Here is a 120,890-nt window from a genome sequence, read left to right as displayed (position 1 = left end):
CGCTGCCTGAAGCACACTCACAGAGGGGTCTGTGGGCAGAAGGCTTGGCTTGCCTCCTCCAGCACCCTGCAACGCCCCCCACCCACCACAGGGTTTGCATCCCTGCAGCTTCCTTCCATCAGCCGCTGCTGCTGTCCTGGGAAACCTGTCATTAAAGTCAATTAACTTTTCCCACACTCCTCATGAGCGGTGCAAAAACCCCTCCTCGCTTCCTCCTTGGCTCTTAAGTGCTACCATATGGCATGGCCCCCGTGCTCCCCCCCACCCGGCCTGCCTTTGATTCCAGCCAGACAGCCGGAGCTTTATGATTTAAGCCGGGAGAGCCCTCGTACCAAGCCCTGGGCCGCACTGCGGCCAAGGTGGTTTTTTTTAGCAGGCAAGGCTGTTTTCTGGCAGGAAATGAATAGCTCCCAGATGAGCTCAGGAACCTGAGAGGTCGTGAGAAAAGAGCGAACCCCCGGCGCGGTGGCTGGCTGCCAGGCGGCACGGGGAGCGCAAGAGGGAGGGAGTGCGCCGCCGGCACACGAGTCTGCTATGGCCCCCACTGGCAGGCAGCGAGGCTGAACGCCGGCCGCACGCCGCCCATGTGCCTCAGACGAGCCCCAGCCCTGCGGTGGCGTGGCCCCCCAGCCGGCTGTCCCAAACCATCGTCCTCACTCGTGCCAGGGGCCCGCAGCCACCGGCTGACCTTGGGCTGGGATCCAGGCCTCTGGCCCACAGGGAGAAGGATGGTGAAAAAGCAGCCTGACAGCCCTGGTGGGATGTGGGGAGAGTGAGGCAGTTTGTCTGGGGGTGCCAGGGAAAGAGCCCCTCAGGCCAGCACTGCAGACCTCCCTGGGGGCTGCCATGGGTGTGTGAGTTGGGGATGGCTGATCGCTGGGGGACCAGGATGCTTCAGCCCCACATCTCCCATCAGGGTACACCAATGCCTCAAGGCCAGCTCTGCCACTGCCCCTGGGGCAGGGTGGGAAGAGGGGACCTGTGTTTTCAAGGAGTGGCATGTGTTTTACTTAAAACAAGTCAAAAGCTTGGTTTGTTTTGCGGAGCACAGACTTCCTGGGAGGGGGTCAGCCCAGATGAATTACTCTGCTCCTGTTCATTGAACATTTGTGACTGGCCATGCCTCCAAGCTTGTGCTGGGCTGGGACAAGCTTCTCCCCTTCCCAGCCTTTGCAGCAGGAGCAATTAATGACGTCCCCTGTCCCAGCATAGCTGTTTCCCCAGCACAGCCACACCAGAGCTCTGGCTGCCTGAAAGGTACCAGCTACCCATTATGGTGCCTTGCAAATGTCCAAGGAGTGAATTGACCCACGCAGGCTCTGGTTCACTCTCCTCATCCACCGCCACTGCTCAGCCCTGGGCTTGCTCCCGCAGTCAGCACTGGGAGCAGGCTACGGGCACATCCTGCCTCTAGTGAGGGTGGCGTGGAGGCTCGGTGTTGCTGAAGGGGAGCGGCGCTTGGTACCACTGGGTGTTTGGCAAGGGGGGAGCAGGGGTGGCAGCGCAGGGCAGAGGTGGTGTTGCTGAAAGGCAGCCGCAGAGGTAGAGCTACCTGTAATCTGTAATGATTAGGAAGTTGTTTCCAGCTGGGGTTTATTGCCAATAAAGCCAGCTCAGCACAAACACAGGGGCATTAACTCTTATCTGCCCAGCATGACAAGAGCTCTGGGCTTTGCCTTTGGGCCTGGGGAGACCAAACACCAGTGGCAGGACACGGCACAGCCTGCAACGTGCCCTTCAGCGCTGAGGACACAGACACCTCCCCGCATTGTGTGGGAAACACTGGCCCAGCACATGCTCCCAAACCCCTGGTCCCAGCTCCTGTTGCCTGCTGCCTGCTGTTGGGGAGAAGCAGTAGGAGCCCAGCCTCAGGGGCAAAGGCTCTGTACCCAAACTCCTAAGGAGTTCAGCTGTACAAAAGCAGTGTTCTGCTTAATTAAAAGCAGACCTGCTGTAATGAGCATGCTAGCACACCAGTATGGCTCAGGCAGCTCCTCAGAGTGGATGCTAGGGCTCAGCCCTGCTGTTGGACTGGGACACACAGTGGCCCAGGGGCTGAGAGCCAGGGCAGGGTCACGCTGTGGCTCCCCGCAAAGCCACATCTCCCTTGGTGTCCTCCCACCCACTCAAGGAAACACAGCCTGTCTCTGATCCAGGCTGATGCTGCTTAGCACCTCACAAAAGGTCATACCTAAAATTGCCCCTGGAGTGGGGCATCTGCTGGGTCTTTCCCCCTAAGCAGGGTCCCATGCCATCCCTGGGCTATTGGTTCCCACTACACTGCCCAACTGTGCCAGCACTGGGACCACCAGGGAATGTGCCTTCCCTGCAAGGAATACATCTACTGAGGAGCCGTGACAGCACTGCAAGGAGGCTGCTCTGTGCTTTGGATCCTCCGGGATTGAGTTCTGGACAGACATGCCTCAAAAAAGCCCTTCTAAGGGTGCCCTTTGCTTTGTTGGCTTTTTTTTGGCTGCTGAGGAGGTCAGAGGGCTGTCGGCAACAACTGGAGGCTGCTGCTGTTCTTCCTGCTGCATAAAATGGGCTGCAGCTCAGTTCTCTGGAAAACATTAAGAGTTCTTGAATCTGTAAAACAATCTGGCTGGTGTCTCTCCCTCTGACGTCGGAAATCTGGACAGTGTTTGTACCAAGAGAGTGAGCAGGATATAGAGACACATGCTGAACCTCGTAGTTATGTATCTTGCCTGGCTCTCATTCCTGCAGCCCTGGTGCAGCCCAGGCGCTGATAAACCCCCATCTCTTTTGGCAACACCAACACGTGTAAGGCATCTGCCAAACGGGAGACAGTTCTTGGCCTGAGCCCACCGCAGCCCAGCAGCATCCTCACTGAGGCTGATGACTGGTATAAAGCAGGACCAACACAGGCTGACCCTGCCGGGCTAATGGACCATTTGGCTTTGTTTGCAGCTCCAGCATCAGGCTGAGCCCCATCCCTGCCTCCATCAGCAGTAGGCTCAGCTCCAGACCTGGAAGAAAACTTGCCTTTGTCCCAGCAGTGAAATGAATTCAGTTTATAGCAGGAGAGAGCAAATGGCCCATTACATTCTGGGGTTCAACTGCAACACATAAATACTGGAGCCTTCCTCGCTATGAAGGAGAGACTAGGACATCCTTCAAAGCTGCATAACAGTGGGTGCCGGGGGAGACGATAAGCCTGGATCAGGACAAACCCTTCCAGTAGGTAGCATTCCAAACCAAATCTATGGTGAATGAACAGGTAAATTAGAGACCTCATCCCCAGCTCCGCACCTGAGAGGGCTCTGACTGGTCAGCAGCCAGACGGGGGCTCATGGTGTAGGCTCCAGTGGGCCTAATGGATGCTTCCTTTCTCTCTGCAGCCAAGCCTCGCTCTTTGCTGTGGGGCCAGCACTGGTTCATCTTGCAGCACAGAGCTCCGTGCTTCCCATGGAGTTACTTGCTTTCAGCCATCCTTCAGCTTTCATTGTGCTCCCAAACAGAGAGCTTGGCAGCTGGACAGCCTGGGCTGGTGTTTCTGAGTGAGCTCCAAGCAGCTGTTTGTGCTCATAGACTGTGTTGGCACTCACTGCCTTCCCTGCCGGGCTCAGCTGTGTGCTGGCAGGCAGCAGGCAGAGGCTGTGGGGTCAGCCACTGCCTGTTTGGGTCAGTTCTCCCCAGAGGTTTGAGAGCAGGTCTGGTGCTGGGCACTGGGTACACAGGGTCACATCACCCCAAGGGGACCAGGATCTAGACAACCATGGCCTCCCACTGCTGGACAAATGGATCAGGGTAGTGGGATAGGAGCAGGCAAACAGGCAAAGGGGAGAGAGGCATGACCATAAGCTGCATTGTGCTTTCTCAGCCAGCATCACGATGAGCACAAGGGTCACCAGGTGCCTCACAGGGAGCTCCTTCTGTGCTGGGGCAGCCCACAGCACTGCTGCCGCTTCCCCCTCCCATCCTCACCCCCACAGCAGACCTTGCATGGGGTGAGGGCTCCCTTATCACCTGGTGTTTGCCTGTCTGGAGGAGCATACTGCAGACAGGGCTGGTTAACCATCACCCATGGGAAACAGGACAAGAAAAGATCTGATGGGACAGGCTGTCCATGGCCCCCAGTCCTTCACAGGACCTCAGACCTCAACTGGCCCCATGCACTCGCTAGTGGCTGAGGGCTGCTCCAGTGATGGCTTCGGCGTCAGCCACATTTCACAGCTCAGAGTTGTCCCTCCTGTGTTAAAGCCCACTGAGACTCCCCTACCAAAATAAACAGGAGCCAGTTTATTGCTCACTGGAGTCATTTCCTGGACAGGTCAGGAGGGCTCTCCCTGGGGCTTGTGACAGCGTGCTAAGCTTGGCTGAGTGTTACAAGAGCACCGTGTACTGGGAAGAACAGTATTTAGCCCTAGGGATGACTGCAGCCTGCTCTAAAACTTGGGACAAAGTCCTGTTTGTCTTCCCTTGCTCTTCAGGGTGCTGTGCTCTGAGCTCCCCTGACTGCTTGTTTATAGCACTGATGCAGAAAATTGCAATGGCTGTAATTGCCAGTGGTTTGCTGATTGTGTGCCTATCCCATTTGCCAGGCTGGAGACAAAAGCCCTAAAACCCTTTACAAAGTTTGAAACCAGTTATCCTGACGGGCACGGAGGGGAAGTGATCTACTTATGCATTTGCTTAAAGGGTGCCTGGACATAAAATAAGACCAGTGCACCTGAGGGCAGGGGCAACACTGGCATCCGTGGGGATTGCCCTGTAACGCCACCTCGCTGCTCCTGTGTATCTCCCTGCACCAGAGAAGCAGCTGGGAACCCCGGCTCCCCTTCCAGGCCTCCTGTGCAGGAGACAAACCCTCGCACAGGCTGCAGCTCTTCTTCTGGCTCTGGTTCCTCTGCCGCTAGGGCAAATTGGCAGAAAGCTTTCCCCGCAGGCCAAGGCACCATGGACCCAGGCTACATGTGTCTGAGCCAGCCCAGCATACCAAAGGACCCCTCCTGGCCTGGCCCGTGCCTCCAGCCAGATGCTGCCAGGAGGGTCTGCAAGGCTTTTGAGAGGCAGCGTTGGGGGGAAACCTCACCCTGTGTGCAAGACCCCAGCAGGAGCTCAGCAGCAGCTGCAGCGGAGATGAGCAGAACGATGCAAGATGTCTGGAGATGGCCAGCTACCGACAGAAACGCGTGGGAAGGGAACTGGCCGCCGCAGGGCTCTGCCTGTGTGCAGGAGGGACCACACAGACACTACACCATCCGGCCCTTCACAGCCTTGGAATGCCTGGAAAGAGCAACACAGATTTTCCATCCACCCTCAGGCTGGGTCCCCCCTCCAGGGCTGCTCCATCACCCTCAAAAACACAGGGAAGGGGGGTGCGGTGCAGCCTTTGCTGGGGGCTGGAGGAGCTGTGCTTGTGCTGCTGGGGGCTGGCAGGGCCAGGCATCAGTCTTGGGGCTGAGAGGGGTCACTATGGCCAAGGGAGCTTTGCATGAGAAGAAGGGAAGAAGCATTTGGGTAAGCAGAGCCCCTGAGGGCAGCCTAGGGAGAAAGGCAGCAGAGCTGAAGCTGGTGTCAGCACAGCACAGTGTGACGGACACGGGGACAACCTGACGCATTATGCAGCCGCAGCCTTGCGCTGTGCAAGCCTGGGAGCCCCAGCAGCTTGGCTACAGCCCTGCAAACTCCACAGGGAAGGGCCCTGTGCACAGCTATATCACAGCAAATTCGGACAGAAAGAGTAAAACTTGGGTCGCCTGGTGTTGTTTCAACCCTGGAGCCTCCTCAATACCGAGCTGCCCCCCGGAGACCTCGCCTCCGGCCGCAGAATGGAAGTAGCAGCCTCAGCACTTTGGCAGGAGCAGCGAGCTTTCTGCCTCCCGGCCCCACTGAATAGCAGCAGAATTCATTATAGCCCTGTTTCACTTCTCCCTCCAATTATCCCCAGGACAATGGGCCGGGGCTGCAGCGGAAGGTCCCTTTCAGAAGGTGCCGGTGGCAGGACACGCTGCTGGGGCTCAGCCGAGAGCCCCTTTGCTGGAGGGCAGTGACCTGAGTCCAGCAAATGCCACTTTTGGCCCGGGTAGTGAGCATGCACAGCGCAGCAGGGCCAGCCCGGCACCAGGGACCGTGGGATGCTCCCTGCAGGCAGGAAGTACTTATTAACAAGAGCTACCCTCCTTCTGTGAAACAGCTGCGATATGGGGGTATTTTGGTCAAAAGTAAGACAACAAAGATTACTTCAATTAAAAGTGCCGGAGTGTCATTTTACTTTACAAACATAGTAGTGATTCGGCCCATCTGGCACTTCTCTCTGCACAGCAACTTAGGAGCCAGCAAAGACCACAGGTGCTACTTGCATCGCGGCTCTGACCCAAGAGACTGAGCTCCTGAAGATGACGTCTTGCATCCAGGGACCCAGATGTTTTCCTTGCTGCAGTGTGGCCACCCAGATCTCCATTCTCCAGCCAGCCACGTGTAGGCCATCAGCTGCTAAGGTGGAGAAACCTGCAGCAATCTGTGCCAAAGCCGGTTGGGGCTCTCTGTGAGCCTGGTACTAGGCTTGTGGGTAAGAAGATGGATAGGACACTCGGGTAAGGGCTGGTCTTCACCAGTCCCTCCCTGGCTGCTTGGAGAGCCCCCCGTCTTGCAGAGATGCTCTGTCCTGACCACGCTCATCTCTGCACAGTTCCTCAGGGTCTTGTTCTGGCCCAAGAGGAGCAGAACTCACTGGAGGGAAATTTGAGGGTGGCTGATGCTCAGAGCAAGCTTTGGCACGGGGAAGAGAAGAATGGGCAAGTGCCCAAAGCCCACAGTTTTTCTGCAGGAATTTACACCCATTTGGGCAGGGAGAGTCTGGAGGTTTGTGCAGCCACCAATGTGGTGAGATGGGCACTGACACTCTCCAACATTCACCATTAGCTCTTCAGCTTCCTCCACTGCCTTTGCAAGATTCAAGGGCTGTATCAGAGGAGCCAGCACAGGGAAGTAAGTGCCTTTGCACCAGAAGGTGTGATCCCGGCGTGTATGAGCCCTTTGTAATGTATTTTGTTGCAGCGTGCACATCACCAAAGCAGGCTGTGCCCCAGGCTGGAGAGCCCGCAGAGAAACCCTGAGAGAGCCCGACGAGGGCTGAGGAGGTGTCTGATGGAGTCAGACAGGACACTGAGCCTACTTAGTTTATCAGGAAGAAGATCAAGAGGCAGCTTGATTACAGTCACAAGGACCTTGGTGCGTAAGTACCTTGGCAGAAATAACAAGCCAGGTACTTAAGAGCTCTTTAATCTAGCCGGGCAAAGCAAAACAAGGACCAATTGCTCCACGTTTCTAGCAGTCTGAGTGATTAACTCCACAAGGACAGAGAGGAACCCCCGCTGCCTTCCCCCACGCTGCTGCAGGGCTGGTTGGGGACTCCCATCCAGTGTCACCTGGAGCATTGCGTTTTACCTTAACATAAGGTTCCTTTTGGAGATGGCAGAGGGGCTGTGGGGCCGGGGTAGTATGGATTGGCCCATTGAATGCTTTGGTTGCAGAGAGCAAACCTGTACTTCTCGACACCAAGTAAGCCATCTCTGATTCTTGGGACAAGGCAGAATACAGGTAGGATTGTCCAGGAGAGCAGGTAGCATGGCATGGAGTGGGTGGTTCTGTCCAGGGAATTTGCAAAGTGGCATTTATGTTGAGATTGCAGTCGAAAGCTTTTTGTGCCAGAGGGATATCCAGCTCCTGGTGTTCGATCTCCCAAGCAGAGGGATGATTGATTGCCTCTCTGCAAGCTCGCAAACCTGACCAAAAGTTCCTGATGCCACAGGGGAGCTGCATCACTTGGCAGCCAGCAGCACCCGGGGCTGATGCCGGTTGCCGGTAACCTGCCAGACACTGTTAGCAGGTACCAGGCAGCGGTGTCTCCATTATGCCAAATGTATGGTGAAGCACAGGGAGGAATAGAATCATAGAATCACCAGGCTGGAAAAGACCTCTTGGATCATTGAGTCCAACCATTCCTATCTGCCACTAAACCATGTCCCTGAGCACCTCGTCTACCTGTCTTTTAAGTACCTCCAGGGATGGTGACTCAACCACCTCCCTGGGCAGCCTCTGGCAGTGCCCAATGACCCTTTCTGTGAATTTTTTTTTTCTGATATCCAGTCTGAACCTCCCCTGGTGCAGCTTGAGGCCATTCCCCCTTGTCCTGTCCCCTGTCACTTGGGAGAAGAGGCCAGCACCCACCCCTCTACAACCTCCTTTCAGGTAGTTGTAGAGAGCAATAGGGTCTCCCCTCAGCCTCCTCTTCTCAAGGCTAAACAACCCCATTTCCCTCAGCCGTTCTTCGTAAGATTTGTTCTCCAGCCCCTTCACCAGCTTCGTTGCTCTTCTCTGGACACGCTCCAGAGCCTCGACATCCTTCTTGTAGTGAGGGGCCCAGAACTGAACACAGTATTTGAGGTGTGGTCTCAAAAAGTGATAAATAAACCACTTATCTCACAGAGCCATTATTTTTTTTTCTATTTAAAGCCTATTTCCCCCACCTCGCCTTGTTTTTACAGATTTCTGGTTAAAAACCAAGAGCCAGAGCCCTGCTGCAAAGCCTGGGGCAAAGCCAGGGGGAGGCAGCGCAGGGACCCCTGCCAGTGGGGCAAACAAAAACGGCAGCAGCGGGGCTGCTGCCGAATGGCTCTTCCCGCACAGAGGAAGGCATGAAGAGGCGTAATCAAATAAGGGTATCAGCATGGTGCTCCTTGAACGGCGCTCGCAGCGTGAGCCGGCAGCAAGGCCGTGTGGAGGTGACAGGTATCTTTATCCCGCCACACAGGAGAGCTCCAACATCCCGCTGGCAGGAATTTGTCTGCAAATTTTCCCCCTTTGAAAGGAGCTCGGCGGCTGGCGAGGCGCGGGCTGAGATGATCGCTTGATTAAGGCTGGGGCAGGCGAGGTGGAGAAGGCCGTGCTCTCAGCCCTTAACCTCTCCTCGGGAGACCGCAAATTATATCTGGTAATGTATCAGCCCCCTGGTATCCTACAAATAAGTCGTCTGCCTAACTGCGTGTCAGACGTTGACAGGAGGAGTTGTTACCTTTTCATCACTTAATCATTTTCATCATCATCATTTAATTTATCTCACAATAAGCTCTAACCCGTCGAGTTCCAGGGAAGGCAGGTGAAGAGGCTCACCAGCCCAGCTGGACTGTAAACATGAACAGGAGGCACTGCCTGCAAAAGAGGTTTGAAGAGGAGAGGGAAACATCTTTCCCTGCTCTCCTGTGGAAAAGGGAAACCCTCTGCCATGGGCAAGGGAGTGAGTGAGTGTTCCTAGTCCTTCTTCCCATCCCACTCCCTTCCCATCCTGGGATGAAGGGGTGCACAGAGCCAGGGTCCCCTTTTCCAAAGCCAAGGAGGAGCCAGGGGGAGGGATGCTCCCGAAGGGAGGGAAGGGGGCGAACATCACACACTCCCCCTGGGTGCCAGAGGTGATTTACACAGTGGACCGGAGAGCAGAGTCAATTAAGGTCACATTTCTGTGTTGCTAAACAACAGGCGGCTCTGGGTTCAGGCCCGCTGAAAAGAAAACAAAAGCCACCCCTTGAAATGGGGGCTTTGAGAGGGTTCAAAGGAGCACGAAACAAAAGCCGGGCTTTGTGGGCTGCCCTCACCCGCGCCTTCCCGGGCCCTTCCACCACCAGAGACACTGTTAATGTGGCAAGGGGGAGTTTTTAATTGTCCGGCACAAACAATGCTGGCATATTTAGGCCGGCCTCATTACAGAGCTATCCAAAATGCTTGAGAAGCATTCCCACCGCTTAGCATAAATAGCAGAAACGCTCTTTCAGGAGCAGAGCAGGTCCCATCTGCTCCCAGGCCATCCTCACCTTGACTTGCAATGGCAAGCCCATGGGGACGGACCCTCTGCCCCACTCTTCCCAAACCCTGACACGGGAACCTGCCTTCCTACCCTCAGCTCTCCCGGCCATAGGGTGCTCCCTGTATCCCGTGAGAGTGGAGGGCAGGAGCCACGGCCGTTGTGCAGTGAGAGGTGCTTGACTGAATGGCCAGTGTGGCAGCCCTGGCTGGGGTTTGCTCTGCCTGCATGGCTCTGGTGGCTCAGCTGTGGGTGCTGTGGGTCTCCAAGGGCGTCACACATGGATTCTGACCTGACAGGCGGTTCACACGTGGCCCTGCTGGCCAACGTCCCTAATGGGGAATGAGACAGAAGGTCTTGGGGACCCTCCCGAGCTGCACTGAGTCTAAATCTGAAATAAAACTGACATTTCCCAGAGAGACCCAAACCCAACTGGGAACTGGGGTGTGGGCTTTTCATGGCTGCGGCTGTTCCAGATTTACACCCCACTGCACTTAATGGAGCTTCCTACCATCTTCCCAGCTGGTGCAGCTGTGCCCTTGACCTCAGCAAAGTGTCCCACCTCAGCCTTTTGCAGTAAGTTGTGCCAGCAGGCTGTCCCCCAGGCTCGGAAGGAGGGTAAAATGGCTGGGAGGGTGCTGTCGTGGCAGGGACAGAGCTCCCTGGGGCTGAGGAATTGCAGGGCTGCAAACGCCGCTGAGACAGCTGCCACCACCAAGCCCAGCCATGCATCTGGCATTTCCTGGGCAAGCAGTGCTGACAGGTTGCAGCCCCGCAGCCAAGGCAAAGGCTGTGCTGTGCCGAGCGGAGCGGCAAGGCTGCCAGCACCGCAGGGCTGGAGAGCTGATGCTGCAGCACAGAAACAAGCCAGCCCCAATTCCCCAGGAAATGGAGTCCCTGCAGGGACGAAGATGCCCTCCCTGCACCAGCTTGGCTGGGAGTAGGAAAGGCACAGCAGTTGTCTACCCTGTGTATCCTACATGTCTGGGAAGCATCAGGACTCCTTTGCAACCTAAGCAACTTCTGTTCCCCTCAACCTACCCTGCTCTCCACTCTCCCTCGCAACCTGCAGCTCCTATCTCTGGAGCGAGACGCCCCAGCAGCAGCAGGCAGCCCGGTGCAGGGCAGCCAGGGCGGTGAGCCTGTTTTCACTGCGTGGGTCCTGGCAAAGAGCCTCGTCAGCCCACAGGGATCAAAGCAAGCGGCGTTTCCCGACCGATACCTGATCCTGGAGCTGGAAGGGAGCCGGGAGGCTGCTGAGTGCCTCCTGCACTGCTCCCACCGCCACGCAGTGCCGAACGTGCTGAGGGCCCCGCACCGCTGGGCTGTGTTTTATGGCACTGTGGTTTCTGCCAGCTCTCTCTCCTCTTTCTTTGCCTCCCCTTTCGTGGAGGCAACTAGCTGCCCACGCCCCACAGTTTATTAAAAATTCCGGGTACCATGGAAGAGACAACACAATAGTGTTCTTGTTACAGCTGCCTCATATTAATGGACTGCCCCTTTTGATTTTAGAGTGGAACTTTTGGCAGTAAGCTAGCATCCAAAAGGGAAAACGGCTGTAAAAATCAGCAAAAAAAGGAGTAAGAAAACATAAAAAAAGGCCCCAGCTTTGATCAGAAAGTCTTTAAGATGAATCACAGTGATGTCCAGGCAGCTTTGCTAGAGGTGATGTTCAGCTGCAAAGAGGGGAGCCCAGGGCACGGACACAGAGCAACTAGCTGGGGCAGTGATGAGGCTGGAGTGGGAGGGAGCCATGGCAGCCAGAGGTTCAAAGACCTCTGCAATGAAGAGCAGAATTGGAGGATTATTCACTTTCTATATTTTCATTTCTGTAGCACATATGGGAATCTAATTGGCCAGGATGAGAAATACAGCCAGACAGCTTACAAGTGGGCTTGAGAAGACAGAAAAATATTTGCAGCTGCAAGCCATTAAAGGCAAACCCAACCTCGCCCTTACGTTTTAATTACCCTGCTGTATGCTCTCCTCTGCGTACCAGAGCTAACGTCAGTTCAAAAACCTTTCTGATCTTAAAAGGCCAAGCGCATCGCCTGGCTGCATCAGAGCAGCAGCACTGCGGCACAGCAAGGGCTTCACACATCACAGGGCATCCAGGCATCAGCTCTCCCCACACTGCACCAACACAGAGGTTGACACTGTTCCTGCAAGGCTGACAGCAGCATTGAGCCCCCTGCCCCGGTTCCCCTGAAGGGGCTAGCTTGGCTTTTTTTTGAGGGAGGGAGCCTAGTCTCATGAAGACAGGGCTTCCTGTGCAGCCCATGCTCTTCAGGGTCCAGCCAAGCTCATCCCAGCATCTCCCAGCAGTGGTAGTGTGTGGCAAAGCTCTTTGTGGGGTGATGTCTGTGGCTGCTTCCTCTCACCATCTCCCCAGCTGTCACTGCTGCTTCTGCATTTCAGCTGAGCTGCTTATTCCCCAGGATCCAAAATCACTTGCTGGGGAGGTTTCTTCCTTTTTGGCACCTGGACCCACCCTGACGGCTGGAGGTAAAGGGTGATGGAGGGACACCATCTCCCCATCAGCCACATGTACAGGTTACCCTTCCCAGCGCTACAGGCACTGCAAGCTGCCTGGGGGACCATGTCACCCATGGCCACAGCACAGACACCCAAGGGTGTTGGCAGCACAGCTCTGCCTGTGAAGGGGCTCTGTATTCAGCAATAGGTGGTGGGGCAGCGATGGCAGCCCAGCCCGCCCAGCCACCACTGAGGTGCTTCTGGCTCTTTGGCTGCTCATTTCCTTTTCCACTCCTGCAGTGACACCAAAGATGTTATTGCAGGTGCCGGCCGCGGCCCCACTCTCTCTACGCTTGGTTCACCCCGCTTCTCCTGAAACCTGAGGAGGACTGAACTCATTTTACGCCATTTTATTTCAATGCTCCAAGTGTTAACGTTGTGCCAGGCATTTTTAATCCAGCTATAAACACGTGAGAGGAGGAGGGCTGCAACTTTGTTCAGTGGGGCAATTTTTTATTGATTATTTTGAGGCTTTGATGCGATCTCCTTCCAAAAGCATGAGTGGGAAGAAAGTTGTTTGAATCTGGGCTCACTTTAAACTGAATTTAAAGTTGCTTGGTGGCAACAAAGGGTCATTGCAGGATGTAGGCAAGGACCCCAAAAACTGGGGAAAGACCCTCAAGTGGAAAATACAAAATCAATATATGGTGTTTGCACTAGTTTGAGATGTTAAACCCAGGCGTGTGCATGGAACAAGGGGAAGACCTGCCTGGAAGTGGTGGTGCTGGGACTGTTCACCAGGGTGTAGGCAGAAAGCTCTGTGGTCCTGAGTCCCCATGGTGTCGGTCCTGGGGGGCTAAGAGAGCTGCTTTGCTTCTGGGAGAGAAGCAAAGTCCAGCAAGGAACTGCAGGGACAGGAGGCTTGGGAGCGGACATCTGTGCTTGAGCCAGCATACGAGGGGTGCAAGGGGGTGAGGCAGTGGCACTGGCACTGCCCAGAGGCAGCTCTGGCAGGCAGCAGCACCCATGGGCGCAGCACAGCAGAGCCTGGCAGGCAGGATGGCGCAGAGGTAGCAACATGGCGCTGCCAGAAACCCAGCAAGCCTCCACGTGTGGGGTGCCCTGAGCAGCACCTGACCTTTCTCTCTCCTGCTCCAAACCCTGCCAGCATGGCAGCAGCTGGCAGGGAGGGCAGAGGGGGTGCCCTCGGAGCCTCGGAAGCCCACCTGTACCCCAGCCAACAGTTGGGGAGGACGAAATGAAGGCTAAATAAGGACACTGACTGCTCCTGGCTGCCAGCCCAATGCTACCCCCACAAACCACCCAGTGGAAGAGGAAAATCAAACCTCAATGGGAAGAGGATGTCCAGGGCTGGGCTAAGTGCCAAAGGAGCGATGTTAACCCCTCCATGGGGTGCAGGCCAGCAGGGACTTTTCCAGGTATTTTGTCCCCAGTGTGAATTTGCCATGAGCTGTTCTCATCCTTAGGAGGGGGCGGAGGCTGCCTGTGCTCCCCCGTGAGAGGACTGGCCAGGGGACACATCTCAGGGTCAGTGAGCTGGATGGCTGCCACATGCCCAGGACAGCATCAGGGCTGCTCCCAGCTCTGCCCCACTTGGCTGCTTCCAGCCCCTGCCGAGCCCCATGGGGCAGCAGGGGGGGAGCAGGGGCTACAGATTGGAACCACATGGAAGCACATTTGCAACGAATTAGGCCGGGAGCCAGGAGCTCTTGCTTGGCCGGGTGTGCAGCCAATCTTTGGGGATTGTCAGCTCCTCCCAGGTTTCCACAGCGGATGTTCCCCGGCCAGAGCGCAGCTGGGCTCTACGCAAAGCTGCAGCCAAAGCAGCCCTGAAGGAGAGAAGCACACGCGCGGGCAGGGACCCCCGCCCACACGCACAGCTCTGCTGGTTTGAGCGTGCCTCTGTATGCTCCTGCCTCAGCTGGGGATGCTTTTGAGGGATGAGGATGCCCCAGTGCCCAGGGGAGAGAAGATGGTGCACAGGAGGGGTTATTCAGCCACTTCCCAGCCTGACAGCCATGGGGCAGGGGGACAGCTGCAATGGGTGTCATATACCCCTTCCTGCCCTTGTCTCACCAAACCTTCAAGCTGTACCCAAAGCTGGGCAACTGGGGAGCTCTGTCTCTGGCACTGGTGTGAAATCACAGCTCAGGGATACCTGAGAAAAGGGCTGACTTGAGAGGTGGGGAAGAAAATCTCCACCTGGCAGCCCTCATGGGAGGTGAGAGGGTTAAATCAGCGGTACTGAAAGTGTGCATGTCAAAGAATGACACTAAAACTCATGTGACAACCTGCCAGGAAAACTTTTCAGATCATAATTCGCATAGCATTTGTATCATGTTCCCTTCCTGTTTAAAAAGGCAATATGGAAACCGTGCAAGGGGTTATTTGCTGGTCAGGCAGTTTGCTGGTTATGCTCCCTCTCACGCACGTCCCTTTAGGAAGTGATGCCACTGTGACAGACATCATTTCTAAAAATAATACCATCCCATGCATTAGCCTCCGGTGCCATTTGTTCTAATAATTCATTCCCAATGAAAGAATAACGGCTAATGGTTAGCGATGGGTGCATACTAAGCCCCCGGCAGAGCAAGAAATTGAACTGCCTCCCCACAAACCACCCAAGTATCTTCCTTGGTGGTGTCCTACCAACGGTGGAGGACAGAAAGGGGACACTGCCTTCCTCTGCCCAGATGAGCCGTTTCAGCCCTCACAAAACCATCAGCAGTATTTCACTGATCCTGCCCCACATCTAACGGACAAATCCCAGGGGCATCCAGAGCCCCTGCACAGCCACAGAGCTGCAGCACGGGTGCTTGGCTGGATGTGGGGGGGGCCCAGCAGGGCTGTGGCTCTCTGATAAGGCTGTATCTGCTGTAAAACAGCCTCTTGTTTCGTGAATAAGGATATTTATGAAATGACAGGCTGCAGTGTTAACCTCCGGTTGGCAAACGAGCATTCCAGCAGCGCAGCAGCCAGGCTCAGCCTGTGAAAGACTTTTGCCGCAGTCCAGGCAGGGAGATGCTTGGGGAGGTCCCAGAGATCAACTGGTCCAACAGTGGGTTTCACCTCCAGCATTTTGCACAGCCCCTGCTCCCTGACACCCACACTGCCCACACCCAGCTCCTGGTGTGGAAGGACAAGGGCAGGAGCTCCCCAGGCACAGGCATCCCCAGCTGGGGAGCTGACCTTCAAGGCCCCTGCATGCTCCTGCTGACAGCCCTGCAGCAACAGCGGCCCAAACATGACTCCTCCTTGCGTTTTTGTATCACCCACATAGCACTGGCGAAGGAAGAGAGGCCACCGCTGGGGAACATCTGGGCTCCATTGCTCATTGTCTAGCAATTAATGTCAGCGCTGAAGACAGAAGGGACGTTAGATATTAAATAAACACGACCGCACTCTGCAGACCAAAACACCCCCCCTGGGGAAAGGCACACATGCACCCGCACCCACACATCCTCCCAGCACGACCTCGGTCAGGGCGCAGGACACGGGCGGCTCGCCGCACGCACGTGTGAGCACAGCCACACATGCTCCCAGGCTCCCACACAGCTTGGGTTTCACATCATCTAAGAAAAAAGCAGGGAAAAATAACAGAGTTCCTTTCCTTTTTTGTTTTCCAGCAGGCAGATTACATCTGCAAGTGCAGAAACCATTGAAAACTCTACCTCATGAAACAGGGCCATGCAGGAAAGGTGGTCAGAGCCCCCCAGCATCTGGGCTGGCCTGTACCCCAACAGCCAAGGCCGCTGCTCAGGGTCTCACCCCTGGGCTGTCACCTCTGGCAACCTGCAGGCACAGCGGTTCCTGTGGGTGAGTTCACATCACGCAGGGGGCTGGGCAGGTTGTGTCCTGCATTGAACAGCACACCCCACCCCTCCTGCTGCCCCCACAGTCCCAGCACAGCCCAGCGTGTTGTGTGGCTGATGGCAGAATCCTGTGCATCCTGCTGGCCAAACAGCAGGAATGGATAACGCTACCCTCTCTTCCACTGAGCTGGTTAAAGCATATATTTTGCCACCAACCTCAGCAGGCACCGAAAGCCTTTTCTCCTGCTTTTCTCTACTTGTGTTCAGAGGCACGGCAAGCATCAGGGTGTCCTGTCCCCTGGAGAGTGGGGAGGCTGCCTGGTCATGGCATGCAAGCAGACACATGCCTCAGTGCTGCTCCTGTGGGCTGCCGGCTCCAGGGCTGACCAAGTCGGGGCATTCATTATTTATTTCACAGGCCAGGACAGCTATTCCCTGAGGGCTTCCTTGTGCTGGGCAGAGGATGTGCAGTTGGACTGCTGGCTCAGCCCCAGCTCACAGGCCATGCTGGCTGGGTTGCCAGAGCACAGCAGAGCTCAGCGGCCTGGGTGCAGGCTGCTGCATCGGGGTGAGCTTAATTTCATGCTGCCGCATGGATGCTGCTCTGGTGTGTGTGTGTTAGAGCCACCCTGCAGCGCCGGGGCACGGCACAGGGCTGTCAGATGTTCCTGGCCTCTGCCTGCTGCTGCTGTGTTGCTGGAGCAAAGTTTCCCACGTCCCAGCATCTTCCATCAAACAGGAGGTGTTTCAGCAAGCAACATTTACCCTGCGAAAGTTTGGGGAAAAGCCAAAGAGAGAAGGCTTGTAGGTGCCCAGGCTCAGCCTGGGTGGTCTCCCATCTCTTGTGGCCTTAAACTTGTGGGTCCTAGAAAGGGCAGAAAGGAAGGGGGCAGGCAGCAAAACCGAGAGGAGCACTGCACCAGCCACGGGCATCGCAAAGGGTTTTCTGCTCCTGTGTGCGGCAAGGACTCATTAGCTCAGGGCTGGCTGAGCCTACTTTATTCTCTGGAAGCTTTTGTTCCCTTACAGAAATGTAGTCTCTCTCCCCCTTGCCCTTAGCCCCTTTTAATATTAAGGTCAATAGGTTGATGATTAAGCAGGAAAAGGGCATGAAGAATCAACCAAATTAAATCTTGTGTGCAAACAGGTGGGTGTGAAATTTCAATCAATGGCTGGTGTTAGCGGGGACCCCTGGGATCCCAATTTCCCAGGGGAAGGCTAGGCAGCCCCAGGGGGATTTGGGTACAAAAACTCCAGACATGGGAGAATAGAAAAAGGTCTTCTCAAAAACCAATATTGACAAGGTTCCTGTGTTTGCACCCTGGCTTTCCCCAGCAGCACAAAGGGAGATGATTATCCTGGGTCCTGTGGGGAGGGGATGACGGGAGCTCAAAGGTGAGCTGCCCCCCCCAGCTCCTCCGGCTCCAGCCCCTCTGCTTAATCCCCCTCTCGCTCTAGCTTTGAAGTCTCCAGAGGTCGAATATGGGATGTAAATCACGTTAGCCTCAGTGTGTGATCACAACGCCGCTGCGAGACAATGCCGTGCTTCCCCTGGCGCCTGGGCATCCCGCCGAGCCACGGACGGACGGCACTGGGCTATAAACAGCCCTGAGCTGCAGCAGAGAGTGAGGCCAAGGGTGGGCTGCAGTGGGGACACACTTCATCAGCAGGAGAGAGCCTCATGTTCTGCCATGGAGCTGAGAGCAGGAGCCACAACAGGCATCAGCACCCAGCGGCCACAGGGCTGCCGATAGCTGGAGACCTGTTCCTGGGATTAATTACGAAAGGCTGTGGCCACAGAGCAATGTAAAACACGAGCAGTTTGCTGGGGTGTTGGTAACCAGGGCTGTCCCACAGCGTTGCACATCTTGTAAGCATTAGCATCACGTCAGAGGAGCCTGCACAGAAGGACATGGGGTTTATTGGGTTGTAAACTGCGTTGTTCCCGTTACAGTAACGACATTGCTGGTGAAGAAATGTGCCTTTCTCGCATGAGGCTTGGGAACCAGGTGGGCTAGGAGGAAACTTAGCAGGGCTTGGAGACTCTGCTGTTGCTATTGGGACAATAGAGAGAGAAAGAAAGCAGTCGGGAGAAAGCAGTTGGAGGCAGCAGGGAGGTGCTGCCCAGTACTGCTGTGCCTTCCAGCCCTTTGCATTTATCTGCCCAAGCCCCAGTTTACAGGAGTTCAGCTCCCCGACTCCCCGGCACAGGGCTGCACACCCCACCCACCACCTAGGAAGCTGAGACCTAGGGTGCAAGCAATGACAGAGAGTGAGCGAATATCTGCTGGCCCCTTGGTTCTGTTTGGTGCCTTTCACTCTGCCTTGCTCCAGAACTCTTTCTGCCTCCTGCAGCACCTGGGAAGGTGTAACACATCACGTTTGTTTCCTGGCACAGAACAAAGGCAACACTGCCTAGTGGAGCAGGCCTGAGTACCAACAGCTTCCCTGTCCCATGGAAAAAATCTCCTGTGTTTAATTTTCCCTTAGCCTGGGAAAAAACCTCCAAAAAAAAGTGATGGTGGACCCAAATAATTAACCCTTTTCCTTTCTTCCCACTACTGAAAATGCATCCATTCTCTGCAGGCAGGAAGTTGAGTGTTTTAAGTTCTTTTTCACCACCTCACATTCAAACCACAGCTGATTGCCCAAGACCAGCACCAGAGCTTATCAGCCATTGCCATCCAGCTGCATACATCTGGATGTGTCCCCACCAGCCTCGCTTCAAAGGCTCCTGTTTTCTTCCAGGAGCTGCCACTTGGTTTGATGGCCCTGGGAACTTTCCCAAGCAGGTGGCTTGTGGGAAACACAAGACCTGTCACCCTCCCTGGCTGGTGACAAGTGACAGAGGGGAGACGGGTGATGCTGGAGATCTGAACCATCTGGCATTGACACGACCACAGGTACCTGCTAACAACAGCCAGGCATGGGTACCAGCCCAGCTCACCTCCCTGGGCTCCCCTTTGCTTCTCTGCAGCTGGAGGGGCTGCTCCATTACCACCTAGCATGGCAGAGCCTGAGCACAGGAACCTGACAGTCAGAAAATATCTGCTTTCAAAAGTTTTTTCCTTTCTTCTTAATTCGGAGACCAGATGATTTTTTCTTTTTTGTAACAAAAAAAAAATGTTGTTATTGTGGAAAATATCTGCTCTCCACAGAAATTCCTTTGCATTCACTGTACGCATTGTAGGCCATACCAGAAGAACATCTGATGTGCTTCCAAAACCACTGGAGCGCTTCTTTAACTATTAGAATGGAAATTTTCTTCAGGAAACAAGTTTTACCTAGTTTGCACTGATATTTTCTGTAGCAAGCAAGCAGATCTGTCCCCATGCCACCCTTCCATCTCTGGGATGTAGCATTGTAGGGGCCCCTGGCATGATAAGGCACCCAAATCTGCGGCACAAACCCTGTCTTCAACCCAAGCCTTGACCCAAGCCCCAAGGACCATGAAGTGTCAGTCACCAGCTCCTATCTGCACATCCAAGCTGGAAACACAGCTTCTCAGGGCATGATGGTATCTGTTTGAGAAACATAGATGAAAATACGTTCTTTTAGTCCTATCAACAGCTCTCTGGTGCTGTACAAGAACCGAGCGGAACACAGCAAGCCCATTAGGCTCCCAGGGTTGTGCTGGCCCAAGGGAAGTTCTGGAGGTGTCCTTTCCTGCCCTACTCTGTGAGCCACCCAATACTGCGGCATTGCTCTTCATCCCAGGATGGAAGAAATGTCTGAAAGGAAAATTTAGTGTGTAATAGCAATGTTTGACTATTAAACCTGAAGAAGTGACCAGTTTTTACCACCACATATTCTGCCTGCTATTTCATGATGTGAAGCACCAGCAGCGCCCAAGACAAACATCTAATATATATAACGTTAGCCAGTGTGGCTGTACTGCGTCAACACTAATTAAAAGTTTAGAAAGCTAAGTCAAAACCAAACACTGTCATTCAGTTTAGCATTTCCCATGATTATTCTAAAGACATGAAGAAAAAACCAAACCCAAAACTCACAAAAAACCTGCAAAATTTCACTCCCATCTTTATAGTCATCTATGATTAGCATAGACGTTATGACGGTGATGACAGGAACTCCACCTATTGGTTTTTCTGCTGTGTTCACAGCTAAAGGTAGGAAGCATCCAGGAATGGCTGCTACGGTCCCTCCACCACATCTCCATTTGGGTCTGAATCGGACAGTCCAGAACTTAAACTCTGCCCATTTCAGAAGGATCTACAACCTTTCTGGCCGGAGACTATTCCTTAATGCTGTTCCCCAGAGCAAAGCCTCCAGAGACAGTAAGGAAAACTGTCTGTTCCTTCCCATCTGAAACACACTTTGTTTACTCATCACTTCTCCTTAAGGTTCAAAACCATGGTGATTCACCTTGCACATCAGAGAGTTTGGGAGCTTGTTAGGGGACGGCTGCCTTCACCAGCAACCAGCTCAATGAGGATGCTGTGGTGCTACACAGTGCAGTCAGCCAGGCCACAGCCATATTCTGAATTTCTTTCTTTTTTACCAAGCAGTCTTCTGAGAAAACATCTGCTGTGCCCCAAGCCCGCACTGGAGCTGAAGATCAAAATAAAGGACTTTTGTCCTTTTATTAAGCATTTTAGCAAACGTGACTATTACATTCATATTATATTTCCCTGTTTTGTACAAACATGTTTAAGTCAGCACTAAGAGGATTACATTTATGGCACACCAATCTCTGCTCAAATGGGCTGACTAAAGAAACTCTTGTTAAACAGTATTTTCTCTAATGCCTGTTGCTTTTCTTCCCTGCCTTAGTGCTCAGACATCTATCCAGGCTCCCTAAATCCACCCTCCTCATAAGCTTTCAGATCAAGACTCTTCCCCCCTCCACCTCCCCCCCCCAGCACCCTTTAATACAGCTGAAGATGAACATTAGTGCTTGGTTCAACTGCACTGGAAAGGGAAAGGGCAGATTCATCAAAATCTTTATACCTCCATAGAAAAATGTAGCCTTTTGCCTTTCCTCGAGTGAATGCCTTTTCTAGAGGGTATTCATTAGGGGTTCGGTCTGTTTTTGCAGACAGCTCCACAGATGTTGACATTTTTTTTCTTCGCTGGGTTAAGATGCCTTCTATAGGCTTTCAGTCTTCATTTGTTACTTCTTTATTATCCAAGAGGGGTTTTTCTTTCTTTTTTTTTTCTTCCTTCTTCTTCTTTTTTTTTTTTTTTTCCTTTCTTCCCAAGGAGCTGACTTGGTTCTCTGAAGAGAGCAGTGGTAGTCAGGCTCATTATTATCTCGGACCCTTTTTGATTGCCCCGGCAGGCCAGCCGGGGCTGCGAGGCCATTGTGGTGGAGCAGCAGGTAGCTGTGGCACGGCGGGGTCAGCGCTCTGGCCGGCGCAGCGCCTTTGTGCGCCTGCCTCGTGCTGCTGGCTCCATTTGTCCAGTGGTGGGAAAGGTCAGGAGCACACCACCACTCTGTACCTGAGCTTTTGTCTCTGGATGCTGCCAAGAGCTGATGGAAATGATTTGTTGGAAAGAAGTTCCTGGACCTGGGGGGAAAACAGAGTGAAGGGGTGGAGGTGTGCTGGTAGGGATGGGGGTGGTGCCAGAGCTGCCTGGTCCATCAGACACAGAGCTGTTGCATGCTGACAGTGCCCACCCTTTGCATGCTGCTTGGGAAGCAACAGGCTTGATATAGTCCGCAAGGCTCAATATCATCGCTGTTACACATCAAGTTAGCTGGTTTCCAACAGCGAACTCTGCAAAAAGAGCAATTTGGTTTGGTGTGCAGGCTTAAAGCGTGAGGCAGGCAGCACCTTTCACTGACATCCTCGTGTCTGAGACCAAATGCACCATACTTCTCCCAGGACACATCAAGCTTGCCTGCAGACAGATGCCAGCCGAACATGCCATGCCGGTGACAACAGGTGTTCAAATACCTCTACCCCAGCTTCCAAAGAAAATTTACCAAGTATCTATAGATTTTTCCCCAAAAAAGATTGCTGGGACAGACACAAGGCCTGGCAGAGGCGTCGTAATTCAAGTCGTGCTTCAGGACCTGCTGCAACAGAAACCGGAGGCAAGGGCTCCAGTTTATTCACAGATGGGCTCACTGTGTCTGCCCTGCTGCTGCGAGACACGCATTATCTCAGGGAAAAGGAAAGCCTTCCTGCTCCTCCTGGGAGCCCTCTTGGCCCATTTGCACACTGCCTGGAGTCACCAGCCAGCACAAGGCTCCACAGCCACATTCCCAGTGTGAGACGGCAGCAGGGCCCTGTGGAGGTGACAGGTATCTTCATCCCACCACCCAGGAAAACTCCAGCATCCCACTGGCAGGAATTTGTCTGCAAATTTTCCACTATTGAAAGGTGCGAGGAGTCTGAAAGGATTGCTTGATCCACCTGGAGGGTCACAGTTGGGTTTCATATGCCTTATCTACACTGGTGCCTGGGGACAGGGCAGGATCTGGCCCAGAACAACACTGACCCAAAAGCACTTTCCTTGGGGCTGGATGCCCCACTGCCCCCTGTACAGGGATCAGTCCCCTTTCGGTGCAGCACTTCATCTCAGCAAATGCCCAGCACAACCACGGGCCAAAAGCAGCTTCTCTGTGAAAGCAGAGCAATGGCATCCCTCCCTGCGCCTGCCCTTTCTCACTCTTGTGGGTTTGTTTGCATTGGCCATTGTTCCCTGAGTGTGCCACAAGCTTGGTGGCACTGGCTGGCTGGCACTCCCAGGCACCGACCGGCACCAGGGATGTGAAGGAACCCCAGGCATGGGATCCGGAGCAGCCTTCACATGACCATGCGTGCGCTGAGGTTTATAATCCAGAAAATCTAGGCTCTGAAGGGCTCTATCTGACAGGGCAGGAGGCGTGCCGCCTGCCCAGAGCCACTTTTATGCCATTGTGCCTTTTCAGAACTGCATTAAAGCAGCCAAAGAAGGGGGATTTTTAATGGTTACAGGGGAACAAAGCAGGAACATTCGGCCCAACTTCATTACAGAATCATCTGAAATGCTTGAGGAACGATTCCCACTAATTATCATAAATAGCTGAAAAAAATCTTTCCCTCCCAAAGCAGGTTCCAGCTGCCCCTCTGTGCTTTCTCACCTTCACTTCCAATAGCCTGACCCTGCCCCCGCGCAAAGGGGAGACCCCATCTCCGGTCCCCCCGCCCCACGCTCTAAAGAAATACTAACAGGCAGCAGATTAACAGCACTTGTTTGCACCTTAAACAAACAGGCAACTTCCGTCCTTCCAACTGTCCCACTGCCCAGGGAAGGATGTTTCAGCTGTTTTTCCTTGCCACCCTGCCCAAATCCCTGATAAAAGTATGGGTGGCACAAGGTGTGAAGCAGGCAGACTGGAGATGGGTTCCAGTCCCACATCCCCTTGTGCCCCATCACCCATGCCTGGATATCCTCTTGCTGCCCCAGCCACCATGAGGGAGATTGGGTCCTTGCCCCAGCAGGACGTGTCCAGAGCCCTTTTGCAGGAGGGCTGGGACAAGCCAAGACCAAAGCAAATGAAATAATGTCCTAGTTCAGCTCCTGCCTCATGCATCTCACAGGGCTTCTCAGCAAGGAACAGCCTGGTGCAGCTGGACATGTGTCGTGAGTGAGTGTGGAGAGGGATGCTACAGGTGAAAGATGAGGAGGGAGAGACAGACTGTCCAAAGGACACATGGAGGAGTGATGCTGGGGTTCAAAACCATCACCAGCACAAGAAGGCACAACAGCAACACTGAGCAAAGTCTGCCAGCCTACTCTCAGCTCTGCTGATCTCAATAGGGGTTGGATGAGTGCTGGACATGCCTGTCCAGCCAGTTCTTACACTGATCCCAGCAGCTGTAGCTGTAGCCAGGGAGCTGCTCCAGCTTGGGTCCTCACCCTGCAGGTCTCGTTTCTCCTGTCCTAATCCTCCAGGCAGCACTGCCAGCACCTCTCCACTCCCATGAGACCTGGTGCCAAACCAGCTCCTTCTCACCCTACCCGCAGCACCCAGATTAGCCAGACCCAGCCACACATCCCACTGGGGCGGGCAGTCGTGAGAGACATGGTAGCTCAAACCACAGCAGCAGCTGGTGAGACACCGCTCCTGGCACAGCTCCTGCACGTGTTTGGGGCCAGGGCATGAGACAGGCATCCAGGGAGGAAGCTGCGGCAGCACAGATGAGGGCTGGGGTAGGTCTTCAGCAGTAAACCAGAAGAGGGACTGGCTTGCCAGAAGCCTGGGCTTGCTCACCACCCAGGTTATTGTGCAAATAACCCCATGCAGGTGTTCACTCCCTGCCTTCCTGCTAGCCACAAGAAAGGAGTGTCACTTGCGAGCACTCTTTCTGCACTCCAGGGGCAGAATGGGGACTGGAGGCAGGTGGCAGGGAGAGGTCACTGCACTCACAGTGCCTTGGGCTCCCAGCAGGGATGATGGGCAGCAGGATTACTGGTCAGTACCTCAACATGAGTGACAGGATTGTGGGAAATTTGCCTCATCCATACAGGGCAGGAAGAAAGCCAGCAGGTGGCTGTAAACCTCCCAGGCTGTGCTACAGACCCCCAGTCCCAGCGCTGCTCAAGGACTTGCATGCAGCATGCCCCTTCTCTGCTTCTAACTGGTTGTCGCCTAAGGCTAACTACAGGGACCTCTGGCAGTCACAGCAACTGGGAAGAGGTTTACAGTGTCACGAGTATTCTGGAGACACCACACAGGGGTGCTTACTTTTTTTTTTCCCAGTGCAAGAAGCAAGGGCATCCCATGCAAGGATCAGTGAGCAAGAGCAGAGCAAAAGGAGGTGCTGCCTCATTCAGTGCATGAGCAATCCAAAGCACTCCTCCCCACACCGTGCTGCAGCTGCTAAAATCTTAACTGAGTTCAGTGGAACCAGAGGAATTCATGGATTAAGAAATCATCAAGTGCTACTCAGTGCAATTGCTGTCATGAAAAGGGCTGCCTGGGCTGCCCGCAGCACAGCGAGGAGGGTGCACCGGGGGCTGTGCCCTCCCTGGGCACCCAGCCTGGCCACGTACCTCCCTGCTGGGAGGAAGGCCTCTGCTCACCATCACAGTGAAATGCAGCCCCAAAGCAGCAAACCTGGATACACCTCACCAGTGCGGATCCCCCATGCCCTGTCCCATCGTCGTGTGCTCCCTGGCTGCTCTTGTTCAGCGATCAGGAAACTCAAACACGTTTCCCCATGGGCTGCCCAGGCACATCACCCCCAGTACACCCTACATCCCACCTGCCTTTCAACACCTTCCATCTCAGGGGGCACTGGAGCAAGAGGAGGTAAACAAGGAAGGCTGTTAATTCCTCCCAGCCCAGCTCAGCCATAGTCCTCCAAGGTCAGTGCCACGACAACAGAGGGAGCCGACTTCTGCTTGTGAGCCAGCTGCACCAGCCTGGCCCCAGAAACATGGGCGGCTGTATTTTCATTGCAAATCAGAAATCAATCATAACAGGAAATTCCATGCTGAGGACACCCTGGCTGTTACTATTTTACAGCACTCAGAGGTGTTCTGGGCCCTTAGAAAGATGTGGCTCTTTCAGGGTATTATGGGGCAAATTAGTTTTAAAGGCAGCTGTAGGAATGTTGGCCATTTGGTTTCTGGAGTGCCATGGGTGCAGGTGGAGGCTGCAGGGCTGTGCAGGGCTTTGGGATACACTACTGCCCTGCACAGCGGGAATCAGCACACTCAGAGCGAACACCTCTAGTCTGACCCCTTCTTTATTAATAACAAGTAATTAATATGGGAGCGGACGTGCCTTGTGTCTCCGAAGACCTTTTAAGATGTGATTATGTTGTGCTAATCTCACCCCAAAGTACTTCCCTGTTTAGACTGTGCTGGGCCATTAAATATCTGAAAAGCCAGCGGAGACCCCGCCTCACCACCCTGGGAAGGGCTGGGGTCTGTTCCCCAGCAGCCGGGCCCCGCTTTCAAACCCTCTAAATCAAGTATTAAGTTGAGCCCATCTGGACTGCCAGAAAAAACACTCCCTCCCCTCATCTGTATCTCATTACCTGCAGTGCCAGCTCCGGAGCCGCTCGTTCCATCCCACCCAGATGTGCCGTCCTGCATTCGCCTCCTGCATTTCACAGCCATCAGCAGGACTTCAAGGAGCAGTCCAAGGGCCTCTAACACTGCACAGGCTCTTAGAAAAGACATATATCCAAGTGCCTAATGCATAGCTGCAGGCACATACCCTAATGCAAAGCCCTCTCGCCCTCCCTTGATCTTGCACCAGACAGGGGAACTGAGGCACTCGGGGCTCCCCAGCTGGGAGGTTTCTGAGCTGCTTCCTTATGGTTCTTTGCCCAGCACATGTCCAGACTATTAATTTTCAGGAACCCCCAAACACAGAAGAGATACCTCCCAAAGAAAGGAAGCCCCTAAGTCCCACACCTGGGAAAAGGCACCCAAAGGTAGGGCAGGATGGAGCAGGTGCCAGAGGCAAAGGTGAGGAGTTGAAAGCAGAAATCTGCAATCCTTTAGTAACCGGGCTGGTTAAATTTAGAAGCAGCTCACCTGGTGTAGGGTGAAGTCAGCACTGAGCCGAGAGCAAAATAAGGTACCCAAAGACTCAAACAGAGGAACAACCTCGATGTTCGTTGGCTCAAAATTCTCCTGGGCTAGAGCTTTCCAGTGAAACTTTCACTGCTTACAGAAAACCTGCAAAACTACTCACTTTTGTTTAAGTTCGGCACTTCCCTGGGGCTCATGGCAGCCCAGGACTACAGACGTGAAGGTGCACATCAAACCAGCATTTATGAGAAGAGCTACTTTCTTCCTCACGAGCTTACAAAGAGCTAGTGCCGAAACCTGCAGCAGTATCAGGTGAAGTTATAAGAACCGTGCGGCTGTCTGTGCTCCAACATTATTACTCTTCCAGAGACGCCAGGGCAGGTAGCATGGCAAAGAAGTTTTGGAGGCATGAGATCTGAGAGAGGGAAGAAAAGCATGTCTACTTTTTCAATATGTCACTGCCTACATAAGGGTGTGCAACCCTGGTCCTACACCAGTTCCTGATAGCTGGCACCGCCAGGGGACCCCACAGTCCAGCAAGCAGCTGACTACAGCAGGTCACATCGAGAAAAGTCGTGGGATGAAAATACTTCTCTTATCAGTCCTTCAGTGCACAGCAGAGATGCAGGGAAGACTTTAATATCACTGGGGAGTAAACAGAAAAAGAGAGCGTAGGAGGTCAGTGTGTTACGATGGATGTATTGGCACTGATGCATCCCATAACACAAGGTGGGGAAGAAATTGGGGCACAGGACAGGTAGTCTTGGGATGCCCTTTCACAAGGGCTGCTTGCACCCTCCAGGTACCTGTCATGGATGGAGAGGAGATGCAGGTACCTGCTATGGATGGAGGGGAGATGCAGGTACCCACCATGGATGGAGAGGAGACGCAGGGAGGCGCCCCGACCAGACCCTACCGCCCTGCGAGCAGGAGCGCGTTGTGCCCGAGGTCCCGCAGGGTCCCCAGCCGGCCGGCTGCTGTCCATGGCATTTCTGTGCGGTGCCTCCAGAGCCACTGGTCGCCCTCTCTGCTCTCGATGTCTCAGGGCAGGCTGTGGCAGCCACTGCCTGTGTCGGGATGCCATCTAGTGTCGCTTGACAGAAGGGTCCATCAGGCAGTGACACCGTGCACAGGCTCCCCACATCTCCAGGGGCCAGCTGCGAGGCACCCCAAACCAGCATGGGGACTGGGACACTCACCCCTGGGGTACTGCATCCCACTGATGCTGGTCCTCACCCCATGTCCTAGGCACCCCATGGCGTCAGACCACCAAGGAGGATGATGGGCATTGCCCAGGTCATGCAGGGGCAAAAATGCTCAAAGAGGTGCCCGAGCTTGCTCAGAGGACCTTGAGGTAGCTAAAGCTTGCAGACTCAGAACCTCACTGGCAGCATGGGGTGGCCCTGGCGGTGGGTGGCTTGGTGAAGGAGGAGGGTGAACATCCCCCATAGCAGCATGCAGCCCACCTGCAGTACCAGCGTGGTCAGACCCAGGACCAGGGACACCTGGCAATGCCACGGGCTGGACCGCAGGGCAAAGCCCCAGGTGTGGTGGCCCCTGGGGGACAGGGGTGGGGAGGCTGGCCAGGGACTCGTATGGTCTCGCGGCGGGGGGACAGGAGACATCGGAAGTGGGATGATGCCTAAAGGAGTGGAAGAGTGTTGGGAGGTAATGGGAGTGGACTGGGTACCAGCTTTGGACAGGCCCCATGCAGTGGCACGATCCCACTCCCCACCTGGCACAGGAGAACGGTGAGATGGGGAGTGTGAGGCCAGTGGGAACACACCTGGCACAGCAGCCCTGTAGGGTGGCCAGAGTGCCCTGAGGGGAGTTGAGACAAGGGAGATGCTGGGTGTCCTCCATGGGACAGCACCTGGCATCTCTGTGGGAGACAGATGAGCATGAGGCACTCGTCTGGTGGTGGCTGCCAGCATGCTGATTGGCACTGGTGTGGTGGCAGAGGCTAGAGTGAACAGTGCAGGATCTGGGCTGGTGGCTCCAGGAAGCTGTAGGCATGTGATGGCTGGAGTTGCATGCAAGCTGAAGGTCTCCTGTGGCACAGCTGGTGGTGGTGTGGTGATGGAGGTCTTTGACAGCACAGTTGATGATAGAGTGATGATGGAGCTCTCAGGCAGCATGGTCCATGATGATGTGTTGATGGAAGCCTTGGGCAGCACACTTGATGATGGGGTGGTGATGGAGGTCTTGGGTAACACTGCTGTTAATGAGGTGCTGATGGAGGCCTCAGGCTGCACAATTGGTGATGGTGTGTTGATGAAGGTTTTGGGCAGCATAGATGGTGATGAGGTGGCAATGGAGGCCTTTGGAGGTATTGCTAATGATGGAGCAGTGACTAAGGCCTCCATTGGCATAGTTGGCAATGATAGCATGGTTGGTACTGAGGTGGACAAGGCTGCAGGTAACAGAAAGGTTGACGCCCTTTGTGATGATGTGGAGGTGAATGGCAGAGATAAGTTAAAAGAAGTTGAAAGAGGAGGAGTAGCTGGGCAAATTAAGTGTTTGTTCCTCAGTGATGTCACTGCCTGCCCTGCCAGGTGGGGTGGGTTGTTGCACAACACTTGGGTGGACAATTTAACCTTCTCACTGTTGCCTAGAACCCAGCTGTGCAGGTAACAGAGGTTGCGGTCACATCTCCATGGATTTCCACTCAAATACACTGAGCTGAGCATCTTCATGGGATCCAGGAGCCCTTGGGGGACACTCTCCAGGTGGTTCTTCCGAAGACTGAGGGTTTTCAGATTTGGGAGAGAAGTAAAGACCCCATCATCCAGAACAGAGAGCCGATTTGCATTTAGCTGGAGGTCTGAGAGCTTGCTGAGGCCAGTGAAGGCTCCTTTTGGCAGGTCTGCTAGCTGGTTGTGGGACAAGATGAGTTTGGCAAGAGATGTGAGGTTGACAAAGATGCCATCTGGAAGTGTGGCCAAACTGTTTCTGCTCAGATCCAGCTCCTGCAGGTGTGGCATGGTGTCAAAAAGGCAGCAAGGGAGCTCCATAATATCATTTGAATCTAGAGTCAGCAGCTTCAATTTGTTTAAACCAAAAAAGCCATGGAGAGGGAGAGCCCCAATGAAGTTGTTGTCTAAGAGGAGTTTCTCCAGGTGAGGCAGGTTTCTCAGGAACGTGGGTGGCAGTGCTTTGAGCCTGTTCCTCTGGAGGCTGAGCTCCAGCAGCCCTGCCTGACCATCTAGCAGCCCCTCTGGAAGGTCCTGCAGCTCATTCTCATACAACCGGAGGACTTGCAGGTGAGGAAGTTTGCTAAAGGCATGCCCAGGAAGAGCTGTGATCCTGTTTCTAGCCAGGTCCAAAAATGTTAGATTGATGAGGGAATCAAAAATACCTTCTGGAAGAGAAGGGATTGCATTGATGTACAGGGAGAGCTCTCTCAAATTCCCCAGTCCATCAAACAAGCCTTTGGGGATGTGCCTGATGTGGCTGTCTCTCAGCTCCAGCCTCTGCAAGCTTGGGAGGTTTTGAAAAGTGCCCACACCTAATTCTTCTAATGAGGCACCAGAGATCTCCAAATCCTTCAGCTTCTCCAAATTATCAAAGGCTCCAGGTTCAACTGTCTTGATCTTGTTGCCAATAAACAAAATCTTGATCAGATTGGGCATGTACCTGAAGGCACCTTTCCTGATAACAGTGATACTGGTTTGCATGAAGATCATCTCAGAAATGAAGGGCTTTGTGATCTCTGGGATCTCTTTGATGTCATTTTCTGTCCCTCTGTAGACCTCCTGGTAGTCTTTGGGCATTTCATATGGATCTTCACCCAGGATTTCATCTTGGCATTTATGGGGATGGAAGGAGAGGAAGAAAAGGAAAAGGAAATGCTGGTACATTGTCCTGAAAAAAAAAAAGGTTTAAAAAATTAATTCGGAAGAACAAAAAAAATCTCTGTCCACAGCTCATGAACTGCAGCACCACGCTTTGTTCAGCTCTCAGGATCCTTCTGTTCACATATCATAACTCCTTTTAGGAGAGACTGGACAGGCCAACGTATGCTGCATTCACAAGAGTTTGCTGTCATTGTTACCGAGGGACAGAGAGGAAGGGAGCGGGAGCCAGCTCATGGCTTGGCACTGGGAGACGCTCTAGGAGGTGCAAGGGCTGGACGGTCTGTTCTCTGTCTGTCTTTCTTCCACTTTTGAGCTGTAGGTTTGGCATTTCTTTGGGTGAAGAAAGCAAAGTGCTGCTGCCCATTAGTGCTGCCCTGGTGGGTCCAGTTACTCAGCAGGGCAATTGTCCATTCATGCAACAACAGAAGCAATCAACCCTGTGCTCACTAATGAGAGATCAGCAAGGGTCCCAGGAGCCAGCCAAGACCAGATGACTTTGTTTATTCAGAATTTCCATGCTGTGCTGGATGGACTTGCTATTTCATTTCTGCTTCCCTCTGTTCAGCAGGGTTATTTAAAACATTGATTCTAAGCATCTCCTATTTGGGATTCTTGCTGATCACATCATATTTTGGCCTTGGTTATACAGCTTTGTCAGATGGAAATGGTTGACTTCATAAGCAGCAGCCAAGCTTTAGGATGGGGTTCATTAAAAGACTATACAATGTCTACTGATTTACTGTTTAATACATATAACATGGAATGGTTTGGATTGGAAGCAACCTTTAAAGGTCATTCAGTTCAACTCCTGTGCAGCAAGCAGGGACATCTTCAACTCGATCAGATCACTCAGAGCCCCATTCAGCCTGATCTTGAATGTTTCCAGGGATGGGACTTCTACCATCTCTCTGAGTAACCTGTTCAGAGATTCACCACCCTCATTGTAAAAAAATTCTTCCTTATATCTAGTCTAAATCTATGTTCTTTTAGTTTAAAACCATTACCTCCTATCCTATTGCAACAGGCCCTGCTAAAATGTTTGTCCCAACTTTCTTGCAGGCCCATTTTAAGTACTGAAAGGCCGCAATAAGGTCTCCCCAGAGCCTTCTCTTCTCCAGGCTGAACAACCCCAACTCTCTCAGCCTGTCCTGATAGGAGAGGTGCTCCAGCCCTCTGATCATTTTTGTGACCTTCCTCTGGACTCACTCCAGCAGATCCATGTCTTTCCTGTGCTGAGGCTTCCAAAGCTCAAACCTCTAACACACGTAACAGTTAGAGCTGTGGCCAGCAGTTAGGAGGTGAAGTCACTGACACACACCTACCAGCAGCCACATAAAGCCCACCATTTCCACTGAGCCATCTGGAGATACCTATCTAAAACATTAGCTGGGATTTAATGGCCTTAACAACATGCCAGGATGGTAGTTTTCAGCTTGTGATTCACAGAACTGGGTGGAAGCAGGGTAAAGGGCTATGGCTGGCTTCTTGAGTGTCCATCAAGGCTGACAGGCATCTTGGGTGGACTACAGGGAGGAAGTGAGATCATGCAGGGAAAAAATCAGGAGGGCTAAGGCCCAACTAGAAATCAAACTCGCTAGGTCTGTGAAAGATAGTAAAAAATCTTTCTACAAATACATTAACAAGAAAAGGAGGACTAGGGAGAATATTCAGTCCCTATTGGATGCAGAAGGAATAACAGTGACAAGGAATGAGGACAAGGCTGAGGTACTTAATGCCTTCTTTGCCTCAGTCTTTAATAGTAAGGGAAGTTGTTCCCCCTGTGTACAAACCCAGGAGTTAGAGGAGCAGAATGAGGCTCCCATGATCCAAGCGGAGGTGGTTAGAGACTTGCTTGCCCAGCAAGACACCCACAAGTCTATGGGGCCGGATGAGATCCACCAAAGAGTATTGAAGGAGCTGGCAGACGTCCTTTCCAATCCCCTTTCCGTCATCTTCCAGCAGTCCTGGCTGACTGGTGAAGTTCCACTAGACTGGAGCCTGGCTGATGTTGTGCCCATCTACAAGAAGGATTTCAGGGAGGATCCAGAGAATTACAGGCCTGTCAGTCTGACCTCAGTGCAGGGGAAAGTCATGGAACAGGTGATCTTGAGTGCTGTCATGAAGCACATGCAAGAGAACCGGGTGATCAGGCCCAGTCAACACAGGTTCACAAAAGGCAGGTCTTGCCAAACTAACCTGGATTGCCTTCTATGACAAAGTGACTCGACTACTGGATGGGGGAAGGGCTGTGGATGTAGTCTTCTTGGACTTCAGTAAAGCCTTTGACACAGTTTCTCACAGCATTCTGCTTCAGAAACTGTCTGCCTCTGGCCTGGACAGGCGCACACTCTCCTGGGTTGAAAACTGATTGGATGGCCCGGCCCAGAGAGTGGTGCTAAATGGAGTTAACTCCAGCTGGAGGCCGGTCAGAAGTGGGGTTCACCAGGGCTCCGTACTGAGTCCAGCCCCGTTCAATGTCTTTATCAATGACCTGGATGACGGCATTGTGTGCATCCCTTAGCAAGTTTGTGGATGACACTAAGCTGGGTGGAAGTGTGGATCTGCTGGAGGGTAGGGAGGCTCTGCAAGGGGATCTTAACAGGCTGGACCGCTGGGCTGAGCCCAATGGCACGAGGTTTAACAAGGCCAAATGCTGGATCCTGCACTTGGAGCACAACAACCTTATGCAGTGCTCCAGACTAGGAGAAGAGTGGCTGGAGAGCTGCACGGAGAAGGACCTGGGGGTAATGGTTGACAGCCGACTGAACATGAGCCAGCAGTGTGCCCAGGTGGCCAAGAAGGTCAACGGTGTCTTGGCTTGTATCAGAAACAGCGTGACCAGCAGGTCCAGGGGTTATTCTCCCTCTGTACTTCACACTGGTGAGACCGCACCTTTAGTGCTGTGTTCAGTTCTGGGCCCCTCACCACAAGAAGGATGTTGAGGCTCTGGAGCGTATCCAGAGAAAAGCTGGTGAGGGGGCTGGAGAACAAGTCTTATGAAGAGCAGCTGAGAGAGCTGGGGTTGTTTAGCCTGGAGAAGAGAATGCTGAGGGGAGACCTTATTGCTCTTTACAACTACCTGAAAGGAGGTTGTGGAGAGGAGGGAGCTGACCTCTTCTCCCAAGTGACAGGGGACAGGACAATGGGGAATGGCCTCAAGGTGCACCAGGGGACGTTCAGGCTGGACATCAGGAAAAATTTTTTTTTTTGTCATTGGGCACTGGCAGAGGCTGCTCAGGGAGGGGATTGAGTCACCTTCCCTGGAGGTGTTTAAGGGACGGGTGGATGAGGTGCTGAGGGGCATGGTTTAGGGATTGTTAGGAATGGTTGGACTCGATGATCCAGTGGGTCCTAGTGATTCTATGATTCTATGAAATGATCAACAGCTCCCCAGAGCCATCCCTCCTGGCACATTTTAGAGAGTAAAAAAAGTAATTTGCATCACTTACTTGCTTGAGCACTTGCAAACAAGTCCAGCTGCTGGAGCGAGACACACCACAAGAGAAAGCGAGGGCACTGGCAGAGGTCCCATCACCTGGCCAGCTCTTTATCCACAGCGCAGGCACAGGACTTGCTTTTGCGCAAGGTCAGAGCACAAGTCTGCGCAGGGAGATAAGGGACAGCCAGCGAGTGGGCAACGGAGCTGTGCCCCCATCCTGGGAGGCCACTGCAGAAACCCCTCAGAGGACACAGGCACGTACTCCCTAGGCCTTATCTGCTGGTGGCACTTGACTGGTCACAACCAGGGAACCTGAAGTTGTCCAGGCCAGCCTGTTTTGTAGCCAATGATCTCTTCAGTCCCGTATCTCCACCAGCATAACCCACCAGCTTCACAGGCGGCAACTCCACCAACATAACAGAAAGGAGATATCCTATTTAAAGCTTTTCCTATTAAAAATATCCAGCTGTTTCCTTCCTCAGGAATTGACTCATGTAGCTAAAGGTGCCTCTCTAAAGCCATTTGTTTAAGCTTGTAACAAGGATGACATCTGTGGCTGGACAGAAACACTGAAACTCAGGCTCTGGGCTCAGGCCCACAGCTCCTCGGCTGTAGGGCTGGGGCTGAGCATTGCGCTCACCTCCACTCTAGCACAAACCAAAGACCACAGTGACACCCAGGGCTCCTGGCTGGTATAGGAAGACATGGGAAGAAGCGGGAAGAAATGTCCTATTTGATTCAAAGACTTAAAATGACAAAGCATGCGTTGTTTCCCACCAGATAATTGCATTTCTTCTTCATTTTCACCCTCTCTTACTAAGGTTCTGCTTGTGCTCCTGTGTTTTCCTGGCAAATTAAAAAACACTCCAAGCTATTGCACATTTTCAACAGTCTTTCCCAGCTTCAATGTCAATTCCTTATGTGTTCAGGTCCCCTCTTAGTAACCTCTGAGGTTGCTTCAGAGGCTGCAGGTTGGCAGGAGCCAAGTGCACAAGGGGATGGAGGTTGCAGCAGGAGTGACACCAGCCTACCCAGGCCATGGACCATGCAGTGTGGCAGCTGTGCCAGGGTTTATGAAGCTGTTACTAGCCCCAGCATCCCTGGTCCAGGCTTGGAGCTGCATCTCCTGGGCGATGGCCACAGAAAGGTGGCAGTCTCCTACGCACAGAGGCAGCAGGCTGGCTGTGCAGGATCACACCTAGGGTTGCAGCATTGCCCAACTGCCTCCCAGGAGCATGGGGCTGGCACTCCAGGGTATGGCTGGTATTGCAGCCCACTGCCAGGGCAGGTCAGGCTAACAGAACATAGAGCCTCTGCTTTGCTCCTGGCCTTCTGAGCAGGCATGAGTGGGGAAGAGGCTGGCAGAGGCCTACAGCCTGGCAGCAAAACCTGAACAGCCCCAGGCAAGGACCCCAGCTCCCCTGCGGCGCTGGGCAGGGCCAGGAAGGCTGGCTCAGAGGAGGGTGACCAGGCGCAGGCAGGGCTCTCCCAGCTCTGCCTGGCCCAGCAGCCAGAAGATGGTGCAGGAACACCGCACCACAACCTCTGGCGTGGGGAGGAGGGCTCTGCTGTCTGGCAGCAGCTTGCTGGGTGTGGGCCCTGCACACATTCACAAGTGCATGCATGCATGCACACACACACACATGCACAAACAGGTGTTCCCTCAGGGGAGCACATACCTCACCTGCTGCTGGGCAGGCAGCACTGCTGGAACTTCGTGACCCATCTCTATGGCTCCTGAGGGCTCAGGGTGGGGGCTGCAGGCCAAGTCCTGCCAGGGAGGGTGGAGGACTTGCTGGTGCACAGCCCTGGGCTGGAGCCCGCCCTGCAGCCAGGCAGCACGTGCACCTCACTGGGCAATTGGCAGCAGTCGCTCATGCCTCCCTCAGACACCCCACATCTAACCCATGTCCTGAGGGTTAGTGCCGGGCTGCAGCTGTGTCTCTGCACTGCAGAGGAGAGTGGGAAGAGAAGTGGGACTCGAGAGCTGCAGCGGGTGGGGGTGACCATGCCAGAGAGCAGCACCTACTCACCATCAGGCACCTGCACACATGGGAGACCACACACAGCCCCAGGCCAGTCCCCACTGGAGCACAGCAACCTTCTCTTCCTCTCTGTACCATCGGAACTATTTGCACAGAAATAATATATACATTTTAATGATATTCAAAATACACAGGAAACATATAGCTGGGAGAATAAATACCACCAGGACAGGTCTTGTGGAGAGCTTGGAGATAGCTGGTTACCATGGCTGGGGTAGCAGAACAAGATGAGGTGTTGTTCCCAGAGGTGATTCAAAGGTGGCCAAAGGAGAGCAGAAGTGGATGCCTGCCCAGGCCCTAGGGCGCAGCAGGGAGGCCTGGCAATGTGGCGTCATCTGCGCTTTGTGCTGTGACAAGGATGCTGACATGCAGTGTGCCACAGTTGGAGCGCAGCATCCAGGTGCCCTGGTACACTGGCCCTGGCCTCGCTGTTGGCCCAGAAAGAGGAGGAGGGAGGCGAAGACTGAGCTGCTGGCAGCTCACGGCATCACAGGCCATGCTTATAGTGCCCTCGGGGTTGCTGTAAGTGCACTGCCCTGGAGCATTTCCCTCTGGCATCCCATTCCAGCCGTCCTCCAGGGGAACACCAGGCATCCCTGGGCACTCGAGCTGCCGCTGGGTGACCTCCACTAGAGGCCGTTCCTGGAGGGCAGCTGGGCTGGCACAGAAGGCTTGTGCGTGGGTGAGGGGCTCCGCGAATCGCTGGAGCCAGCCCAGGAGGTAGGAGAGGTGGCAGTCACAGGCCCAGGGGTTGTTGGTCAGCCCCAAGCGTGCCAGCTCCTCATTGTCATCAAAGAGCCCTGGGGGCAAGCGAGCCAGGAGGTTGTGGTCCAGTGCCAGAGCAGTGAGGAGGGGCAGCCCAGACAGCAGCCCGGCTGGCAGGCTGGAGAGGTTGTTGTGGCTCAGCTGCAGTGCTGTGAGCTCCACCAACCCCTGGAAAACCCCAGTGGGGAGATGGACCATGGCGTTGTGAGAGAGCACCAGGGTTTGCAGCACCGACAGGTTGGAGAAGAGTCCCAGGGGCAGTGTCTCCAACTGATTGCGGGCCAGTGAGAGGTGGAGAAGGTTAGGGGTGCTGGCAAGGAGGGCAGCGGGCAGGGTGGCCAGGCGGTTGCCCTCCAGGCTGAGGAAGGTGAGGTTGGGGAGACCAGCAAAGATGTCGGGGGCCAGGCTGCCCAGGGCATTGTGCTGCAGCTGCAGCCGTCGCAGTTCCCCCAGCCCAGTGAAGGCACCAGCCGGCAGCTCCTTCAGCCGGTTACCATCCAGGTGGAGCTCGGCCAGCTGGGCCAGTGCCCCAAAAGCACCAGGGGGCACCTGCTCCAGCAGGTTGTCGCTGAGCTTGAGGAGGCGGAGGGTGGCAAGAGGGGTCAGCAGCCCTGCTGGCAGCTCAGCCAGGAAGTTCTGTGACAGGTCCAGGGTCTGGAGGTGCCGGAGTGGGTGGAAAATGCCAGTGGGCAGTGCCTCAATCTTGTTCCCTGGCAAGCGCAGGTCCTTCAGGCGGCAGGCAGGGGTGAAGAGCCCCGGCTGCAGGGAGCGGATGTTGTTGGAACGCAGGGTGAGTTTGCTGAGGCTGAGCAGCCCCACCAGCATCCCTGGACTGACCACTGGCAAAGGGTTGCCTGACACCTCCAGCTCAGCGAGACTGGGAAGCCCCTGAAAGGCGCCAGCCTCCAGCTCCTGGATTTTGTTGTTGAGGAAGACCAGCTTGGTGAGGGTGGTGCTGGAGCCCAGGGCTCCACTGCGAATGGTGCTCAGGGCTGTCTCCACGAAGAAGAGCTGGGTGGCATTCCCTGGCAGGCCCGCTGGGATCTCCCGCATCCTCTCCTCTGAGCAGAAGACTTTGGAGGTGTCGTAGCACTGGCAGGTAGGGGGACAAGGCTGGGGCAGCCCTCCCACTAGCAGGGACCCCAGACCCAGCAACGTGTAGACCACCAGCCTGCACTGAAAAAGAAGCCAAGCCTCATCCTTTGCCTTGGCTGGGCAGAAATGTGCATCCATAGTCAGGTACTGCTAAGGAAGTTGCTTTTGCAGCTAGAAACTCCAGGGAATAAGCCTGGGGGCACTGCCAGCATGAGCAGCTGCCCCGGCCATAGGGCATCCCTCCAGCCCCGGTCTCCTGCACCACCCAGTACTCCCCTTGCAAGAAGGAGCACTTCTCTCCCAGATCTCTCTCCGCCTGCCTCAGGTAGTGGGTTGAGGCTCTTCCCCTGTCTCCCAGCCCTGCTCCAGCCCTCCCTGTGACAGCGAGTGTGGAGCCACCCTTGGTGACAGCCCCCACATCCTGCAGAGCAGCAGCTGAAGTGGGAGCTGTGGGGTCCCACAGCCTCACAAGATACTTTCATGGGCACGGGCACAGCCACCACGGCAGGGGCATGTGCGAAGCACGGGGATGTGCTGCACATGCTGGGTGACAGGGATGATGCTGCAGGGTTGCTCTGAACTCAGTGACAAAAGGACTTCACTTGTTAGATATCTAACTGTCCACCAAGTACTTCTTTCTCTGTAAGCAACCAGAGCAGCATGAAACCTGCCTGAAAGATATGTAGCTCGAAAAAATGCCTTTCCCCAGCCCACTAGAGGCACTTTTTGACCACCTTGGCAAAGTGGTGGCTTCCAGACCTTACTCGGGACACATGCCAGTGATGCAAGGTGATGGGGGATGCTGCCTACCCCATAGTCATGCCCCCCTGCAGACACTCTGCACAAGTGGAGGTACCCTGGATTTAAATCAGTGCTCGAAAGCAGCATTGGGCTTGGCTTTTTCTTTCCACCATCTCCTTGTTTTCATGCAGAGCTAACAGTGAGTCCCACCTGTCCCAGCTCTCCTCAGACCACCCGAGCACCGCAGCCACCACTTACCAACCATGGCATCGTGGGGACCACCACCAAGCTTGCTGCAGGTTTGCAGGGACGCCGATCACCGAGACTGGACAATGTTTTCTGAGGCAGTTGGGAGGCCAGCCAACATGCTGTTCCTGCTGGGGCGGAGCTGCCCCTCACTGCTTATCGGCAACAACAACTCGTGTCCTTGGAGCACTTCAAAAAATAGCTTGACCCCAGAGAGAGCAGAGGTGAGGCCAGAGGCAGCCAACAGTGAGCATCTTGGCAGTGAAGCAGTGTCATAGTCCTGGATGTTCACTGGCCCAGAGACAGCAACAGGGTCCTGTTGTCACAGGTGGCACCAGTCCCACATCGAGGTCAGCACACTTGCTTGCAGCAGCCCCCCTTGGGCCCCCCTGGACTTTGTTAAATCTCAGTGGAGAACAGGGTTAGCAAACACCCGTTGCAAGAGAGGGGACCAGACACAGCTTAGCAAGGTAAAGCAATGCCACAGGGAGGGGACCACCTTGGGACTACCATGTTGAGGTGTGCCTGGTGCTTTGCAGTCTGGAACATGCACCCAGCCAGCCCTGGGATGGTCAGAGCGACGCACGGACCAGCTAGACTCCCTGGGAGCTTGTGACCTGCCTGGGAGAGCAGCGTACACTTTAAGGGCTCTCCTTCCGGGGCCTAAGTTGGAACAGTCTAGGGTGGCAGCAGCCATGGAGACAGCCCCAAGGGCAAGAGAAGCAACACCTATGTGCATTCAGCCATACCAATGGAACAGACAGTGACGCACAAAGGAACTCAGTTGACATGAGCCAAGCAGCATTCGGCACTGAAGGGAGCCAAGTGAGCTCCTCTCCACCCCAGGGTGGTGCTGGGTAAACCCTCAGGTCCCTGCCCCAGGGAGAAGGACTGTGCAGGAGGCTGTTGACTACTCTGTCAAGAAGCTTTTCGAGGTCTCAGCTCACTCTCCAGAAGCCATCCTGATGCTGTTAGACAGCCAAGCTCTTCTAGATACTTTACCCCAGGTAGAAGCCCAGATCCGTGGGCTCTGTGACCACAGCCACTAAACCTCTCCCAAACCCACCAATCCTCTCCCAGCCCCACCAGCCTGTACAGGTTTATCCTCAGCACAAATAAATCTCTTGGCAGAGGGAAAATCAAGTGCAGCTCCTGACTCTTCTGGGTCATTCCCCAGCCGTGCACTGCAGAGAAACAAACAGCTCTTGGAACCGAGGGTGGAAAACTGCACTTTAATGGAGAGGTCACAGAGCAGCACCCAACAGCCTCACAGGAAGGTGCTGAGTCTCCCAACACCATGCAGGTCCCCACCCCAAGGAACATCCCATCATGCACACAAACATAGGGCTGCTTGTGCCAACACTGTCTCACAGGTTGCCACGAGCAGGCAATACCATGGGATGCACATCAAATGTAACCCTTGTCCCATTGGAGTGATCCTCAGACAGTCTAGCACCACCATACCGTGAGTAGAGGTAAGCTGGACTCTTCTGTGGCCATGCCACAGCTGGAGGAGGCACGGTAGCCACTGGACACAGGTGCTCCTAGGGGACAGTGTGGCCCCTGCCAGTGATTCTCAGAGCAGCCAATGCTTCCTGACCCCTCCCCAGCACGCACCATGAGCATCGCCACTGCCTGAGGGCTGTGAGCCAGCAGCCAGACTGGGCACACAGGAGGGGGATGCTTGGGGTGGGAAGAGGAAGAGGAGAGGGGAAGAGACGGTGTAGCTTTGCCAGGCAGAGTGGGGCCAGACTGCTCACCAGCTAGTAGGGTGCACACAAGGGTGCTGAGGCAGCAAGGAGCAGAGATGGGGTGCAGCAGGAGAGTCCCCTAGGGCAGGAGCCCCACTATGCCCCAGTAGCTCTTGGGCACAAGTGCAGAAGCATCTCCCAGTCCCTGGCAGAGAACCCTCACAGGGGGAAAGGCAATTGCAATGTGCCCTTGGGAAGGGGCAGCCGGAACAGAAGGGAGCAGGTCCAACTCTCCCTTCTGTTTCACGCCCGTCACTCCACCTCTCAAAGTACCTTGCAGCAGTGGCCAGTGCAAGCTTCCTGCTCACCCACCTGGTTGTGGCAAGGTGCTGTGAGCAGGGGCATGGCCACAGAAGGGTTAGCACCAGCGTGATACGAAGGCTCAGGGGATCTACTGCTCCACCCACACATGGGCACGTGGCCCAATAGCTCTCCTGGCAGGAGATGCACAAGCGTGAGGGGAACAGGAGGCTGCAAGATGCTGGCTGTGCTCTGTGCCGCGTTGCCTGTGGGCAGGGAGGGCAGCTTAGACGCAGCAAGTCACTCAGGGCGTTCCAGCGTAGCAGCAGCACCAGACCCAGGCTGCCCAGCCCTCGGGATCCCTGCCCAGACGCAGGAAAGCTACAAAGCAGCACAGGGACGCAGCTCCGCTTGGGGCGAAGGTGCTTGCTTGGCTCCTGGCCCTGCGTGGTGGCTGGCACACGCCTGCCCGGGCAAGGACAGAGACTGAAGGCATGGAGGAGGGGGAAGAGGGGCTGGGGGAGGTCAGCAGACAGTGCAAGGGCAGACATCATCAGAGGGAACCATGTAATGTGAAGGGTGGGGAAGTCTTGTTGACTGGGGTAAGCACCATCATGGCCAGGCTGTGGGTCCCCGCTAGAGGAGTCCGTCAGCATCCCACACTCTGGCTGCTGCGTCCAGCCAGGGGATGAGCACAGAGGCTGCACTGGGGGCAGGAGGGGCTGGGGACAGGGAGCAGCCGTGGGACGTCACCCAGAGGGACACCCTGCTGCAGAGCAAGGACGGTGCAAAGCAGAGCAGGACAGGGAGATGCGCAGCATGTGGGGGGATGCCAGCCTGTCCAAATGGGTAAGGGCAGCTGACACAGAGACAGGGGCTTTGTGTGCCTCAGCTCCACAGGGAGGGCACGCCTCACCAGCACATCTCCTCTCAGGCTTCATTAGGTGCTTTCATTTTCATAAGCTCAACATGGCTCTTCTTCCTACAGCCATAGACCACTAGTGCCACAAGAGCGGCAAGCAGGGCCACGCATACCAGGACAATGACTGCCACCATCACCCCACTCTGCACACGTGTCAGCCCCCACCACCCCCTCTCCTCTTCCTCCTCCTTCTCTGCCTCCTCTTGAGGAGAGGCTGGCAGGCCCATGGGGGGCTCCGTCCAGGCACCCTCTGGCAATGCTGCCTCAGAGGGATGAGGGGGGAGCAGGGTGCTGGGGTGGGGGGAGGCAGTCGAGGACCGGGGGCCAAGGAGCTGATCCTGTAGCAGCCCAGAGATGGGGGTGCCCCGCAGGGTGGGGGGTTGGGCACAGAGAGGGGGTGTCTCGCCCACCTTGTGGGGGTTGTCCTCCAGCCAGCTCTGCAGGGACAGGATGCCCTCATCACAGCGCCAGGAGTTGTTGTGCAGCTTTACCTCTTGCAGGGCTGACAGTGGGGAGAAGATGCCAGCAGGCAGGTACTCCAGGGTGTTGGCGTGCAGCTGCAAGTGCCGCAGCCCCGGGGTGGCCTTGAAGAGGCCCCGTGGCAGCACGTGCAGCTGGTTGTGGTGCAGGGAGAGGTTCTGCAGTTTGGGCAGCCCCTCCAGCACCTGGGCATCCAAGCGGCGCAGGGCATTGGAGTGCAGCGACAGCTCCAGCAGCTCCCCCAAGCCCCGGAAAGCCCCTGGTGCCACTGAGCGTAGTCGGTTCTTGCTGAGGACGAGGAGCTGCAGTTGGGTGAGGTTGCTGAAGACAGCATCAGGGAGGGTGGTGAGTTCGTTCTCATAGAGCCACAGCTCCCGCAGGTCAGGCATGGGCCCGAAGGCACTGGGGGAGATGTCCCGCAGGCGGTTGACGTGCAGGGTGATCTTGGCAAGGGCATGCAGAGGCAAGAAGACACCGCTTGGCAGGGTAGCAAGGAGGTTGTTGGACAGGTAGAGCTTCTGGAGGTTCCTGTTGTGGACAAAGAGCTCTGGGGATATCGTCTCCAGCTGGTTCTGGTGCAGCCCCAGCTCCTGCAACTCTGGTAGCCCATCGAAGGCACCCGCAGGGATCTGCCTGAGCTGGTTCTCATAGAGCCGCAGCACCTGCAGCCGTGCCAGCCGCTCAAAGGCCCGGGCTGGCAGGCGGTCAATGTTGTTCCTGGCCAGGTTGAGCTTGGTGAGGCTGGTGAGCTGGTCAAACACCCCCTCCTTCAGCTCCTGCAGGTTGTTCCCGTGCAGCTGCAGCTCCTTGAGGTTGCTCAGGTGGGCGAAGTGTGCAGGCTCAACCTGGATGATCTGGTTACTGGAGAGAAGAAGCGACTCCAGCTTGTCCAGAGGCTGGAAGACCTGCACTGGGAGATTCTGAAGCTTATTGCTAGCCAGGCTGAGGTAGCGCAGGTCGGGCAGGTGCTGGAAGGCCCTGGGGCTGATGCGCGTCAGGTTGTTCTTCTCAATGCGCAGCCCAATCAGCAGGGAGGCGTTGCCGAAGGACGCGTCTCCCAGCTCAGTAATGCGTGTGTTGATGATCTGGAGGGTCATGGCATTTGCAGGAATGGGGCTGGGGACTGCAGTGATGCTGGCACCAGAGCACTCTACCTGGGCGATGCGGACACATTGGCACAGCTCTGGACACTGGCCATCAGCCAGCTGGACACATACCAGTAGCAGCAGTGACCACCACCAGCCTCCCCACTCCATTGGGCCTGCAGCAAAAACAAAGGAGGAAGGCTAAGGCTCTAGAATTTCCCAGCTCCCCAGGGCTCCTGCCAGGGATGAGTGCTGGAAAGGGCCCTGAAAAGGGGAAAAGGGCCTTTTCCCTGGAAAGGGCCACTGAGTGTGTGGTCACTCTCCCTCCCCTAGCATGGCAGCAAGGCAAAGGATGGCAAGTGAGGAAGACTGGGGGCAGGCAGATCTGGGCACAGCCCAGGCAGGAGTGCAGAACAGGACAGAGCCGGGGGCTGTGGCGCCTGACTGCCATACCACAGCTATTAGTGGCATCCCTGACGTCCCCCTCTCTCGGCGTCTCCAGCAGCCAGGAGCGTGGTGGTTTCCTGTTTTGCAGGGAATTTGATGAGCTGCTTCCAGTGGTGCTGGTCTCCTGGCACCATCAAACAGCCAAGATCTTCACCAGAATCAGCCCATGGCACCCACAGCTGAATGTGTCCTAGGGATGCTGTGTGGAGGCAGGGAAACTGATGCCCCCATCCCCAGCACCCTTGAGCACTCCTCTGGCTCTGCCCAGCAGCAGGCAGCTCTGAGCTCCTGTCACAGAGCCAAGAGCAGCACTGGCACCCACTGCCTGGGCACGCATTAACTTCAGTCCTACAGGAGCCTACGTCAGCCAAGACCTCTGCCAGCTCCGCCAGCCTAGGCTTGGTACTGAGCTGTCTCTCTCTGCACTCCAACCCCGGCAGAGGGTCTTTGCCAGTGTTGGCTATGAGAGCAGCAGGGTGTCTAGTGGAGGTACCTGTAGGCAGGGTAGTCCCACGGGTAGTGCCTGTGCAAGCCCCGGAGTGCAGTGGGAGCAAGGTCTTTACAGCAAGTTCCTCCATCGCTCCACAAGCACAGCTGGCACAGACACCCTCTCCTCTCTCCGCTGGTTTAGGAGCTTTCCCATCTGTGTACATCAAAGCTGCAGCCTTGTGCCAGCCTGGCAAGGAGTGGCCCCCACTAACAGCTTTGAGTGGCACAAGGGAAAGACAAGACCCACAGCTCCCCAACCCCCAAGAACAGCTCAGCCAGATGGGAAAATCCCACAGCACAGTGTCCTGGCTGGCACAGCACCCCGAGGTGCTGCGGGCACAGCCCCAGCCCCGTTCCACGCTTCTTCCAGGGAACACTCTTGCTCTTTGGTGGGGAGGGAGGAACCTTCCACAAGCCAGCACAGTTTATGTTTTCCATATGGAAACAATCTGCATCCAAGAACAGCTTTGTTTATAGCAAGCCATTTATAAACTTCCCCAAAACGCTCTGCACATCAAAAGCCCTGCTCATGTCACACCCTGGTAAGGCAGCTCAGAGAGCATCCAAGCTGGAGCACCCTTTAGGAAAGGCAGCTGCAAACAATTTATCTCCTCTTTTCTTCTAGGGATAAAAAGTTTACAGACCAAGGAGCTGAATATTCCCTACTGCTCAGCCCCTCAGCATCCCACTGCTCCTCACTTCAGCCCCCCCAAATGTTACTTTCTCCTCTTTGATTTTCTTTATGGATTATTCTTCATGATACCTTGCTTGTGTAACTGTTTCAGCTCCCACAATTCCTAAGTGGTCTCAGTTAGCTGAAGAACCCTTGTTAGACATTTCCATCAAATCAAAAAGATGCTGAACATGCACATCCCACCGCTGCCCTTCAGAGCTACCCCAGGAATCCCCCAGGCCCAGGTCATGCTTGGAAGGGCTCTAGTGGAAAGGAGACTTACCCGAGTGTCCTGCAGCCACGAGCGCCGAGCAAGTACAGCTCTGTGCTGGCAAGAGAGCTGAGTGTGGTTCATGCTTCCCCTCCCAGTATATAACCCGTCCAAATCAATGAATCAGCACAGGGGCAGTGTCGGGGTTAGGGAAAACACTGGAGCAGAGCTGCTTCCAACTCCTATTTCCTCGGCAAACAGAGCAAACATCTCAAGGATGGAGTTCTGGGTTTCCCTCTCCTGAACCCCAGTGCTTGTTTGAAGACAATCAGACAGCCCTGTGAGGATTCTGCTCTTGTCAGCCAGCACCTGGGTAGCAGCTCAGCCCCAGGAGCCTCCCTGGTGGGACACTACTGGGTGCCCTGCCTGTAGGGGCAGGTGAGGCAAAGCCAGGACCCTAGGCATGATCCTGCCCCTTGCTGGCACGTATTCACGCTGGGGCTGCTCCATGGCATTGACTTGGCTCCCCGCTTACAGTCCCTGAGTGTGTCAGGACCTGCGGCTGTGCCCCAGCCCAGAGCCAGCAGTGCAGGCAGCTCCCCAGCACAGCGCGCCTGCCTGGGTCACAGCTCTTGCTCAGTCCCCCCACGCACTGAAGAAAAAGGACAAGGAAACGAAAAGCATCCACTCCAGGGTTCTGCCCTGCAAGTGCCTTGCCCAGCCCAGCCATGAGGCGGGCACCAGGCAGGGGTCAGTGGCATTGCCGGTGCCAGCCGGAGGCCAGGCTGCTACAGAGGCTCCGCAGCAAGCCAGCGCATCTCCCACCAGCACTGTCGAGCCTGCAGATGCTGAGAAAGCCCCTTGGCATTGATTGCGGGCAGCCTTGCAACCCTAAAGCGGCACATGCTGCCATCTCCCCGGGGCTGCCACAGCTGTGCTGCAGCCCATATGCTGCTCTGACACGAGGGTGATGGAGCCCAGCACCCAGCGGAGTTTGGGAAGCAGAGCACAAGCCCCAACCCTTCACTTGTTCAGGGGCATCTGCCGCCACCCCTGCCCTGCTCCCTCCTGCCCACATAGGTGCATAGGGGTGCCCTTATTCACTGCCGCCCAGCTGAAGACCCCCCCTCACCCACCTCTCCTGGGCAGCTCCAGTCCAGCAGCCTCCAGGAACGGATATTCAGGAGGAAGCAACTGAGGAAAGCCAGCATGCGCGGCCCTATGGGGCTTCCTGAGGCTGGAGTAGCCCCGTGCTAACCACGGGGCAGCTGGAATTTCCCTGACCACATCTAATCCCGTCTCAGCCCACCCATGTTTCCGCTGGCCGCAGCAGCCCCTGCTCAGGTCCCAGCCGGTGCTAAGGAGCTGCCGGAGATGGGAGCAGCCCAGGGCTGCTGTCAGAGAGTGGGAAGGAAGGCCGACTCCATCCCTGCGCCGCAGCATGCTGCGCTGTGAGGGGTGAGGGGGCGCAGGGCAGGGACCCTGCCAAGTGGAGCTCGGACCAGGATGAACAACAAACTGCAGGGACAGAGAGGGGGCTTTCCAGTCAGACTCTAAGGAAGGTGACCGGGACCATGGGAAGAGGGCAGGAAGCGGGATCGCGGTGGGATGTAGTCACCCTCAGATGGCACGGTGGGGGCTGGATGTCCGCAGGCCGCTCCCCAGCTGGGGACCGAGCGCTGGGGCTGCTCTGCCACACTGCCTGCCCCCGGGACACAGCCCAGGGACCGGGGCACAGAGAAGAGGCATTTTGAAAATACCACCCCAGAGTGCTTTAGCTCACACTCTGTTGACACAGTAGATTTTTCCCAGCATTGAGGTTCCCGAAATAACCTCCCCGTTTTCTTGACAGCGATGCAGCCGGAGGTCAGGCAGCGGGCTTGGGAGCTGCCCGCTCCCTGAAGCCCTGGCACAAGAGCAGGATTCTTATGGCCTTATCGCACCCTTATCACTGGCTCTATCTGCCCGCCACCAGTGCCAGAGCTGCTGGGCTCCTGCCTGCTCTGACTCATCCCAGAAGCACACAGCTTTTCAGTAAGGCAATACAGAAATGAAACCCCAGCACTTCTGAAAAACCACCACTCCAAACCCAGTCCGACACAGGAATGTCGGACTCGGCTCCTTCCAAGCAGCGCTGCCCCAGCGTGGAACAGGATGCAGTGGTGGGTACCCTCAAACTCCCTGCCCCCAGGACGAGGGAATCAGGTTATGGTAACTATGACCATGCAGAGCACCCAAAGTTTCAGAGAAGCCCAGGTAACAGCCCTGCCAAAGACCCAGCTGCTTCTACCCAGGCCTCGGAAACAGGGTCTGGCCCCTGGCTGGAAACGAAGAGTCCGTTGTCAAGACATCTGTAAAAATATCATGAAGGCGAGTAACAGTGCAAGCCCATGCACAGCACCCGAGACCAGCTCCCTCTGCTCTGCCCAGGTGAGCACGCAGGAGCTTGCCCCAGGCTACGGGCAAGGGCGAGAAGCTGTGGGGCAGGCAGGGAAAGGGAGAAGCAGACATGCATTACACATCTGGAGGGGAGAAACAGCTCCCAGAGGCAGCGTGTGGATGTTATTGAGGGTGAGATAAACATTCTGCAAAGGGAGGCTGCTCTAAGTAGCTGGGAGCTGACACTGTGCTGGATGGAGCACAGCGTCAGCACTGAGCAAGCCTCATGCTATAGGAAAGCCCCAGGGTCCACATGGGCCAGGGGAAGGCTGAACACCCTAGACCAGGCCCAGGATGCCATGGAGTCACTGCTGCGTCCCTACACGTCTAAGGAGACAATGGAACCCAAGAGTGGGCACATGCCAGACCCTGTGCCCCTGTGAGATGGGGCTGGCAGCAAAATCAGTCACAGCTGAGCTAGAGGGGCGGGTCCTTCCCCTAGAAACCCCAGCCCTCCTTGCTGTCTCTGACCACACAAACATGTTCTTATTCCATCACCAAAGGCAGTGGCCAAACGCTGGGAAAAGCAAGAGCTCGTACTACTGCCCCACAGCCCAGGCACTGCCGGCAGTCGCAGCCCAGTCTGGAGGTGCCTTTGCACCTAAAAGCCCCTGTCACCTTCTAAGGGAATCCCTCCACGTGCTACTGAGCTCACAGGAGGGCTGGAGGTCTTGTGGCAAGGGGTCTCAGCTAGCCCTGGCTGGGGCTCTTGGAGGCTGGCAGAGCCAGAAGCAGGCAACGCTTGGTGATGCCACACCATTTGCATTTAACACAGTCTGGGTTCCCAGCCCCACCACTGCTCCTGTCCATCCTGTGACCGCTCGCACAAGCCCTGGTACTCTCCTGTACTGAGCTCAACACCCAAAATGCCACCAGCCAGGGAAGTCTCAGGAGCTCCAGAACAGCACTATCCCCCATTTTTGGGGAGGTCAGCCTCACTCTCGGGCAGCAGGATAGTCCTGGGTCCATCCGTGCTGGCACTGCTCCAGCACATCCCCACAGCCAGGCTGACGAGCACAGCAAAGCTGAGCAGCTCTGAATCACCAAGGGACTCAAGACAGCTTGGAAAAAATCATGTAATTGCTAAAATTAGCAGCTTGTGGGCTTGGCCGAGGGAACTCATTGCTCATCTGCCAAACAGCTGAGCACGTTCACCCACGCCACACTGCTGCAGGGCTCGGCAGTCCTGCTTCTCCCCGGCTCTCGCCTCAGCCTGTGCTCCCCACACACCTCAGTATCCCAGCTAAATTGACACCCTTTGGAGGGACAGGAGGTCCCCAGGTCCTACTGCTCTCCACAACGCAGGGCTGGGACTCCCTCTGTTACTTTGCATGGCAGCAAAGGTCATTATGCTATGAGAAACCCCCATGGTGGCCCCTCATGCTCACACAGACCAGCTGGCCCAGGGCATCATGCCAAGCTCTGCTCTGCTGAAGGGGAGGAGGAGGGCGGAGGGCTGGGCCAGGGACCCTTGGTGCTCCAGCACAGGGGGAACACTTCCAGGCCTGAGCTGTGCAGTAGGACATGTTGGCCCAAGCCACAGCTGATGGGTGAGGGAGGATGCATTGTCACCTAGGGACTGGTGGTGCCCCACCCCCCCATCCACCTCAGAGAGGCACCAGCAGCTCCTTCTCCACCATACTCCCCACCGTACTTTGAGGAGCTCAAACAAGAGAGCTTTAGAGTCTATTGCATTTTGAGTTCCCTGCTTGAGGTATGCAGGGCTAGGGCTGCTGGTCATGGCTAGATGATGCCCCACCTGCATCTGGAGCAAGGAATGAGGACAGGTCCTGCCTTCCCTGGGGAAGCACACGTGCAGGGTGGGAGCTTTGGGAATGAGCAGCAGCCCCAGTCCCTCCAGAAGAGGCAGCAGGGATGGCCATCAGGATAACCTCCATCCAAGCACCAGCACAAGACCCACCATAAAACCTCTTGGAGCTCAAGGGAAACACTATTTAGGAACTCGAGCACCAGTGGGACTTGCCTGGCCAGCAGGACCGTCTCCTTCAGGCTCAGCCCTGGCCTGAGCCCCAAGCCTCGAGCGTTAGCAGCAGCACACAGGGCTTGGCGGAGGCTCAGGGCAGCATTGGGCGGAAAGGAATGTGAGGCTTGCAGCCAAGTCCGCCTGGAGAGATAATCCTAAGCGGAAAGAGCTTGTCCGATGGATGCTGCGAGAGGAGGGAAGGACCAGCTGGAGGGGGAGGCAATGGCCACGGCTGTCCCTGCTCATGCACTGTGTCTGCTGGACCACCTTCCCCCATTCTCCATCTCCATAAAGCCAGCTGTGGCAGCAGGAAGTGCCCCAGGGACCTCCTCCTGACACTCCAAGGGGAAAAGTGCCCTATCTCTCCCTGGTGCCCAGCAGAGGAGTGCACAACAGGCTGTGGAGCTGCAGCCAGCTCTTGCTGGCTCCCTGCCCTGGGCTTTTTTCATCTAGAGAGACCCAAAGGCAGAGCTGGAAGCCTGGCATGTCAGAGAGAAACATGACAGTCTACAGCAGCAATTGCACAAGAGGCGCTGAGCCTAGCGGCATGATGACTCTGGGTGCTTCCCACTCCATAACGAAAAGCAGGACTCATCCACTATGTGCCAGGCACGAGGCTTTGCCAGGGCTCATCTGCCCATAAACACCCAGGAGGGAAGGGGATGTGAACCCAGACTCCATCTAGGAAAACAGAGTCATAACGCATCTGTAGCTTTCCCATCTCTGGATGAAACAGGGACAAAGCAGGAGCTTCAGGCCTCCTGATCATTTTGAGAGTCTGTAAGCTCACAGCCTTGTGTAAACACACAACCCCAGCCTTGGCCTGCAGCTATGTGCCTTTGGCTGTGCCTCCTCCCGGCTATTCTGTCATCCCTACAAAATGCAGTGTTGCGATATCCCAGCTGCTGAATCAGCTTCCTCAGGAGATGTGAGCTGGTTAGAGGCCTGGAGGAGACCTGGCCAGTTCTCTGCGATGTTAGGCAGAGGATGGCAGAGTTCCTGCCTTTATAGCCAGCACACTCCTGGGCATCCTCTCCAAGCACAGCTGCCAACATGTACCTTCTTTTTGACACCAGGAGAGGGAGGATTCGAGGTGCAGGCTCCAATCTTGCTGCTATGTGCTGGGGCTGAGCTGTATTTAGTAGGCAGTCACCTGAGCTCACTCCCTTCTGCAAGCAGCAACAAGGGCCCTTCCAGCAGCTACTGGCCTTACGTGGCAGAGGTGACACAGAAAGGGCAGAGATGCAGGAGACACGAGCACTCTGGTGGCTTGCAAAGTTTCTGCAGCAGCTGGGAAATAGGCAGAGAGTTGCATTTACAGCAGCAATTAACTCCCTCCTTGCCACCTTGTTCTTCAGGGATTCTGTGCATTCGAGTCCCAACAAATGAAGGAGAAAGATACTGAAGTGACATCAGGCTGGAAACATGCTGTGTACTCCCATGGTCTGGTATGGGGGTCAGAGCTCCCACTGCTCCCGGATTTCCTAAACCAGAGAGGAAGGAGGAGCAACCACCATGGAAAGAAGTGTTGAAGGGAGCAGAAAGAGTTACAGATGACCCTTGGCTAGCCTGCACTGGTGTCGTAACCCAAGCACTCCCAACTAGGACGGGGTCCCAGAGGCAGTGCCTCAACTTGGAGTCCTGGTTAACATGCAGGGCTATTAACAGTGATGCTGCATCCTGTACAACAGCCAAGGGTGTGGAGAAGATTCCCTCAAACACTGAGTGTAGACATGCTTTGCATCTACCCTTTCCTCAGCAGCAGGGATCCCCTGGACCAGGGATTAGATAATTCCAACCTTTCCCAGCCCACTGTCCCCCGGCAAGTTCAGCCTCATTGTAAAGGTTGGACATTAGGTCATGGAGGTGTTGGCTGCCAGCACCAGGAAACGCTTCGCCAATACACTGGTGATGGCAAGCCATTGGTGCCTTGAGACGGCAGCATGACAAATGCTGCCCAGAAAGACAGTCCGAGCTGCACCTGCACTTCTCCCAAGGAGCCTCCCAGCTGCCTCCCTGCCTGCCACAGCCACCATCACGCTGACCTGGAAGGCTGTCCCTTCCCCAGGCAAAATGAGGAAGGGATATAAATAAGCATATCCTTAGATTTCCCACGCCAGGGAATTTTGCAGGAAGGGCTGAGCTGTTCTGGGGAACAAGCAATGAATCAGAGGCAGCTCAAAACAGGACACCTCAGAGGAAGAGTTAGTACAACACCCCAGGCCCTTATTGCTCCAGCCTTTTGTTGTCTGCTGACTTCACTTCCCCGTCTGGCTCAAGCATGGGGAAAGCCCGATGACAGCATGTAAAGACAAATCATCCTCCTCTGAGCACTTGACTGCACGCAGCTGCATGCCAAAGCCCCCACGTGCCAGAGCTCAGCGATTGCAGAACAGGAGCCAAAGGAGCAGCACAGAGAACCAGCTGGCCCCACTGCTGGGCTGGGGCAGGCAAAGAAGGGCTCAGAGAGATGGTGGATGCTGCTAACCTGCTGACCTTCCAGAGGCAGGACTTCACAGTGGTGTATGCCCATGTGGCAACTGAACCATCGCCTTTCCTTAGAAATCTGTGTATATCTAACTTCCTGTAGCCATGAGCACACTTCTTCGGTGTCTCACTAAGGCAAACAATAACTAGCATGGTTTGTAAAACAATTCCCTCGTTAGTCCAGATTATACTTCTTTCTTGCCTGCTGCAAGTAGATGCTTGCGTGGCACCAGCAGGACAGCACTGGAGCTGGAACAACACTTAAGTGGTCATTACACTTGTCTAACCAAGAACCTAAATTTGTAACACTAAGCACTAGCATGCAACCACCCAGAGACACCGAGAAAGCTCCATGTTGGCTTTCTGCTTCTCTTAAATACATTGCAGTACACATTCTAGTGCTCTGAATCCAGCTCCAGTTTACTTTGCACCAGCTGTAGCAACTTGCATTTCTCCTTCTTTAGAAATGTCTCTACCTACTATTTAAACTGCTTGCTAAATTTTGTTAAACTTTACCAGCTAGTGATAGCTATTTAACACTACAGAAACACATTGCCTCTTTTCACAGCCTAGAACAGGAATTCAAGTCCAGCAGCTTATTCCTATTGCCTAGAGTAGCACGCAACAGGGAATAAGCCACAAACCGGCAGCAAATGCAAGCTCTCTTCAGCTCAGGCTTGTGAAGTGCCATTTCAAGGCCATCCAGGAGAGACCTTAATAGTTAGAAAGACTACAAAAGGACTCCTAGAATATCAGGTCTCCTGCCCAAGGAGCCAGGGAACAACATCCAGGGGCTTTTGAGCAAAACATCAGAGTTTTTAAGAACAAACTAAGTCACATAATTAAGATAAAAACTAATAGTTAAATCTAAGAGCTATCAAAGAAGCACGTGCAGTCTGACAGCTACCAGTCTACTTGCAAACTAAAATATTCATATCATTCAAAATAGGCATAAACATTTCAGTATGAAGACAAAACCCCACACTATTACCTAGAATTTGCCTTCGCCTTGAAAGGCCTGGAAACCAGGGAAGTAGTACTATGGAATAAGAAAGGGTAACAAGTACAGAGGCCAAATATGACTGAACATGCTACAGCACATGGAAATTTGATGAAGATTCATATGTTCCCCAGGCAACTTCAGAAAAGGTGGCAGCAGTTCAGGCAGGTTCCCTACTACTTGCATGCATGCCTGATTTGTTAGCCAAGCCCAGGGCAGATCACTCCTTTTATCTCCCAGCTCAGCTCACACCGGCTCTCAAACCCACTATACCTCTGGGGCGAAGCTGCAGTCCTGGATATCTGCCTGGGATTCCAGTTTCAAGATTGACTTCAACAAGCAGTGAGTAACACCTTGCTTTTTCAGACCACCAGTCAAAGCTGTAGGGTGAAAGAGTTTACTACGAATCTGAATTTTAAGTAATATTACAGACCTTCAAAACAACAAACAAACAACAGAATACATCACAATTATACTTCCTAGTCCAGCACCATTAGCTTTAAATGGTACCTCTTCCTCCTGTCATGTCCTGAAAAGGGGCTGAGTATAGAAAGCGAATACTAAGACACTTGCACCATATCATTCAGCACCTCCTCCCCATGTTTAAGAGGTCTTTCCCAGCATCTCCTCCCCAAAATACCATTTATTTTCTCAAAAAGAAGAGAAAACACTGCAGGTGGTATAAAGCATAATAACATTTGGAGAACTACAGGCAACCTTTAAAGCTCCGTTGAAGCCTTGTTCTCACGTAGACTTCCTTACGTTGTTGCCATTTTTATTCCAAACAGAATTCATTGCAGCAGGTCCGTCAGAAAGGCCACTTCCACCTGAGCAGTGTGAGCACAACAGCAGGCGGGGGAGTCTGGCAGGGACAGGGCTGCAGTCCAAAGCAGGGAACTCACAGAAGTGACCACATATTTTCTTTCAGCTCTCAATCTGGATTCACACACAAAATGCTGTAGCAACGCACAGTGATTACAATCACTTTTGACAAAGACTGTAAGGTACAGAAAAGCGCATATTCATTACACTGTAAAGACATGGTCTTTATGATTCTTGCTATGAAGATTTGTAATCCATATCTGAATCAAGAGTGAACATCCCAAATGCTTGAAATGCATTCAAAACCATGTTTCTGCTCCTTTCTTTGGCTGGTATTCCTCAATGCCTTAAAAATTCTGTCAGAACTACAGGCTGAGCAGGAGTATTTCTGGAGTGCAAGAGTTGCCTGGCTTTACCCATCGCATACCAACCAAGCACAATGGTTACAGTCTGGAGTGCTAAAATCAAACTGTGAAGGCACAAGAATAGCTGACAATAAGCAACTCTGGTATTAAAATAGGGCTTAGCACTCCCGCGGGCTGACAACTTTTCCCACCAGGTGGGAGTAGTTAAATCTTTTCCACTGCCACTTTTGGTTTCAACTGTGGAGCTGGGAGAAGCTTGGGTTGAAACATCTGAGAAATGAAAGCGAGGCTGTCTCATATCTTCAGGGTGTGAGTAAGTAAAACCTGGAGCTGCAAGTGGAATTGACGTAGGTGTGCTTGTATCCATGGTGAACACCGCCTTCCCAGCAGTCTCCCAAGAGGACGTCAAGTGCTCCATCACAAGGGAAGTCAAAGCCTGGGAATAAGTTGAGCTGAACATCTGGTACATGCTGGCTGTGGTCGGCCGGCACTTCAGGTGATCATCTGTTAAAGCCACAAGAGAAATATTCTGTAGTGCCAGCGGGCTGTCACACATTAGAGACGGCACATTTTTAACTATCTCCACGCTCTTTTGAAGCCACTCTTGGAAGCCAAGAATTTGGCAATCACATTTCCAAGGGTTGTCATCAAGGAAGACTTCCTGCAGCTCATGTAAAGTGGTAAAGAAGTCTCCAGGAAGGGACTGCAGCTTAGTACTATTGAGATAAACTTTCTGAAGGTGCTTGAGATTATGAAAAAGGTTTCTAGGAAGAGCCTCAAGGCGCATACCAAAAAGGGAAATGTTCTGCAGTTTCTGAAGGCTCAGAAAAATGCCCTCTGGCAGACTGGAAATATTATTTGTATGCAGAGAAAGGCCCCGCAGCTCGTTTAGACCACTGAACACATTCTTAGGGAGAACACTGAGCTCTGGATTAAAACTCAGCACAAGAAGCTCTAAATTTGTCAAATTACTGAACACAAAATCTGGTATTGTTGAGAGCCTTGTGTGATACAGCCACAGGCTACCTAGATGCCTCATTTCTCCAAACAGTACTTCTGGAAGAGACTTTAGTGGGTTCCTGTATAAGGTCAACTTAGATAGGTCATGCAAGTGCAGAAAGAGCCCAGGAGGCAAAACCTCAAGCTTATTTCTGGACAGTGTTAGGCTTCTGAGTTTACGAAGACAATGAAATGCATCAGGGGCAATGGACTGGATGTTATTGGAATGCAGGAAGAGTTCCAGCAGCTCCTTCAGGCTATCAAACACACCAGTCTCTATTGAAGACAGCCTGTTAAAATACAGCATCAGCTTCTCAAGCCTGGTTAATGCACAAAATATATTTGTAGGCAGTGCTGCCAAAGAATTTCTTGACAAGTTCAGTACTTTAAGTTTGGCGAGTTTCTTCAGCACGCCACTAGGAAGTGCTGTTAGTTGGTTTTTGTTCAAGAAAAGTTCTTCCAAACTAGCTAGTCTATCAAACAGATTTTCTCCAATGGATTTTAACCTGTTGTTTTCGAGGATCAGCTGCTGAAGTTGCTCCATGTCATCAAATATTTCCAGAGGAAGTTCGATCAGCTTATTATCTAGCAGTTTGAGGGCTTTTAGCCTTCTCAAGCCTTTAAAAGCCATTGGTGAAATCAGAGAGATGTTGTTTGAAGATAAGATGAGATGCTGCAATTCTGCCATCCTAGAAAAAACATCCTGTAAGTACATTACACTGGTGTCCGTTATGTGAATTTGTGTCATATCACAAGGCAGATTTAACGATTCCAGGTCTTTTATGTGGGGACCAGAGCAATGAATTGCATTTTTTGAAGAGCAGTCACATTTCTCAGGACAAATAGATGCATCCAACTGGAAGAAAAGCTTTATCATCACTGACAAATGAAACACCAACATCCTTGTTGAAGTGCCAGAAACATTAGCTGTTACAAGAGATAAGAGAGAGTCATGATTTGATCACAATCAGTTAATAACTTAGCAGCCAACAAAGTTGGGTGAATATATCATGAAACCTGCAAAAAGCTCTCGCAAATCAAATATTTCTTGCCGGTCTTTGTTCTAGCCAAGTATAATAAAAGCATAAGAAAATCATCATGAACCTAGCAACAAGGCATGTATTTATTTGAACAGGAAAAAAAAAAAGGCATTCTACTAAGTTACACACACAAAGTCTTTAAAAAATAAATCAATAGATAAATATTTTTTTTATTGTAGGTTATCTGCGGTTTAAAAATAAAGTTTAGCCTGCAAAAACAGATAATGGAGGTTAAAAGGGTGCCCTGTATTTTAAGTGGTCAAAAGCAAAACAATACAGTTCTGTTAAATCATCTCTCAGCAGTTGCAAGTAATCGCTTCTTGGAACAGCTCAAGAACACACAAGAAGCAACAGGCTATTTTTGACAAAGCCTTAAATAACACAGAAGAGCTCACACAGCACAGGACAGTAGTGAGCCTCTGATAACCAAGGCCTCTCATTTCAACAGCTTCACACAATACCAAGTTATCAGTGGTGTTAAAAATACAATGAAACAAGAGGAAAGAAGTGCCATAAAGTAGCAAGCTGTAGCAATAAAGGTAGGTCCGCACAAAATGTACCACACAGTTGTAAAGATTTGCAAACAAGAAAAAGGAACAGAAAAGCAACCGTTGTAGCTATAATAATAATATTTAAAAGAGCAAGTCAAACAGAAATCTTCCATAGTTTAGAAATACTTCCTTAGTGAAATCAGCAAGTCCAAGCGTATCAGAAACCTGGAAGTCAAGCACCTGGCTGATCAGTACATGAAGAAGCAGCTGGGACTGCTGGAATAGCTGGACAAGTTCTGCAGATGTAACTGGAATAGCTGACACTGCATCAGTCTTCAGCACCAAGAACGCTGGGGGAGAAGAGGGCTCCATCCCAACACATTCTATTCCAGGGGCAAGGACGTAGCTCTCTCATACCAACCCCACAAACAGACATGGGTACAAATCCCATCACTTACAAAGGAGTAAATCAGGTGGGACAGCAGAGTTCTCAGGTGCCTGAAATGCTGACAAGAACATACCATGATGGATTAAAAAGCCTGCTGCATCAAAAAAAAGTTAAAGGTAGTACTTTAAAAAAATTCTTGGTTAGGATCAGAGTGCTGAAGACTGGTAAAATCTGCACCCCTTCCTTGAGAAAGGAAAGACACAGTTTCCAGTGGTATCAACTACCAGCAGCATGATGCCACAAAGCAAGCTCTTACTGGGCTTTCTACAACTCATCCAATAAGTCCCCCAAAAAGGCCCTTGGGATTTCAACCTTCCAAAGACTTTTCCATGCCAAACAAGAATCTTAAAAAGAGAGAATCTCAAAAAGAGAGAATCTCACCCTCCTTGTAATCCCCTTGCCCTCCAAAACCAACCATCTCACATAACACAAACACCACCTCCACCTGGATAGAGACACTCCAAAGCCAGCTTGGCCCCAATCCTACCCATTCCCCACCTCATGCCAGCTGACGAAAAGCACATGCCTACATACTCAGGGCAAGTAATTCAGCCTAGAGCCCACAGAGCAGGCAGCTCATGAGCTGCTACAAGCAGTGCACAAGTACAACCCTGCATGCAGAGCAGAAATGCACCACGAAACTTCTGTTTCCAGTCCTGACTGGCATCTCAACCCGCATCAACTCAACCCAAGACCACAGCAGAACCGCAGGATTTAACAAAGCGAGAGAAATTACCTGGCTGGCCATTGACCATGTTCTGGTCTACAGACTCTACCATCTCCTTAATATTTCTTAGGCTACTAAAGGATGCCACAAGAAATACATTAATACTTTTAGCATTAAAAGTGTTAAAAGTCACAAATCAGTCTTGAACTTAGTTTCATAGAGCATGCATATCATTTACTATGGAGTTTAACTATTTTACTCTCTTGTGAGTTTCTAAACTCGTGTGAGCATAAAAAAGGAATTTTGAACTGTACCTTAGAAACTTATCTGCTTGTTAGAGGAACTTACTAGGAGCATAGCAGGCAATCAGGCTTTACCATGATTCTGCACTTTAAATGGGAAGTAGAACAGCAAAATGTATCCTCTAGATAACACTTCCACCCATATTTGTGTAACTACTGTGAAGAGCCAAAGAATATTGTAAGCTTCAGAGCAGATTTTGCCTACATTTACTTGTTTAAGCAGACAGCTTCCATAGGTCGTATGAAACTTCAAAAGCAGAACTTAAGATCACTCACAAAACAGGAGAAAGTTCAAACTATCACATGCAACAGCACAAACCCCACTTGTAGCTTTTTTGGCAGTGATGTTAGAGTAGGTGCTTCAACCAACCCAAAGCAAATCTGGGAAGAGCCAGAAATCTATATTTCAACATGAATTACGATCAGAAAGAAATTTCAAATTTGTTAGGCACTTGGCTTCACTGTGTGTAGTCTGCTATGCAGGTGCATTAGGTTTTGAAGGAGTGGAAACATCAACTTTACACAGCCAGGTGACTGATATGTTACTTCACAAGACTGCTCTGACTTTCACCTTTTTGTAAGATTAAGTCAAAACAACCTGAGTAAGGAATGGAGAGTTTTCTACTTAACCCTCTGGCTAAGCAATCCACGGTTGACTCACTTGGCTTCTGTTTTTCCTCCAAATCTTCTATACTCACAGGCCAACAAAACCTAGAGCCTGAAAGAGTCTGAAGAGAGAAAAGCTTTAAGTTTTCAAAATACTAGCTTCAAATTAAAAGATTTTTTGTAATGAAGTAACAGGGCATTTCTAACACCTTATCTTCAACTTCAAAATAATGGGCTCTGTCGATGAATGTTTAAACAGAAGGCGAGTCGCAGAATGAAAAAGACATCTTCATTTCTGTGTGATTCTTCTGAAGATGACTGCAACAACAGTGCCAGCTCACAACCAGGAACATTTGTCCAAGAATCTTTTCAAGATAATGCCTCCCACGCATCAAAAAAACAGAAGGAACATCTGGATAACACAAGGTGGAAAAAAGTTGCTGTCATGTGTACAAGGTCTGGCTTTAGAATGGCTTTCATAAGCCTCGAGGTAGAAGCATGGTCAGTATTATCCCACCGCACAGAGCAGTGCCATCATACACACTGCTAACACATGGCATGCATTCTTCTCCAGCCCCATCTTCAAAAATACAGAGGCACTGGGCAAGATACTCATCAGTGGGTATAAGTCTATATTCTTCAACAAGCTTTGGATCTAATTGTATGAAGAATAATTGAAACCAATTGCATGAAACTAATCAAAAGAGTTAAAATATCTGTTCATTTTAATTTTATTTTCAAAGAGCTTCAGTCACAAAAATGATTTACAAGTCTATTTACAATTCTATTGTACAGTTATTTATGTATGCCTCTTGACAACAGGGTACCATTCTAGAGCAGCAATACATATTTTAAATATAAAGATGTAGTAGCATTTCCAATTTCAAAATTAAAAGGAAGCCGAGATTCTAGAGAGCACTGTAATGATGAACCTTTTAATCTGTGTTAGGCTTGAGGAATTCGTGACAAACTGAGTAGTTTCTGGTTCACATAATTATCAAACAAGCTGCAGTTTGTTGAAAATAGCTTTAAAAACCTGAAGTTTTACTGTATAAAATCAAAATATTCAAGACTCTAAAAATTGTCAAAACCCCACAGCTTTCCCTCAGACATACAAAACCCTAAGTTTACATTTCAGAATTTCATGGGAGAAATCCTAAAGAACTTGAGCTCTCTCATTTTGTGATGACCAACATAAGCATTAAAATTTTGCAGCATAAAAAGGACTCCACTTCTGCTTAGCATTATACTGTATGCACATATACAGTACAGGATTATTCACCCAATTTGGGATGACTGTTCAGCACAACCCTCATGAAGAAACAAAAAAATAAATAGAATTAAAAATTCGACTTTTTAAAAGTGCAACAGTAAGAGTTTCCAATTTAAAGTTATGATGAATATGGACAGTCAGTTCTGTGGGTGTTTTAGCTGCTTCTACTCAAGCATTATTTGCAGCATTTTCTTTACAGTAGATTTAGTTCTATAGTACATGAAACTAGAGTTACTGCTAATTAAATCTGAAGGGAAGAGGAAAAAAACTTTAAAAAAATAACCCTGAGGGATATACAATTTAATGATCTTGCCATTTATTTCTAAAAAGTAACATTTATTATCTAGCAATTGCTTTTCTGAGTAGACCAGTCCTTTAAGTATGTGCATAAATAATATTTAAAAATCAGTAATATTTACAAACCCTAATACATCAAAGTAAAATACAGTCTGCATACACAAATAATTTAATAATAAATCAAACTCCTCAATGTAAGGCCAAAATATACAGCAGGAAGAAAATGTCTACCGAGTATCTAGTGGAGATCACTAAAATGGTCTGTTCACCTGAATTTAGACTTCAAGATGAATATTAGAAGAGATTCTTTTCATAACAAACTGAATTTCATCTTACTTAAAAGCAGAAACTGAATACGCTAGGGCAGATCATTTGCTGCATTTCTGAAAGCCAGAAAAACTGAACTGCTCAAAATGAGAAAACTTATAGGTGGCCAAACTCAGCTCTTGGGCAGGAAGGCATAAATCCCAATAACTGCAGAAGATGCAAAAGCTTATTTTGTGGCTGATCTTGCAACAACAAGAAGGAGTTCTCAGAAAAGCTGATTTATTATTCTTGACTAAGCATCAGAAGCAAATAGGTCAGAGCTCAAGCATGCAACCTCAAGAGCATTTACTAACTCTAAACGCATACCTTGAGGAAACTAGCTCCCGTCTGCAAAATACTGAAGTTTAATGGGCTCATGACCATTAGTCAATCAAGTGGAGACACTTGGCAATACCATTTTAGTAAGAGTTCCCTAAAATGCTCTCCAAAAAGACAAGCTCACCTTAATAACCCGTTTCCTCCTCACTTTCTAGACAAGTCTAAAAAACTAGAATAAGATCGAAAGACCAGCTTCAGAAACCAAAAAAACCCAGAGAAATTATCAGTTTAGAGAAAGTATTAAGCAAAGGCATAAGAGGCAAAGACAAATATTTTCTTTCACTTCTGATGGAACGAAGCTAAAATGAAATAGAAAGCAAAAGCTTATGCATTTAAGGATAAGTCACAGCTCCCAGGTCCAAGATGCATAGCTTCACAACATTTTAACTGAAATATTATTTTTCTTTCAATTTGAATACTACTTACGCAGCTAAGAATTATTCTTCATCAATTGTTCCATGCTACAAAGATTTTGTAAAATCAACATTGACATAAATTAGCCAACTGACTCAAGTTCATGATTAATAAATTTATCCAAGTCCACAATTGCAGACACCTTAAAAGCTATCAACGTTGCTCAATGTTTATAACCTTAAGACGCCAGGATAACAAGACTTTTACATTGCCCTGTTGAATAAATGCTAAGAAAACCACTTCCTCCTTCCTCCTGCTCCCCCCCTCAAAAACAACAACAAAAAAAAATACCAGGAAAAGAGTTGACAGCTGGACTGGAGGATAGTACACCACGTACATACTATTTATGAGGAGCAAGTGTTAATAACTTAAAACCCAAGTTCTAGGAAAAAGTCTTCCAAACCATTTAGCTTCACTTTTAAACTCGCCACTGGCACAGCACATTCAACACTGCAAAAACCCTAACGTGAGCAGCGGAAGACACTGCTCATACTGCCTTACAGAACAGCACAAAGCAACTAGGCCTGATCTGAAAAATTCCCCTTACTTAAACAATGCTGGAATGGAATAGTCTCCACAGGAATTTGAAAAAAAAAAACCACTTTGAATTCCATCAGAATACACACAAGTCACACTAACTCCAGCTGGCTGGGGAGTTCCATGCCCTCCTTCCACAACTCCTTTAAAGGATCACTACAGATCCCAGATGCCTTTCCAAAGCTTGGAGGTATCCGAACCCGTCAGTTGCATCTGATCAAAACAGACTGAGCAAAAGTTGCTATTTTTATCATCTTACAAAGACAATAAAGAAGACTTTTCTGGCAGTTCAACGAGTTGAAGATGGAGAGAAGTAATTTGTGAGGGTTTTTTTTCAAAGAAAACTTTTAAGCTTTGCACATGAAGATGATCTGTGCCCTCTACATCTTTGCAGATCTATTTTTCTAGTGATGGTGTGTTTTGACACCGTCTAATGTCAAAATGATGTATCACTACCCCAAGTTTTTAAGCAGCATTATTGGTGATGCAAGCTTTTCTTTTTTATTTAATAAATAAAATCCACATAAGCCTTATAGTTCTGCAGCCAGACAGATTCTAGCTCATCTATGTTCTCTTAATTTTGTTTCATACAGCTACATATAGCGCTTAAGACATCGGCAGACTCTTTGAAATGCGTATGTTCTTAACATGCACAAATCCCAAGCGTGGGCATGTGATCCTCCCTCCTACCCCCATTTCCCTTGCAGCAGTAACTCTGGCCTTACTACTTCAAGGTATATAGGAAAATCATGTTAAAATTTACAAATAAATCATGGTCCACAAAGGGATAATCCAACCCTTCTGCTGGAAAAAGCAAGGTCTCTGGAGAAATGCATAGGTAAATATAACAAAACATGAGACAAAAGAAAGTGTTAAGATTCTCCAGTCTTTCTTCTCCAAAAACTTTACAGTGTAGCCAAATGCCTCCTTCTCCACTGGAGGCCAAAGAAGCCCTTCCTTGGGGTTAGCTAGAAAAGAGGCTAAGAACCCACTTGAAAGCAATGTGCTTTCTTCTTAAGGACAGAGCATACTGCTTCTATAACATTCCCAATTCCTGCTGTGGCAGACTAAACAACTAAAACTTAAAATCCAAACTCTACACCTGGAAACACTCCTTACTAGTAGGGACAAACTTAGAGGTACACACACCAAAACTTTAGAACCGTTCTGAGGCACGAGGCTTTTCAATAGTGAATACATTAAAAAAAAAAGGCATAACAAGGTTATTCTGTGCCTCTAGTACTACCATGAAATCATTACATCATAGGGCTAACATGAACACGTGCCCGGGTAAGCAGGTTAGAACAATGATTAAGATGCTTCAGACCAATAATGTGAACCTGTTTTAACTGCCCTGCAGTTTAAACCTTCAAATAAATCTCATTCAGGAATAATGAAATTTGAAAGAAGGTAGAAGGAAACAATCATTTTTGTTCTGCCTAAGGTAACCTACATTTTTAAAATGTATAGCCATAAGATGTCTGGCTCTGAAATTTGTATTCAGAGAGACAAAACAGTTGGAGATATCTGCATTAGAATTTGATATTTAGTATACTGCAATCCCAAATAAAGCGTTGAAATTACATTCTTCTGAATACTACTAAAGACACATGCCACCAACATCCGCTGTTACGTTACAGTGATTATTTGATATGAACCATTTTCTGGAGATGGTGCTTTTGCTTCTGTTGTTGTTCTGGCTTTTGGTGGCCATTCTGGATCAACCAGCAGTTCCTGAGCTAGATGCATATACTTGGCTTTTGGTGTCTTCTCTCTACAACCAAACAGGGAAGAAAGGAAGCAGACTCCACAGCGATCCACAGCCTCCTGCAGAAGGAAACAGATTTGAAAATGGAATTACCATGAAAAAGGTCGATATAACTAACAATACAGTAAATCGCTAGAAGAAGAACTACTATTTTAGCTTCTAATTTACTATGTCATTGTCACACTGGACTTCAAAAGTATAATAGGAAACTTCTGTTGTGTCATCTCTGCTATACTATGGTAGCAGATATTTAAAAAACATTAAGAAAAAACAAGCATTCTGCATTATTGTAACACCTAAGGGTCACCAACAGCTTTTATGCATATTTTATAATTTTATAACAGTTTCAACAGACACAGGTATAACAGACACCATTAAATTATGGTGCTATTGAAGAATAAAAGCCTGGTCTAGAAAACGTAGTCAAATTCCCAGAGTCTCAAAGCATGTTTTAAGCAATTAACTGTTTAATTGAAGGCAGCCAACCAGTCAGAAGTGTCAACATTTAACTTGCTGATACTACGAAACCTAAGTCTTACAGACACAAATTCTCTAACTTAAGTCTTCCTTCCTATTTGTCCTCTCCCAATCCTAAATGTATGTAACTTAACTAGCTGCAGGAAAGAAACACCATTCCTACTCTCAAGACTGGATCTGTCATGTCTCAGGGAGCACCTATAGTCTGCAGGGCTGACATTTTAATGGAGATAGATTTTTCTTCATTCTCCAAATTTCTATCAGTTGGTGAACAAAACAGGAGCCTCAAGTACAACTTCCATTCTTCAGTGAACACAAAAAAAAATATAAATTTTTCTTCAACAGCCTCAAAAGGACAAATGTAAATCTCCAGTGAACATACTTAAATTTAGTGCTGAGAAATAAACCACTGTAATTCTAGCAAGAACAAATGCGCAACCAACTAAAAATAAGACAACAGGCTTAAAATAATGCACTAGTTTTTATGGGATTCACAGAGATTTCCTTCATGTATTAATGACAGAAGCAGACCAGATCAAGACTCATGGTCACTTGAAAAGCAGAAATTAAATTCTTCAGTCTCCTAAACTATCTGGAGTACTAACAATATGCTTTCATTTGCCATTTTGCTTAATTTCATTTATACGTGCTATAAATTACTGCTCATCAGCAATTCTGCTTCCAAGCAAATTAAGACATTAGCAGTCCTGGCATGCTAACTTGTGACAACACAAATAGAATTTGCTAATGTGTAGACTGAAGATAGAGTGAGAAAAGTCTTACAAGCAATCCTCTGGATTTGCTTCATAGCTTTTGTATACAGAGCTAAGCTCTTTATATGTCAACAAGGAGAAAAATAAAAAAACAGAAACATTTCCTTGTAATAGTCTAGTTACAGAAATCTAATTTAAGTAGTCTTAAGATAAGGCAACAGACATTTATAGATCATAAAAAGACAAAACCAAATTAATCTGCATGCACTCAAACGATGACAGCAAAAAAACAGTCTCCAACCTGAGGCGGCTGGGGTATGGTGAGGCGATATTCTCCTTGTTTGTCTCGATTGAACACAACCTTCCAAAGGATCATATCAAGGAGGATATTCTGTGAGACATTGCAGTGAGCAGGAAGAATTAAAGAAACTAATGATCATTTGTTATTAGTGTGCACATTACACATAAAACCTGAAATACTGTGTTAGGTATAACTAATTCAGTGTCAGGCAAAATGTAGAGTTTACATGACCTGACAGTACTTAAGTGAGAAACATTTTCATTCTTAAAGCGCTCACATGAGATTAAAGGATATGAATATGTACACTAAATCAACAGCCACAATGACCAAAACTGCATTCATCGATACAGTTAAAAATCATAAATACACATTCTTAATGTGTTTCAACACTCTAAAAAAAAACCTGTGAAGCAGACGTGAATGCTTAAAGCAGTTTCCCCTCAAACCATCTGTTACGCTACAGCGTACCTCATGCTGGAGCTCTGCTTTGTTCGTAGCTTGTTTTAAACCAGTAACATTTCCAGAAAAGCTTCAGTGGGGGAGGGCAAAGCAGAGCCACCAGCAGGAAGTCTGAAGGAATTCTGTAGGAGTCATTTAATATTTTGGAAAAGAAGGCAGAAGTTGAAACAGTATGCTCAGTACATCTGGTTACTCTCATACTGCTGCAGCGGCAGACTCGACAGCCTCAAACAAATCCAGCAACACAGGTGTGAACCTGTATCTTCCATGACCTTACCCCCACAACTCTGGTCTTCGGACAGAGTCCATTTCTAACATCTGACTAACCTCTACCATCACAAAAAGGAGAGCTGATTAGCCAGACTTTTACAGCAGTTTCATAAAGCTTATGATTTTATAATATAACAGAATTTTCTAGTGCATTTGCAAGGCATTTGCCAACAAATCTTCAGCTTGTTAGATGTTCATTTTTAATCCAGTCTGGTTTAAGTAAGCCTATACCAGGCATCACAGGCAGGGAAGAACATCTGCTAGGATCTGCTTTAGTTGTGCAATGATTTCTATCATCTGGTAGAACGACTATTGCGTGCTTCGTGAACCCAGCCTGGCATCCACATGGAAGCAGCAAAAGCTTTACATGGTATTTCAGAAAACATCTGGGACAACCACAGCCAGAAACCATTCCTGTTGTAGAAGCAATGACATAATGACACAAGCATAGTGTGACACAAGTGTCAAACTGGCAACTGTGACTAGAGATAGATCCAGTCCTTCATGTGTCTCAAAGTAAGACACTTAAAGAGGCAATTACTGAGGGATTAGTCTCAGCAGAACAAGTTATAGGTGATGTACACAGAGAGTACCTGGTTAAGGGAAATAAAGGAGATGCTACCAGCAGCTTTTCCCAGATACTCAGAATACAAACTGTGGTACCCAGTAACTCAGTAATGAAAAGTGTAGTGAGCAGAAAATCCAGCCAGGCACACAAGAAAGGCAATGAGCTATACCGCAAGTGAAGGAATGAAACAGCACTTTCTACACAACACACTGGACTCAACAACTTGGCATCACATGAAAAAGCTTCAGGGAGCCTAGAGTAATACCGGTGGAGTTGATTAAATACAACTAAAGGTGGGACAAAAGCAAGGTGAAGTTATGAAAGGTGAAATGTATTTCATTAGACAAGGTTTGGGATTTGAGGATCACTAGACAATGCCTCTTATTGGACACCTGCTATACAGTAAGACCAACTTCTCTCTAAGCAGAGCACCCAACTAACAGTGACAGTGGAAGTTTTAAGTCAAAGCTGAACATCCCAATCAATCAATGCCAAGAGAACTAAATTCTATAAGTACTTCTAGTCTAGTGCTAAAGTAGAGGCAACAAGAAAAATAGGAAAGTCTGTTTAAAAGGAATGTGACAAATCATCCTAACAGTTTTGTTAAGGGCAAATAAGTGACCAAAATGTTGAAAGATGCTTGCACAGGAAAGAGTGGAGCGGGGTTTGAAATACTGGGTGAAAACCAATGTTCCACAGTAATATCATCACTTTGGTTAAACTTAGTAGAAATCAACAAGGCCTAGGAGTGGAAACTTATGAACATTTAAACCAGCAGAGAATCATTTGTCCTCAAGAGGCAGGTACTGGTAGATGGATTGACACACTGTAAAGACTTTCTACTGGAGTCCTTACACTTTCAAGAACAGAAACATCAGACTGGATAAAAGTTATGAAGATTGCCTGCAGAACAAAGTAGTTTTCAGCAGAAGTTTACTTCCCTCAGTAACATGTATCACTGGACTAAAAATTGTTATCACCGCCTATTTACACTCCACCTATCAACACAAAGCTCAATTCCAAGGAACAATGTTAGTGCTTCATAAAAGCTGATTTCCCAGATATGGTAATAAAAACCATCAAAACTGACTAGAAAAAGTAAACAGGAAAAAAATACTTCTATCAAGGAGGTCTGTTTTAAATTTATTGGAAGACAAAAAGCCATGAACCTGCAGCTCCAGAATAGCTATTTTGTTTCAGAAGCAAAGACAGAATTTACATAAAATATTACTTGTAACAAACTAAAAAGGAGGCAAAAGAACCTATTAAGAGTTTAGTAGTACAAATTAAAGAGCATAAAGAAAAACATCACAAGCAGAGTTAGAGTAAATATAGGACAATGTAAGAAAGGCAAAGGATCATTAGGAGAGGATAAACTTGTTAACAACAAGGCAAAGGCCAAAAATATTAGTATTTACTGCCATTTTTTGGAAAAGAAAGTTATCGCCTGTCAAGCAAACCCACTAAAAAACATGTTCTAACAGGCAGCAACATAGCAGCATTTATTGCAACTTTTATTTGGAACAACATTTTGAACACAGCGCCTTGATAACTTTGATTAAAGTATCCAAAACCAACTTTGGTTTATTTTACTTTTTCTAAGCCACAAATAAAAGGGAGAAAACTAGTCAACTGGAAAGAATATTAATGCTGTGGTCATCCTCAAAGGCCAAAATGGTATGATCCAAGCAAACATTATGCTGGTTACCTTGATAGCAAACCCTTCCATAGTAATGGAAATACTGACTAGAAGCTGCAGAAAATGTCATACAGTAAAAACAGATAATTGCAGCGTGCAAGCGTTAGATAATGTTGAAAGCCTTTTTAATCTTGCAGGTAAAAAAAAAGTGACTAATGGCTGCAACCAAAAGTCAAGTGTGTTCAGGTTGGAAATAAGGTGTCAATTTAACAGGGAGAAGAATGAACCACAGGAATAAATGACTGGCTTTGAACCCAGGCTCTTTCTGGACGGTGCACCTCTAAAACTTTGATCTTTGAAAACAACAAAAGGGTACCTAGATGAAAGGTAGGGCATGTTTCTGCCCACATTAACTCTGGAATTACAGCGGGTCAATATCCAGAGTGACTAGCTTTGGACAAACTCAGGGCTGGAAAAAGCAGATCTGCACGAACATCTCTACTTTTTGACTTGGGTTAGATACCATGAAAGTTCTATAGATCTGCACAATTCAAAGCAGTAAGCTATGTGTATGATCCAACTGAATGAAGATGGGCTCCCCTAAGGATTTTGGATAGTTCTTTACTATGTTATGTTATTCTGAACTGAATTAACACAGCAAATAAACATGGGGACTACTGTCTTATGGAATAGTTGAAAAAATTTATAGGTATCAACTTCACCTCCCTTCTTTTAATTAATAAAAAGATTTTTAAATTATGCTTTTAACATAGGAAAACTCAACACCTTAAATCTAACCTACAAAGACATTTTCAGGAACACAAACTTAACAGGAAAACAGTGGCTCTTACACTGGCATGCTGTGAAGAGAGACCTTATAGACAAAAGACAAATATGCACCCTGGAAAAAAACCAACACAACACACTTAAGAGACAAGCATTTTTTCCATTTAAATTTCTTACCTCCGTCAGCACAGACACAATTGCATTGAGAATAACAATGACGAGAATTCTTAGGCGCCATTCATATGGCACACACACAAGCTGTAAGAAAAAGTTGCCAGAGGTTAGCAACACACATATGAAGCAAGCACACATTCAAAACAGGCTCAGACATAAATTCTCCCTTCCCCCCAAAGAGAGGCAAAGCTACAGCTCTACAGGGGTCAAACTTGCCCAAAAGGCAGCCATTCAGTTATCTTAGCAAGAACTGACACTTGCATATCTGCTGAATCTTACCTCAAGAAACGCGTCAATAGATTCAACAGGATGCAACATGATGAAAAATATGAAGATGTAAAGAACTATCACAGATATAACAAACAGAACTGTAAAAGAAGAAAATAATATTTTAATCAGACCATATCAGAATCAAAGTTTTAGAAAGCTTTTCCACGTATCATTGGTTTGTTACTCCCTGGAAATTACTTCTCCCTCTAAACCCCTTGCAGACAGGATTTGGCAACAATTTGTGTTGACAGCCATAGAGAGACAGAAGGCCAGGCTCAATTTCTCACTGGCTCACTTGTGTAGGCAAAACATACATACACATGCTTCTACAAACAAAGCAATTATTAACACAAATTTCTCCATACAGTTTATTACTTCCCTATTTCTGTGTCTCATTATCAGAGGATACTATGTTCTAGTAACACTATTACTGCTGAAATGTCACAATGGAACTGCAAGCAAGCCATGGATAAACAAGTGCACAGTCACATGGAGTTTTGCTTGAAACTGTATATAGTAAGAAAGGACTTACAATTTTTGTAGCACGGTTGTCTAAAGGGCTTTCCTTTAGAAAAGACAATTGCCACAATGAGGTACTGAAAGCTGGATATAAAAAACAGAGTTGTGTTTTCATAATTTTTAATGTAATGTTCATCATGAAGAGTCTCATTCCCATGGTGCGCAGAGCTGGTGTTTGTAGCATCCAATACATTACATGCACTACAACATAAAAAAAATTAACACCGAGTTAAGAAGAAGATGCAAACAAGGCCTACTTATTAACAGAATTAATGACAGAACAAATTGCTACAGCAGTAAAAAAAAGCCTATCTTTGAAAACCTATTACAGGCAGTAAGAAATAACTCAAAGCTGCAGCTGGGAGCTAGAAATTTTGGTTAATTTCGAGTTTCAAGTTCTTTTATGCTTCAAGCTTCTAAGTTCACCACACGAACTGCCTAGATACTGTCACTGTAGATACACTTTGGAGACACGCAAGAATACAGTGTAGTCTAAAAAAAAAAGATTAAAACACCTCTTTGTTATTAGAAGTATTAATTTCATTTACTGGAACAGGAAAACAACACTTTATAGCATAGAAGAGTTAAAACAGGTTTGAACCATTCATTTTAATTTCAATCTCAGATGTCCCAAAGTTGAGGATTCTTCAGACCCACAGTTTGGCTCTGACCCAGTTTTGCATTCCAGCCATTGGGTTACCCCTATGTATTATTACGCTTTTTCACAAAAAATTCAGCAGTGTAACAAGCTGCCACACAGAAGAGCTTTATTTACAGAGTCCCCAAAGGGGATCAATAAAGAAGACCTCAATCATAGCCTACATCTTTCCAATCGCTACTGTATCTTCCCTGGAGCCACTGAAATACTTACTCAGATTCCGTTGTCCAAGGCTCATACCAGGACTGCTGTTTGACCCAAAAAAACCCAAAGGTTTGGAAAGCAAGGCAGATGACGATCTGAGACAGAACAGAACACAGTAGTGGACCTGAGATAAGACCTGATGGAGGCCTTCGCGCAACAAGCTCCTTCCAAGCAGGGTTCAGACTCACTGCAAGGAGAAAGAAAAAACAATTAAACTTTACATCATTACGGTTTTTCAAGAGCTACCCTGTTCACATTCTGTGGTATTAGAATTGCTTGTTCATGACATCAGTTTAAAAATCAGTCCAGAACTGCAAATGTGAATCCACCTAGAAAAGATTATACTGAACTATCATAATGCCACAGTGCCTTCTACAGGCCAGTTACTCCCAGCAGCCCAGGACAGCAGGGGACAATAATAGAGGCCATGAGACTTAAGGAATTAGTAGTGTCTGGCCAAATTCCCTTTGTCTGGCAAACAGACTTGCAGCTCATCTCCTCAGTTTTGGTCTGCCATTTCCTCAAAGAAGCAATTTCTATTAAACATGAAAATGGAATTCTACTGTTAGCCAGTAAACCGAGTGCTAGGTCCACATGGGGAATCAAATACTTCACTAGGTAATAGTTTTCGAGTATAGCAAGTTCAACTAAAATGCAAGAAATCAAAACATTTGAGAAAGATTGTATTGGAACAACTCCTGTTTTGATTTCAAAAGCAGTTTTTTCATATAAGATCATGCCCACAAACTGCTTTTTGTACAAACTTCAGAATAATTAACTCAGTGGTTTGATTTTTTGAATGCATATACTGTAGTAGCTGTAACACCTTAACTGTATGTCCTGTGCTTACTCCAAACTATCTTTAATTAGATATTAAAGAGAATTTGAACAAGCAAAAAATTGTTTCCTGTGGTAATTCAGTACAATACTTACTTGTGAAGACAACCACCAAAATGATTGCCAAATCAATGAAGAGAAACTGGAAATCTCCCAAATTGCTCAGGATCTAGAGAGAAATCACAGTTGAAATATTGCTAAATTCTTCACACCAAGAAGCATTTTAGCAATGCTCCTGTGGCATTAGTTCTATAAATTTCACTCTATAAACAAGACAGCTCCCATTTGCTGGAGTCTTGAGTACCCTACAATTCACAAACTAGTTCCTGAACTACCAACGTATGAAACAATTTCAGTTTCAAGTGCATAAGCTATTTGTAGCTGAAATTTGTTTGTAACCAAACTGTCATTAGTGAATCTAACAAACCAAAGAAATTATAGCTTAGACCCACAGTTCTCTAAATACCACAACCTTACTATGCAGTCATACAGTCGTCATTTCCCCCCTCAAAGGTCCTTTAATACTTTGCACTGAAAATACTTACTTACACAGAATACAAATTAAAATATAGGATTTGTACCACATGCCATATTGTGAATTTAATCATATTACAAGGAAATATTCCACTTCCCTCCTCCCCCCCGATTTCAATACTTGCAAGCTGCTCTTTTTCAATCCTTACATAAAAGGAATGCATTGTCCTTTTATCTAAAGTTAGGCTACTTTAAAATGCCGAGGTATTTAAATAATTGAAAACTGTATTTTTGTTCAATTTATATGCTTGTTTGGACTTCCCACTATAGAGCCTTTCTATTCACAGGCATTAGTTACTGCCTGTTTAAAATCAATACTACCATGTTTTTCATACAGTTAACATAAAAAGGCAAAAAAATACTAACAATACTTCTAGTCCAAAGACAGTTCTTAGAACGCAGGCATTGTGTACTCAGAAAGACTTGCAACAATTTATATTAAATACCTACCAATTCTCAAATCTCTGACTTACATTAACACTACTTAAGCACTTACAGAATACTTACGGAATACAGCAGAGTAACACTGATGTACTGGATAATGCTGTATAATGCCATGAACTTAAACACACAGAAGGAAGTTATTAAAGCAGCACGGCCTTCCCTGTCAAAACAAATGCAATTATGTAACTAGAAAGCTTTCTGGGCAAGTAGATAAATTCTGCTTTGCAAAAGGTTAACTGCAATTAAACACATCAGCAAACACTCTGAGGAATATAAGGCTGGAGACATATAGAGAAAAAGGGGTCAGAATGGTATGCTTTCAAATACCAAGTCATGAGCATGCCTTCTGAACTGAGCCACCACCTTAATTTGGCGTTCTTTGGACTTCACATGGTTTTCCAAAAGAGGTTTTAAAATGGCCTGCTTGCAAAAGCATTTATGAAACATTAGTTCACTACATGAATTAAATGAACATGCAGTCAGCCACAGAGCTGCCATCTTCAGAAATATCTCTGATTACGCATTACTTCATTAGTTTTACAAAGACTTAAGTTCTTCTCTGGCTGACTTTTACCCAAAATTATTAGCCAGCTTCCAATTGGGGAATAAAAAATTGGTCAAGACCTATTTAGAAAATTTGTTTTCTACTTTGTATGGTGCTGAGTAGTTATCTGAAGAATTAAACTGCTTGCAATTACACTCAGCCTTTATGAAAACTAGCACAGTATTTAATTAGATGTCATGGTGACTAACATGTAGAAGCTTACCACACTCTAAAAACTAACTTTATATGGAAAAATGGGTTTATAAAGAAATATTAAATCATGCTATGGCACGCCATTGTGCAGAGTACCGTTAGTAAAGAAAACAGAAATACTAAAAATGTATGGCTTGTTCTTAATCCAAACTGGCTTCCTACAGCATCACGCATATACTAATATATGGTATGCAAAACAAGCTACACAAGAAATTTAAGTTCGCAATAAGTGGCATTACCTGATCAGCTTTGGCACGCAGGAAATACTAGGTGTCCTGGAAGTGAATGGTGATGCCACAGAAGCCTCAAGTTCAGATAAAGATATACCACCATGTGCCCTCTTTAACGCCTGTTCATTAACATTGAAATAGAGAACATTTGAAAACTTGGTTTCAGCTGTAAAATTTAACAGAACAGCTCTATATGGAAAATAAAAGTATACTTACACCACAGTCATTTGCTCCATCTCCACACATGCCCACATAGTAACTATAAAAAAACAGATGTCAGCATTCTGAACTAATCCCTAATCATAGTCCATTCAGCTTATTTCATTAAATATGTCTATATTATTTGACTTATTCAGAGGCTGCATAATAATGAGTAGTTTGTTTTAAGCCGAAAGCAATTACTGTTGCCATTATACATATAGGGAGGTAGACAGAAAAGTAACATGACCTAGCCAGGTCAACTAAACCAGTAACAGCTATCAACCAAGGTGGTTTAAGACATCTTTGCTCTAGGGAAAGATTTTTGTAGTTTTCATACTATCTTGTATAGCTGCAAATCCCAACATCAACAAAGAGTAGTATACTCCCCTTAATATTACTTAGATGACAGAACACATTTGATGGATTTGTTCATTAAGGCAAGTAACCAGATTTATAAAATACGTTAGTCATTTCAGCTATTCATCACTAGTAACTTGATGAAAAGTCTGAAACTTTCATAACTAGCCAGCAGATGGTACTGCTTTCATTCCTGCTCCATCAACAGGCTGATCTACTCAAGGAAGTTACATTAGCCCAGCCTCCTTCATTTGGCAAAACAGCTAGCAGCATACATAATTTTTTCTCCTATCATACCAAACACACTGTCAGCCCTCCCGCTTTCTATACTTAAGCAAATACTTACTCTACATTCTGTAAGGCTTCCACCAACTGAGTTTTCTGATCAGGCGCCATGCGAGCAAATACAGTGCCATGTAACACAAGCTGGAAGACAGAAGATTTCTAAATGGTAAAGTCTCTTCACCATCAAAAGTCCACGTACTCAAGTAATATGCTCACCTTGGGTACCAGGTCCTGAAAATGTTCCAAAATCACTGCAAATGACTTCCCATTCATTGCAAAATGGTACTTGGTCATCTGGAGATCCTCAAGGCTTTCATGGACCAATTTAACTGGAATATCCTATCAAAAGTAGTTGAACAGTTTAGCTCTAGCATACTTACACAGATACCTTGTAACTTCAGGCTAATACTCTGTTGGGTATTCCTGGAAATCCCACACTAGAGGAGTTTTCTAAGAATGTTACTTGAAAGAAAACCTCATACAATGAGTAATAAGGATATATGGCTTAACATTTCAACTACAAGCAGCTAGAGCACTAGTTACAGATTGAAATGCAGGGGAAAAAACTGTCCACTGCACAACTAAAATGTCAAATGTTGCATGACAGTTTTAAAACTAGCTCCCCAGGCTGTTTTACCACTCTCTGGTATTTAAAGATCTGAAAGGTAAGTAGTATATCGATTTTAATTTGACAGTTAGCAGAAGATTTGCTACTTAACAGAATAAGATAAAAAGAAAGAAATTCAACAGTAAAACTAATTGCTTACATTCCAAGAGCACAATAATGCTCATATTACCTCTGAGTTTATGGCTGGTGATGAACTAGTGCATTTTGCGAGGGTGTCTGCATAATGCCAGTTGATCCTGGCAGCCTGCCCATCCTTTGGAGGTAGTGCTTCAGCAATAATAACCTTATCCTGAGGTAGAATCATTCCACAGTCTCTGGCCACAGAGATCGCAGTTAACATGTTATCCCCTGTTAAACAATTGCATTTTAAAAGGTTTAAGTTAGAAAAGGATAAATAGAATATACCAATATTCCAAATAAGAGAAAAGCTAAGAAAGGCAGATTCAAACTAAAAATATATCCAACACAAAATGACCTACCATAACATAATTCAAAATACTAAAGACCCTCGAGAGGCCATCTAGTGCAGCCTTCTGCTCAAAGCAGGGTCGGTCATCAGATTAGACCAGAACTTCTACTTAGCCTGATTTGGAAGACCTGTAAGGTTTTTCATGCTTCAATTCAATATAAAGTAACTTGTGCATGGAACTAGGGAGAGGAAGCTACAAAGTAGAATTAATCCCCATACTGGTTTCTGATCTCTGACTTGCCAAAGTAGCTTTCATCCAAAAAGCTACTTTGGCATCTGAATAGTATCACAGTAGGTTCTAAACTTCCCTTTTGCTGCAAATACAGTGTAATCCCAGACTAGTGACACTAAATTTTTATTTAATACACTCTAGCTAAAGTAAGACCAAAAAGAGATAGATTTTGTCTTTTGAGTATGAATGTTTACATGCTAACCTGTAACCATGACAGTGCGAATGTTGGCTTTATGCAAATCTTCAAGTACAGCAGGGGTTTCTTGCTTCAGCTTGTTTTGCATTATAATTAACCCCATAAAATCCATGTTGCTTTCAATAGCATCTCTGCAGAAAAAAAGGCAAGGAAGAGAACATTTGAGGAATTACAATCGTTAGATGTAGCTTAGAGAATCCGATTTTCGGTTTATAAAGGGAAATGTTTATTTTTAACCATGAAAAAAATGAAGAATTTGCTTTATAAAAAGAGACCCAATATTATAAACAACCATTTATACTGATTTCCCTGGTTTTAGCTGAAAAACAGTATGAGAAAATGTTTCCTCTAAAGCACAAGTTTTAGCTTCTTCCAGGAGAACTTCCTAGAAGAAATTACTTTCTCAAATGAAAGGTTATTTCTGGAAAAAATGCTCTGAAGTAAACTGCTTTCACAAGTACATTTTAGGATTTGGTTAGAATTTATATCTCTAACTTCCAAATAACCTGAACCTTATCATTCAAGCTACTAAATTATGTTACCAAGGCTGGTAAAATTAATAGATAGTAGCTAATTAAGTATGAAAACTAATTAGCTTTGGTTTACACGAAAGTCAGTGTATTTACAGGGCTTGGGTATTTTACTGCTCTGGTAGATTTTAACACCTGAAATTTCAAAACCATTTCTCTGCTTTGTACTGTTTTGCAAAACCAGTATCTTGTATACAGAGCTGATAAAACAAAGGAGAGTAAAAAAGCTGGCATTTTCATAGCAATGCTGCGCTTTCAAACACTATGTAAAACATAGAATTATCCGCAAAACTAGGATCAACTGAAAAGTAATTAACAGTCTGACAAGCTTTGCAATGAGAAAATAGACTTGCTGTCTATAGCAAATAAGAAAACTAAATGCAACATGTACAGATTTCCACTATCGGCCATTATCTTTAATAGATTCAGATGATGCAAGTATGTTCAAGTAATAAAAGAAATGGATAAGGGTTTTGCACCATGTTATCATAAATTAAACATCATAAAACCCAGTTCATTTCAAATTTCAAGATGTTCCTCAGAACTTACACTATTGCAGAAAATCTTCCTTATCTTAAATTTCTATGTATTGTCCAGGATATAAATAAAGAACACACCGAACTACATATCTCAAGACAGAAGAAAGTTAAAGAAGAGTACTCATTGATTACAAACAAAAATAAACTTTACATAATTAATTCAAAGCATGCAGCTTTTAAAGCCTGTTACTTATTAACAAAGTGAAGTCACTCTTACCTATTAATAGTTTGGACTTTGTGCCATGTAAGCTTGGACTCCAATTTTCTGTGAGCAAGGGCAATAACTCGGAATCCCTGCTTAGTGTATTCTTCCAGGACACGCTCAAAGTCAACAGGAACTTTAAAAAGGTCAAGTTTACAGTTATTAAAATTACTCATATTACAGCTGAGCTACACAAGAAATAAAGAATAGTTTGTTCCTTTACCTGTTTCCTGCTTACACAAGTTGGCAATCACTTCAGGGGCACCTTTCATGTAAGCATCCATTCTTTTCTCCCCTAGAACCCTCGCTATTACACACATACGTTGCAAAACTGAAGAAAATGGAAACTGGCGCACAATTCCAATCTCATAACCGGTCTGTGTCATACCAGAAGAAAGGAGAAAAAAAACGGTTACATCTACATACATTCTGAAAAAAGCTACTTGGTTATTTGAAAAAGCATACTTACCGAAAGCTCAAACAATTCCTAAAAAAAAAGAAAAAAAAATTACTGGAAATACTAATTTTTTAAATATTTTTTTATCTACAGACTATTTCAACATAAACCAGTAAATGAAGCAAGACAGAATTCTCAACATAAAGTCACATTATATTTGTAACAGATTTCATAAAAGCTTAACATAAATATACTGCATCTGTTTAGCATCCTATCCTCTCTATCCTCTAAGTGAGACACAGTATCTTGATTTCTTGATTGGAATTTGCAAGACCTTTCACAGTCCAACCTGTGTCCATTTAGCTTATGTTAACCACTAAAGCACTACGGGATTTCAGAATGAGGCCACAATTATTAAGTATATCCCCAGAAAATTACGTACTAAGTTTTAAGAATGCTCCTCTGTCAAACACTGCACAGTAATAACTGCTGTGCATGTACCCTGAGTTCTGAACAAAAGAAAAAAAAAAAGACACAACTATTCACTGTATAATAACACTAGCATAGAGGAACCAACCCGCTATACCCTTCCGCTACTTTTCTCTGTGATAATCTGGGTATGCACTCACATGCTTAGATTTCCCCTCCTGTTAAAAAAAACCACTTCAAAACACAGAGAAAATAAAATTTAAATCTGCCAAGTACATTCGATTTTTAACTCTGCACATAATTAAAACCTATATCTCTCAGGTGCAATAGTGGCAAGAACTCCATACCATGCAGTGATATTAACAAACAATCGTTTTAACTGAAACTGCAAGGTGAGAACAGCTAAGCATTTAATCACCATAATAAGAACTTGGTAGTGATACTAATATTGAAATGCATAGGCTTGAGAAGCAAAACAGCTCTTTATATCCAGTCTGCTACGGGTAATAATGGTGGCAATCAGCTTGCTCACTTTGAACATGGCATATACTGAACCACTACCTTCAATAATAGATTAAACATGTCTTCTCCACCCTTTCCATCAAAACCCACACAGTTTAGATCCTGATTGAATTATGTCAGCCAGAAGCACAGCATACGGTAAAATGTATTTGTTTAACACGAAGGATTACTTTAACTTGAAGAATTACTCTGAATTTCTATACCATTTCTTGATCTGTTGCTTGCTTGGATTCTGGGAAAAGTTGTTTTGAAGGTCGAACCACTGTTGGCATGATTCGATTATGAAGGGCTGTTTCCTCTTCAGTTGCTTCTTCTAAAATCTGTATTAAAAAAAATCAACTAATTTATATATTCATTAATTTTTATTTTCTCACAATGTAACTTTCAGGAAAGAAAAAAAAAAAAAGGCTTGAGAGTCAGCCCAAGTTGCAACGGTCTTTCTAAACAAGATATCCTGCGAGAATCAATCACCTAACTTAAGAGCCACTTAGCTATTTTACATGTTTATTACATGCATTGAAACCTTGCCACGCACAACAGAAAGCAGTAAATTAGCTCTTCAGATTCTTTCACTTCTATGAATTGTGGCATGGAACACATTTTAGGAATATTTTCATATTAAGACTTCCTTTGACACACAGGCATTGTCAAAAGCCCACCGTTTTGCTGTACCAGCCTGAAACACTACATCTTATCTTGTATGTAACAGCACAGGAAACTTCAGATTACTGATCTTAAAAAACATTGCTTCTCTTGAAATAAGCACTTACCCATCCTATTGCTTCAAACATCTTCAAATCAAGTGGATCCCCAGAAAGCACCCCTTCAATTTTTGTAAGGGAATGACAAGTTGCCATGCAAGCAACAAACTCAGACTTCAGCAAGCTCTCACTGCAAGCCCTCTCTTCCGGCAAAAGGAAACTAAAACAATGAAGTAATAACATACTTAGCACTATAATTATTTATTATGAGCCAATTCAAAAGGATTGTTTAGATTACCAGAAGAAAATTGACTGCACAAGTCTCTTCACTTTTATTTTCACACATGACAGAAAACAGATTAAGTCTCTGGGCAGGAATCTTCAGAAAGAGTCACAACTTCTGCCTCTTTCAAAATCCTCTGTTAATTCACTGTCTAGTCTGATTCCTCATACAGAGGCCTCTTATTACTTTGAACTTAACTCAATTAGCTAAGCTAATTCATTTTAGCAGCCCAAAAAGTCATCACTTACAGAGATAAGATTAAGGAAATGTGCTACAGTTTAACTGCATCGTTTCTGCAGTATGAACCTAATGAGGTCAAACAAATTAACTTCCACCTCAGCCTCATAAGAGAGTTATAACTTTCATTATACCTAAACAATATTTTCAGTTGCATCCTTACAGCTCATTATAGAAATGCAAACATACATGAACTCACACTGCCTTTTCTATTCTATTCCGCTGAAGCTGTTTAAGCACAACTATCATTTACGCTATCAGCTCTGAGTTTATCCTTACCGAGCATTTTCCACCCGCTGAATTCCCCAAAGATCCAAGCCATCCTCAGTAAGTGTGCCAGTCTGCAAAATAAACCAAGGGGGATGGCAAGAAGAAAAAGCCTTCAGAAACAAGTTATCATCCAGTAAAGGAAAAAGCTAACAGCTAATTAAACAAATTACTTCTGAACAATATATTGTACTGTGCTTCCATTTAAAAATCAAGATTTCATGACAGAAAACACAGTATCTCCTTTGCTTTTTGCTAGTAACCCAGTTCCAACTCTGTTAAATAAATTTAGAAAACATTCAAAGCACTCATGCCCCTCCTTGGAGACAGGACAAACGATACAGAGCCTTACAATACAAAGACAATAGATCAACATCTCCATATTCAAGGGTTGGGGGCAACAGAAAATAGGTCCTAAACCCTTAGTACTACTTACTTACAAAGCTAAAACAGTAACTAGAATATATTTACAAGGGAAATAATAAATCTAATGTAAGTATTTAAGAGTTTTAGATGAATATCCAAGGAGGAAAATACATTTTATTTAAGAATTAGGTAAAAGCAAAGGATTCTGGGTAGTGACATTACTGTCTTTCACTCATGTTTCCATTAAGGAATAACAACAGAATACCCTACTCTGGTTTTTCATTGAAACTAATGAAAATTATAAACAAGTCTGACCTCGTAGTTCAATTTCCCAGAAGCCCATGTACTAAATAAAACTCTTAATAGTCCCCAACTCTCTCATTTCTTGGGTGCCAGTAATAAGTTACGACTTGGGAGTCTTGAGATAAGAAAGCAGCCCTGTATTATAACAACTTCTTAGAACAGACTAAATTAAGTTAACAGGTGGTAAACACTGAATACCTGGAAGCTAACAGGACAAAACCAATCTAATTTACAGAAAAGTAATGAATTTTCCTGTAGCACTAGTCTATACGAATTCCCATTTATAAGACATTGTCTCTCCGGAGGGAAATATAAAGTTTCAAAATTCACTCAACCTTATCAAAACACACAAGATTCAGCTGGCCACAAATATTTATCCTTTGTGGGCTGATGCAGAAGATGCCTATTTTTTTCAACCTTCTTTGTGCATAAACGATGCCAGCAGTCATGGCAGCAGGGAGTGCTGGAGGCACCGTGATAGTGATAATGTCAAGAGACTCGATGATGATGGTATGAGCTGGAACCTGCAATAAAGGTCAGAGTTAATAAACAAGACCCCCCTACTTAAAGATTCACTACCCTACTGAAGCATTACATCACTGTCACCAAAAGCAAAATCCACACATTGCTTTCCAGTACAGCATGTTCTAGATTGCCCAGAAACCTAGCACAATCTGCACTCACCATCAGCAACCATGACAATCCAGTCCTAAATTATCTACAATCCATAACCTGAAGTTTTCACTCTTTCCCCTGTAAATATATTACTTTAATCTTTTTCTCTTCAAAAATTTTGCGTTGTTCAGTTACTGTTTCACAGTTATCAGGTTATCACTTTTTCGCCTGCAGCATGCTTTAGATGTGCTATATCCTATTTTTTCCAACCGGATATCAGTCAGATGGTAATCTTACATGTAATAAAGATAAAAGTCTACTAACTAGGTCAGTAGAAATCGAAGTAAACCAAAATTTCACTGCAATATATTCAAATTCTGCTTCTCTGCCAAAGTTTGTTCCCAAACTTGTCTTTCTCATTCTATCAATAAAAATCAAGCATATAATTTTTCACTTGAAGTCAAATTGTTTCTTATCAAGTGAAGTGTGCCAGAAATCATGATCAAGCCTTTCCTAAAATAAGGTAGACCAGAAATTAAAACATACCTCATTTAAGATGCTATTGACAACCGTGTAAAGAAACCCAATGCCTGCCACCACTACCAGAGAGAGGAGAAACAAATAGGCATCTCTGTAGAGTTTAAAATCAGTTGGCTTTGGGTATAGTATGGAACGAACAAGCTGTCCTTTAGCTGTACTAAAGCCTAGAAATAAAAAGGAATAAGTTATTAAAAGTAAAAACAAGCGCAAAGCTATTGAAATCCTTAAGCTACTCATTTCATTAAGACTGTTTCTCAACATACAGTAATAGATGTTTTGCAATACTTAATTAAGGTGCTTCAAAAATGTATGTGTACATCATACTAAGTGCTTCTCGCCTTCGGCAAGGACATTTGGCTGATGCAAACGAACACCCTCTTCTATAGCAGCAGTAAATCCTCAAATGGTTTGGCCTAGAAGAGTTTGTTGTACTGCTTTCTGTCCCTCACATTGCAAGAGCTAGTGGATATATTTACTAGTTGTCTAATTAAAAATTAAGTTACTCTGAGTCCAACCTTAAGTACCTAAATGGCAGGTCTGTGAAAGCTCCCTTCACAGCCAGAAAGAAAGATTCAGGAAAAAAAACGCAGTGTACAGAGTCATCTTTTGGAGAAACTCGCCTCTCGATCACATTTTGACACCTAAACTAAGAGACTAGACTTCTAAAGGTCTCAGAGCTGGACAACCAATAAATACCCTGAGATCAACCGTGAACCTTTGCTTCAACGTGTGAGGAGGTCAACATCTCTTTCAATTTTGCTTGATTTTGAATGCCCAAAACATTTTACATCTGTTTAGGCTTCAAAGGCTGTTACTACAACCTCAATATCAATGTCAGGTCTGCTGGCATTACTGACAGCTCCTTGTCAGCTTCTCAGCCTGTCAGCCATTAGACCAAAGGATAAGCCCTCCACAGTGGCATCTGGCATACAAGATTCTACCAACATGAAGCATCTATTGCATTAGTCTTAAAGAAGATGAGTTAATCACAAGAGGAATAAGGCATGAAACCTCCAGACAGAATTTGCTACTGCAGAATAGAAACCATGGGCCTGTTCAGAGAAGTTCAGCATGCCACACTAAATACTTCAGTATTTAGTCATGAATGCTTTGTAATTCGACACAGCAGTAAAAACAAATAATTCAGAAATAGTTTTTTTTTTAATGGCTTTGCAGAAGGTTCTGTAGCCATATAAGCTAGAATACACCAGGGTAAAAGAATAAACGAAAACCTCAGTTAGTGTCTTGAGAACACAATGGACGTACAGCTAGCTTAAGAGAATGTTTCTGCTCTCAAAAGAGTTACCAGGTTTGACTTATTTAATTACAAAACTATGGGCAAAGAAACATATTAAATATTGCCAACGATTCCACTCAAAACAGCTGTTCCCCATTACTCACCCAAACTGATGGTATTCTGAACCTTTCCAGAGAGGTATATCCACATATTCAACCAATGCACAGTAAAAGACATCTAAAGGACTTGAAAATGCATTTACATTGATGCTAAAGATTTATTCACTTTCTTTCTTGCCAATCAATACTCTCCAGGTCATCAGTTCTATTACTGTTCTATTACAGACATTTATTTGGGGTATAGTGATTTATCGAAGCTTACCAACACTCAACACAATGCTCCAAAGTATCATTTAACATACACCTACAAAAGCAAGTAGCAAATTAACAGGTGATAAACTTAAATGATACCTGTTCTCACTACTAGAGCTTTGACCAGTTCTCCAGTATAAAAACGTGTTTGAATGACATTGGTTCCACAGAACAAAGTATGTCGTTTATGCACTTCTGGACTGTATATTTCGTCTCCCATTGCTTTCGGATATTCTGAAGGATTTGGCAGATTAATCTTCGTGACAGGAACGCTTTCACCTTAAATGCAAAAAAATCTCTAAGCAAGATCCAGTAAGAACAGATATTTTTTCCTTAACAACTTCAAGACGAACAACTTAATCTCAGTTCATCAGCACAGTAGTAGACTTATGAACAAGTCATCTTCCTTACAGCACACGATTAAGTAGTTTCTCACCTACTAACCTCAGCTCACCAGATTCCTTATCCAAATCATTTAATTCTGTTATTAACCATACAGCTATCACGCCTCTTACTTCAAATCAGATACAGTTCAGTGAAAGAAAACAGGACAAGCTTCCTTCTCCTGTTGCAAGTCATCACCCCATCTTTATTCAAAAAAAACTAGAAGCTGAAGAAAATTATGCTCAGCTCCTTTGGTGAATGAGTACACTCAAGCTAGGGCTGCAATCAATTTTTATCAGTTTCTAGCACCAGCAGGAGGCTCAAGTATATTCAAAGAACTGAACAAGATAAAACAGTCTAAACTACAACTTTCTAAATGCTGCCATTTGGATAGATTATCCCAGGAATAACAAGAAGTTCACCCTACTCATTGAAGCTGTCCTTCTATTACATCAGCTCCCTGGCTTCAGCATATGGAGTAACAGCTTGAGATAATTTGTTTTTAAACACAGCAGAACACTCTACTCACTACCTGCATTCTTGGAAGTGGCTAAAAAAGTTTAAGCAAAAAATTTCTGAAGAACATACTGCAGAACTCAATCTGCACTGAGAACATCAAGCCAAGAGGCAAGAAGACAAACCATCAAGAAGAACACTTTTCAACAAGAAACCACCACCCATTTTTGGAGTTGCCAAGCAATACTAGATAGCTGCTGCAGATAAGCCGGACACAAGAACCTAAGTACTTGGGAGCACAGGTAATTGCAAGAACACACACATTTCGAGCATATCGACTTCTGCTGGAACATACTGCAAGTGAAGCATGCACGCAGGTATAAACCAATATATTTAGCCACAGAGAAGTTTACTTTACCTGTTAACATACTTTCATTTACAATGCAAGTACCGCTGAGAAGTACTGCATCACAGGGCATAATTGTCCCATTAGATGGAATCAACATGATATCTCCAGGCACGAGGTCGGTGGAAAGGATTTCTTCTATTTCTGAGTGTTAAAACACAAACAAGTTTACCTGAAAACAGCCATCACCTACAAAACTTTGATAAAGATCCTCACAACCAAGATCTAGGTGGTGACAATCAGTATTATAATCTATTTATTAATGGCATTAATTTATTTATTAATTTATTTATAATGGCATTATTTATTAATGGCATTATGAAAAGTTCTTTAAAAGATACAGAAAAAGCCATTGATAAACCCAATTCCATCACACATTAAACCCCAGAGCACATGGATACAGTTCAAAATAACAAATGAAAGGAATCAAGCTAGTACAAAAGACAGTAACAATTAACTACAGTATAACTCCAGTATAAAGACACAAGTCCAACACAAACACTTGTCTTACAAAATAATATCACACACCACAACCTACCCATCTTCAACTACTGTGGTATCCAAATAAGCAAGAGTTCAGAAATCAATTCACAGCCCCTGATGGGTAATAAAACGTAACGGAAACAACACATGCACATCTTTAAACCAAGAAACAAACTACAGTGACAGTTACCTATGTGGAGTGGCAAATAATGAGAAACAGGAATAGAACAAGCACCTAATCTAGAAAAAAACTGATACTTACTAAAAATACCGTTTAGGAGGATAAACCTGAACAGATGATTATACTATCTAAATTCTAAATTTGAAACTTCTCTTTTACTTATGAAGTTTTGCCAAGAAATGCAAGCATTTCAAGCTGATTAAAGAAAGAACAGACACACACCAACTTTACACTCATACAAGATGAACAATTTAAACTCAACTTTCCAAACCGCCTGTGAAATTTACCTTGGTTTCCTCTGCAGACAGAAACCCTAACAATGCTGTGAGCTGCTACCATGTCGTGTAACATAACATATTGCTGCAAAATGGAGAAAATAGTTCATTATTTAAAAGCACAGTTTGTCATCTTCTAAATCCACATTAAATCCACAAGTAGAACTAACAAGGTTCTTCACTAATGTTCTTTTACAATGAAATGTTACTCAAAACCTCCTCTTAAATATTGCTTAGGAAACTTATGGGGAAATAAAGTTTGAGTGCATCAGACTGTAGAGGTTCCTACTTCTAAGAGCATTCTAGAAGCAAATACACACTGCTACACAAAATGTTATAAAAACGTTTGGTTTTACATAAGCAAAAACTGCAGTAGTTGTATGAATTCAAATTAAGGTAAGGGGAAGGGATTTGTCTCTGGTCTGAATTCAGAGACTGCAATTTAAGGATAGTTACTACTTCAAATTCCATCAGCTACAGCTAAGTCTACAGAGATAAATGCAACAGCAATGCAACAATCCACATGTTTGGCCAGTGCTCAATTCCATCAGACTTTTTCAAACAGAAGGAAACAATGCAAGATGGAATCACTACTGTCAATACAACTTGGTATAAAACTTGTGTCTGGATTTTACTTAAGTGATCTAGTGTTTCTGTTATCTGAGGTCAATCTACTGACTCAACAGCAGGGAAAATAGGCAGAGAAGGGTCTCAAAAAGAACCATAAATTCAAATTCTTCCAGCTCAAAAAGGGAAACCCCATAACAATACTTTACCTGTATGTCTCTGAAAAATTCTTAAAGACTTGTAGGCAGTGTCACAGCAAAAAAAAAATAATCAGTAAAATGCTGAAAAGATGCATGTTTTCTTTGAACTTACCTTTCTAATGGTGTAGAGCGAGCTAACAATGGATATTACAGACATAATCACAATTGCTAATGCATAGTAGTGATATTCATCAGTGATCCACAATATCACACTGAACAACTGAAAAATGTAGAAAGGGTTGAGAACCTGGAAGAGTGAAGAACATTGAAGTTACACCAAAAGGTCACATATATTCTCCATCAGAAGAAAGTCAGAATCACTCTCCTCCCCCATGGAGCAGGCAGAACTTTCAGTTCTTTACATATACTTTTTCCCTGTTTTGCCAAACTGCTCCCTCTTCTTCATAACTTCCTCAAGGCTGCAAAAGCATAGTTCTCACTAAAACGATACACAACTGCACACTTCCGAGACCGCATACATTTTTCCCTACGCCTCAAAGCAAAATGACAGGAACATCTGATCCACCTTAAGTTACAATTCTGATAAATATCATCACAACCAAGATCCAGGTGGTGACAACGAGGATCATAATCTATTAATGGCATTATGAAGAGTTTTTTAAAAGATACAGAAAAAGCCATTGATAAAACCAATTCCATCACACATTAACAAATGCCTTATTAACAAATGCACTGACACCTCAAGTTCTTTCCCACTAGATCTGGTTGGAGATTTTCTTTGTTCAGAAATTTGTCATGTATTGCAGTATATGGATAACAAGGTAATTATTCAAATTCACATGATAAAAGGAAAGTGAAACAAATTCAACAAGGACACATTTGATTTGATGCATATGTTGCAATGCATAACTTGAGGGGTGATAATGGAGAAGATAAATTGGTTGTTTTATGTTTGGAATTAACAATAAAAAATAAGTAAGATGGATACTCTCCCAAAGAATTCCAATCATTTTCTAACATTGCTAAGGCACCAGGTTGTGAACTCTGAAAAGCCTACAGCTAAGGTTTCTTAAGTTCGGAAAGCTCAAAAATAAAGGTCCATATTTTGCTTTACAGTCCTGGGTTCTGGGGAAAAGTTTCTGTTCTACATTACTAGTTGCACACCAGTCCAATAGTCCTTGCTCTTAAATGAATTTTTAACTATATACTTTTTTTTATTTATTTATTAAATAAAAGATCTTACCTCCTTAATCAGAAGCTTAAAAATGGAAGGCACTTTCACAGCAATTTCATTTACTCCATAGAATGCTTTCCTGCATTAAAAAAATAAGAATATCAAAACAGTTAAAATTTATTGGAAAACTTATTCACTTTAATGCAATTCCATTAATATGAGAAAGCATAAATTATTGCTGTGGCCCCTTTTACTTATCATATTGTTTCAAAAGCCACCACTTTGTACTGTAACTTATTTTTTAGATTCTTTCATAATATGATCTCTGCCAACTGTGTAGAGGTCCAATGTTATTAAACATGTCATTCTGAAAGACAATATGGATTTCTCAATAACTTAAGCTCAAAGAAGTGTTACGTTTACGTTACCCCGCAGTAAAATAGTTTTCATGGTTCTGTATCTTAGTTTTACTCTCAGCATGAAGAAAGGCAAATCATGAAAGGGAGAGCAAGAAATTAAGCTCGCATGAGGTCCGAGATAGTTAAATGACATTGACACGAAGCAGCCCTGAAAGAATGTTCTTAAGGAAAAGGCTTTCCTTGTAGAAAAAGCCACAAATTGACAGAAAATAACTTAAGGAGCAAGAAGGTACTTCCATATCTGAAATACTAAGATGGTCTCATTTGCAAAAAAACAGCCAGGAATGCAACAGAACCCAAACTAGAACAGTTTATGTAATGGTATAAAAAAAATCGTAATGCCAATAGATAAATACGTATCTCCATTTTCAGAACATGCATTCCATCTTGCTATTCACACTTGAGAATCAAGAAATCGCTCAACTATATACCATCAAATATACATTTTAAAGGTTTTTCCTAGACTAAGTTCTTCTCCAACTATGCTCTTAATTATGCTTGACAGGCATGCTCACACAGTCTACAACAGCAGCTTAAAAAATTTGTATTTTTTTTTTCCCCCCAGTTATTTCCTGCCAATCAAAACTAAAATAAAAAGTGTGGAATGCATTCAGCCACAATCAACCAGAGACACATCCATGCAAGCTGCAGGACACACCTGAGTTACTAATGTTTTAAAATGAAAAGCAAAGTTCTGGGAATTTTCAGTTCGATCTTCCTCAAATAAGAAATTAATTACAGTTTAGGCCGGGTTTGCTCCTTCCTAGCATCGAATATTCTCTTTATTAGTCACTCAGTATACTACTCCCTCTCTCACAATGACCACTAGCCAAGGATGGGAAAGGAAACAAGAAGCAGTGATCTCTCATGGCATTCCCTTCGAGCCTTCGACAATCTGCAGCTTGAGACAAACATTTGTCTTTTTCAGCTAAGGAGCCCTTAATGGACTTCTCCTCTGGGAATCAGTCTATTTGCCTCTGAATCTATACATGCCCTTCAACAATGACAGTGTGTTATGGTAACAATTCTGTCACTTTACAGGTTAGTTATGTGGAAAAATATCACCTTTCTTTTACACCAACTGCCAAATTTCACCGTATACCTGCCAACATGGCTGAAAAACATAACTGCTTGCTATTCTTTTCAAACACTCATTTTATTTCAAAATGTGAAGTAGTAAACACAATTTCAGAAATATATTCTAACATTATTTACAGCAACAGTTCAAATTTCCATGGTCGGTGCAGTATGAGAAAAGTAATTCCACACAGTATCAGAGACTGAGTTCTACTCAACATATAGGTAAGAAAAAGGACAGATACCCAACAGCCTTCTATCTCTCAACTGTCATCAAGCTTTGTTAACACTTTGAGTGCAGGTAATGGAATGAAAATGGTTCTTCCCTCAACTACTGTAATATTACCTGTAATCATGCATTCCCTTTGTCAGTCCTGCGCTGTGTTCATTGTGAATTGAAGAACAGAACGTAGATTCACCTAGACCTCTAAGTGAAGGAAAAGGTTAATGAGTTAAGAAATCCGATATTAAAGTGAAGTATTCAGTAACTCAAGAGCTAGGTCTTTGCCAAGAGTTACACTGTATTATAAAAGAACAAAGACTATGGAATAACAATTCTCTGGCTATTTTTGTCACAACTGCAGATACCAATGTGATGTTAAAAGTACTCATCTTGTTGACACATCTCACTCTGCAGGACAGTCATATCTATTTCAATCAAAATCGAGATACACTTTAAAAATGAAGTCAAATACCAGCACAAATAGTATTGAAAAGCCTCTAAAAAGAAAAAGCGAGCAAGTCCTATGAAACATTATATGAAATCAATATGGTGCAGTAGCACTTCAAATTACCTCCATTGTTCTATAAGTAGTAACATATGCATTTTAGAAACAATTAATCAATTTATCAAATAAATCTATACTGAAGCTATTTCATAGCATCTTTGTATGAAAATTTTATGCATGACTAAGTAAAGTACGGTCTATATTTCAAGTACTTCCTTATCACTGAAAACTCATCTTCACAGGACTTTTCTACATGCTGCATAAGCAAATTCTGTGATTTAGAATATCTGCAGATAAGCAAGCACACCTGAAACATCGTGTGTAGAGCTACAGGATCATTTCAACTATCAAAATCAGCAAATCAGACATATGTCCAATATGCAGGCAGACAATTTGGATTCACAGGAAAATATCATTACGTTCCAAAAGGCTCTTACAGATGAAATGACAAACCCAGCACTACTACAAGTCTTGTTTATATTTAATATCTAGTAAGATATCGATTGAAAAGATTCAGATTCACCCTAGTGAAAAGAACTCATCATAATACATTATATATAAGAATGATTTCCATCCTCTAGAACACAGGGAAAGCATTAAAACATCCTCACTATTGCAAAGGCTAGAACCACATTTCTGCCAACTTTGCGTAATAAGAACAGAAAAAAAAAGTTTGTACGTACATCTGGCCACAGAATTACAAGGTTTCCCTAAATTTTTTCCATGTTCAAGGATTTTTAAATTACAACTTTAAGTTGAATAAATATACAATTATTTGTTAATAACTGTGCCTTTTCTCCCATTCTATCCCAAATGGTTCGATTCTTTTCCTGCACAAAAAGCAATGTAACAGCAGGTTTAAGAAGGGGCCCTAAAAGTAAGTGATTTATTTGCAAACATGCATACTTAAGTGTGTAACATCCATGCAAAGACAAATCTTCTAGCAAGATGTTATCTGCTTTTTACAGTGCTGTTACAGAAATGAATTCCCAAGGCACTTAGACAAAAATCCCTGTGTGCAGCACTTATTACATAAAGCACTCATCAACTCACTCAGATTCAGTTGACACTAGCTAAAACAAAACAGACATACAGGGTCAAAGTTGTATCCTCTTTGGCTATGTGACCAAGTCTGATTTAGTTTAAGAACAATTACACTTGCATTTCCTGTGTTTAAAAGTGACCTTAATCTTACATTAGAAGGAGAACAATGATATGAAACTCAAGCTCTCATAACTGAATTAGTTGCCCAAGAAATCTTAATTTGCCTCCTTTTGTATTGTGCCAAGTCTTTAATTATGTGATCAAACTGTCCTGTCTCTGTATACCTAAACACTCCACAGAGTAAATTTATCTCCATGGTACAATATTGTGCTTAGATCACAACTACAATTGTGTTGCTTGCCTTATGGATTTTACTACAGAGTCCTCAGCCCCATATTCCTTCTCTTTACAGATACTAACCTGATTCTCTACCATGCTAAGAGGCAGTATCTATTTCTGGTTTTCACATAAGAAATTGAAGAACAGATCAAAAAGAAGTATGTTGAAGGACAAGTTTTTAAGACTTCTTTTCAGAATATTTACCATTCATAAGCTCAGCTATTTTGCAGGAGGTATCATCTGGTACTTCACTACAAGATCACATGTAATTTGCTTTAAAGTTACAGTGAACTTTCATTCTTATTTGACCTTGTGCAAGAGCGACTTAGTACTCTGGTACTATCAGGTATGTCTCATATCCAGCTGTTTCTCCTCTTGATTATCCAATTGCTAAATAATGGTGTCCAGCTCAGCTACAATACCTGACTACACAAGTGGTCAGGCTCAGTCACTGCTAAAACATCAAACAGATGAAAGTTTGGCGTATCAGCAAGAATGTGATTGAATAAACGCTCACATAACTTCACAGGCATATCTGAGATGTTTCTGGGACTTATAAATTGGCTGAGTTATCACAAGAACATCAAAAGGCACTGTCAAACAGCCAAGAAATGCCAAGTTTCAAGTCACTGCTTTAAAGCTAAGGAACAAAATTTTTCTTTAAACACATGGAATCATATAATTTCCACCACCCTATACCTGGTCAGAGCATAAAAGCATAGTTTTGAGTTTTTTAAACCTCATCTCTGGGAAACACACACTTTGAAGAGTTTAAATTAGCAACACTATAGGCATGAAAAGAGGACCCTGTAATGCAAATGACAAGCATCATTACCTGCATCACTGTAATTCATGGGAGGCTTAACATAAAACATTCATACAAATCTTTTAATTATTTACACATGAACTGAGACATCTCCACCATTCCAGAGGAGGAATGCTCAGTTTTGTAACTGCTTGTATTATGATAATTTCTTTAAATTGTTTTCATTGTTGATAACTTTCCATACCACTTCCATACACTTTTTTCAAAAGCGCAAAAAACAGAGAGTGCATTTTTTTTCTAATAGAAATTTTGGCTATTTTTCTTTTATTCACTCAGCAGTCATTAACATTTTCTATTTGTAGTGCCTGTACTTCTCCAAAGGACGGTTCAATGCAGTGAACATTGATTTAAGCTAAACAGAGGCTATGTTTCTGATCTGCACTGCTTATTTTAACAATCAGTTGTCAAAACCAGAAGTTTTTGTTCACTAAAGTTTTTCTTATAGTGCTAAAAGTTATCAGTAGCAGCAGAAAAAAGAACATTCTTCTTCAATCCTAACCTCATGAAATAGTGTTGCAGGATAACAGAAAATACAAGGCATTGCACTCAGTGAGCGCACCTAGAAAGCCCACTAAAAGACCTTTTCTATCCAAGCAAGAGACCTGTTTTTGTAATTAAAGAGTAAATAAAGAGGGATCAGATGCAGCTAAACTGGACTAAAATGTAGCAGCAGACCCACACAGAGGTGAGCAACCTATTCAGTGAATTCCCCTCTCTCTAGACACTCCTTTTGGGTCTAGCTCAGCAGCAATGCAAAAAATGCAAGTTATCCTAGCAGAAGGAAAGTTTTAAGAGTTTATAGAAGGGGGACTACTGTCTATAAACAGGTGCTCCAATTCTCAAATAACACTCCAAAAACAGGCAAAAAGCTTGCAGAGGCATACAGCCTGTCACCCTATACAAACCACGCTCAATAAAGGTAGATTAAACAAATACCTTCCTACCAAAGTCACACCGAGCTAAAATGTCCCTGGCTCTCACTATGGTTCAAACAAGGACTCAGTGAGCTAAAACAGCTGCTCAGAATATGAGACCAATATTCACCATGTTCTCAGGCATACTACTTGTTTTTTTTAAAAAAAAATATAAGGCAGTTTGAAGCACAACACAAAATAAAAAGTATTCTTACCGCACGACATCAAAACTTTGAACTGAATCATTCCAGAAATACTTCACGCTGTGATGTGTGAAATAACGGATCTGCAAGGGCAACAGAAAAATATTAAAGTAGCACCGCTTAACACCTCTCTTCTGACTGGCTTTATTCTCAGCAGTGATAGAAAGTGAATTTAGAAAAAGACTTCACTAAAAATGAATACTTTTCTTTCCAAATAATCTTTCAAGCATTCTACAATTTCCAGCAACAGGTTACTGAGGGAAAGATTTGTGCTCCACCCAAGGAGTGAGTTAGCCCTCCAGACAAAACTAGCAGCTCACATGGACTGCATGGTGAGTTTACTCCACATAAAACTTCAGATATTTTGAAAATTAACAAGCATAGTATTGCAGTCTTACTTACAGGCAAATATTTTTTCAAATAATTTCTATTATTTTCTGCAGCAGATTCACAGACATGAACAGCATGGCCATTTGAAACCTTGTGGACGATAGGGTTAGGATTCTGTAAAGGACTGGCTCCCAAAGAAGGCATAACACGAACCTTTGCACAAAACCATATCTTGAATTCATCCTTAAAAAGAGTGAAAAAATGAGTTGGTTGAAACAGTATTTAAACAGCATTTTACTACAATAGCTGTAGCAAAGTGTGTCAAGAACAGATGACAGATTAGCAGAAGCCACACATAACTACAGAAGATATCCCTAAGTTAGCATCAGCTGCCTTAAGAACGCATTTTCTTTCCACAATTCTAAAAGCATATTTTTTGCACAGAAAGATTTAATTTCTTTTAAGCAATGAGGCTTGATACTTGAATTCTGACATCTTGAGTTCTTCAATTTAGAAGAGTTGTTCTGAAGTAGGAGAAACTATAAGATTCCTATACATTCAGCTGCACACAGCCAGGAACTTCAAATAGCTGAGGGTTTAACACAAGATCATAATGAGGGAATGTATGCAGCAATTGTGGAGGAGGAAAATCACTTGAAATTAAACCATACTTGGGTCCACGATTACACCTTAATTCAAAAAATGTATCTTCGCTAAACAAGGGAGGGAAAACGTGAAAACCATTTTACCAGGTAACAGGAACAAGTTACCCGTTCTGTCACTTTTGATGACAACAGCATTCATGTATTTAATTCTTAAAATCCAAAAGCAAGACTTTTTTTTGTTATGGCCTCTGCAAACAGCTGTCAATCTTCCCATATGGGCAGCAAAGCAATGCACAGTACCAAGGAGCAGAGTTCTGCAGCATTCTAAACAAAACTGTATCTACACTGTAGGCAAGGGTTTTTTTATTTTAGAAAGCAGCAAGAGGGATGTGAAGCAACTGCAAACTAGAAGTGTGCTCCGACAGACTTACGGTTGTTCTTAGCAGAACCACTTCACAGTCTTTAAGCGTAGTCCTTTTGCATGTTGCTTTCACACGCCACTGAGGCATCCAGTAGAGGAGGAGGAGGAGAAAGCCACCAGAACAGATCACTCCTACAGTAACTAGCACCAACTTCCAGCGACATAGGTCATAGCCATAGATCTCCTGCACAGAAACAGAGACACAAATAACAAAATGACCCTCTTAATTACTCTGGCTTAGGAAGCCAATATTAATTTTTCATAGAGTGCAGCTTTTAAAGTGAATCCTATTTCAAAGCCATTTTCTCCTTTTTATTCTCTGAGGGAAGGGAAGATTTAAAAAAAATAATACATGATGGAGCAACAACAACTAAGAACACTGTTTTGCTTGGTCAGAAATACAAACATCAGTAAAAGCCTGGCAAAGGCAGAACATCCACATTGTTTAAAACATTTCATTGCAGGACCTGTCTCCTCTCTGCACTGCTCTCTAAGGACTGAGGCTGCAGCACAATCTGCCTTAATTCTCAGTGAACAACCACACTTTTTACCATGACACAGCACAAGTCAGTGAAGCATTTAAGAACAAAAGCATGTGTCATTTTGTCAAATGCTCATTTTACCAGACTAACATTTGATTAGCTAGCATACAGTTTTGAACTACTGGTGCCAGCTGAATTTCATACTTTCTAAGCAAGGCTATAAATATATTTATCAAACACTACTTTTTAGAGGGAGAACTGGCTTATTTTGCCTGCTATTTAACAAGAAGTGGTACTGTGAAACATTAGAAACTGCCACACTGACAAAGGCTCTGTAATTTGCAGCAGCTGGAAAAATCCTCTTCTCCCTCTATAAAAACCCCACAAAGTATTAGCAAAGGCAAGTGACAACTTAACTTGATGACGGCCAGAAACAGAAAATAATTCAGTGACTTACTAGATGCTGTGTGACATTCCCAAGTTTCACATTACATCATTAGATTATATTTCCTGCTGCAAAGGGCAACAAAGTTTCCCATTGAGTCCCACCCATATTGTTCATACTGACACCACATTTTTGCAAATCTTTTTTGTACTTTTCACTAAACAGTATGAGAAATTGCTTAAATTCCTTTCCTAAGAAAAGGCTTTTCAACAAGTTTGCTTTGCAGCCTTCTCAGCTGACAAAAAGCAGATACAAAACCCATTCTCCGTTGCCCCCTCAACACTGCAGCCAGCATTCACTCCTTACCAATATAAACAGGTGAAAGATAGTGGGAGACGTTAATACTTTTTTTGGGGAAAAACAATTATTTCCTCCAAAAAGCATTTATTTTATCAGCCAATGAGCATTTCCATTTCATTCTTGTTATAAGGTGCATTTGCCTACTTCCTGTATTAGAGCTGGTCTAGTGAAGAGCAGCTTTTCCTAGCAGCATGCACAAAGACAGAATAAGGACTTCAATTCACAGGAATCTACCAATTTAAACCAAAAATCTGTATATACCAGAAACACTTCCTGCCATCTCTAGGATGGCCTCAAAATTTAAAGAGTAGTAGCTGCCACTACTTTCCTGTCACAGCTCACTGCAACATCTTCCAGGAAAAACGAGAGAGATATTGCTCTAGTAGGAAGCAAAGTTTATGTGCAACCAAGTACATAAAACTGCTTGCCATGCTTTTGGGAGTGGGTTTTGTCTTAAATATGACTACGTAAGAGTATGGAGAATACAGTCAGATTATGGAGCATTAACCTGTTTTAAATGACAATAAAAAAAAGCTCTAGAGCTTTTTTCCGAGGAAAGGAAAGGGAAGCCAACCCAATTCACTTCCAATTTCCTTTGAAAAAAAAAAAAAAATGTTGTTATATACCAAAAACTGTTCTCTACCGGACTACTGAACTCAATGTAGTGAATTCCAGCACCCTTGCAAAGGCTGTGAACAAAAGCACTTCCTATACCAAGACTAGACTTCAATATAAAAATAATAATTTTGATATAAATAATACAAAATATATTTTGATATAATATATTTTGATATAAAATATATTTGATATAATTTTGATATAAATATAAAAACAATAATATAAAAAAAGTTATCAATGATAACCTTATAAAATTGCTAAACTTAAACTGAGACAATCCACGTCCTGATGTCACATGGCCCACTTAGAGAAAATAATAAAAATTTGTTTCTTTCACTATATAAAATTGGACAAAAAAAAATCATTACCATCTCATCCTCCTCTGCTTTATTGACAAATTTCTTTTCTTCTTTCTCCATGTTTAGTATGATATGGAACTTCTCAACTTGAGATATGGAAGACCTTTAACAACAAAATAATTAAAATTCAATCAAGATTACTGATTTTACACCTAGGCACTAGGTTATTTTGAGTTATTTTCCCCAAGCGCATACATGTAAAACACTCTGACAACATTAATATAGAACTTAAATTTGCAGTGCTACTAGTTTCCAGCAATAACAGCCCAAGGAGCTCTAGTAAAGCTTTAAGACTGAACACTGGACAAATATAAGTGACATATTGCAGAAATAGTTGGCTTTGAAGGAGAATTTGTACCATTTTAACTTGGTTACATTCTACATGTGGCAAGCAGGTTTCGGTACAAACTTCACAATGGAAACAAATTAAACCTGTAAAAAGGCTTAGAAGCAGGTCAAGATCACATATTTCTATCATCCTATACAAAATAGCTCCCATCAGACATTTTTAGAAGACAGGCTACCCTTCAAGAAGAAAGGTACTGTACCCCTACAATGTGCATTTCTCACCTGAGCAGGAAAATAACTACATGCTAAAATCAGTTTAGTCTCCAGCTTAGAATTTCTAAGTCAAGACACGCTTAGTGGTCAGTCTTTTCCCTTCCCTTTCCAATTCTTTTGCCATTCCATTTGTATCAATGTGTTCATTTCTTATTGTAAATCTCTCAATAGTTGCAAATCTTGAGGGGTGCTTTGAGACAAATTATAATCACAAGTTTATTCATGATAGCAAAAGGCATGAAAAAACACAAAGTCGTGTATGAGATGAACATAAAGCACACAGATCACTGCTCCAATAGGGAAGAGCCACAAACAAAAGGCTACAACATACATGGGGCTCATCAGAAGTTTCAACACCACATAAAGAAAATCAGAGATATCAAGTCAAAAAGCTAAACTTTTAAAATTAAAACTTCATCTAATCTTCATTTGGGCACCTCTGGACATGTTAACTGTATACAATTTATAATTAATGCACCCTTATTGTATGTCCACAAGATCATAATTAAAACCACGGAACAGCCAAGCTCACCTGCCGACACACAGCTGAACAATGACTCTTTGCACTGACACTGTACAGCCTTTGATTTTATCTACTGCACATTTACAAATCCCTCAGAAGACAGCACTTACTACCACAACATATAAGTAGTCCTCAAAGATTAACGATTCACTCTAACAGTACAAGCAGTTGTTAAATTGTCATTTTTCATACAGAAGGCTGTTAAAAATAAAAGGAATCCAGGTGAAAGCCATGCACGTAACTTCATCTCAGCTGCCCATGGAAGACTAGGGTGCCACTGTTTAAAATATTTGGTACTAGGTAGCATTACCAAGTACAACCATTACCAAGCACAACCATTACCAAGTTCTGTGCTGTCATTATCTCCCTGACATTTTCACAAACCAAATCACCAGACTCCAAGGCACACTCTCTCAAACCCAGCCCCAGATCCATGCACTTACACCGCAGCAATGTCAACTTCAAAAGGCCCTTCCTCCCAACTCCTGTAGTTTATCATCATATCCTCCACCTCCTTTCCAATTAAGCCAACAAATGAAGCAGAAATCCAACAGAAAAGGTTTCTTTTGCTGGTCAAACCTGGGTCTCCTCAGAAATCTATGCCCACTGCTGAACGAAGTCCTAGCAGGAGAAACAAACACTCAAGCAAAGAACTGCATCACAATACAGTCTGTATTTTGCTCTGTATGGAAGGAAGCTGATTTGGTAACAACTGTCATCTTTGACAGAAAGACCAGCTCACGCACTCCTTGCTTTGTTAAAGCTGAAATACCATCCAACATTGAACTATGAAAAACTTTCTTACTGCAGAGTACTTGGGAAATTAAGCCACAAGATGTGCACCACTGATACCTCCTTGGCTGTTACACAAGTCATGCAAGTTCAAACACACACTTTGTTTAAATTGCCACTTCTCTTCACTAAACAGCTTTTTATCTAAAATTTGTCCTAAACCTACACAGGATTCTAAGAAAGCTCCTGAGAACAATCTTTAATTTATAATGACAAAACCTTTTTGTACAAGGTACAAATCACATTTTCAATCAAGAGGTCATGCAGCCAGAAGTTTTATGTATTTACAGAATTATAATTCCAATAGAGCTCAGAGATCCAAGAAAGAACCATTAGATCTACATACTTGAACCAATCTGCTCTTAAACAAACACACATTTCCCCTCTATAATCCACTGTAACATCAAAAACACTGCCTGCAGGCATAACTTGTCTTGATGAACATATCTAGCAACAACTGTACTTGATACAGGAAAGCATCAGGTGGCAAGATAAATGCAAACAGCTTCAAAATCAATAAATCTCAGCTGAGATCTCCATACGGCAAACATCAGAATAGGCACCTTATGGGACACAGCGGCAGCATGAGAGATAAATGCAGCTGCTTTAATCTAGCATTGCTGACAGCTAGAAAGGAGCATCAAGTTGTCAATCTGAAGAAGCACGAAGGGAAATCCCAGCACTGTGAGCACGAGCAGTAATTTCTGTGATTCGATGAGTTCTTTGAACAGCTGGGGAGACTTACACAGGGAATATATGAGGAACATCGGGAGGCTTATGTTTGACTCACTTCATTAGCTCTATCTGCATTATTTTACACAGACTCATATACTGAGCAACCTTCAGCTAATACAGATTCCAAACACTTCACACATGGCCTGTAATTTTCTATATTAAGCTCAAATTCAAACCTCTAAACTTAGAAAAATTTAGAGATATTTTCTTTATTGATGGCTCATAGAAATCATTACTCTTGAGCAAAAAAGAACAGCACTTCCTCCAATCTTATCCATTCTAGCATATCATCAGCTCAAGCTTATCATCAAGAGTTCATAAGCAAATGTTCTGGGTTTGTTTCTCACTGCCCTGCTGAGTGCTGGGGTTGAACACCACCACCATGGGCTCTACAGGGCTGCCCTCATTGGGGGTGACTTCAGGCTGCTGAGTCAGACTGGAGAAAGAAGAAACAGCATCTCACCAACCCAGAAGAGACTTAAACAATCTGCATTTGATCTTTACTATGGTATCTATAATATGGTAGGAAATCAAACATTGCAATACTTTAAATATTAATTAAATATTTACATTTAAGCCCTTGTTCAGACTACCAGGGAGTACAATACTTTGCTAGTACTGAAATTGAAGTGACATTGAAATCCACTTACAAGAAGCAACATGGACTCAGTAATATTCAAATAAGAGCACCCTGAAGCAAGGCTGCCCCTCAGCCTCTCTCCAGCTCAAGTCCTTCAGAGTGACTAGCTAGAGAAATCCTTTCTCCCTTTAACAAACTGAAAATAGCAACTGAAAAGCGCTAGTTATTCCTTTTAAAGAAAGGGCTCAAAACCAATGGAAATTGTGAAAGTTACTGTTGCTCTACTTATGTAATATTTACTCACTGAGCTGCTATTGTACAGCTAAGCACATTCTATAGTCAGAAAAGTAGGAAGTATCAAAAAGGTCTGTAAAAGACGCTGTTTGCCACTGAAACCACTTGCATTGGTTTAGAACATAGGTATAAATTAAATAGGCTCAGCTGAGGTGTCTGAACTGTACTTCTAAGAGCATACATTTGAATCACAACCTTAAACAGTAAATCTGCAACTTTGTAATAAAAAGTGTCACAAAATGAAGTTAAACTGCATTTACTATTCACCTGCCATATACAGACCAGAAGAGGGACAGCATCTGCAGTTTCAGATTCAAGTCAGTATTACTTTAGAGCTAATGCAAACCTGTGTACACAGCTTAAAAGTACAGGCACCCACCACAGTCAAAAAAAATGCTGCACCCTTTCTGAATTGTTACACCAATATTTATTTGTTGATCTAAACAACCAGGATACCAAGCAGTTCTACCAAAATAAGCAATAAATATTTGCAACAACAGTGTAAAAACCGCATGGCAGTGTTGTAAAAGAACTACAGTGAGTCTCAAACAGCATGCCTGAAGAGCTCTGCAAAGCCACGCTTCCTAAGGACTACCGGCTTTTCCAGAGTCAGTTCTCTAATAGTTGGCAAAATTATCAAACTACTTCAATTCTGCAAATTCTACCCTACAGGTTTTATTTGGGGGGTAGGAGGCAAAAATATCTTCCCTCTGTTCTTCTCAATACTCGCCCCAAGTCCATAATCCTTAAAAATTTGTTCTGCTCTAGCATACCTATATTGTTGAAATCAGTTTGTTCCTCCAGTTTTCCAGTTTACCTAGGAGTTCCATAATTTCAAGAGAAAAATTCCAACATCTGGAAAGGCTACAGCTACAAAACACACTTCTGATACCTCTTGCCATCACCAGGTAATTTAAGTGCCAAGTTTCTCAAATAAAAATACAATTTTGATAGCTAAAATCTTTAGTAAAATCCACCTATGGATATGCATTAAAAAAATTATAAAGTTGTTACACACCCTTATGCTCTGCCATCATTACAAACTTACAAACACTTACAAACTTGCATCTGAAACATTCCTTATTTTATTCTTTTCAGATATTTGTAAAAATCCTGAGATAACTAAAAGTTTCTCTTACCAACAGGCAGTCCAGCAGCTGTCCTCTGCATTTGCTTTTGTTATCATGAGGGAGCGAGGCAGTTCTTAATAACGGAGTCGCTATCTACAAGGGAAGTCCTGACAAATGAACTATTTTGTCTAAAATCTAAAAAAAAGTCTCCAAGGGCTTTTCAAACTGTTATCAAAAGATTAACATATCAAAGAAAATTTGGCACTGCTCGGAATGCTTTTTTTTCCCCCTTTTCCCTCCAGTGTGGCCGAACAATTGCAAGCCTGTGGCCGGGCTGGCGCAGACACTGCGCTTCCAGGCATCAGCCGCCCCGGTCCAGCTCCTGCTATTCAAACCACAAATGCCTCGCCAGGAGCCTGCAGACAGCTTCAGGTCTGTGCACGAGTCCTGATCCTATCTGCCCAGCAAACAGCATATGTGCTTCTGACCAAACCCTTCCTTGTATTTACAGCTGTCGTAAGCGAGGGCAACACCATTCACTTTGAGGGGCTCATAGACAGTAAAGGCAGCAGCTTAGGAACACTCATGTTTCTCCAGTTTTACAGTTTATCACAGAGCATAATGAAGAAATCCACTACATCAAATGAGATAAACTTTAGAGATCAAGCGCTACAAAGCCAAAACAAGTAACTTTGTCACTACCCAAAGGCTGCAGGAATAAGTTATTTTTCTGTAAAAGACGAGGCTTGATCAGCACTGCTTTGGTAAGAACACACCGGGCAAATGAAAAAGTCTAGCAAAGCACACAGGAGAAGTGAGACATGCATGAAAAAGGCCAAATTTAAAAACCACTGATGTGCAGACATTTATATGAGTCAGTCTTCCTTAGCTCCCTATGTAATCACTGTCATTAAATAAACCAAGCACCATACATTTCTACAGGAAGAGAATTAAAATGAAAAAAATTTGACATGTCTAGCAAAGGACCCCTATATAGTTCAAACATGAATCATATTCCTAAAACCTGAACCATCATCTTACTAAGCAACCAGTCTGGCTCTCCTGGGTCCAAAAGGATGCATTATGGTATCTTTAGGGGTTACTGAAGATCTTATTTACAACAAATATATCCACTATTAAGAGACACTTCACAGCTCTGGAATTGAATACTAAACTTCTAAATACCCTGATGTCGATACAAGTCCTTTAGAGATCCTAATTTTACAAAGTATCTTGAGCAGTCGCTCTTAAGCGAGGACAGTGCCTGCTGCGCAGCCGACAGACACCATCTTCACTTGTATCCTGACTAGCTGTCAATACACAGAAAAACCCTGTTTCGCTTTGGAACTATTAAAGGCCAAACATTATTTCAGTCATTCAGAAATGAAGCTTTCCTGCATTTTAGAGCCACGCTCTCAACCCTTTACCATGAGAAGGAACCAACCTAGCAAGGTAACAGATCTTAGAAAGGTAATGTTTACCACCAGGGCTTACTATCCTTCCAGTAACTCGCCATACCCAACACCTTCCAAGCAGTTACCAAACCAAGACTATTTCTTCCATGGGTTATAGAAAACATTTTTGGCATCCATGCAATGACCTACAGGCAGTAAACAACTGCTTTACATACACAAAAGACCAACTGATGCCCAGTCTCTGCCATACTAGCAGTTACGAAATTAAAAATTGAAGAACCACTCAAACTAGTAGAGCAATAACAGGCCAGGAGGAGGTATGAACACATATTCCGAGAACACATTCAGCTTCAAAATACATCTGATTTCTTAGGAAAGATGAAAAAACAACTCGGGCTACAGCTGACTACTAGCAGAAGAGGATGGAAGTTAATTTTACAAAGAGATTAACAGAGAAGAGGTGTAGTATTCTGCTGTGCCACAGAAGGCAATTTTCCACATTATCATACAAGTATCATGTGATGCATGGGAGCACATCCAAGGAGACAGTGCTTTGGAAGACAGTTCTGCACTCACACCTCAGGCCAAAGGCCAAAAATATTAAGTTTATTTCAAAAGTTGCAGGTTATAATATGTTCACATACATATGAAACAAAGTAACTATGAGCAGTAAAAAACAATAAAAATGCTTCTTCAAAATTCATCCAGAAAGATTAAGAACATTCTTCCCCTTGGATCACCAAAACATTTCTCAGCAGAAAAGAGGAAAAAAAACCCAACCCTGTTCTTGACCCAAGATCTCCTTTGCCATCATGCTAATGAGACCTCCTGGTCTACACAACACTTGGCAACACTGAACATGCAAAGCTGCATTTAATACATTGCTTTCAATGTATATGTAGTATTTAACCTGATGTCAGAATTGCCAGCAGCTGAGGAAAGAAGTTCTAGGTACAGGTTAGGAGATCACACTCTAGAGAAAGCATACTTTTAAATAGAGCTCCTTCTATAAAGATAGAAGGAAAAGTCTTATCAGCTATTACTACTTCAGCTTGCAGCTCCTGTCCATGCCAACTGCCCATGTGTTCTACATACAATACCTGAAAGGCTGAATCTAAAACACAGACTTCATTTAAAGTGTGCTGTACCAATAAATACATGGACATGGACACAAGGATAAGATGATGTAAGGATCAGAAAAAAAAATAAGATAAAGAAAGATTTAGGAGCACATTCTTCTGAAACCATACCACACAACATGCTGCATGCGCTAAAGTACAATACCAAAAAACCCAGACTTGAACAGAACATTTCAATTTTTCAAGAGCTCACCCAGAGCTTCTGCCCTAAGTGTCTTGGACCCAAGTCCTGTATTTACTTCCTCGTCCTTCACCTTTGCTTATAAGATCCTATTTCAGCATCTATAAAAGCAGGGTAAAATTTCTCAAACATCTGCACTGGCTGATTTTGAAACAGATTGGCAGGACCTGTAGCTACTCAAAACGAAAACTGGACCATTTTGAAACAGTTTTGCAATTAAAAAAGCTAGGAATCTATTTTAAAGTTTATAAGAACACCTTGCTAAAATCCACATTATGACATCTTGCCTCCAAACAGTCTGTTATCAGGACTCATCATCCCTCACTCAGTCTCACAAACACCTCCAAGGAAAGAGTTTCTAAAGTTTCTTTTTTTTGATTCTCAGTCTTCAAGGCACTTTTGTACAGTGGTGTGCCTGCACTAGGTATTTTTGCTCCTCTGATGTGCACCACTGTTGCGGTTACAATTTCCACTCAGTACCTAGGATAACAGCCATGATTTGTGGAGACGAGATTATGCTACGCCCCAGACTATAAGGGATCCTCTGAGCTACAGCACTATGCTAAGAGACTTCCTGCACCACCTGGCAAGCCTGACACCACGTGCGAGAGTCTGTCTTCACCAGCCCCCAAAACATGAAAGCCACATCACTCAAAGACCACTTAAAATCTGAAACAGATCACTTTATACACAATACGCAACTTAGCCAAAAGTCTGAGGCTATCACATTTGTGACCATGAAAAAACAAGGGTTAGCACATTTTACTTCAACATATGCTATGATGAGCTTAAACACGTACATTTACTTGTAAAGCTTTCAGTATTATTTTAGCATATCAATATCTTTACAAGTTTGTAGTCTACATTACAAACACAAAAGATGCTCTCCTTGAGAGGTCCCCTCAGTCTGAGAAACGCACCTCACACGAATGAAAGGCGATGTGGTTCTCCAGTATCTTGCAGCTGAACACCTAAACACTAAGTTATCCACATAACATACAATAAATGCTTGGGTAAGACACGGAAGCTAAAAGAACTATGGAAGATCAAAAATCCTCCAGCTACATTTTGAAAGGAGTTCAGGTTATAATTTGTACTACAAACAAAGCTTAACACTTTAGTCAACTAACTAAGTTCTAACAATAAGAATGACATAATAGTTTAATGAATACATGGAAATTTTACAAGTACACGAGCAAAATTTTAACAAAGCCCTCCACTCAATACCTATTTTATCACTTCCCATCTTGGGCTTTCTGTTATAATACAAGCTTTTGTTTCTGTGTTTAGGCTTAAGGAAGACCATTGTATCCAACAATCACCAAACCAAAATTGTATTTACATTTGTAGAGTGTATTCTTTGCAAAGTATACTTTTTGCAAGGGCTGTAATAGCAATTGCAATGTTTATAGTAGAATACATGCTACAGTAAGGAAAGATAATCCTACATTTAACAATAAACTCAGTATCGCAATTCATCATAACAAAGTACTATAGCCTATAACACCACACTCAAAACTTACTTTCTAACTGGTCTTCAGACGATTATTTTCAGACCACTTAAAAATTTATTATTCACGTAACAGCACACACATAAGGTGAAGACACGTTAAAAGAGAATTTAGGAAAGCAGTCTTTCACATCAAGGACAGCTGGTCAAGCACTTCACTTAATCTTACTGGCACCTCATTTATCTTACTTCAAGCAGCAGCTATTCAAGCTAATGAAAATTTTCAACTGATAAATCAAGCACCAAAAGACAAAATTGCCCAAAGCTCGTTCCCACTCTCAGGCACACTGAAATACAGTCTTTCCTTGTTTTCTCTAGATTTCTGGATCTCCTACCTGGCTGCCACAAGGGAAAGATCTGTCCCACAGTCAGGGAATCCAATAACGCATACACTTATTTTAGATGCTTATTGTTTCTTTCCTTTCTTGGAAGAGTATACCAGACATTTGGATCAGAATTCACAGACTTTGACAACAAGGACAACGAAACATTTTATTTATTCTTGGAAGAGAAAGTTAAACCGCTTCAAATAACTTGGGTAAGGCATGGTGCCATTACACCCAGCATAAGTTTTCAATAGCTGAGTGCTGAAACTGTTTCCAAAAGGACGTTCCTTTCTCACATGAAGCGTGAACTTTACTCAGTTCTTCCCTTTGATTAAATAACCAAGTCTATTATGGTCAGATAATGGAGATGGCAAAGATGCCCCATGCCAGCACCAAGAGAACTGCAAGTATTCTAGAGGAGAACTGGAAGTCTGAAGACCCAGACCAGCAACAATGGGTCCTTTCAAGGAAGCATTTCCCCTCGGGGGCTGTGCCAAGAGCCCAACCTTTCCTGTGTGGCTGCTGCCTTATTGTACAATGTAGAGTATCTGCTTCCTGGGATATACTTGCTTTTGTAGTATGGATGGTCAGTAAAAGGAGGCGATGACTTTTCTTCCTCTTCCTCTTAAATTCTTGGAAAATATTTTTGAGGTTAACACAAGAACATTTGAATCAAATTTCTGTTCACCTACAAGGAGATCATTCAAGCATAACCAAACCAATCACAAGAGATGAACTTTCTTCTGAAGGCTGGACATTTAATTTTTGTTTGCTCAACAGCTATGACTATAGCATAGTTAGAGAACCAGTCATACTCATCATAAGGAAGCAATCTGCTTCAGCATCTTTTTTTTCTTTCCCATTTTAAGTATGACTTAGTACCTTTCGTTGCATTCAGTTGAGCATTCTGAGACAACACAGTAGTATTTCTTCACACATTCCCGCAGTCATCACATAAAACTTAAGAATTCTTAAGGATCCAACTCTGTGACCGCTAAATACACACACAGTATCTTCCAGATTAACAGAAATAGCACCAAACTATCCTCACTTCTAAAAATTCTGTTAGGAAATCTATCCATGCAAACAGGTTGAACTTCAGGACTTAAACTGGGGTTTCTAATGTTCACGTGAATACATTTTTTTTTTACAAAAGTCATAAAAGATTGATACAAAATCTTAAGCATGTGGCACAGTCAGTTTAGTTGGATCAGAAACTCTTCATGGAAAGAGCTCTTCCTGTGTACAACCAACCCACCCATCAACAGAAATACAAGGGATGAAAAATTGCTACAACTCAAAGTATCACATAACACCAAAAATTAAGTTGAAAGATTGTATCAAGAATTTAAAACAATTTAAAGATGTTAAGCAGAACATCTTATTTGACTTGATCAAATTCTAGTAACTGAAATAAGTAACAGAAAAATCTGCAATCAAGTTTGATTCCGAGATAAGACTGCTATAGGAGATGTTTTTCTTATGCACAGGAATTTATACAACTTGACAGCTTAGCTCCTAAAAATGATTCATTTACTCTCAGAGCTACCATATGAGGTAAGACGGGAAAACCAAGGGGGAAAAGTTACACACTATGTCCATGAACTCAAATCAGATAAAGACAATAAGAGAACAGACATACGGTACTCAAATTTAGCTCAATTCCTCCATGTCTGTAACGTAAACTTTGGCCCATGTCCATCTAGCTACCATGTCCCAGTCATTCAGAGAAGCCCTACAAACCCAGAAGTGCTTTAGCAATTTACTGAATGGTTATGCCTCAGAGAAGGGCTTCTACAATCTATGAAATTAAATGAACTCACAGCAGCCTACCACAATATGTTCCATCATTGCCTTAAATAGCTCAGTCCAAATGACATTTTGCAGCACTTGTATACCTCTTGGGAATGATTTCCACAGCATCAGCAGTGGCAGACATCTTCCGTATAACAGAAATGGACTGCAAAAATCTGACACGTGATCTCCCTTCGACTGCCACAATCTTCTCAGCACTGATAACATTCAGTAAAGGTCTTTGCTTGCTTCTTCTGGTAACTATTAGATTTTGGCTGTCACTCCATGTAAAGTTAACTTTTATCCTGCACGCTTATCTAAAAGGAGAAAGCCTCCTTTAATGTATCATGCCTAGAGCAATATTTACGACTGCATTTGAGCTACCATTTTTAGATTTTTTTTTTTTTCTTTCCTAGCCTATAAACTTTTTTTATCGTGCTACCGAGATGTAACTGTCTGGCCAAATATTCAGAAGCAGCCTCTTCAGGGATACCTCTGGTGCAGATACTCTGCTCAGATTACCCCATCAGCCTTGGGTTCTGTTAAACCATAGACCGGTTTGAGTTGGAAGGGACCTTAAAGATCGTCCAGTTCCAAGCCCTCTGCCATGGGCTGGGACATCTTCCACTAGATCAGACTGCTCAAAGCCTCATCCAGCCTGGCCTTGAACATCTCCAAGGATGGAGCTTCCACAGCTTCTCTGGGCAACCTGTGCCAGTGCTTCACCACCCTCACAGTAAAAAACTTCTTCTAATCTTTCTATCTAATCTAAATGTACCCTACTTCAGCTTAAAACCATTCCCCTTCATCCTGTCTCTGCACTCCCTGATAAAGAGCCCCTCCTCAGCTTTCCTGTAGGCTTATTTTAACTACTGGAATGCTGCTCTAAGGTCGTCCCAGAGCTTTCTCTTCTCAAGACTGAACAACGTCAACTCTCTCAGTCAGAGATCGGCTTTCTAAAGAAAGAACTGTTAAGAATTGCCACCATCTTCACATACATTAAATTGATAAGTAGCATTTACTCTGTACCCATTGAAGGAAAGTAACCAAAGAATAGAAAGCCTGGCTGAAGGCAAATAGAGCTACAAAATAACAGTCTGCCAAAAGGTCAGATCAAATGCGCCCTTAGCCTGGCAAGGTGAAGGGCAGCAAAGAAACACCAGGGGTAGAGTTTGATAATGACATTTCCCAGTAGACTCTCTCCAACCTCAGTGACTTGCAGTCCAAGAGCTTTGTGAATCAAGTATCAAATCATCTGATTTAATACTAAGTGGATTCTTGTGAAAAGTTTAAATTATTTTTGGGCACATTTTAATCTTGCCGACATCCTGCAAAAAACTCCTGAGCTCACAGGGAAGCATTTTTTTTTCCCCTTATTTTGACCCTCAATCTACTAGTTTCAGCTGAAGCCTCGCACTTCTTGCTCCTGAAGGGACAGTTAAGCCACTCCTTATTTACTCCCTCCCTGCCAACTGTGATTCTTTTATAAACTGTTGTACCCCCAACCCTTTAGTTCTCTTCTCTCCACATAGGAAGAACTAACAGCCTCCCTTACAGAGGTCACTCCATACTTCTGACCACCCTTGTCAGCAGTTCCACAGTTCTGCTATGTATCTTTCTGACAATGTCTCACTTCCGATCAGAATTTGCACATGGACAATAACACGTTAATGGCACCAATAAATTAGAAAATAGTATACAACACAAATAGGTAATTAAGATTAGTTTAAAACCATTCTCCAAGTGCAGAAGTGTATGTTATCTCTCATACATACTCAGCCTTTGTAGGTGCGCAGAAGAGAAGTCACAAGCTTCTAGGAGCACCTGCTGGTTACACTAAGTGCTGATATTTAAAAAGATAATCTATGGAATAGAAGCATTAAATATCATTACGTATATCAGACAAATACACATTTCATGCAGACATGTCTTGGGTAACTGGCTCTAGGTGGCCCTGACAAGGTGACTTCCACAGTCATACCCAATATATTTTCATAAAAGAACACCCAAACAATGGCAGCTCACAAGATAACAGCTTTAAAACAAATATTTTAATGACTTCTTGTAAGTCATCAAGGAATTACACTGGACATTACATAGGCACTAAATTCCTCATCAACTCCCAGATTACTGAAATCTTTTTAGAGCAGGAAAAGCTGGCACCAGGACTATCCCTACATGCCATTTCTGATAAGCACAGGTCTTTCTGGATTTCTGTTTTATGGCATGAAGCTAACATTTCTACTTCAGATAGTGCCATAGCATGCAAATACCCATCCTTGTCTTACACTTCACACCTCACAGCAAAAGGATCAAGGGCAGAGCCCACAATACATCTGAAGACATTTTAAACACAAAGTATGCAATGTTTTTTTCAGCTTAGCTCTCTACACAATGGAAGAGGGCATGGACATTCATTTTACATAAAAGTAACCCCAGGGCATCTCTGTTAAAGCTGACAGCTCACCGTGAAATTTCAAGTGAATTATAAGACTTAAGCACAAACTGAACCCCTTGCAGAGGCTCTGCAGAGTCCTCAAATTTGTATGCTCCTTACATAAAATGCAGTAGAGTAGACAGATTCCAGAGCAGTAGGCTTCATCCAAGACACTTAGTAAACCAGTGTGATTAATAGCTAGAAATCCACACATGCAGCTTTCAGATAGACATTAACTTAACTACAAACAAACAAACCAATCACCTAACAGAGTTCTTTAAAATGCCTTAATTTATCAAGGTTGAACAAAAGAACTTAAGAAAGACCCAATTCAAATACCGTCATGACTCAGTTTATGAATATGCACTTTGGTTTCTGCTTGGCCACAGCACTCAGGAAATTCACAAGCAACTACTTTATCTGAATGAAAGCAAAAGAATCAAAAAGTTTTTAAAAATACTGAAGCTCTGAATACTACCTTATTTCTGTGGAACATTAAGAAGGGAATCAGCCACAAGTTCTTGTATTTTTACCTTCAAGCTGATGTTATAGGCATAAAGCCCATTTTCATAGCTGTATTTAATAAATACACTACCACACTTTCAAAATTAAGAAATACTAAACTTGGCTAAAATCAAAAATAGCATCCAAAGAATGAGGATGTTCCCTGATGGAGGAAAGCACAGATGTAAAACATACACTTCAGGAATCTAGAAAAGATGAAATGGGAGGATATAGTGAAACACCAAGCAGATGATTCACCACAAAACACTGCCCATGAACTTAGCAAACCCAACTGCCTGGGTATAGCTCAATGTCCACAATATAAAAAAAATACAGTCTCCAAGGAAAATGAGCTTTACAAAAGGTGAGCTACTTCAATTTAGCAATAAGGTCAACAGAAAGCATTTTCTCAGGGTGCACAGCAAAACATTCTCAGTTTGATGCAGCTTCTATTCACAGTAGCTCGCTGTTGCACTCCAGTCCACGTAAATTCTCCTACCACACCTACTGATGTTACATAAAACAAACGATACCTGTCTTCAGCTGGACAGACAATTATGGCATTTAATATACTATTGCTTCCTAGACATGCCATCAAAGGATAACAGCAAGCAGGAGAAACTGAAGCACTCATCATTTGCTCCACATGCCAGATGCAGACTATGCAAATTCAAAATATTTCTCACTGAAACCTGAGCAAAACACTCCTATGATCCATTCTACCAACAGAGTTACATGGACCACCAATCTCCAGCAGAGCCAGCAGCAATTTAGCCCATCAGATAATCACTACTGAAATGACCGCAGGCTAAGAATTGGTATTACAAATGGTATTTGAATACCAGTACCAGCTCAAGGCACAAAAATCCTTCCTAACGCATACTCAGAATGCAATTATGCCAACAGTCTTGCTTCTGACAAAAGCTTGTGTCTCCAGGGAAGGGATGTTGCTAGATAAAGGAAAGGGCGGCACAGGGAAAAGCTGTATGAGAATATCTACATTTGCACCCTACAAGTATCAATTACATTAAGCTGATGAGACCATAAGTTATTTCTCATTGCAGTGTCCCCCTGCAGAAGGCAGACAATTTGTGTGGTCAGGAGTTGTGTGTTCCTACATTTTTGTCTGTTTATTTCTATAGTAAAGCTACTTCTGCTGGAAAAGACATGGCCATAAGATAATGTAAATTATATTTCAAAGAAAAAATAAAACTTGTAAGTGAACTAACAAAACACAGAAAGTGAGGAGCCCAAGTACACTTTCAACTTGCAGCAACTGCACAAGTTCTCCAGTACTTCTGTTCACTCAGACATGTTACATCTGCCTCTGCTCCAGACACGCATCCTTCACCACGAGCTGATCTCACCCAAGCACCAGGTAAGTGCCACAGCAGTACAACTGTACAAAACGACAAATAGGCAGAAGCCGTATTTCATCCACTCTTGGCACACTATTTGCATTTAAAGCCTGGCTGTCCAAAGTGGAGTCAAAACCATTACTCCTTTTCACACCACAGACCTTCAATGCCGTCAGTATTAAGGCTCCGTAGATTGCCTCTAGCAGTAAAGCACAGCTATGATGCAGGAAAGTACATGTCAAGAACCTCTGTTGCAGAAGTGTAATGGTCAAAAAAACAGCCAAAGGATATATTCCAAACACCAATTTAATGTCACAAATGTAGCTGTTAATCAAGAAGAAAATATGTTTCAATAAAAGCTATTCTACAAAGACTGCGATGAACGTCACACCACAACAGGTTTAGGAATGTTAGTCAGGAGTTATTACTGCACAACTAAAGGCAACTCTAAGCTTAGAACAATGAAACAGAATGCACAACCTATAATGCCAGGATGCTCAACCCCAGCGTGTTTCCTTGGACAGCATCCATACACACGGGGAGAGTCCCCATCTGCAGATTTGCTGCTCCAAATAAGACCAGCTCAAGAGAGTCCTCTGGCAGACTCCATTTATACCTTAATTCAAATCCGATCCGTGGTCATACTCGTTCCTCATCGGCTGAAGTTTCCCAGTCTTTGGGGGTGTTACATGGCTCTTAAAGTCAGCAACTGCTACTCCCTTTCAAGTGTGCACAGGAGCAGAGGACCAGAGCCAGGGTTTACTGCCTTGCTCTAAGATGCGCGTGGCCCATATTGGCAGCATTTTGGTTTCCCAGCCTGAGAAGGGTTCACCTGCCACACCATCTCAAAACGCTAAACTTTTTTGTGGATCAAGCCTTCACAACTTCATGACAAGGGTAGATCTGTTAAGTTTCCTTCACTCCTCTAACATAAACCCAGTTCCCCTGTTTGAGAAACAGAGGTAAGAAAAACTATTCTGCTGCTCAGAGAAAAAAAATCCTCAGTAATTCAACAGTAATTGGACTTTTCAGGAAATTCATCTGTACCTAAAAGCTGTACAGTTCCATAAATACTATTACAGGGTGAAGGTAAAGTCAGACAGGTAACACAATGTAACTGCCAACACACCATATCATCAACACGTCAGAGGCCAACCTTTACCTACATCACTGAACTTTCAGCTCCTGCTATCTACTACCGCATTAAATGTATCCTCCAGAAGATAAGCACCTGCTATTGTTGACATTGAACGCTGTGGCAGATCTAAAGGCCAGAGTTCACAAGCATAACTGTACTTCTCTTCATTAATTCGGAGACATAGTATTATAGCAAAACGAACAGCATTAATGTAAACGTTTCCACACATTCCAGTTATCTTACATATCAATCACTGAGACAGAAGGAATAGTTGGATCCTTTGTTTTGTCATGCAGTCTACTGTAGACAATTGAAAGCAATTATAAGAGTGCATGAAAATAATGATGAATTACAGCATGGCTAGACTCAGAGTTGGTCTTTCCACTTTGAAATCTGTCCATCCTCACTTAGGCCCCCTGTAATGGTGAATACACCAAAGTCTGTGTCACTCAAAAAGAGCCTCAAAGCCAAATGTGGACCTTTCTAAGCACTGATCAGAAGCATTAGGATTACCACTGAGTCTAAAATAGTAATTTGAACTTACTAAGATTACAAAAATTATTGAAAATACCTTAATGCTCAGCTACACTGAAGATACGCACACAGTCCTTGCCATCCTCTACTACCTCCATCACAGAGGTTTAGAACTTCCTGACAGCACAAGAAAACTTACAGCATTTGCAAGAGGCAGTAACCCAGAGTAAAGAGTAACACCAGAATACCGTGGTTCCAAATCAATAGAAGCACCACGATCTAGTCATCTGAACCTTTCCAAATCAACAGAACCACCACGATCTAGTCACTTGAACCCACAAAAGGTCTACACTCGCTTGATACGACCAAGCAAAGTACAAAAAGAACCCTGTGCACTGCCCCCTCCTTAGCCCAAACTTGACACAAACTAAAACTAGAATCCTATAAAATTAGATGAAAGGGACACCAACAGAGAGTTTAGTCTACTTACCATCTAAATCAACTATATTCACCTTTGTCAAAACACAAACCTGTTCCTAATGGACACCAATAAAACACTTCTTAAAGCACTATCTTCACTCTGACAAAGTAAAAGCTTAATCACTGTTTTCCTTGATGAAACTTAATCCCATTTCAACATGCCCACCATGGTCATCAAAAACAGTATTTCCTTCCAACAAAACTTCTAAATACTTGCAATTTCTTACATTCCCATTATCCTTCTCACCTCTTGCCAAAATAACTTGGATTTTCTTCCATCTTTATGGTGTTTCCTCAAACTCTGATCATTTGTATTTCCCTCCTCTGAACTCTTTCCAAGTGGTCCAAATTCTCCTTGAATTTTGGCACCCAAACCAGATGTTGTTTGTACATGTAGAACATACCAACAGCAAATAAAGCTGATGGTCTTAGACTGTACATCTCACAGACAACAGTGCTGTTTAAACACCCCAGTGAGATATTTGCCTTTTCTGCAAACAGCATGACACTGACTCATATTCAACTTGTGATCCAGTACACCCCCAGGTCTAGGTTTTCTAGAACCTAACCAGCAATTCCTCACTCTGCATCTGCAGAGCTGATAATTCCTGTCTCAGTGCAGTACTCTGCATTTGTCCCTATTGAATTTCACCCTATTTTTCAGGTCATTCTGAACTCTCATCGTGTACCTGAGAATTTAATAAGCACATTTAATCAGTCAGTTGACTGATGCTTCCACTAAAGGCAACCATATCCAGGACAGAACCCTTCAACATAACCTCTCATTTCAACAGTGAATCAATAATTACTGTTCTCTACCCAGTTTCGCACATCTCCTAGACCACTTTTCCCAGATCACATCTCCTTACTTATGAGGTCATTAAAATGTGGAGAATCTTATTAAACAAATAAATCAATCTATCAGGAGACAAGACTTCCAGTGCTTCTGCCAGAGCCACAAAACCTTCTGCTCTGCAGTAAAAAGGTTTTCCCTTTAAAACAAATAGTTTTCCCACAAATCAGTTGATGCTGTTATCCTTCTCATAGTTATATTCTAAGCACTTGAAAACATGAGAATGTTTTCTTGAGAAGTTTGAAAACTTGAGAATGTTTACTTATTAATCTCAAAAGATGGGAAAAAATGAAAGTGAACTGTGAGACTTAACTCCTCTTCCTCTGCTCTCTTTCACAATTACTTTCTGCAGATTCCTTTGCCAGACTCCTAGTGCTTCTGAATATTTCTAGATAATATTTTTGCTTTTTTTGAGTTGTTACGAGAATCGTACAGCAAAGCTTATTAGGGCCAGCTGACATGGGAATACCTAACAGAACTACACTCTAGTGTAAAGTACAACCTCATCACAAGTATTAATAAGATTAGGCACTTACACGACAATTTGTTAGAGAGAACCAGCAAAACAGGCACTGAGCACTTAAAATGTTCTGTACTCTCTGTAGATATGCATGTTCTCCACTGAGTCAAAAGACATTTTCCAATCTTCCTCCTGCGATTAGCATACTTCCACAGGAATCTTGCTAGCTTTTATGCCTCTTTTATGCCTCTTGCTAACTGCAAACCCATATGCACTTTGGCCCTTACAATATCTGTCTCTGCTATTCTTTTATACATGTTCTTTGTAATGCAACTTACTTTCACGCTCTACCTAGATTTTTTCCTAGCATCCAAAGTCAGTAAGAGCTCATAATATAAGTTGTTCTTACTACTTTTTCCTCTTTCTCAAAAGTCTTCCCTTTTTGCTGTTCCTTCTCCTACCCTTTATAAGGATCATGAGCTTTGATTTCACAGCCGCTGTCACTTATCACCTTTCATTTTGACACGCTCTAGCTAGAATAAAATTTAAAGAAGCTGCCATTTTCATTGCTGCATGTGCTTTCTAAACTGAAAGTATCACCATCACATAACTTTGATAAAGGTCAAAACAGAAAGAGAATTAGGTATTTTGATTTTGAAGGATGGTCTTTTAGTCTTAAATACCACATAAAATCTCAATCCAATGGAAGCAGTGATAGACTTGCTATCATTTCCAGTACCTTGTCCTTCTGCAAAGAGGGACAAGAGGGACAATGGCTCTAAAATGAGCAATTCAATGCCACAATTCTAACAAACCAGAACCACAAAAAAAAAAAAGCTAAATTTTTTCAAAGGAAAAATACACAATGAAAAAATTAAAATGCAGAATGAATGCAAAACACAGCTATTCTGGTTGGACTGATAGAATTACAAATGCTACGGCTGACACTGCACCAATTCAGAGCAAGCAGCTAGACTCCACAGCCACGGAGACACTTCCCCAATCCCAATCCATGCCCCGTGCTCCATGCAGCTAGCGCTGAAGTTTTGTGTTTTAGAAAAGGAGCAGCAAGACACAGCACTTCAGATTTTCATGTAGATCACATCCATAATTGCTGAATAGCTACTGTGAATCACCCATCCTTATTCATTTAAGCCTGCCTTTCAGCTACCAAAGATTAAAGTTTATAGTCTTACTTCAATTAGGAATAAAGGTGTCAGACTTAAGGCTATAATACAACTATAATTTACTATAAACTGAACTTTTGTTCTCTGCTAAGCAGATTATTTAACAAAGGAAGTAGCTTTTTTAATGAATGAAAACTATATTTAGCTCATTATGTAACAGTGAAAGGGAAACACTTCAGCATTACTGTTATTTTAAATACCTTTTAAAATGTCTAATTGGGAAATGAGGATTTTTTGAACTAGGATTTGGTTTGTATCAACTCTCCCGTGCTAAACATAAACAGATCCAAGCACTAGTCAGAATATCGGGTTGTCTTCACCACTGAAAGAATGCAAGGCCTACTTATTTACACATACCTTGCCTACAGACCTAAAGCAGGCTGTACTAGATGCCCTGCCGTGGAGACTGGTAAAAAAAGGCATACACTTACATACACATCCAGTTCTCCACTGGACGTCTTTAAGCCATCCAAAGGACAAGCCTAAATCTAACTGTAGAAGTATACATTGTTACATTATGTTGATACCATTTGGGCATTGAGAAAAGAAATTTAAGGAAGCCCCTTTTTCTAATTTCCAAAACCCTAAGCTTTAGAGTAGTTGAAGAATTTTATTTCAGAAGGTATTAACAGAATGAAACCTCTTCCTTCCATGACAGCTACTATCAGATTGATACCGGACAGCCACTTAGAGAGGAAAGTGTTAAAACAGTTCTCCCTGACCCAGTCTTAAAGATTGTCAAGAATGACACTCAACTGGGAGATTTCTCCCATCACAAGTAATAGCTTCTACAACACACCTTGGATAAGCCAAGTCAAAGTAATCCATCACTGGTATTTTACAGTAATAAAGCAAACTGTATCGGAAGGTTCCCAGAAAAAAGGAACAAGGGTGCAATGATTAAAATGCTTCATCAAAACATGGCCTTTCCATGTCAGCTCCCAGTTCTAGTAGAGATTTCCTCCATGATCTGGATAACCCACTCAGACCTGGTTTTAACAATAAAAAGGTATTTTACTCGCAAAGAATAAACAGAATTTGTCTCCATACCACTGAAAATCTGTGCCTTGCTGACAGTTTTATACTCCCCACAGAAGATAGTGAGGATATATACTCCTTGAGGCATATGAGAAAATTAATCTGAGGGGTCCATGTCAACACAGATTTTTTAAATTTCTTTTTTAAAAACAATTTATTAGGACTATAGTAAAACAGCTTGTCTGATGCACCATGCCTGTCACATGGCACATTAGCACAGGACTGAATCACAAAGTTTCTCAATCATACTTAGCCACCATGACGCAACTTCTCTCCCTGCTAGGCAGCCCCCACACTTCCTTGCCAGGCATTGCACGTGGCCTGACCAGGCAGCTAGGACCTTTCACCCCTCTCTCTTCAGGGTAGGAATAATTAGTGCCTGTCCAAGTCATCAAGCCCTCCCTTGAGGAGAAAGAACGAAGAAATAGAGGCACAGATAAAAGATTCTAGAAGACAACTAGTTAAAGAGTGAGCATGTAATAAGCTCAAAGTCTACAGTGCTACTGGAAGAGACTGAGTGGAATAGCTTTAACAGCACTACTGCTCCTGGGCAGTGTTCAGGAAGGTGGTAGCTGCTGTCCAGCAGCTCCACTGGAGACAGCATCTGCAGAACTTCTTGGATCCCTTTCACCACTTTCTCCTCCTTGGGGCATGGACAGTCAGCTTTGGCCAAAACCAAAGTTAACAAGACCTCTCTTATCCATTTTCTGAAGCGCTTTAAAAGCGAAGTACTTCGGAGCACAGTCTTTCCTTGCTGACCTAGGCACTCATGCTGCAACACTCCATGCTGCCAGAAGCTAGTGTTCATCCTCACAGATGGCTACATCAACAATACACAACAGTTTTATTTTACCAAGCCATCTTAAAGATACGCTTTTTACAAGTCAGAAGGCAGGAGAGTTCGGTCAGTATCAATACATTTCCAATTCAATTATACAGTCAAAAATTTACATAGCACATCTTTTTCAAACTTTGTCAAGTTGTATTTGTAATCAGCCAACAGGAAAAAGAATCTTACAAAACTAGCACTACGTAGCCCTTACTGTCAGCCTACATACCAAGAAAAAAATTTATGCAGGGCATACGCGATCAAGAACTACTGCTGTCTCCGATGATACTGCTACATGGACACAAAGTTCATAAGGGCCTGATTTACAAGTTATTTAAATAACGCCAAAAAAAAGCTGTTTCTCCACAGGTTCAAGGAAACCAATATTCTACATGAGAGAATAGTGTTGTGCAGAAGTCAGTTTTACCTTAATAAAAGGTAAAATTAGAAATTCTTTCAGATGAGATGGAGCTGATGGCAGAAAGATGTAGCTAATCTGTCTGAAGAGCCAGTGTGTGGACAAACCTCATACATACAGCGGCTGAGTCACCTGCAATAAAAAAAATACCATCAGAGGAATGAATAGGCTAAAGGAAACTTAATCTTACTTACCCTAGCTAAGAAAATACTGTATAGTCCAACAAGTGCATACAGCAAACAAAACATGTTAACGAATTATAAAACCCGAATAGAATTCTTAGCAAGCTCAGATGCACAGGGAGCAGTTGGTGGGGCCAGACAACCAGAAGCACCCAGGTTAGAGCAGTTCAGAGTTAACCATCTCCCACTGCTGGAGGTGATGCTATCTCAGCTCAGGGAGACACAGCTTCCCAAATGGTTCCAAAAGCATCCTCCAACCACAGCACCTGTGGTAGAGCACTTGTGATAGAAACAAGCTTTTAGAGCCAGTTCTGCAGATGCTCAAGTTCTTCCTCTTTACTTTAAGCATCAATTCCTTTTCAACTGCCAGCGTTCGATTCACCTGATAGCTGTTTATCCCTGAACACCTACGACCCAGGGGGGAGCAGCGCTTGTCAGAGGTGCTTGCAGAGCGAGATCACTGTACCGAGCAGCGCTCCATAACCTCTGTCAGCCGCAGGGTAAGGCACCGACCCTCCCGCGGGCACACGGAGAAGGCACCGGCTCGTCGCCTCGTGCCCAGCCGGGCCAGGTGTCGCTCCGGCACAGCAGCCCTGCCGCTCCCCACCGATCCCGCCGCCGCTGGGAGCCCAGCACTCGCAGGCGGGGCCGAAACCCGGGCAGAGCCGGCGGGAGAAGCGCAGCCGGACCCTGCCGCAGCCGGGGGGCCGGGCCGGGGCGGGCCGCGGAGCCCCGGGAGGCGCCGCACGTGTGCGGGACCGGCACGGCCCGTCCGCCCCGCCCCTCCCCGGGCCCCGCAGCGAGCGGCGCGGGGGAATGCGGCGGCCCCGCCAAAGCCCTGGAGCCGAGCCCCGCGGGGCACCGGCGCGGAGAGGCGGGCGCAGGGTGGGAGGCCCCGGGCGAGGCCCGCGGACCCTCCCTCACCTGCCGCGCCGCCGCACTCACCGGCGGCCTCAGCTGAGCCCCATGCCGGCGGGGCGGGCGCGGGACCGGGACCGGAGCGGGACCGGCTCGTCCCCCGCCCCTCCCCGCCCGCCCGGCGCGCGCCCGCGGCTGCCGCGTGAGGCGCGACCGGATCCGCCGCCAACCCGCTACACGCGCCGGCCGCGCTGGGCGGGGGGGCGGAAGTGACGCCACGGCCCCACCCCGCGGCACGCGCCGGAAGGGCGGGGGGCGGGGCCTCCCGGGGGGGCGGGGCTTGGGTGGGGGTCAGGGGAGGAAGGGGTGTGGGGGTGATGGCCGGGGAGGCCACGGGGATGGAAGGAGCATGGCTATGGAGGGCCATGACTATGGGACGTGATGGCTGTGGTGATCACAGCTATGGAGGGTGATGGGGGCAATGGCCTTAGGAGAGCACAGATATGGAAGGGGCATGACTGTGGACAGTGATGGCTATTGGGGACACGGTTATGGGGTCACAGCTATGGAGGGTGATGGGGGCAGTGGCTGTGGGGGGACTCGTCTATGGGGCAACGGGAATGTGGGGCACAGCTATGGAGGGGGCACGACTGGGAAGCAATGGCAATGGAGCGATGGATTGGCAGCAATGCCTCTGGGACAACACGAGTTTGTGGGGACACGGCTATGGAGGGTGATGGCTATTGGGACAATGGCTATGGGCTGACACAGCTGGGGGGGGGTACATGGCTATGGGGGCTCTGTGGGGCTGTACAGAGGGTCTCTGGAGGTGTGAGGCCCAGGAAGGTGCTTTGGACAGGCCAGGAAATCCCTGAGGACCCACAGGCATGGGGCAGTGCTGGAGGTCTCATCCAGGAATGGTAGTGGGTGTTGGGCTGTGAGACCTCACTTCAGAGTGGGAGCAGAGGTCTCCCGGGCAACAGGCACTGGCTGTTGGGTGTCTGTCAGATGCTGGATGATGCCCTTAAAAGCTGCAGGTTAGACATCTCCTGGGATCCTCAAGTTGCCCTCCTGAGTTACCCCTAGTCCTCAGTTGCTGTGGGACAGGG

At 45.7% G+C, this 120,890-nt stretch overlaps 5 protein-coding genes across 18 annotated transcripts; all 5 read right to left on the bottom strand.

Annotated features, from left to right (window-relative positions):
- Nucleotides 1-21,488: 21,488 nt before the first annotated feature.
- Nucleotides 21,489-36,045, bottom strand: LOC104063457 (carboxypeptidase N subunit 2-like). Of its 6 annotated transcripts, none has more exons than XR_008451329.1 (3): nucleotides 33,938-34,838; nucleotides 26,130-30,495; nucleotides 21,489-21,659 (listed from the first exon to the last, which is right to left on the bottom strand). XR_008451329.1 is itself a non-coding variant. In XM_054075056.1 (3 exons), the coding sequence occupies exons 2-3, from the start codon at nucleotides 34,018-34,020 to the stop codon at nucleotides 28,005-28,007; spliced, it is 2,574 nt and encodes an 857-aa protein (XP_053931031.1). In that variant the 5' UTR covers nucleotides 34,021-35,876; nucleotides 35,961-36,045; the 3' UTR covers nucleotides 24,889-28,004. The 6 variants fall into 6 exon arrangements, 5 of the variants coding, with proteins under 5 accessions (XP_053931031.1, XP_053931033.1, XP_053931034.1 ...); XM_054075056.1 differs by lacking the exon at nucleotides 21,489-21,659 and adding an exon at nucleotides 35,961-36,045 and having other exon boundaries at nucleotides 24,889-30,495; nucleotides 33,938-35,876; XM_054075058.1 differs by lacking the exon at nucleotides 21,489-21,659 and adding an exon at nucleotides 35,961-35,975 and having other exon boundaries at nucleotides 24,889-30,495; nucleotides 33,938-35,698.
- A 63-nt stretch (nucleotides 36,046-36,108) lies between these two features.
- CPN2 (carboxypeptidase N subunit 2) lies at nucleotides 36,109-39,233 on the bottom strand. Its single transcript, XM_009565631.2, has 2 exons — nucleotides 38,832-39,233; nucleotides 36,109-37,913 (listed from the first exon to the last, which is right to left on the bottom strand). The coding sequence occupies exons 1-2, from the start codon at nucleotides 38,841-38,843 to the stop codon at nucleotides 36,270-36,272; spliced, it is 1,656 nt and encodes a 551-aa protein (XP_009563926.2). The 5' UTR covers nucleotides 38,844-39,233; the 3' UTR covers nucleotides 36,109-36,269.
- Nucleotides 39,234-39,891: 658 nt separating this feature from the next.
- On the bottom strand, nucleotides 39,892-46,821 carry LRRC15 (leucine rich repeat containing 15). Of its 2 annotated transcripts, none has more exons than XM_054075061.1 (2): nucleotides 46,254-46,821; nucleotides 39,892-43,473 (listed from the first exon to the last, which is right to left on the bottom strand). In XM_054075061.1, exons 1-2 carry the CDS (start codon nucleotides 46,558-46,560, stop codon nucleotides 41,741-41,743), a joined length of 2,040 nt encoding a protein of 679 aa, XP_053931036.1. In that variant the 5' UTR covers nucleotides 46,561-46,821; the 3' UTR covers nucleotides 39,892-41,740. The 2 variants fall into 2 exon arrangements, with proteins under 2 accessions (XP_053931036.1, XP_009563898.2); XM_009565603.2 differs by lacking the exon at nucleotides 46,254-46,821 and adding an exon at nucleotides 45,190-45,382 and having other exon boundaries at nucleotides 39,915-43,473.
- A 6,089-nt stretch (nucleotides 46,822-52,910) lies between these two features.
- LOC104063455 (platelet glycoprotein V) lies at nucleotides 52,911-61,548 on the bottom strand. Of its 6 annotated transcripts, XM_054075065.1 has the most exons (4): nucleotides 61,409-61,546; nucleotides 58,977-59,179; nucleotides 58,823-58,889; nucleotides 52,914-56,140 (listed from the first exon to the last, which is right to left on the bottom strand). In XM_054075065.1, exon 4 carries the CDS (start codon nucleotides 56,112-56,114, stop codon nucleotides 54,189-54,191), a length of 1,926 nt encoding a protein of 641 aa, XP_053931040.1. In that variant the 5' UTR covers nucleotides 56,115-56,140; nucleotides 58,823-58,889; nucleotides 58,977-59,179; nucleotides 61,409-61,546; the 3' UTR covers nucleotides 52,914-54,188. The 6 variants fall into 6 exon arrangements, with proteins under 6 accessions (XP_053931043.1, XP_053931040.1, XP_053931037.1 ...); XM_054075068.1 differs by lacking the exon at nucleotides 58,977-59,179 and having other exon boundaries at nucleotides 52,911-56,140; nucleotides 56,939-58,889; nucleotides 61,409-61,547; XM_054075062.1 differs by lacking the exon at nucleotides 58,977-59,179 and having other exon boundaries at nucleotides 56,985-58,889; nucleotides 61,409-61,547.
- ATP13A3 (ATPase 13A3) lies at nucleotides 59,483-120,035 on the bottom strand. 3 transcript variants are annotated; one of them, XM_054075054.1, is made up of 34 exons: nucleotides 119,848-120,035; nucleotides 118,751-118,873; nucleotides 96,655-96,748; nucleotides 94,452-94,625; nucleotides 93,488-93,658; nucleotides 93,098-93,168; nucleotides 89,378-89,458; nucleotides 87,605-87,674; nucleotides 86,513-86,647; nucleotides 85,646-85,718; nucleotides 84,707-84,838; nucleotides 83,548-83,727; nucleotides 81,847-82,004; nucleotides 81,021-81,209; nucleotides 80,029-80,090; nucleotides 79,299-79,449; nucleotides 78,732-78,848; nucleotides 77,650-77,667; nucleotides 77,404-77,557; nucleotides 77,196-77,316; nucleotides 75,916-76,040; nucleotides 75,182-75,360; nucleotides 74,601-74,723; nucleotides 74,446-74,525; nucleotides 73,758-73,800; nucleotides 73,551-73,660; nucleotides 72,618-72,714; nucleotides 71,673-71,745; nucleotides 70,749-70,926; nucleotides 69,891-70,078; nucleotides 69,368-69,456; nucleotides 69,092-69,172; nucleotides 65,193-65,282; nucleotides 59,483-63,760 (listed from the first exon to the last, which is right to left on the bottom strand). In XM_054075054.1, the coding sequence occupies exons 3-34, from the start codon at nucleotides 96,703-96,705 to the stop codon at nucleotides 63,563-63,565; spliced, it is 3,762 nt and encodes a 1,253-aa protein (XP_053931029.1). In that variant the 5' UTR covers nucleotides 96,706-96,748; nucleotides 118,751-118,873; nucleotides 119,848-120,035; the 3' UTR covers nucleotides 59,483-63,562. The 3 variants fall into 3 exon arrangements, with proteins under 3 accessions (XP_053931029.1, XP_053931026.1, XP_053931030.1); XM_054075051.1 differs by having other exon boundaries at nucleotides 119,869-120,035; XM_054075055.1 differs by lacking the exon at nucleotides 65,193-65,282 and having other exon boundaries at nucleotides 119,869-120,035.
- Between the last annotated feature and the right edge of the window lie 855 nt (nucleotides 120,036-120,890).

Source organism: Cuculus canorus, chromosome 9 (assembly GCF_017976375.1).
Source record: "Cuculus canorus isolate bCucCan1 chromosome 9, bCucCan1.pri, whole genome shotgun sequence".
In the NCBI taxonomy this organism is placed as follows: domain Eukaryota; kingdom Metazoa; phylum Chordata; class Aves; order Cuculiformes; family Cuculidae; genus Cuculus; species Cuculus canorus.
Note: the sequence above shows the minus strand (reverse complement) of the source record. Positions and strands in the feature narration are given on the sequence as shown.

Excerpts from the sequence above, each read along its gene's own strand:
- LOC104063457 (XM_054075056.1), bottom strand. The coding sequence starts at position 34,020 with ATGGGACCTCTGCCAGTGCCCTCGCTTTCTCTTGTGGTGTGTCTCGCT. Across the intron at positions 30,496-33,937 it reads GTTTGCAAGTGCTCAAGCAA|GACAATGTACCAGCATTTCC; the intron begins GTAAGTGATGCA and ends TTTTTTTTTCAG.
- LRRC15 (XM_054075061.1), bottom strand. The coding sequence starts at position 46,560 with ATGCTGCGGCGCAGGGATGGAGTCGGCCTTCCTTCCCACTCTCTGACA. Across the intron at positions 43,474-46,253 it reads ACTGGAGCTGCCCAGGAGAG|GCCCAATGGAGTGGGGAGGC; the intron begins GTGGGTGAGGGG and ends TTTTTGCTGCAG.
- LOC104063455 (XM_054075068.1), bottom strand. The coding sequence starts at position 57,116 with ATGGAGCCCTCTTCTCCCCCAGCGTTCTTGGTGCTGAAGACTGATGCA. Across the intron at positions 56,141-56,938 it reads GCTTGGACTTGCTGATTTCA|CTAATGTTTCTGGCACTTCA; the intron begins CTAAGGAAGTAT and ends CTCTTGTAACAG.
- ATP13A3 (XM_054075054.1), bottom strand. The coding sequence starts at position 96,705 with ATGGAGAAAGAAGAAAAGAAATTTGTCAATAAAGCAGAGGAGGATGAG. Across the intron at positions 74,724-75,181 it reads CACCAGCCATAAACTCAGAG|GATATTCCAGTTAAATTGGT; the intron begins GTAATATGAGCA and ends TACTTTTGATAG. Across the intron at positions 71,746-72,617 it reads GTGTTACTCTGCTGTATTCC|ATCCTGAGCAATTTGGGAGA; the intron begins GTAAGTATTCTG and ends ATTTCTCTCTAG.